This window comes from Carassius auratus, unplaced genomic scaffold (genome assembly GCF_003368295.1).
Source record: "Carassius auratus strain Wakin unplaced genomic scaffold, ASM336829v1 scaf_tig00017721, whole genome shotgun sequence".
In the NCBI taxonomy this organism is placed as follows: domain Eukaryota; kingdom Metazoa; phylum Chordata; class Actinopteri; order Cypriniformes; family Cyprinidae; genus Carassius; species Carassius auratus.
Window position 1 is genome coordinate 80494 of NW_020524808.1, and position 143583 is coordinate 224076.

Sequence of the window (143583 nt, forward strand, 5' to 3'; positions counted from 1 at the left end):
TGTGTGAAATAAGAAAGGTGCAGCTGTATTTGAGATAAGAAAAAAAAGTGCAGTTTCTTAAAATTATTGAAAAAGGAGAGAAATAACAACAAAAACGAACCATACTATTTAATTTCCACTGATTTAACCGCATCTTAACTGTAGCAAATTAACGTCAACCAGCATTAGTCTGTGCATAGATATGCAGTCTGAAGGACTTGATTTATGCCTGATGCTTCTGTGGTACAATCCCGCCATCTAGTGGTGAGCATGTGCTGCTTCATTTAAAAACAGTCAAAATATGAATTTACATTCACATTTGTTTCAAAGAAAATGTGAACTTGAACGCTCCACTATTTCTGATTTTAATGAAAGCTTCACATGAGCGACACAATCAGCAGCATATGAAGATGCAAATGCTTGTACATAATCTATTAAAAGGGCACTAACCACTGACACTAACTAAGGGTTTAGTTATCATCATTTGATTTAAACAAACCTAATGTTGTTATGTGTAATTGTTCAGAAATTCAGTCTCCAGCACTGATGGATTTAAGTCAAGTCCTGCGTGGCTTTCGACCGATGAAAAATGTTAATTGGAAATATGACTTTTGCAGGGTTCTAAGGAAAACGTATACTTTTCCGATTTGTCACTGATTATAAATTATTATTATTATTTTTTTCAGAATCATTCCATAGGACATACGTTCCCTTTGTAGCCTAATTTGAACACTACAGTTCAGTTTATCCGAGAAATGTGAGTGAAGGTGTTTATTTTCGATTAATATATCTTGGTTGCTTAAATTACTCTACAAAAAAATAATTTGCCAGTTAATCTTAATATTATTAGCATGCAAGATTACATGAACCCTATTTGTGTCCTGTCATTATCTATACGTATCCCCACCAAAGCGGAGTAAAAGGAACAACTTGCACGTGTACGAGGGCGTGGCTTGCTAAGACGTTGCCTGCCACGCAACCAATGGGAATAGTTTTCGTCGAAATATATTACTATTATTCAAATATATTCAAATAATGCATAAGTATGCAACTGTTATTGGTTCGCAGACGAGAAAGCGACCAATCGCTTAAATGACAGCCCTTCAGCTGTTCGAACGTCACTCCCCCTAGTTATTTTTCAGCAAATCCCGGAAGTATTGTTTTTAAAGGGACAGAATAATTTCATGGGCGAGGGCTTTGGACCAAGAGCTAAGCAGAAAATAGCAAAGGCCCGTTGGCAGAGGTGCCTATAGGACGTGGAAAGGAGAAGAAACGCAATCAAAACAGTTTTGTCGACATTTGGAAAGTAGGATCTTGTATCCTCATCGGTCAGAGACATCTTTGTTACACTGTGGGATTTCAACGCAGACAGTTTGACGTCGATTACACTGAAGATCTGGAGATCCTGTCTGCTGTCTAAAATAGGATCAAACTCTTCCTCCAGCTATGAAAGGAATGTTAGTTTCCTGACTGCCGCCTGCAGCCCTTGTTATTGTCATCGTTATATGTGTGCTGTCGGTGAGTTCTCTTTGTGCTGTCATCCTCCTTTAGATCACTCTCATTTCACCTATACAGAATATATATCTATATATCTCATTTCACATATATAGAATGAGTCTCCAGGTTCCGAGATTTTAATAATGAAGGATGGATTCTTAATCTAAAGTTACAAGATACCTAAACAATTTCATTAATCAATCATATAGCCTACTGTATGTAAATCCTTTATTAATCTAAATTCTGAACTCTATCTTTAATCTAAAGATTAAAGGATGAAATGATCTCCCGGTCTTATATAAAGATTCCCCGGGTATTTTCCACCTATTGTATTAGAAATGATTTAACGTGTGTTTGATAATGGCAGATTAATCATAGCCTGCACACAGGAGCTTCTGTATGTTCATGCGCAGGGGGGCGTTTCTGCTTTGTCTGATTCATGCTATTTCATCCACTGAAGGCAACTTTCATCAGTGCATAAACCACATGCATTTCTCATCCCAGTGCCTCCTTTTCTTTACCTTTTAGTTTTTATTTTATGGTTTCTTTTTGATTTATTGCATGCTTTGTGCTTAAAGTGTGAATGATTCTGTTTCTCTAATGTTACACCCTAGCCATGGGCCCATATGAATCATGCCTGGCTTAGTAGCACAGTTTATTTTAAAAGGTTGCCTTTATGCTTCACTATTGGCTTTTTTTGACTAAGCATTCTGAGGATATTGTGTTGTCCTTGTAGGCTAATTATTATCAATAATACCAATATTTAATAGAGAGATTGAGCATTGAGTTTTGTCAGTAGGTAGATGGGTGTGCGCACACAGGTTGCAGAATATGTAAGAGGCATCCATCCTGCTCATTACTGATGCCAGACAGGACGTCAATGGAGAGGCACAATGGAGAGCTGCAGAGCGATTTCCATTGTCCAATAAAAAAATGAACAAAGAATCTGCAGTGACCCAAAGTGATCTCTTTCTCTCTGTAAATGGCTCAAATGTCCAAAAAGGGCTGCAGGCAGAATGTGCCCTTCATCATCAATATTAAGAGCTTCAGATCAGCTCTTTAATGCCCTTGCTGTGTGACCTCTTTCTTTCTGTGTGGCCGTGAGCAGAAGTATTTATTACATCATAAGGTTAGAGAAATGCATGGTAGGAATAGCTGCAGCAAATCTGAAGATAAGCATGTCAAGCTGGTGTAGGAAGCAAATGCATGTTCAGGTGCCTTAGTATGTATGCAGCGTTAAGGCCTGTCTGCAACTGATACGTGTAAATGTTGAATGAGGGGTTTCGATTCAACATCTTCCCTAAATGCAATGTATTGTCTTTCTCTCTTCTTGATGAGGGTGGTGCCGGTTCATTAACACTGTGTTGCTTGGAATTGCTTGGTGTTGCTTGGAATTCAGTCTTTTTAACAGACTGGCCGTGCAACTGGTTTTCGGCTGTATGAATTGGATCCTTGTTCCTGTTTGAGGTGTGCTAAATAAATCTGAAAAACGTTTTTTGATGAAAAATGAAAAACTTCTACAAATTCAAACTTAATTAAAAAATGTTATACCTGAATATATACTACAGTTACTTACACTGAAATAAAAATAAAAACAGTCCACCATTTAGAAGACCTTAGCAGTACATTTTAAATGGGTAATGATTCAGATAACCAGTTTCAGTGCTTCTTGATTCTGATGCATTTGTATTTGTGTCTCTGCACACATTTGATTTTTTCTCACCCCTAGAAAAACGTTCCTTTCTCTTTGAAGTGTTACAAGCTCTAGGTGCATAAAGAAGATCTGTAAAGTTGCAAAGACTAAAGTCTCAAATCCAAAGAGATATTCTTTATCAAAGTTAAGTAAACCACACCCTCCTAAAATGGCTCATTCTAATACACCCCACGTCTACGTCACGATGTGGGAAAATTTGCATAATGCCACCCAAATGTTCACGCAAAGAAAGAAGGCGTAACTTTTTTTAATTCTCGCTGTTGCTGCCACCGCCGTGTTGTGAAGATGCTGCGCATGTCGTTGTGAAAGTGAAACTACTTTGTTTGGTCTTCCAAAAGAGTACACAACTAGAAATCAGTGGTTAAGTAATATTTACAGCACCATTCTAGAATGGTTCAACCCAAATATTTAGATGTGTGCAGCGCATATTGGGAGAGAAGCCTACAATGCCGGTGTCTGTTTCTATAAAGTGGGGCAATTCCAACTTTACTGGTTCTTCTTACTCACAGTCTGTAAGTACGTTTACATATTTAAAAAATTTGCCACTGATGAGTCAAACGCGATTTTTGAGCAGTGTAGAGTTGTGCTTGTTGTTTGTCATTTCTCCGATCACAAATGCAGTCATGGTTTTATGTTTACGCGGCGTGATATGCAGCGCATAAAAAGACAGTATAAGTCATTATAATCAATAATTATTTGCCAACTGGATCCTACAAATGGCTCGTTTGTAATGGGTTTTATTGGTTTTGTCTCATCGCACCAGGGTTCTGCATCTCAGTATGTTAAGGGGCGTAACATTTTCGTCACACGCTTGAGGAATTCGGCCAATCACAATGCACTGAATAGATTGGCCAATCAGCGTACACCTTGCTTTTCAGAACAATGAGCTTTGTAAAAATTGACACATTTCAGAAAGGCAGGGCATACAATAATGTGGAAAATATTTTTTATTTTATTTTTTACTTTAAAACGCATAAGCACATTCCATTACACCAAATACACAAAATAATGTTCTTTTTAGCAATGTCATATGGCCCCTTTAAATAGCCATACAGATGCCATAGATGGTTAACCATGTTTAGTCAAATCCACACTACTGGTCACCTGTCTGGGCATTTTTGTCACATTTTAACCATATCATGATCTGAGATCAGCTTTAGGATTTCTCCAGTGATGGTTTATAAAAGGATTTCAATAAAATAAGCTTGTCCTATATTAGTATCATAGGGATAAGCGTGTACATGTGCAGGCATGTGCTTTTAAACAGCTGTGTGTGCACAAGTGCGATAAAAAAAAAAAAAGCCAGCATGAAAACAAGGTGCTAAGCTGTTTATCATTTATTTAAATTCGAATAGTGACTTAAACAAGCAGAATTAGCAGAAGTTTTATAATTGCCTTAGGCTGTGGCTCTGGTGTGTATATATAAAATCAGTCATTTAAATAAATTATATTCTATAAATGTATTCTGGCTAGAATATCTTGTTAACTCGTATTATAAAATGCTGAAGTTCTGCTTTGTTGACACAGAACAGGCTACATTCAGCAAAGCCTAGGATGTATACTCCGTGTATTATAGTGCTTTGGTTTTTACTAGGCTGGTTGCAGGTTAGCGTGAATTTGTGTGTGTTGTCTTTGTACTAAAATAACAAATTAACATATATTTTCATTATCTTTCTGCCTCCAATCCAAGATTCACTTTTCCCTGCAGTTATCTTTCATTTCACCTTTGCCCTCATATCCACCTTCCATCGTCTATTCCCTTTCTCTCATTACGCCCTTACTCTATTACAGAGAAGTAAATTTGTCACCAGCCACCCCCACCTTGGAGAGCGTGTTACCAAGGGCATGTTAGTTACTGTCCTCATTCATCAGTCACAGGTGCTAATCTCTACAGAGAGACTAACTATAATATTTAGCGTCAGCTATGTTTTTGTTATTGTAGCGACATTTACAAACTCCCACAGCTGAATCCTCATTAAGGGCTTAGTGTGTTTCAGTGCCTTTTGTTGGGCAGTATCAGATTTATTGATCTATTAATAGAGTACATAATTTGGCATATGGTTTGTTATAGAGATATTCAGCCTGTTTCTGAATGTGCTGAATATCTCAGCACATTCAGAAAGAATGATAAAGTGAGAAAGTATAAAAGTAAGTAAACGGAAGGTGCAACCAGCAGAAATCACATCCAGTGTATTTACATCACTTGTGCAGAGGTTTGCACCTATTGTGTGTTCTCACTTGGCTCACTGAAGTGGAAAACAGGAAGTTGAGCAGCTGACTATAATAGCATATGTTTGGACTTCAGTTGTTTTAAATGGCTGATTGCAATGCATTCAAATAATTGTACAAATTTTGTTTTTAAATATGTTTTATATATATATATATATATATATATATATATATATATATATATGCGCGCGTGTGTGTGCAAATTTATTCCTGTGATGGCAAAACTGAATTTTGTAAACCGTTGTAATGCTTTTGAGGAAAGCAATTATTTTTTTTAATGTGATAAAGTGCCCAAAGAACAGCATTTATAAATGTTTAAATGTCTTCTCTTTCACTTTTGATTTATTTAAACTGGCAAGCACCAGACTTAAAAGGATAACACTTTACAATAAATTTCATAAGTTAAAGTTAACGTGAACTAAGCATGAACAATACATTTTACGGCATTTATTTATCTTAGCTAATATTAATTTTATCATTTAGTAATGTATTATTAAAATCAAAAGTTGTGCTTGTTAACATTAATTAACGCACTGTGAAATAACATGAATTAACAATGAACAACTGTATTTTCATTAACTAACATTAACAAAGATTAATAAATACTGTAATCTATTGTTCATTATTTGTTCATATTAGTTAAAACATTTACTAATGGAATCTTATTGTAAAGTGTTACTTACAAAAAAAGTGTAACTTTTTTTTGGTGTGTCAAATTTGACATTCTGAGTGAGTTTGACTGAAAAGGGATACAACACACACACACACACACACACACACACTTAAACGTGGAGAAAGGGGTTAGAATGTGCCTGTGAGCTTTAACAGTCCCTCATAGACCCCATTGATCCCAGCTACAGCCCATTATAGCTGCCAGGAAAGTGTTTTGAAAGAGAATCAAACTGAGAGCAGTGTTGCCTGCTTCAGTGTTTTGCCAGCATCATGCATCAAATCTATGGTAGAGTGCCAATGAGTGTGTGTGTGTGTGTGTGTGTGTGTGTATATGTATATGTGTGTATGTATATCTATATATATATATATATATATATATATATATATATATATATATATATATATATATATATATATATACATACATACACATATGTTTGTGTGTCTTTTGTGCACTTTTGCATTTGTGTACTGTTTTCTTCACTATAGCTGAGGCCATTTGAGGGCTGGCTTATGTCTGAAGTCACACCCCCAAGCATTCCTAATATGGGTACAGAACGTGAGCTCTTAAAGGAGAAGTAACTTTGTGTCTTCGCAAGGCATGTTTTCAATTTAAGGCCATCTAACACAAGACATCAGAACTTCACCATATGTCCGGTGTATCACTTACACCTCCAAACAATTTTCCCCATTCAAAGCCATATGTGCAAAGAAACCCTCATACATTTTCAGCATAATCTCTCTGCACTTCCCCTCTGTCTTACTCACTGCATCTAAAGAGATGAAAATAATCATACATGTTTTAATGCTTTCGGTTAAGTGCATGCGGAACCTCTCCTTATTTGGAAGATGCTGCGCGTGTTTGAAAGAGATCTGTGGCATGTTGCCTGCAGATACACTTACACAAACGTATACACACACACCCATCCTTTCACACCCATCAGAATCTCTGTTTCTGTGGAAGGGCAGATAACACGTTTTCATGCAGAGACGTATCCGCTCAGCTGTGCACTTCCCCTTTTTGCTCTTTTTTTTTTTTCAACTTCTTTTTTTAATGTATTTGAGTAAATGCTATTAGCATGCTCATATGAATTTGTATGAACGCTGAACTGTGCTTAAATTTGTGCACACTACATAAGTCTCTTATGCTTATCAAGCCTATATTTATTTATTTTTAAATGCAATAAAAACATAAATATTGTGAAATATTATCACAATTTAAAATGATTATTTTCTATTTTATAAAACGTAAAATATAAATTTATTCCTGTGATTGCAAAGTACCAAAGTATATTTCCACCAGGCACTACTCCAGTCTTATTGACAAATCATTCTCCAAATGCTGATTTGGTTCTTAAGAAACAGTTCTTATTATTAGCAATGTCTGAAATGGTTGTGCTGTTTGATAGTTTTGTGAAAACCAGGATACTTTTTTTGTATTCAGGATTCTTTGAAAATACCAGCATTTATTTGATTTTTTTATTATAAATGTCACTTTTGATTAATTCATGAAATTCTTTCTTTGCTGTAAAAAAAACTATTAATTTCTATAAAACAAACAAACAAACAAACAAACAAACCTTTAAAGGTTATCACCAAAAGTAATGTTAATCTGTTCAGTGGTATATTTGCCTCCGAAGTAACACATTTGGGTTGTTCTGGAATGCCTCTATTAATCAAACACACACACACACATACATACACAGGCTGACACTAATGCACACAATAAGTCACTGAAGCTCTATGAGGGAAATACATTCCCTTTGCAGAACAGGTGGGTGGGGCATTTGAGGTTTCCCTTTAACTTCACACCTATCAGGGCAGTCGCTATGCCATCTGATCCCCCTCCCCCTGGCCAATCAGATGACAGCACAGCCGGCCCCACTCTTGTGTGCTGACTGAGCAAGCGAGCACGCCTTCAGTAACCAGCTGAGAGGAAGTAAGCTGAAGAGAAGAGAGAGAGACAAGTGGTGAGAAATTTAGCTAGAAAGAGAGAGAACAAGAAGGGAGGGGGACTAAAGGCGGTATACCAAAGCTGTTTTTATTGTGTTCAAGTTATTTGAGGGGGGAAAGATGTATGTGAGATGGTGGTGGTGGTGGAGGGAGTTAGAAGGGAAAAGTAGGGTGGGTTACAGAGTTTATATGCATGTGCCAAAGGGAGCCTGAGAGAGGTTTTGTGTGTGAGTTATTGAAAGAGGGAGGGGGTGGGGGGTGGAAAGAGAGAGATTCACAGTTGGGCATACCAGAATAGCAGTGCACAGAGAGCATAAACAGTGAGATGTGTTTTTACAGACTGCTTGAACAAGAAACCTTGATTGGACTTAGGTTTTGTATGTTTCTCTCTCTTTCTCACTCCTCTCAGGGGAGGAACAGAAGGAAAGGCCTGCACTCCCTCATTCCATGCAAGTAACCCTTCAACTCATCACAGTCTTGAAGCAACAACAAGCACGACTTAAGAGCTCCAACAGAGAGGACGGAGAAACAGACGAGGAGGAAAGGGCAGGAGTTCTTAGAGAGGTGAGTCAGGAGGTTAACATGAATTTTGTAGTGTGTTTATGGATGGTTGACATGAAACGTCTAGCAATGACAGAATACTTGTACTTGTAAAAGTTCACTGGTCACAGACCAGACTATTTAAAAGAACTGCAAACTAGCCCCAATGGGTTTAAAGTGATGAATAAACAGTTAAAACACCCCAATTATATGCTTTCTTTAATATAGAGCATAAGTGTTAACCGAAATGTTTGATTTACGATTTTTTTAATTTTGTTTTTTTATTTTTTAACCAGCCTTTGATATATTTTCAGTGGCATTGGTGTCATGTGCTTTATCAAAAACTTCTTAAAACGATATTTTTCAAATGTGTGCATTATTTATTACAGTATATTAGATATTGTTTTTTAGTTATAATATTAAGTTTTTATGCCTTTGTACAGTTGAGGTTACTTTCTGAATAATTGTAGTTTTATTTATTGCTTTTATGTTTAGTTTTTATGCCCTTGTAATAATTTGTGACTTTTTGAAAATTTGTAGTTTATAAAATGAACATGGTAAATGAAACTAGCTAAAACTATTTATTAAATGGTTATTTAAAGAAAAAGAAAATTAAAGCATCTAAATTGAATGCTTCCCTTTATACATTCATGCATATTGTAACCTAAATCTTTTTTTTTTAAGTTTATGGATAGTGTGACGTTATATTTCTAAAACTATTTTAAACAACACTTGTATTATTTTTAACTCCTATATTCAGTTTGTGTGTCCTTATATCAATAGACTACAAGGATCTTTGGTGCAAATGGTGAACATCATTAAACACATTGTGACTAGTTTAAGCACCTACAACAAGTATGCTTATAAATTCATGTGGATCTTAAACTCATATCTTTATTTTCATGTATATGTCATTTTCTAACCACCCATTAATGAACATGGGTGGTTTGAAGTGGAAGAGGAAATAGCTTCAAGACAACTTAGAAAAAGTGAAACAGCTGTTTTTTCTCTCTGTGTCATACAGTATGTCCTATCTGTCAATGCACAAATGAATCAATGACATCATGACCCTTGCCGCACATAGAGATAATATTTCAGCCCTTGGTTTTACAAACCTGCTTTTAGCTGTGAAAAGATAAGCTTAGTCAGAGGTGAACTTGTGAGCGTTTAGTCTTTGTTCCTGCTGTAGCTTGTAATGACGTTTTGTGACTTCCTCAGAAGTAAAAGCCAGGTGTTTTGCAAAAATGAGATGTTCTTTCTCGCTGACTCACTCTCTCACATGCATGGTGAAAATGAATACATTGTCTTTATTGTTTCAGTAACAACATCTGTCGGGTATATGAGAATACTTTCATGTTTCCATTAAAGCCAAAGAAGGAAGTGGCTTAACTCTGTTGCCAGGAAGAAGCTACAAATGAGTTTCTGGCATCCAAATAATCAAAAAATATGCCCATAGTAAAAAAACAAACAAAGTTATATGTATAAACGCTAAATCAGGTTCATAGGGTGAATTACTTGTTTATAAAGCTTGGGTTGTTTGGTTTCAGTGGTCAACCATGGAAATAATGCTCAACTGAAGATTGTTTGGCCATTAGGTTTCCCATTGGTTCCTTTGGGTCATTCAATCTTTTATCTTACTATCTTTGCTTCGTTCAGTATCAGCTACCACTTCATAGTCATCATAAACGGATGCACAGCTACGCATTCAAGAATTCCAATAACTTCAGATCAGCGCAGATGTCTTACACTGTAGTGTGATTACAAAAAATACATTTGTTACTCATATCCCCTTAATTTTCTACTAATTCATTTTAAAGAGTTTTTGCATGGCTTAGTTGCTCATTGGGTTATTAAGGCACTATTTTATGTAAAGCTGCTGGGAAATTAGCTGTATTATTCACTGTACAAATGAAACTAGCTGGACTAATTGTTGACTGACAACTTTCTCCTAAATAACATCTAGTAACCAGAAAAACACTATAGAGCTGACAGCTGCTCATGCTAGTCTTGGATGTTTGGTTTCCCCATCTATTTTCTTCCCCTCCGTATTGAATTCTCTGGGGGTAGGGATGAACATTGTTGCTTTTTAAACCGAACTCTCAGTGTGTCCTCGATTTCTTAATTTAAACTAGAAACAATTCATTCCAATTGAATGGTAATAAAATATGTAGATTTGTAGATTGTGCGAAGCAACCATGTGAATAGATTTTCAGGAATAGGACTAAACTGATAATGAAACCGTCCAGTCTTTGAACAGGAACAAATATTAATGACTGGTCAAATTAGTATGTTCCAGAAAAAACAAACCATTTGATTGCACAGCTGAAAATTGCATTACGTTTATGAAAGTGTGTGTATATTCATATCACTAACTTCATGTGCTTAGAATAAACACACATTACATCTCTCATTCTACTCACTTAGCAACATGTTCTTGTGTAACACCACTGTCTTAGTTGGTTACAATGTGTGTTTGTGTGTGTGTGTGCGTGCGCGCGTCTTGACACCTGTATTTGACCTGGGGTTCAGGGTTCTATTCATGCTGAGTCTGAAAGATTCACAGAAAAGCTCTGAGTGTCTTACATCAGGTGTAACAGACCCCCACATGCTTGGCAAACTTAAAAAACAAACAAAAAAAAAAACAACCAGACTTATTTTTATTTTTGTGTAAACCATGATATATATATATAAACAAAAGTAAAGATTGTCTGGTTTTTTTATCAGGCGCTGGAATGCTGTTGTGTTTTCAGGTCTCGTCTGGAGTCTTTGACTGTTATTTCGGATCTTATGTCAGTGTGAGGTTAGCTTTTGACATAGCAATGCCTAAAATTACTGGCAACTTCAAGTATTCTGTGTACTTTTAAGTCTTTATTGTGGAGTTATATTGTGTGATGTCACAAAAACAGTAATGTGGCACAACACACTTTCATTCAGTATCCATTTCTGTCTGTGTATATCTTTCCATCTCTTTGTGGTTGATTCAGTTGGCCACATAAGACCATATTTTGCCAGGGAACTAAAAAAATGGAAGAAACTGGAAGAAAAAAATCAGTTGAAAAAAACAACACTTCTAGTAATTTTCTGCAAGGACAAGACTGTTAAGTTTACAGACATTTTCCTTAATCTTAAAACACAATGCAGTGCATAATTTTAAATATGGGTAAAACACCTGTGAAAAATCAATACAGATTAGTCCTTTTTAGTAACACAGAACATTGTGCCCTATTTTACAGACTTTTCTTAGAGAATAAGCTCCTCCCTTTAGAGGCCACTGAATACTTCATTCAAGCAGTGTAATGCAAATGCATCTCTTAGAAAGGCCTGATCCTCAGCATTCTGTCTTTTCATATTTTGTGCATTTATAGTCGTCAGACTGGCATAGTTGACCATTATTAGATTGTGCTCACTGCATCACAAGATGTGACACACACACTACTGTTCAAAACTTTGAGGTCAGTAAGATTTCTTTGAAAAGATTTCTACTTTTATCAGTAGGTGTTAATTAAATGGATCAAAAGTGACAGTAACAACATTTATTGTTTTGAAAAAGATTTAACGTTTTCAAATAAATGCTATTCTTTTGAACTTTAAATTAATTAAAGAATCCTGAGAAAAATAAATAAATAAATAAAGATATAATTGATTTCCACAAAAATATTAAGCAGCACAACAGTTTTATTTATATAAAGTGTAATATTACTTACACAAATATAAATAAATAAATATATATATAGTCTCCAAACTTTTGAATGATAGTATATGTGATATGAAAATTGCGTAATTGGGCACCATTTCATTTCCAGATCTCTTTTGTGGCATTCATGGTTTTCGCTACCTTAAACTGACAAACATATTATGTTTTTTATAATGCATAATGTTTGTCAATCTGTTCTCCCCATAGATCTAATGTATGGTTCCTTAAAATTATGCATTTAGCCTTTATGCATTTTTTTGGTTTGGTTCCTTAAGATAGCTGAAAACAGCTTGACCATCCAGATAAATGCTCACAAGACAGCAGTGTAAAACTGTAAATAATGGCCTACATTCGGCCTTAAAGGGATAGTTCACCCAAACATTTGAAATCTAAAACATTCTTCAAAATAGCTTGTGTTCCACAGACAAAATACAGCCATACAGGTTTTTACAATATGAGTGTGAATAAATGATAGAAATGTTAATATCATTTACCTTTTCTCTTTTTGTGTTTAAAAAAAAAGCATTCAGATACTATATTATTTGCATGTGTTTAGCAAAGCTGCAGTATATAATGTTTACTTGTTTCATGTTTTTCCAAAAGCCATTACTTAGGTCTACCCAAGTTAGAGTGTTAGTGCTTGTATGTTCTTGTTTTTGTCATTTAATGAGGAGGAATTCTCGTTCTCTGATACGGACAGTACAAAGGTTCTGTTGTGTGTCTCTGTGTTTTGTCTGCCATTCTTGATCCCAAGCAGGCCTGAGGTTTAGAGACAGAGAGCCAGTCAGAGCTATGCAGTACACAGTCTGTTAAAGCATGTGTCCTAATCAGATGGCATGAAATGAGTGTAGTAAATCAAACGATTGCTCTGTGTCTGTTCCCTCTTCGTTTAATTTACTTGGTTGATTTAATGACCAGCAGAACGATGTCTTGAATAAAAAGCTATTAAATGACTGATCACTTGATTTTTTAAAATCAGTTTACAACGATTGATTCGGATCATGTGCAGGTTGAACTGTGTGGCAGGGTTACTTATTTGATCAAGTTGATTTGTATTTGATTCAACCATTGTTCTTTAATAGGTTGTGTCTCTGGAATGCCTGGCTCAGGATGCAGCCGCTGAGCAGTCCACTCCTTTCAGGAGTCAAGGGGAGGCGTGATTGGCCGCTGGCCTTATCTGGGTGGAGCTGTAGGAGGAATAATACTTCATTGGCACGTTCTCCAAGGCCCCTCCCACCTCACTGACGCTCTGCCCTTGGTACTGTATTTATCGTATTTTTAATCAAATGAATGCAGCCTTGATGAGGCTACTTTCAAAAACGCTTAAAAATCTGGTTGATTGTTTCTCAGACTTTTTTTCTTTGTCTTGTCAGGCCCCTGTTAGCTGTCTGTGTATCTGGGAATGCTGTTGTTGGATCAGAGGGGCAGTATTGGAGATGGCCCAACTCAGGGGCTAAGGTCAGGGTCAAGATTCAAGGGTCAACACAACTCAGAAGCTGAAGGGGTGGAAGCCAAGCTGCAGGCACCAACAGACATGTAGGTTAGGAAAATGGTCATTCACACACTTCTTTTGTAAATATATTTGGTGACACTTTCCTGCGCCAGTTTACAGCAGTGATGCTCCCTCAATGCAGAATCTTTTGCACCACAGCAAAATAAATCATATTTTACACGAGTTTGTGTACCAGGAAGTAATGGCAAGCATATCTTTTTGCTCAGTTGTCTTTGCAGGCTACTACCAAAAACAAACGTAGATTTTGTTCACTACCATCTGATTCACAAATCACGCATATAAGCCAGTTCTTCTTTTTGGTGGAACAGTAATGTCCAGCACAACCAGTGTAGTCTAATTCCCAAATGAATTAATATTTAAGAGACTAAAAACAAACAATGTGTTTTTTATAGGGCCCTATTTTAACAATCTAAACGCAAAGTGTAAAGCGCACGGCACAGGTGCACTCAGGGCATTTCCAAATCCACTTTTGCTATTTTAACAACAGAAAAAAACGGGTTGTCCCTATTCTTTTAATGAGTAATGGGCGTAATATGTAATAAACCAATCAGAGTCTCATCTTCCATTCCCTTTAAGAGCCAGTTGCACTCGTGCCATGACGGATCTGCTATTTACAGTACACGGCGGAATTTGGCATTAAATATAATTTAATAAATATATATATATATATATATATATATATATATATATATATATATATATATATATATATATATATATATATATATATATATATATATATATATTTAATTAGCCTATGAAAAAGTTCTTATATATTGCAGTCCCTTAATTTTTAATATTTGGCATGTTTGTGTGCTGCTGTGTGTCCCTGTGTTGAATAAGCAGCGTGTACGCTCTTTAAATATCAAAGAAAAAACATTGCGCCAGACTTTAGACCAGTTTTGAGCTGGTCTATGGCGCAGTCTATTTTCAGCTCCTTAAAATAGCATTGCGCCAATAATGCGCCTGAACACACCTCTTTTTTAGACCAGCACACCCATGGGTGCAAAAATGACCGCAAATGCATTTGCTAATTAAATGACATGGCACTGGACAGGAAAATGTGAATGCCACCAGACTGAAACTAGCAAACACACTTGTGCTGCGCTTTTCGTCGCATTGCGCCGGGTGTATGATAGGGGCCATAGTCTCATTACCTAAGGAATTAATCTTATGGTATATGTTAGTGAATCAAAAACATATAGCACAAATAATGTAGTCTGATTCATGAATTGATTTACTTTTTGTTTTTATGAACTGAATAATGAAGTGAATTTTGTCTAAATGACAATATATTGTTAAAAATACATGTATGTAAATAGTGCTCATTGTTACTATCCTGCTGTGTAATCTTTATTATGCATTTCATTTCAGTTTGCTTATACTTCTATCCCTGTTTTTGTTTTTGCTTCAGAAGCTGTACGCAAGCTGTGGAAATCAGCTTGTTCTAACTTCACAACTGACCCCTGGAGACTAAAGCTTACCATCTATGAGACGGGAAGCTTACTTTCACTTTCACAGCCTTGTTGCACTTGTTTAGACATTCTAGAACTCTCTGGAGCTTGTGTCTTTATTATTTAATACTGCACAACTTCCCCTGAAACAATAACCCAGCACACATAAAGTCACTATGCGTCACGTCCATGTAGAACTGGCTCGTAAAGAGCCAGCTGTTGAGCTTCCACCCGAGGACGGGGATCTACCTCTGCCTAGCACTCGGAGCGAGAGCCCTGAATCGGAAGTACGGCGAGTCGTTCCCAGACCTTTTGGAGAAGAAGAGATCAGGCTACAAAAGGTCTACCAGCTATCCATTCTCTCCCAAAGAGGTGGTTTTGGTGAAAATCAAGAGACTCCTCGGCCTATTCGAGTAGGTATGAAACGTAGCCTGGAGGGGACGTCGGTACCTGTCACTCACAAGCGTCTTTTCCAACAGGATGAGGATGAGGATGATGATGAGTCAAATGGGGAGGTGTTGTGTGGTTCTGGGGTTAAACCACTTTTTTCCAACTCGTTCCTTGAGCACAGAGACTCAGAAATCCCTAGGTCGCCTCCCCTTTCCCCTTCGCATCTACTGATTCCTGGTCGCCGCCCAGCCCAGCACAACCATGACAGACCCATCCCGGATGCCTTCGCCCCGCTGTCCCCAAAATCTCCCCCTATGGTGGACCCACAGGGCCCTCACTCCACCTGGGGCCACTGTGAAGGGAGTCCTCCTACTCTTTCTCCCAGAACCGAGGCCTCCACAGCAGGAAGTGTCCTGGCTGGCTCCAGCGAAGGAGCAAGGGACGAAGGCCATAAATCTGTTGACGTCAAGGGCATGTTGTGCACCACAGAGAGCAGTTGGGCACCTGTCCCATTTTCAACACCAGCTGAAGCTGTCGAATGGCGGACAACTTTTGAATCTTCTCCTCCACCATCAGAGACAAAGACCTCCTCCTCTTCCTCTTCCTCTAACGGACTGAGCTCTCTTGAGAAAACACCATTGGAAGCAAATGGCCTGACATTAGGATCCATTTCCTGCCCAGTGAAGAAAAGACTTCTTTCCTCCAGTGATACAGGAGAGTCCTGCTCAGAAGATGAGGGTCCATCTACATCAAAACGAAGTCGATTGGCAATGCTAGCACCGGGTCTCGGATTAGCATCCTGTCGCAGCACTGATGCCAAGGGTGCACCCTTCTGGAACCATCTACTACCCTCAGCAAGGGAGCACACCAAGGTGAATTGCAAATAAAGTAGAAATGAAACTGAAGGCCCTTTCGCATGACTTAACAATGCAGCTACAGATGCTGTACAAATTTTAAAAACCAGCCCCGTGAACCAGTAATACAAAATACGCATAATGCAAATCTCAAAGTCTTCTACTCAACTCTTCAACAAGATGGAAAACAAAATGATTTCAGAGAGTGAAATCATATTAGGCAAATTTTTATTATTATAATACAAGATTTAGAAATTAGATTAGAAATTCACTTTAATTAGTAGGAAAGTCAACCTTTTGTGACAATGTTTGCAATACTTTTCATGTGGCATCAAAGTGGCATGTAAGAGATGCATTGAATGTGAATCATTTGAAAGGGCCTTAATTCATGGGTAAAAACATGCCAGATCTTTCCAAATTATGAATGATTACTAGTGGAAATGGGAAGGTGCTTATTAGTTTAACAAAAACAAAACTTGTGAAGGGGGCAGAGATAATCTCCCATTACTGACAGAGTCACTGTGAAAGGTGGATAGTCAGATGGAAACAAAAGACATATTGGAAATGAGAAAATTAGAGATTTTAGAATATGCATGCTTGATTTTCCATTGCAGCACAATAAGCATTGGGACTTCAGAACAAAGCCCACTGACAGAGCCATTGTTCAAGAGGTTAGACCTGCCTCACCTGACCTAACAAACACACACATACAGGTTCTGGCCAAATTCAGTTCCAGAATGAGTGAATTTGTGGTGAGGGGGGTTACATGGACTACAGGAGCTCATATACTGTCATTGTGCACACATCACAGCGTTACTCGAAAGCTGAGCTCTTGAGGCTAAGAAGGGAAGAATAAAAGAGAAAGTGAAGACCATCACAAAGAGGAAAGAGTGAATAGAGGTTTAGAATAGAGAAACAAATAGATAAAAATTCTGAAATAAAGGTTCACACTAGTTGAAAATTAACAAGTTTGATATGCATTCTATAGTTAAGTCAAGCTGATATTTAATAACTTTTTAGAATGATACTATGGACTACTGTGATATGTGTGATATTGCAGCCACATCTTCTTCTGTAAGTACTTAAAATCTTACTTGAAGTTTGAAAATTTAAAAACCAACTTTAAATAGTTGAGCATTCTAAATCTGATGTCACAATGGGCCTTCTTTTTCATCATTTCCCCAATCATTCAAACACTTCACTGATTGTCATTTCTGTCAAGGAGATTAAAATCTAGTTTAAACGTTTATCAACAATCTGGTTTTAAATTATCATAAAATGGACCTTAACTCAGTAAACATTTCGAAGGTAATTACTGCTGTAAGTCTTTGAAGGAAAAAAAGAATATTGGAATTAAACACAGTATTAGTTGTAACATCTTTTTCAAACTTCATTTGTCAGACTGCTACAGACTGTTCACGATCAGGGAGAAGACTCAAAGTGGGGAGTAGACTCAAATCGTAAGTCATCCTTATTTTTTTTTTTACATTTTGTTGCAAATTACATTGTATTAATATATAAGATTGTTTGTTACTTCTTTGTTTTAATAGTCGACAGTTACGCAGTGGACGTCGAACAGACACCAGTCGCTCCTGTAGTTCAATTTCCTCTTTATCCTCCATTAGCAGATCTCTTCTTGGAAACTTTGAGGTACATAAGAGCAAACCATGAAGAAATAAAATGTTTCCTCTATAACAATATTTGAAGTATGCAACAATGGCTAATGTTTTGATGCATTGCTGATTGGTTGTTGTCTGCATCTGTCTTCAGGAGTCGATTCTGAAGGGTCGTTTTACTCCATCTGGGCGGATAGAGGGCTTCACAGCAGAGATTGGGGCTAGCGGCTCCTATTGCCCGCAGCATGCCACCTTACCTGTGCAAGTGACGTATTATGACACCTCCGAGCACAGCGCCCCTTCTCCCTTCCTGGTATATACTTACTGTCTCTGTGTGTTGAATTCATGTGGCCTATTACGTTAAATAATTCTCAATACTTTTTTTATTTTTATAAATCTATTGAGATTTTTTTTACACACCCTTGAAATATAAATTCTCTTTTGTAAAATGCATATTAACTGTCGTATTTCTTTGCAATGTTTAGGGGGTGATCTTGCTAGAACCTCTTGGGAAAAAAGGATACAGTGTACCCAAAGCAGGGACCATTCAAGTGGTGGGCTCTCTTTCTATTTCTTACCATTTATTTGTATATTTTTTCAATTTATATCTGTTTTTGTACTTTTATTTTTATTTTTTAAATGTTATACCTTTCTTAATCCTTAGTTTGAACTGTCTTTTTTGTTTATTTTTGCAGACCTTATTTAACCCTAATAAGACTGTGGTTAAAATGTTTTTGGTGACGTATAATTTTGGGGACATGCCCGTTAATCACATGACCTTCTTGCGCCATCGTATCTTCCTGGTGCCTGTTGATGAGGCGGAGGGGAAGGAGGGCTCCTTGTCTGACAGGAAGAAGATTCTCTGCTACTTGATACACCTCAGGTAAACTTTGACAGGATGTACACTACTGTTCAAAGTGTTTTTTTTTTTTTTTAAGAAGCCTCTTACACTCACCAGAGCTGTAATTATTTGATCAAAAATACAGTAAAAATAATAATATTGTGAAATATTATTACTGTTTAAAATAGGTTTTCTGTTTTAATTTTTTTTTTTTCAAATGCAATTTATTCCTATGATGGCAAAGCTGATTTTTCAACAGCCGTTACTCCAGTCTTCAGACTCTTTTAGAAATCATTCATATATGCTTATTTGGTGCTCAAGAAACACTTCTTTACATTTTTGGGAAAACTTCAGGATTCTTTGATATATAGAAACTTTAATTTGAATAGTTTTTTGTAACACTGTAAAAGTCTTTAGTGCTATTGATCAATTTATTGCATTCTTGCTGAATAAAAGTATTTAAAAAGTATAAAAGTATTAGTTTCTTTTAATAATAATAATGATAATATTTAGAATTTGTGAACACAGTGTAGTTTTCTTAGACATGTAAGTTATGTTAATTTAGAAGAAAAATATGGGATAGCAACACTTCAACATCAGTATTAACATATATAGCATATATACAGTATACAAACACACACACACACACACACACACACACACACATTTTATATATATATATATAATGGGTGCAAACTGTTGCACTACCACTATAGTTGCAAATAGTTTATGAAACTATAATATTTCATATATGAAATGGAATATATTCTTATAATTCTAAAGCCCCAAGTGTGTGATTTTAGGCTAGATTGCAACTAACTTGCAATCTAAATAACAATGTTTAATATATTCTATTTTAAGAGAATCAAAAGTATATCTCCTTTAAGAACTAAATTCAAAATGGAAGCAATGATGGCTAACAAACCTGTTTTTCCTTTCCTCTTTGTTTGCATATGTCAGATTCCAGAGTTCCAAATCTGGAAAAATCTACTTGCACAATGATATCCGGCTGCTATTCTCCCGCAAGTCCATCGAGGTGGACACTGGGATTCCTTACGAGCTGAAATCTTTCACCGAGGTGCCAAGAAACCCCAAATACTCCCCCAGAGTGTGAGATCATCATGCCCTGCAGCAGTGGGGCAGAAGGACTCAATTAATTAAGATTGCAAGAACCTTTACACTTGAACACATACACACTTGCACTCATACATGCATACACAGACAGATGTATGTACATGCAAACAGATATCACACCCTCTCAAGGGCAAACTCTAGAACTGAGTGTGTAACATGCATGCCTTGTGACTAAACCGAGTTTTCCTATAGTGCCGTTAAACAGCTTTGCCCTTCACTCTGCCTGCACCTGCCTACTGTGGACCAGTTGTAACCATGCCCACCAACCCGATCTATTCTAAAATGTTGGTGACCGTCAGTAGATACGGCCTTCCTCGATTAAAGAGGACTGATTGAATGAACAAAGAGGTGATGAATGAGACCAACAGAAATGTATGGAAGCAAAGCAAATGGAAAAAAGAGACTTCTAAGGCCCAGACTGGAGTTTCAACAATGTACGCCACCTGTAACTTGCCCATTGAAGGGGCTAAGAAATTTCTAGAAAGAAAGACACAAACAGAACAGAGGACTGAAAGTACATCCATTTAGTATCTGCATTGTGTTCGTAAAGCATGGGTCGTAAAGAGGAGAATAGCTCATTATTTTGGACATTTTCTCTTTTTGCAAGGGCAGTTTGGAGGACATTGCTGTTTCAGCTCCATCTGAACAGTCCAAAAGCAGAGCAGAAAAAAAAACAAACTGTAGTATTTATGTTCACAAATGTCTTCGAGAGGAAAAAAGAAAAAAAAGAAAAAAGCAATATGCTGCACAACTAGCGTGATTTCATTTTTGTGGAGGTAATAGGTGCCCTCTCTGCTAGGATGGAGGGAAAAGATTGCCAAGTGAGAGATGAAGGAGGGAGGAAAAAAGGGTGGGAATGTGGGGTATTTAAAATCAGAAAATGTTGTTTATGTATATTTTAAAAATTGATTAAACTCTGCAACTTGTGGGTGAAACCAGTGTTTGACCGTAATTTGCCAAGGGAAACTTGAGAAGCAATGTCAGGGTTTGTTTCTGTATGTTTTGTGTATGGTCAATAAAATACATTCACTTACAACGAATTAAAAAAACAAACTTTTGTAGCTTAAATAAAAACACCTCCAGTGCTTCATGCCAAGATTGCACAACCGCAGCCCAGACAGGCCCCTCAGAGATTTGTGGACACAACTTGCTTTTTGGGCTTTGGCTTAAAGAAAAACTGTTTGGCTAAAGCAATAAGATCTCAGACTGTCTTGTATATAATGTTCCCCTTAAAATGGCACTTTCCCCAGCTTATTTATACTTGCATTAGGCAATATGATTCAACAGCATGAAATCAGATTTACCAAAATATGAGCTGCAAGATGAAACAGTGTGCTAAACCTATATGAAATTAGCACAAATGGTGTATGGGGTTGTATTATTGTGATATATTCGAAAATAGTTTAGGTTAATAAAGAGAACAGGCTTAGATTTCATCTGTGCCATCCATCCTATGTTGAGGCACTACATTCGTGTCATTCATCTTTTTTTTTTTTTTCATTAAAGAAAATAATCAAATAATTCAAAATGTGCATATTCCTAACATGATTTCAAATATATTTTTGTTATGCTGGACAAAAACTAAATTAATCTATTCATCTCAGCCCAAGCCCCACAAATATATGACATACATGCTCACAAAATTAATTTTTAACTTCATTAATTAGTTTCAAAGAAAATACACTAACTAAACAGTTTTTTTTTTTTTAATTGTCATGTAAATTCAAACAGTTACAGCATTACTTTCTAAGTATTATGCATGCAGTTTTTGTAACCTTGTATTAAGTTTTTAATTATTTTTAATGTGCAGGATTTTTACAAAACAACAACTTGTATTAGCTAGCTATACATAAGATGCAATACAGTAAACACATTCCCTTAAACGTATACACACACACACACACACACACACACAAATATGTCCAGCATTGGGCCTTCATTCAATATATTCTTCTGTATTTATACAATATAGAGCTACTTCAGAAAATCATGCTGAAGATTCAGTCTTATAACTTACAGGGATACTGTAATAGAGGTCAATTCTTCTGCATTGCAGGGCTCTAAAAATGCATTTACATTTGCAGGTGATCTACAGAGGGTCAAATGAGACGTAGAAAAATCCCAGGACCATAAAACTTTGCAGCGTCAAATGCGCAGACGCTGAAAGTAAACCCGGGGGTGTGCTGACGTCACCGTCTCTCTCCTCCGGTTAGGCGCGCGCGAAAATAGCGGAGTGAAATCTCACGAGCTAGCGCTGATCAAACCGAACAGAAACTCTTCGTAATCTTCAAACATCTGCAAGAGCCATGGCGGACCCAAAGGTAAGGAGACCGCGGGCTTCATCTCCTGTCCCTTTCGCAGCGCGAGAGACGGTTATTTTGGATGTTTTGTTAGCGATAACTGTTTTATGAGGGTCTTGTTTAACAGTGAGTGAAAATCAGGGGTTTTTTCCTCGTCCTACGTCGCGTGCTTGAATATTAGATGTTAAAAATGCACCTTTCGTATTTTATTCTTAATAGCGCTTTTTAATACCCTGCCACAGTTGTTTATTTAAAATCACGCTACTGTCAGTAGCGGCTGTAACGTTAACATCTTTAAATTCATATTTGTATGTGTATTTTTGTTCGTCACTTCCATAAACACAAGACAATCAAATATTCATACTTATTTTACGTAATAAAAATATCCACGACATGTTCTAAGTAATTACGGCTCATAATTTAGAATGTTAAATTTCTCATGCGAAGACACTGTTAGCTTGTGAGCGTTAGCATCGCTAACCTGCAGCACATGTGAAGTTCACAGCCGGTTTATTAACACCCTTCCGGGTTCATTCGCGTCTTTTAACCGTATTTGCTCAATGTTATTAAAACTGTGGGGTGAGGCAGATATATAAACACATTTAGACGCCTTTAGGCCGCTTATTAGCGTCTGCTAGCCTGGATGCTAACTGACTGTCCAGTTTTGGGAAAACGATAGAACTCACGCCTTTGGACACAAGTTAAACATCCGGTATCAGTTCTTGAGTGAACTCAGCCGTTTAGCAGAATAAACCGCTTAGGAATTTTAAAATGCTTACTGAACGAAACTTAACTAAAAGTGGTTGAACCAGTTCAAAGCTTCACATGTTTAGAAGATCTGCTGCTAGAGTTGGTAAAGCCTTTGAATAATTCAAGCTACAAGGCCTTTGTGGATGCTATACCGGTTGATAGTAAGTGCATGAATTCCCAGCATCACAGCGAGTGAGTTCAAGTTCACGGCTCAGCACCAGGGGTGTAAGTTTGGTTGCAACAGCACATTCAGAAACAATAGGCCCAACTCCATAGAGTGATCCCTCCAAATCCCACAGCCCTTTCACTCCTCTGATCTGATGACTGATGAGTAATGTGGAAACAGGATCCCTACAGACTGGTTCAGTACATTGTGAAGCTCAGCAGAACAAACGCTGTAGCAAATTTGTGATGTAATATTACTGGATCATTTTCCAACTGCATCAAACTTGTTTTTTTTTTTTTTTTTTTTTTTTTAAGTTGGATTTATAAATCTGCCGTTTATGATTTCCCCCTCCAGGAGGCACAAGAGGATCATGATGCATCCACAGAAAATGTAGAGGACTCCAACCATGACCCTCATTTCGAACCCATCGTCTCGCTACCTGAGCAGGATGTCAAGACCCTAGAGGAGGATGAGGAAGAACTATTCAAGATGTAAGTCACTAACTACTACCAAACAGGGCGTAATGCTAATTAAGTGTGGGTGATACAGCATAAATATTATATCACGATCTGTTCAAGTAGGATCAGGTTCCACGATCACAATTCTTTTACATGTTGGTTTTTATGACTTGTGAAAGTTACTGGGCAGTAAAAACTAGTAGCCTTACTGATAAGTAGAAAGTTATTGGACAAGAAAACAGTCAAAACAAATTAAACTGATTAAAAAGTTTTAAGTCTAAAAGCATGTAAGAGATATTACTGACATTAAATCAAGTAAGCAAATGTATAATATAACTTTGTATGAATTAAATATTCAAACACTTTTTTTTTTATTAAAGCTACAAATATTGTCAAAATCGTTTAAGTTGCCCCCCCCCCCTTTTTTTTTTTCTTTTGTTGATTAATATTTTTGACAGCAAGTTGCTGTCACTAAGAATTAAGGCACCAATATAATGTATTGAGTCAAAATACATTTTCTCGCAATCGTTAAACCAATTGTTTACATGAATACCGCACCCATTTTAATATTTTTGTGTGTATTGGGCATGCACCTGCAACCTAAAATATATTTTGCATGCTCACAATCCTCTCCATCAATACTTTGTTACCAGATTTGGTTCTCTTTTCTGGCTTATTGCAGTTTTAATGACTCCTTTTAATCAACTATGTCCCCACTTTTTTCTACTTGCTGAAAGCTGTGCAAATATCTTTACATACAAACATAAATAGACACATATATAGGACATAATCACTATGATTCATTTGATGTTGGTGGTCTTTGTTTTTGACCCATGTATCCTTGTATTCTAATAAATTAGTTTGTTTACAGTAGCAAAATGATATGGAAATACGATTTGATTCATGATTCATTTGACTAGTAAACAGTCTGTAGTAACAAATTACAATCAATATCACAAATAAATACAGTACAACAAAGATTCAAATTAAAGTTTTTTTTGGCAAGTCTGACAATTGGATTCAAGTAACCAAACTTAAAATAACACTGCATTATCTTCATTGTACAAGTTAAATATAGATTAATTCTGATTAAATCTACAAAAGTGTTTTTCATGAGCAGTAAATTACTCTTTCTTTGTCTTTTGTTTGATTTAAAGGGCACCTATTATGCAAAATCCACTTTTACATTGTGTTTGGACAAACATGTTTTGGCAGTGTGTGAACACAACCAACCCTTTAATGAAAGAAATCCAACCGCTCCTTATTTTTTAAATCCCAATGATACTAAATCAGTCTCATTAGACATGTGGTTTTGACTCCCTGATCATTGGGACGTCACTTTGCTCAGGCTGGGCCCACGGCCGCTGACTGACACTGCTCGGTGTGAGCAGCACACACCCGCTCTGTTTATATTCATGCTAGAGAATTTAAAAGCAGCAATCAAGTTAGAAATGTCTTCTTAAAGCTATAGAAGTTATGCAGCCAAGAACAGTGAGTGATTTTCAGTTTATTGTTTGGATCATATTAACCGCATAGACAGCTGTTGGTATTGTGTATTACGCTGCTGTCACTTAATACACAGATCTAATATAAACATGCAGTTTCTTTCCCAGCTGTTTCAAAAAGTGCAAATGATAAACTTTCCTGACCTGCTTTCATGCTGGCCTTGGTCCATCCAGGCAGTCCTTGTTTTTCAGTCCTGCTAAAGTACCAATATATTAATTGGTCACGAGTTCTGTTTACATATAATCTGAAAAATGCATTTGACTGCTGACAAATTCAACATGATTTTCACGCAGGAGGGCAAAGTTGTATCGTTTTGCCAGTGAGAATGATCCCCCTGAGTGGAAGGAACGTGGGACTGGTGATGTCAAACTCCTGCGACACAGAGAGAAGGGTTCCATCCGCCTTCTCATGAGAAGAGACCGCACCCTCAAAATCTGTGCCAACCATCACAGTGAGTGCAGCAGTTTATCTGTTCAGTCTCTTATTAATTATTTTCCAATCATGTAATGTCTTTAACTGATTTATCGTAATCTCTTGCTCTAGTTATGCCGTTGATGGAGCTGAAGCCCAATGCAGGCAGCGACAGGGCCTGGGTGTGGAATACACATGCTGACTTTGCAGATGAACAACCCAAACCAGAGCTGCTGGCTATTCGATTCCTCAATGCAGAGAGTGGGTTTAAATCAACATAGTCTCTAGAACAAATCTCAGGGATCTCATTCATTCAGTTTATTGCTAGGTGTTAAAGCAATGACAAAGCTCATTGTCAAAAAAGACCAAGTCATTCCATGCCAACAATTATAGTTGTGCAGTATATAGCATAATACAATGCATTTTTTTTATATATATATTTTGGTTTTGTATTTTATAATTAGCGTAACCAACCTACTGGTTTCCTTTGTTCTTGTAGATGCACAGAAGTTTAAGATGAAGTTTGATGAATGCAAAGAAGAGGTCAGAAAATCTCTAGAAGGTAAGATTGATGGAATTCTGCCATTTCACCATGCAGACACACTCTGTTTAAGACTGACACATCCAGCCTTAGACTTTTAATGTCTGCAACAGAAACAGGAAGAGCATTACAAAACTGCCTTGCCATTCATTTGGGAGGCGACTGTATCTTTTCAGACATTTTTTATTTTATTTCTTAGATCTGTGTTAGGCTTGTATTCAAGAGCCTTCAACTATCCCTTTTAAATCTCGTTTCACAGGTAGCATGAACAGCCCTAATAAAGTGGCAGAGAAGCTGGAGGAGCTGTCTGTGCATGATGACAAGACAAAGAGTTCAGAGGAGAAGAAAGAAGAGGTGAAGAAAGAGAAGACTGGTGAGGAGGTGAAGAAAGAGGAGAAGGCTGGTGAGGAAGAGAAGAAATGAGCCCAGGAACGTCGCTTCATACGGATCCTCCACTTGCCATTTTCCCCTTTTCTACAACAGACTCTGAAAATGAAAAATTGGACAGTTTTGTTTTCTTTTTGGCCTCGACTTCACAAGACCTTGGTGCCACTCTTAATGCGTCCATTTCTCAGTCATTAAGATGTTGTGAGCTTTTGTCCCATTCACAAACTGTCATATCGCCCTTCATTTTCTCATACATTGTGGACCAGTCGTCAGTCATCATGTATTTGTGTATTTACACGACATGCTATGATACAAGGCTTGTGCTATTGATTGATTCCCACATTGGGTAACCTCTTTTGTTGTTTTTCTTTTGTACTTTAAAGAGTAATGTTGCGAGTGTCTAGATAAGAGAGTGGGCTGTGTGAGTTGATTGGGAGAATGAGCATCTGAGACAACTTTTTCCTTAAAATAAAGTCACACGAGGAACATTTGACTTCTCTGTGGCTTGAATTTACTATTGAATGACTAAAATGACCCATTTTCTGTGGAGGGCTGCATCTGGCAAAAATAAAATGTCAGCTCTTTCATGATTAACTGAAGGAAGTTTTCAACCTGTAATTAGTGTGACCATCTTCTGTTTTAAATGGTAATCAAGAAAATAAAAATGGTTGACTCAACTAAGTATGGAAAAGCAACAACAATTAAATATTTTGAGAGGACTATCCTGTGATAATGCACAATAAATGTTTTTATTTTCTTATTTTATTTTAATAGGAAGATGAGTGAAATAAGTAGGTACTGTATCACTAAATATTGTTTTCATTCCATAAGGGTTGTTACAACTTAAATTCTGAGAAACAGCACTGATAAAGATTTGCAGGGCATATCTGATATGTGATCTTACAATGATTGCATGCACAATAATTTGCGCTCTTAGACACTGTTTTGCTTTTTTATTTATTTGATTTTATTTTTAATGTACATTTTAGGAATTGCGGTCTTGATATTGTGTTTGATGCGAAGCATATTTTCAACGTTCCTGGTTTTTAACCATTTTTTGATAAAAGCAGCAGGGTCCCTTCAATTACATTTGGCATTTGATGATTGACTTGAAGTATCACATTTTATAGTGGTGACTAATTATAAATAATGTAAAAGGATTGTGATCAAACCAAATTAAAGGCTGATGCTTTGTCATACGTCAGTGTCTGTTTGGCTTCCATTTACAAGCCTAATGGGACAAACATTAATTTTCTGTTTGGTTAATAGCATATTATATGGAGACTATGAAACAGCTCTCTTTCATTTGATAGTGGAATCCAATACGTTAAAATAATTTGATATAAAAGAAAAACGGCTTATTGCAGAAAAAATGTATATACACTTTAGATAAGTAAACCCACAATTGATAAGTTAAGAATTTTGGTATTTAACGAAACTAATAAATATGGGTTGTTATCAACTGATTACTGTGAAATAAGGTGGATATTCAAATTATTATAGTGGGTTCTAAAATCTATAAATGTTTTCGCTTTAATTATTATGCAGCAACTCAATGCGGAACCTTTAATGTCGAGAAAACCGTTGCGAGTCGGATCTGTTTCTAGGACGGAACCAAAACAGCCACGTAGTGTAGGCAGGAGCACGTCTGAGGTTGGTGTTTAAATACTTTTTATACTTTCTTCTAATCTCCACACAAATTAAACACCATTTCACGTGTACATTGCTTTGCAGAAGAACGGTCGTGTGTAAGTGTCATGGGTCAGTTGCTTAAGGTTTTTAGATATCGTGCGTGCGATGTGGCTAGAGGCTGATGCTAATGAGATCAGATATTTATAATAATAAAGTCACATTGACACTGTATCTCCTGTGACTTTTTGCCATTTTTATTAATATTGTTATTTATTTTTGTGGCGGTGCATTTATTTTCAAATCATTACTTTAAAGCCAGAGATACTGTCCCTTTCCTGAAAGTGACAGTAAATTACAACGGCGTTGACAGCCTGATCCGTCCATATGTGATTTTAAAAATGAGTATATTTGTGTTGATTTTACAGTCATGTCATCTTCGGTTGCAGGCCAGTTGTAAGTTGATAAGTTTCTTAAACCGTGTTAGTCTATAGTTAGACTCTTGTTGATGGTCACTCTTATCATCCACCACACTGTTGTCTTACATTATGCTATAAAAATAGAACAATATGTCTTGTCGGTTACTAGACTATCATGACACTAAGCTATAAAAGCTGGCTGATTTCTAAATACTAGAACAAAATAAACTACAGTACTGATAAAAGTTTTTACAAGAAATAATTGTTCAATATCCTACTTCTTCCATTTTCCTCCCCATCCTGTTGCTCAGTAAGAATCATCACCTTTTACTTATTTCAAAATGACCAAATAAAGCATTCACTTCAGTGAATGAGTGGAGACTACAGAATGATTTTAAAGTGGATTTCTAGTTCAGAATATATTTAATTTGATTAATAGTAAGACTGAAAACCTAAGTGCTGACATCTTAAAGTGTTGATGGATAACTGTGTTGACTAAAATATATGACATAAAACATAGAATCAGTGGACTTTTATTTAAACCTCTTCCATTTGAACCATTAAGTTAAAAGTTTTAAAGTTGGTGAATTGCCTTTTCCCTTGTTGCCAAAATGGGGTGGTGTGGCTTAGATCCTATGTCAACTCTCAAAAACAAAGGTTCTTCTTTTTATCTTTGCAGGAGAGACATTTGTGGTTTTGTGAAGGGAACTTCATAGAAACAAAAGACAAAGTAAGAATTAAACAGCTAGTGCCACGTGCAATAACTGACATAAGTGTGTCAGCATTGTGTCCTTGATCAAAACATTTAAATATACATTGCTTCAGGGACAAATATCCCTGTAATTAGCGCACCATTAGATGAGTTAGAACCATCAGCATCGTGACTAAATGATAAATTAGTAATTAATATATTTTGCTGATTTTGCTTTATTTGAGCAATAAATCTTGAACTCTTCTCATAGTAGGATGACTTAAAATAATGTTTCCATTCTTCAGGATCACAGAGGACTGAAGCTGTCTGTACCGTCCAGGCCAGCCTGCAGTCTTAGCCGAAGTTTACAGAGCATGAAGTAAAGGTGAATTGCATTGGTGAGACCCAGCTTATGTTCATGGATGCTAGAGCAGCATCTGAATTGCAAGAAATATGGAAAATGGAAATAAGGAAACAGCCTCGTTTGAGGCCAACCCTCAGCATCCGGACGCAAAACACGGCAAAGATCCAGACAGCAGTGCTGTTGAATCCCTGAAGCTGGAGAGATCACTAGTAATGGAGAAAATCCCTAATGGTAAGTGTTCTTTTGAGATGAAATTTGATGGATGATGTTGCAATAAAATGGTTGATTTGATCAGCATTGAGCCTGTTCATTTGTACTTTCTGATTTATACACGGATTCACTGTTAAGCTTTTGCTTGAAAGTTGTTTGTTGTGTTCATTCAAAACCTGGCAAGATTTCAGAGTGAACATTTGCTGTTTACTGCGTCACTTGGCTTTGAGAAGTTTTTTCTTCCCACTTCTTCCAGTGCCATTTGTTACCTTATAAAGACGTGTTTTTTTTTTCCAGATATATCCACAAACGTCCCTGTGCTTTCAGTATCAGTTTCCTAAATTGTCACTGTAGCTTGATAAGGCCGTTTGACTCGTTCGGAGAAAATTTAGCAAAAGATAACTTTCAGATCACCAATTACGTTTAAAGTTTATGCGTGATGATCAAAAAGCACCAGTCATAACCTCTTGACCTAGATATCAGCAGCAGGCTAATTTGGCTTAGTACTTTAAAAGTGCACAAGGTAACGTTTTGCCTATAAAGAAAAGAATATTGCTTTTGACAAATATGCAAAAAATTATGTACACTTGAATGATCTGAAAAGATGCCCCAACTTAATAGTGGACTATTTGTTGATGGACACTTCTCTCTGTGAAATAATGAATTACGGATGACAAATATGCCTATAAATGTGACTGTTTCCTACAGAATTATTTGTATTAATTTGCAATAAGTTTAAATTTGTTAGCAAAAGTTAAATGTGATAGTATTGGTCTTGAGCTAACATGAACTAACAGTGAATAGTTGTATTTATTTTTAAAGACTAATTTCAAGAAAGATTAATAAATACTGTCTCAAATGTATTGCTTAATGTTTGTTACCAAATTGCTTTAGCATTGAGTGATGCTTACCAAAAAGAAAAAAATATATAAAAAAGTGCTCTCTTTGGGAACACATGAATATTTTTTTTCTTTTTTTTATAAATTGATTTTATTTGATTGCATTTTACTTGATTTACTTGCATTTAAGTGATTTCATATGGTCCATATACACTGTACACATAACAGGTGAGGTAAGTTTAAATTAACATGCTATTTCATCCATGCTGATTGATATATTGTACTGGCTTGCAAAACAAACAAAACCTTAGTGCACCTTTAAGTATAAAGCTCTTTGCTGAATCCCTTCTCATTGTTTCAGGTCATGTCAGAGCAGATCTGTTGCCAAACGGAGAGGCCGTGGTGGAGGGTCAGGAAACTCACGGAGGCAGCACCCCACCTCTGGCTACTCCTTCCCCGGGCAGCCGCCTTGCCGATTCCCCTCTGAGCGCAGAGCTGGATCCAGGTTTGGCCTCTTTCCCTGACAGCCTAGAGAAGTCTGAGGCAGCTCTTGCAGAGGGCTCTGTTCACAAGGGTGACGCATTGCAATCGCTCAGACTAAGTATTCCTATGCAGGAGACTGAATTGTGTAAGCATACGATACTGGATAACACCCCTCGAATCATCCCCTTCCCTTCCTGTTGTGTTGTAATTCCCCCAGTTTATCTTTTGATGGCTGATTTAGGCTAACCCTCTCTGTTTGGTGTACCCTGTTTTTGCCTGCTCCTCCGTTTTGGCTTGCTGAGAGATTTTAGTGGGAATCTCTTCATTGCATTTTGTCCCCTAATGAAAGGCTATTTAGTCTCTCCTGTGATTGTGAGTGCTTTGATTTCGTACGTTTATGACAATTCTGTGTTAGCAATCCTGGGGTGTTGGTGTGCTGGTTGGTGATTCAGGAAAAGTTAAGCTTTTCTGGGAACAACATGAATACTGGCAAGACTACGTGCATCTTGTTAAGACAATTTGGCTTGGAGGTGAAATATGGCTGAACTAATAAGAACTAACTGACATAGAAGCTCAAGGGCACTTTTCTCTTTTTCTGACTAAGGCAGCTGGAATGGCTTATTATGGGATGCAGAGCTCACGTGGTGTTTGCTGTACCAGGACCAGCATGAAGCTTCACTTTTTAAAGACTAGGGATGGGAAACAAAAGACATTTTAAAGATTCTAGTTGCATTTCCACTTTTACAGTTAGCCCTTAGCATTCTGATTATAATTAATTTCAGATTTTCAAAGCATGCATGCATAAAAAAAAAAATTGTATCAGTCTGTTCCACCAAAAAATATCTAAAATTTGCATTTACATAGACCTGTTAAATAAAACTAATTGCAATGAAACTATGAATAATTTAATTCAGTGCAATTAATTGTATACCATTTTGTTACAGATCCATTCAGTTCTTGGAACCAGTTGTCAGTTGTTCCTATCCCTAAAAAAAGACATTGTCAACCAAGCATGTTTCAGGATTGATGAGCTGTCATTTTTTTTTTGTATAATCAATAACCTGATGCATTCAATCCAATACTGCTTGGTTGAGAATATCTAAACTTTTCACTTTATTTATGTAGCAGGGGTTTTTGTGTTTTATTGACCGTGTCTTTCTTGTAGCATCGAAAGAGCCATCTGTGGAGATGGAAAATGAAGAAAAGATCCGTCAGGAAGCTCGTCGGCGTCTGGAGGAACAGCTCAAACAATACAGAGTACAGCGGCACACAGAGAGAGTGAGTCAGCAATCCAGAACTGTCAGTTTCTGTCAAATTACTGATATTGAATTTAATGGATAGTTGGCCAAAAACTGAAAATTGGCATCATTTACTGAGCAAATAATTTTGGATTATTATTATTATTATTTATTTATTTATTTTATTAAATGTTCCTATTGGTGAACTTGATGGACTTAATGTTAGACATAGATGAACTCTTCTGCGATTGTCCTGTGTTGCATACTGTTTCTTGTTTTGCATGTTTGATCCTCATTTCTTTGTCCCATTCAGACCCGGCGTTCCACTCCTAAGAGCCGCGCTTTTAGCACTTTGGACCCAGAGCTCATGCTCCATCCCGAGGGTCTCCCACGTGCCAATACTGTCGCTATGACTAAGGAATACTCTTTCCTGCGTACCAGTGTTCCCCGTGGTCCCAAACTGGGCAGCCTTGGAATCCCTTCCAACAAGGAGAAGAAGTCCAAATCATCTCGCTCCAACAAGATCCACTCTCTCGCCGACTACAGAACTTCTGAATCTGATGCTCAAAGTGCAGATACGTCTGGTGGGGTAGTTTCATCATCTGGCGACACGTCGTTTAGCTCTCTGCATTCCACCATCAGCTCAGTCTCCACAGTTTCGGAAATCAGCATCAGTTCTGAGACCAACACCCATTTGGAATCATCTCGGCTAATCAGAGGCAACATCTCAGAGGTTGATGGTAGCGAATCAGGTTTCAAAGCTGATGGTAATGACAGCGATAGCTCATCCTATAGTAGTGTGTCTACTCCAGGGACATATAATATGTTAGCTGCAATAGTGAACCGGCCAAAGGCTCCATATACTGTCGAAGGGAGAGAGATTGCTCCAGAAGCCATGGGCCACTTTCCATCACTGCATGAAGTCTTGCAGACAGCCACTGAAGAGAGACACATGGAAGAGGAAAGAGAGGGCAGTGTGGAGCCTCGCAGTCGCAGGGACAGCTTCTCCAGCAGGTATAAGTATACAGTTTCCTCCAGTTAGTCCATTCTCAAAATATTATTTTTAGACGTCATCATCTATCTTGAAACCAGCCCATCAAAGCCTCATGATAACCATTGAATTATGCATTTGCAGTGTGTCGTATGGGAGTTCTGTGATGGGGACTCATGATGAGATGCTGCAAGTGCTGAAAGAGAAAATGAGGTTAGAAGGACAACTAGAGTCTCTTTCCTCCGAGGCCAGTCAGGTGAGGTATTAGTAGAGTCCCAAGAATTTGTACATTAACTTTTAAACTGTCTTATATATATGTATAATATTCATTCATCCATTCATTCATCCATTGTTATACATATGTCTTTTAAAATGTGGATGCACATTGATTTTTGTAAAACCTTCCTGCATTTCCAGGCTCTGAAAGAAAAGACAGAGCTCCAGGCCCAGCTGGCTACAGTAGCTGCTCAGTTGCAGGGCCAGGTAGAGCAGACCCAGGCCAGTCACGAGAAGCAGAGCACCCTCACCTCTGAGGTCACTACATTACGCTCCAACTGCTCTGCACTGGAGAAGGCCATGGTGGAACTCCAAAGCAATCTGGAAGGGAAAAACGCCAGCCTGGCCTCGCTGGGCAGTGACCTGCAGCTGGCTGAAGAGCAGTACCAGAGGCTCATGGTCAAAGTGGAGGAGATGCAGCAGAGCCTGAATACCAAGGACAACACAGGTAAAGACAGTGGTAGATGTACACATCAGGGTTGAGCCTGATCAGTTGGGATACTCAAAATGTCAGTCTTAGTGTATAATTACTCAGGATGGTTAATATTTCACTTTTGCCCACTAGTTCCAGTTGATCATAGTAAACTAACTACCGTATTTTCCGGACTATAAGTCAGACTTTTTTTGCATAGTTTGGCTGGTCCTGCGACCTATAGTCAGGTGCGACTTGTTTATCAAAATTAATTTGACATGAACCAAGAGAAAACATTACCGTCTACAGCCGCCAGAGGGCGCGCTATGCTGCTCTATGCTCCTGTAGTCTACACTGAGCAGCATAGAGCGCCCTGTTGCGGCTGTAGACGGTAATGTTTTCTCTGGTTCTTGGTTCTGAATAAATGCGACTTATACTCAGGTGCGACTTATAGTCCGAAAAATACGGTATTTGAAATATATTAGTAAAAAAAAATCATTTCTGTGCCCACTTGACTTTGAGTACATGCTCGAGAGTAATCTTGAGTAAAACTATAGATAATTAAATTAATGATATGCTTATTTATAATAATATATTACAACGTTTACATAACTTTCTCCTGTTTGTCATTCTTCCACTTAGTCTCTGAATTACGGCAGCAGATGGGGGGCCTACAGGCACAGCTTCAGAGGGTCCAGAGCGAGAGGAACGCTCTGCAGAGTAGACTGAAGACGTCCCATGCAGAAGTGGACTCCCTGCAGCAGCTGCGCCTCTGGTACCAGCAGCAGCTGACTCTGGCACAGGAGGCACGAGTGCGACTGCAGGGAGAGATGGCAAACATGCAGGTATAAATGTGTACACACATTTCACTGCTGGTTATACATTCTCTATATAATCGTGTATGTAATGAATAAAAATCTTGAATAATGGCTCACGATTGTCATGTTGTGAGCTCCAGAAGGTAATGTTGTTACCCATAATAAATATAAACTACCATTCCCAGTTTGGGGTTGGTAAGATTGTTTAATTAAAGAAGTTTATTATGCTCACCAAGGCTGCATTTATTTGATCAAATATATATTTAGATGATTAATATTAATATCAGTATATTTTTTCTAAATTTAATACATTTTAAAATGTTATTTATTTCTGTGATCAAAGCTGAATTTTTAGCATCATTACTCCAGTCTTCAGTGTACCATGATCCTTCAGAAATCTTTCTAAATATTATTTTTGTGGGAGCAGTTTTAGAATAGAAATCTTTATAAATGCAACATTAAAAATGTATGTATTGTAAATATTATTTATAAAATTTGTCATTAATTTAATGCATACATCCGAATAAAAGCAGCAATTTCTTTCAAAATCTTATTGACCCCCAACCTTTGAATGATAGTGTATGTTTTCAGAAAAGATGTTTATCAGAAAGATTCATAAGCAAAATGGCCATCTGTAGTGTGTATGTTTTTTTTGTATTTTTCCTTACAGGCTGGTCAGATGACTCAGATCGGAGTGTTGGAAAATCTAAAGATGGAGAATGTTACTCTGTCTCACAAACTCACAGAGACGAAACATCAATCTATAAAAGAGAAGGAACGGATTGCTGTGCAGCTACAGAGTATAGAGGTCTGGAGCACTAAAACTCTTTCTGTCAAACTGACATATTCTCTTTTATTGCTGGCATATTTAGTATCATATATTTCCCTGAAAGCAGACCTGTCATTTTGTTATTATATCTCACACACACACACACACACACACACACATATATATAATGGTTTTAAGTCAGTTATTTCTATATTTTGCTGTGGTGTGTCAGTAGGAAATATTAGATTACATTCCTAACATTTCCTTTGTTATTAATTATATTAATCCAGTGAGATTTTTGTTTGCACAAGGTGTCTGAGAACGGCCAGCGCTCCACACAGAGATCTGATCTCACCATCATCCAGTCTGTCTGGAATAACATGAAGAAACAGAGTAAACTGAGACAGACTAAATCCAGATGAACTGTGGCAATGCCTCCAAGACACTTCAAGAAACCTCCAAAGCTACAGTACTGTGAACAGTTTTAAGCTCTAGTGCAAAAATGCTGTAAAGTGAGGAAGGTTTAAAAAATAGTCATATATAGATTTTGTTTTATCAATTAACTTCTATGTACTAAATCAAATTTAACATTTGGTTTGACCAACCTTTGCATTTAAATCAGCTTTTGTCCTAGGTGCACTTGCGCATTGTTTACTTTGCAGGAAGATTTCTTGAAGTGTCTTGGAGACAATGCCACAGTTCTTCTTCATTTAGTCTGTCTCAGTTTGTTCTGTTTCTTCATGTTATTCCAGACGGACTGGATGATGGTGAGATCAGATTTCTGTGTGAAGCACCTGCTGCTGTCAGACTCCTTGTGCAAACAAAAATCTCACTCTGTTATTAAAACGAATGGCAAAAGAAATGTAAACTGATATTTTGTGCTGACACACTAAAGCAAAATATGGAAGTAACTGACTTAAAACCATCTGTTGGTGAAAATACTCGTGGCCTAAGACTGTATGTATATTATTAATTTTTTTCATTACATTAAACTGACTAAAAATAAATTTTCAGTTTAGTGTGCTTTAAGAATTTCTTTTAAGGAATAAATTGAATCAAGGTTAAATCTAAGTATACATAATGATAATAATAATAATTATTTACTGATTGTTATCCAGACGGACATGTTGACTCAAGAAGCGGCCATACATCAGATCCAGGAGGCAAAGTCAATGGTGGAGGAAGATCTTCAGCACAAACTGGAAGAGTTTGAAGAGGAGCGAGAGCATCTTCTCAAACTCGCCAACACAGCCACAACACTGGAGAGAGGGCTAGAACAGGTATCTTAATGCTCACCAGCATGTGTGAGCACACACTACCATATTGTCTTTTGTGGTGTATTCTAGTATTCAGTATCTGATCTGGTAATTAAAAACCCATCACCATTGTGCTCTTGAACAACACTCTTAATCCCAGGTTTTTGTAATATGTTGGATTTTGGATGTAAGCATGCCATAATAATGACTCAAATGACTAATTCGTCTCCTTCCAGGTCAAACTCATTCTCTCCCAAAAAAACGCCCAGCTGGAATTGCTTCAGCATGAGCACCTAGAGCTGATGAAGCAGCTCACCAGCACTCAGGAGACCCTCCAAACCAAAGAACAGTCCCTTAATCAGCTGGAGGCACGTTACCAGGAGCTCCAGACTCAGCTGGAGGAGCTACAAACTGATGCCACAGCTAAAGAGGAGACCCTGCAGTTTCTCCAAAATGAGAAAATAGTCCTGGAAGTTGCTCTGCAGGCAGCGCGAGCCGATAAGAGCGAACTGGATGAAGGAGCGGAAAGGCTAGGAGAGGAAGTGCTGGTGGCATCAGACACTCTTGACCAGCTTAAGCAGGAACTACAGGTTAAAGCAACCCAGGTGAGAGGGTTGAATATTAGTGATGCGATTTTTTTTTTTTTGTATCAAGAACTTTAGAATTAGTTCAGATTGAAATTTTTCCTTTCATTCCACAAGATTGAAGCTCTCCAGCAAGAGAATGGCACCCTCAAAAAACAAGCACAGAAACTGAAGGATCAGTTCATGCAGCAAAAGGTACACGTTTTGTCATTATCAATTGATATGTTCCTGAGTTCCTGTGGCTCAGTGGTAGAGCATTGCTTTAGTAGTGCAGAAGGTTGTGGGTTCAATTCCCAGGGAACATGCATACTGATAAAGGAAAAAAAAATATCCTGAATGCACTGTAAGTTGATTACAGTGGTCTGTTAAATACGTAAATGTCAATAATATAGTCAATGACATGTTTTCCTTAACATAGGAAATTCCATTTGGTCCTAAACATGAGTTTTATCAATTTGTAAAACACTTCAATTTCAGGAAGGCATAAATTATTTTTTTTTACTTATTTGTTGCTGGAAAAAATAGTTGACAAGTTTCGACCCCCCAAAAAATACATCTAATGCTATTAAATCAACAAATTTGCCAACTGGAAATCGGTAGATGTGTCCTTGATCTGCTCTATTCTTTCTTGCAGGTGATGGTTGAAGCTTACAGGAGAGATGCCAGCTCCAAAGATCAGTTGATCTCTGAGTTGAAGGCTTCTAAAAAGCGTCTGGTGTCTGAGGTGAAGGACCTGAAGCAGGAAGTGTTGAAAATGGAGGGAGAAAAGAAGAGCTCAGACCAGGAACAGACTCGCCTGCAGAAGGAAGTGGAGAGAGTCCAGCAGCAAATGAACAGTCTGGAAGCCCATTTACAATCCGTACAAACAGAGAGAGACCAACTTGACTCTCAACTGCAGGTACACGCTGACCGCATTACAAAGATCTTCAAGGATAGACTCTTTTGCCACCTCTTAAACAAATTAATACTTTAATTCAGCAAGTATGCATTAAATTGATCAAAAGTGACTGTAAAGACAGTTCTGATGTTACAAAAACACTTCAATTTCAAATAAATGCTTTTGAAATTTCAATTCATTAAAGAATCCTGAAACTTTTTTTGGAACTGGAAAGTTTGAGCACCACATCAGCATATTAGAATGATTTCTGAAAGATCATGTGAAGACAGGACTAATTATGCTAAAAATTCAGCTTTGCCATCACAGAAATAAATTAGATTTTCAAATATATAACAATAGAGAAGTTATTTTAATTTTTAATAATATTTCACAATATTACGGTTTTTACTATATTTTTGATCAAATACATGGTACTTGAAGATCATAAGAAACCACAAGAACAACAAAAAAACTATTATTCAAAACCTTTTGTACAAAAGTGTTTAGCATATTTTGACACACTCCACGTTGTTGCTTTAGTCCCTTCAGTTTGACCAGAACCAGCTGGCGGCAGTGACCGAAGAAAATGAAAATCTGAAAAAGAGGATCGAACAAATGCAAAATGAAGCCAGAAAGTGAGTCACAAATCACACCGCCTCTCCTGCCATACGGGTTTCCATAGTGATCGCTGCTCAGTCTTTGACATCACGAATATGATGTGACACGTAGACAATAGTTCATGTTTGCGTGTGATCTTGCACCTCAAAATTAAATGATGAGAAATTGGGGTGTATTTTTCCTGTTTCAACTGGCGTATTGAACAAATAAAAAATGAGGTTTTAAAGGAACATCTAATGGTGAAGTTATGCACAATTATGTGCCTGCTCTTTCCTCCTCCAGGGCTATCTCAGAGCAGAAGGTGAGGATGAAGCGTATGGGCACAGATTTGACCAGTGCACAGAAAGAGGTGAAGGCCAAGCATAAGGCCTATGAGAATGCAGTTGGTATTCTGAGCCGGAGGTTACAGGAAGCCCTCGCCGCCAAAGAGACAGCTGAAGCCGAAATTGACAAACTCAGAGCTCAGGTTTCAGAGGGTGGAAATAGCCAAGAACTTCAGGTAAACTGTTACTGATGGTCTACAACATAGATACTAAAAGTTAAAAAGAGATGCATAAATCCTGAAAACATTTGAAACAAAATGATTATAATTCTCATATAACTCACAGTGGTGCAGTGCGAAACTATAGTTTATCTTCTTTTCCGATAATGAATTGACGTTTATTTGTTATTGCTTCAGAACAAGGTGGAAGCCCTGCAGGGACAGCTGAAGGCAGTGAGCCAGAGTAAAGCCATGCTGGAGAAAGAGCTACAGGAGGTCATTACCCTGACTAGCACTGAACTAGAGGACTATCAGGAGAAAGTGTTCGAACTGGAAGATGAGGTAAGAGAAAATTAGTTTCTTAACGGCAAATCAAAATAGAAACATGTATGATTCTTTAATTAACATGTTTAAATGGTCAGAAAATCAGTTTGGAGTCTGTATGCTCAACAAGTCTGCATTTATTTGATCAAAACAGTAAAAATTTTAATATTGTGAAATGTTATTACAATTTTAAACAACTATTGTGTGTGTATATTACTTATATGTGTGTGTGTATATATATATATTTAGATATAATAGAAAGTAAAAAAAGAACAGCATTTATTTTTAATCAAATTTTCTTCAGCAGTTTAAAAGTCTTTACTAAATTGAATGACCTCAGACTTATGAATGATAGCATGCACATTTCCCCCCATTTACTCTGTAAATGTAATCAACTCGGATTCAAATAATTGAAAAACTCAGATTACTGATTTGTTCATTTCTTTTCATTTTCTTTTCATTTCACTTATAGTTTTGTTTAAAATGTTGTGCATTTTTCTCTTGTATTTTTTTTTTTGTGCACAGCTTCAAGAGTCAAGAAATTTTAAAAAGAGAATTTGTCGCCTGGAGGATGCTAATAAGAAGCTTGCACTTGAGCTAGAGCATGAGAAAGGGAAGCTCTCAGGGCTTGGGAAATCCCACAGTGCATTGCGGGAACATGCCAATATCTTAGAGGCTGCACTGGCGAAGAGAGAAGCAGATCTTGTCCAACTCAACTTACAGGTGTGATGCTACACGTTACAATTACCTTTTTGTTGTTTTAAAAAAAACACTTTTAATCAATATCTTTTTTTTTTTTTTTTTTTTTTTTTTACAAAAGTTGTTTTATTTTTTTCCCTTTGTTTCTAACATCTCAGTAATCTTTCACATCAGGTTCAAGCAGTGTTAAAGCGTAAAGAAGAAGAGGACCAGCAGAAGAGACAGTTGGTGCAGACGCTACAGGCTGCTCTGGAGAAAGAGAAAATAAAAGTCAAGGATCTGACTGAGCAGGTTAATATGTGGTTTAACAGCTGCATGACATTTCCAGTTACCCTTAATAAAGTCTCTAAAGCCTTTGGTTTGTTTCTTTACGTGCATGTATGTGACCTGTGTGTTTGTACGCTTTGTTCAGGTGGCGGAGGCCAAGCTGGAGGCAGCCCATAACCGCAGACATTACAGAGCAGCCATGCTGGAACTCAGCGAGATCAAGAAAGATCTGCAGGCCAAGGAGGAGCTTATCAAAACCCTGCAGAAAGAGGCTAAAACACTGGAGTAAGTCTTTGTTTTCTTGAGTTCTAGGATCACAGCTGCCTCTGAGGCTCATAATACAGACGTAGTCACACTTCAAGAGATCTTTACGAGGTCCAGCTATTCTAGATTGATGAACTGATGATTGTAACAAGGGTAACTAAAAAAGCAACATCAGAGATCTGTGCTTCTCATTTATGACAATGAGCAGATGTTTGTGACTTTTCTGATTGTGTTGGTGTGTTTCGTGAGATTTTTTTTCTTTCTTTGACAGGGCTCAAGATGAGAAGCAATCTGAAGAAGTTTCTCATTTCCAGGAGCAATTAGCTGATGCTCACATACAACTCCAAATCCTTCAGAAACAGCTTGATGATGAGCTCAGCAAACAGCCCCTTACTAACCAAGAGGTACAATGCGTCTCGGTAGCAAAGCAAAGTCAACTACCTCACTGTTTGTAACCTTCTGCACTCACAATATACCTGTATGCTTGTTATGCCTTACATTTTTTGATGCAAGGATTCATATCCTGGATGTAAGTTAATGTCAGCAAATTAAGGGCAAAAGTTGGATCCCCCCCCCAAAATCCCATTCATCATTGCATAATTTAAACTATACTATATATCGAACAATATGATCATGGGCATCTAGTCAGTAAATCTGTTTCCGTGATTAGCTGTAAATCGCCATCACCTGCTTTTATCGAAGGCAATTCATCTTAGATAATGAACGCGCTATTGCGTAGCTTGTCAGTGATCTACAACTCTGTCTATTAAATGCTGCTTCATTTAAAAGCAGTTGATGGCGATTTACCGCTAATCACGGATCTAGCCTGGTCATATATTTAAAGTTGGATGTATATTATATCTGCATTATTCACATAAAGTAGTATTTACTATATAGCAAATCTCAGGTCTATTATTGTTTATATCGTCACAATGTAAATTACATCATTGCACAACTCTATATAAGTTAGGTAGGGTACATGTTACTGTTTAGAAGTAGTACTATGCAACTTTTAGGGGTATATAAGGCACAAAGGTATCCCTTTTAGGGTACAACACAGTCAGACGGCTCGACCTGAGAAAGGGGAAAACATTTAAGGAGATTACAAAAAAAAAAAACACTGGGTGGATTTTTATCATTATAGGGTGGTTATGTACACACACTGCCAACACACATTTCAGTTCAAACAACTTGTAAAAGTGCATGTAGCATTATATGATCTCTTTAAAGATAATGCCCAAGAGACATGCTGTTAAAAAAACAAAAAAGTATGCATTTAGCAGACGCTTTTATCCAAAGCGACTTACAGTGCATTCAGGCTAACATTTTTTTTTTTTTTTTTACCTAATGTGTTTCCTCGGAATCGAACCCACAACCTTTTGCATTGCAATGTTCTACCACTGAGCCACAGGAACACTATAGTACACTACAGTTAAACCCTTAAAGAAAAAATTTTTGTTGGTCTAGATGACAGATCTACCACAAGTTAGTTTAATTTATGTCTTTAAATGCTATATTGAAGAATTTGGATATCCGTTTTGAGAACTGTGACTCATTCCCATTCGGAATCACTATTTATCATATATGCTGTGTTCCTGTCTCCCTGCAGGTGGAGGATCTGAAGTGGGAGGTGGAGCAGAGGCAGCGGGAGATCGAGACACAGAAACAGCAGCTGGAGATGGTGGAACAGTGTCATCAGAGAGAGATGGACATCCTGCAGGACACTCTACAGGTCGGATACGCTACCTTGTTCAGGCAGAACACGTATTATGGTTGTTTTTTTCTGAATTCTGAGGGTTGTTTTTGTTTGATATGGTGTGTAGAGGATAAAGGTGGAGCTGGAGGTGGTGCAGGAAGAGCTCAATGGCACACGGAAGGATAAATTCATGCTGCAGGCTAAAGTGGGAGAGCTGAGGAGTAGCATGAAGACTGTTCTTCAGCAGAACAACCAGCTCAAACTGGACCTCAAAAACAGCAGGCTCAGAAAGGTAAGACTAATGCTCATTTCAAATATAGACAACATGTACATTTGTGTGTTATTAAATATTTTTTTATCCATATTTCTGTCCCCACACCAGCGGATGGATTTAAAGGGGGAATCCACCCCAGTAACACCAGTAAAGATCCCAGACTGCCCTGTTCCTGCTTCACTTTTGGACGAACTTTTGAAACCCTCAACATCCGTCAATAAAGAACCTCTCAATAACCTCCACAACTGTCTGAAACAGTTAAAGTAAGACTTTTGCAGACCGTACTATGTGAAAACTAGTGGAGAGTGGGCACATTGTCCCACTATAAGAAAAAAACAAAAACGTTATCAAATTGAAATCATGCAATTCCCTATTATGGATATCTTCTATGTTGTTTTGGCTGATAAAGTGGCTTCCAGTATTAATTTTCAAGCTGCAAAATTTCAATTCCTTTCTTTCTGATTAGAAAAAAATATATATATGAAACCATTAATTGTTTTCCTGACAAAATGAAACATATTTGTACCAGACATATAAAGTGAATGAGGAAAAAAGTAATAATTTGAACCCAAAGTCTAATTACACAAAACTCCCTTTTCATATAAATAAATTTCATATAAAATCCTCATATAAAAGCTACCACAGCCACATAACAGATGGCGGTTTTCTTGTGGGCGTCTCCTTTCTCACTCATCTGATGGTCATTTCTCGTAGGCAGGAGATGGACAGCCTTCAGAAGCAGATGGAGGAGCACACGGTCACAGTGACGTCGCTGGCCAGTGCAGAGGAGGAGCTCCAAAAACTGAGGCTTCATGACAACAGCAGCAACGATTTACCAAATGGAGAAGAGAATGATAAGATACAGGAAGAGATGCAGTCCTCCTAATCCACAACGAATCCTTTCAAGACATTATCTGAGGAGAGAGTTCAGTTTTATCTTTAAGGGCACTTTTAAGGTTCTTTTGTTTATTTCTTATCAACTGCCAATATTTGGCTTTATCTCTTTCCAACCAAGATTGTTCGGGTGAAACAAAGTGTTTCTTTATACCACAGCTTTATTTTAAGAGGGTCATTTTGGTGTTTGTGTTGTGATCACTATTTATTTTTAGCTTAGTGAATAGAGCTGCTCTCTCTTTCTGATATGATCTGTTATCTCGCTTGCAATTTCACAGTAGTCGCCCACAGTCGTCGTTCAGCTTTGATTTAGTTTTCTTTCTCATCTCATATGAGGTGCAGAAAGAGGTTTGAGAGGGCTACTGCTAGGCTGCTTAGTCCTGCAGAAGTGAAAAGAACCCACAAACGTCCAGGGCTCCAGACTCCAGTGTTATAGTAACTAGTGATATATTGATCTAATTGGTCAGATGTATATTCTACATATCCGTCTGGTGGTAGTTCTCACTTCCTGCATGGAGAATTCAGCAGCTGAACTGTTCTTCCATTCCTCTGTGCCTGTGAATGAGCTGATCTCATTCCATCACTGGACAGATGCCCGATCTTGAGCTGTTCCCTGCAATATAATGCAAATATAATCAACTAAACAATACGAGGCCCTTATATCAATCAAGCATTTTCTCTCAACTCTTTTTGTCCCCCCCCCCTCCCCCATAAACAGAACATTCTTAGTTTTTCCAGGCCTCAAATCAAGTCTAAAGCGATGCTGATAACTTCCTGTCTACATGCACACTGTGTTCGGCTTTACCCATAAGTCTCAGAGTTTAGATCCACTGTTTCGTAACACATTCTTTGTGGGTACAATAATGCGACCTTGATGATGCACTTACAATATTATAGTTAGCACTACGGCCTCATTCTGATTGAAACTCAGGACCTGAAGCCCCAGGAATATAAGTGTAAGACTGGGAGAAAGTAGTGGCCCTTTTGTACAGGGTAATATATTATAGATCAGATCATCCAATATCAGCTTGTATCTGGTTTGTTTCTATGGTTTGCAAATGTGAGATCTCATACCAAAAGTCCGAATTTGACTTGTTTTCTTTAGGGCTGCGCCTTAAAATGAATCCAATAAGGAAACCTTTAAATACTGCTAAAAATGTATAGCTTGAATGAATTTTGTTGTTGTTGTTGAGAGATCTTGGGAAATAGTGTAAAATTGGTTGAATGTGCTTTCGAAAGCGCTGTTGAGTGTGTTGTACTTATATTTATAATATATATGAAATGTGTCGACTCTATTGCACAATTGATAAAGCACGCTTACTGACTTTCAGGTATGGACAGATGTAAAATGTTACTTTTTGATGGGAAGATTTTGCCAGTTTTTTGCCCAATACTATGTTCACTTATTTAAAAAAAACATTTTCACTTCCTGAAATTCTTATGGATAATTTGTCATTACAGCCTTAATTATCAAAAATGTGTGCAAATATTTTTTGCATAATGTATTTTAATTGGGTGTAATACTTCTGTCTTTCCCCTGATGTCTTCATTTCACAAACTCCATTTGTCGGTTGTGTCTGTGGAGCTGGACTTACCCATGTAATTGGCTTGAACTGTTTTAAATGTGTTCTGAGATAAAGACATTGATCTCCATGTACGGTAAAAACCTTTAGACTGCTATAAATGATTAAGACATAATGGGAAATGAAGCTTTACGCACTAACATGTACACTTACTGTCAAAGGATTAACACATATTCAGTGGAAGGAAGGGAACGGTTTTTAATTAACTAAAAAAATATACTGTTAATTACTGTACTGATGAAAAGCACGAGTTTCTGTTCTGTGTTTATAAATAAGAAAAAAAAAGTTTAACTCAGCATTTTTATGGGATGTACCATATTGAGTGTAAAATATAAATAATTCTGTAAAATGATCTTATCTTTTGTCATGTTCTTTGAATTAGATTTGTATGTGTGTGTGTGTGTGTGTGTGTCTGCCTTTGATTTAATTGGTAAAATGTAATATTTAAGCTTTATACAGCTTTATACAAAACTCTTTATTGTAGAATTTGAACAGTAAGCAGATGTATATATTACATGACAGTTTTTATTTAATAAAACTACAAAGCATGTTACACATTTTAGATTAAACTGAAAAATTCAATTGATATATGACATGACAACTGGAAGGCACTTGCCGAATTAAACGTAATTAATGTGAAAAATATATAGCACACCACAGTTTAAAACGTTTATCGTTAAATAATGTGTACTGCTTCACAAGCTTTTGTTTGTGAACAACTTTTCATTAATTTTAAATTTTAAAACGTACACATCAATGAATAAATAAATACATACATAAAGCAGCCACTAGATGGCGCTGCTAAAGCCCGTCCAAAAACAAAGCAGAGAGCCGTCGAGCAAGAGAAGAGAGACTTCCGGGAGGCACATTTCGCTCAGCTTTAACTTGAAAACGACTGGCGTGATCTCTGTGAAGCCCATATATCCAGTTGTACATGATTATAGCTCTTCTGGTACATAAAGAGTGCGAGATATTTAGTTCCCGTTTTGCCACAGTAGTTTTCAATAGGCATGGTTGTATGGAAACTAAGCATGTAAGGAGCTCTTGGTGTGCAATCCATCTCCACCTGCAGCCTCCATACGTTTGCAGACAGAAGCCAAGGTAATATCTATAGATTCTCTTATCTGGAGTTCTAAATCACTCAGTTGTACAGCTTATCACCCTTTTTGTTTTAATTAGCAAAGTCAACCTGTCATTGTTAACTTAAATGTGACGTGATGAGATCCTATAATAGCGTTAGTGATTGCTATATTTTTGGGATGTCATTGTCAGAGTATTGACTTAATATTGGGGGTTAACCCTAGTCCGACTCTTTCGCGATTCGGTTCTTTCGAGCAGTTCGATTTAAACAATTCTGCCGTTCCTTAACGTGATGACGTCGCATCGCATGCTACGCAGAATGTTCTCGTTAATACATTTATGTAATGACAAAACAGACTGTGGTCAAATAAATATAAAATGTTTTAGGGTAATCATTACATGTGTGTGTGTGTGTATGTATATATGTATGTATATATATATATATATATATATATATATATATATATATATATATATATATAAGCTTGTATTTGTGTTTCATAGCGACACGCAAGGTCATAATATGGAGAAGTTTAAATGCATCTCTTTAAACTGATTAACATATAATGCTAGGATAAAGTAGCATTTTCCACCTCAAAGTGAGTTGAATTTGTGAACTAATCATTCAGATCTTTTTCGCGAAGAAAAAGATCTGTTCAGCCGTCTTATTGAAAAGATCCGACTCCCAAGAGCGATAATGTGCTCCGTGCGTGCACCCGGCGTTTGAAACACATGAACCCTGCCCGGCGTAGCGAGCATGCGCATACCATGCGAAGCGCATGCGCAGACCGAGCTGTAAACAATGAGACCGTTCCAGAGCGTCCGCGCGATTCACACTCCTGTAAACATTTAATAAGCCACAAATGCTCATCTGCGCGTTCACACCGCCCACGTCATCACTGTTCAACTGATAGATGGTAAGTGGTGCAAAAATGACGGGTGGCATCTTCACCCACCATGTTTTGTTTTGATCTGTCATGTTCATTAATCAGGATCATGTAAAATAGACAAAAAACTACAATGGACAGTAGTTTGGGCGTGACACCTCGGCTTCAGTTAACTTTTTCTATGTTGCAGATGCATCCTCGCCTCAAAGGGAATGAGATTTAGAGGAGTGTAGTTCAAACACGACCGGTGGCACGATTTGTGAAGCCCCACGTTTTTGATTCCTAACAAAGCAAAGGAGCTTGATGCTGTCAGTTTAAATGTTGCGATGACGCGCATGGCGTCATACCGTGTTTCATAAACGGAACGGAAGTACAATATTTTAACAGTTCCATATGTTTTGTCATACTGAGAGAACTTTGTTTTCGTATCGACTGGAAACACTATGGACAGTGGCTGCTTAAATGCATGATAACCAGTAAAGTAAGGGGTGTCCTTTTAAATTACTACCAAAGCGTATTTTAAAAAGTTACATTAGATTTAACGTTACGTTACATACAAATTGCGGATTTTGTCATTCCTGTAGTGAAAATGCATCTCATATTTTTGGGATGTCCTCATACAAAATTATTTTGTAATGGTTTTTGATTAACCAAAATCTGCTTTTGGTTTCTCAGTGCTGATAAACGATGTGTTTGGTTTCTAAAAGTCGTTCTTCTTTGGCAAATTTCACATGCTTTGTAGCTCAAAAAAAAAAAAAAAATAGCCTGCATTTTAAGTCACTTTGTTTGAATAAATGCGTATGGTAAATGCATAAATGTAAATGTTTATAGACTTATAGATGCGTGTAATGTTACTGTTTTTAGATTCATTTAAAAAATGTAATTGTATACTATTTAATTGTATAATTTTTCATATTAATTGTATAATTGGTGCTTTTCATTCCTAGTTATATGTACTATATTAATTCTGTATACATTTGTTCTTCATTTGTATTTTTTGTGATACCTTGACAATAAAAAAGGAAGTATATTGTTTCTCAAAAGCACTAGTAGTGTCGCAGATAATGTAAAGTGTTAAACCTGTTTTATACTAAAAACGGGCAGTCCTAGCTAGCTAATAATAAGTTAAAAATAATAATTTGCCAGGCTATACTCTTTTCTGCTTTTGTACTTTCATATAGGCCTAATTTATTTGTATTTTTTTCTGATCAGGTAGCCGTAGCAACAAAAGCATGGACGCTGTCCTGAGCAGGTTGAAAGGTCTCACTGCTGATCAGTTGAGGGAGGAGATCATTAAAGCCAACATGAAATGTGGCCCCATCACTGCCACGACAAGAGCCATATTTGAGCGTAAGCTCGCCAGGGCTCTGGTGGAGAATGCTGGACTTACTGAGCCCGACAACAGCGGTGGTAATACTGCCTCGTTGAACAGCTTTGGAAGTGAATTGCCACCCAGTGCCACATCAGCAACCTCAGATACGGTTAAAGGCGAGGATGGGGATTTTGGGTACGGCATGGGCCTTAACCCACCTGAGGAGGAGGCTCTGAGTGGAACGGTGTGCCCTTGTAATGTGTCGGAGACACAGACTCCCTCTAAAACTGCACAGGTGTCACCCAATTTTTTCTACGGAGTGTGTCCATTGTGGGAGGATGTACTGGCTAGGAATGGTAAGAGTTTTTATCTTTACTTTTAAAACCTTCTTGATGAAACCACATGGTATGACCACAAAAAAGCATGTTAAAAGAATTGTGTAAAGTGATGTACACTAGCATTAGACAGTTTGTGTTTTGTGAATGTTTTTGAAGAAAAAGAAGTCTAAGGATGCATTTATTTTATCCAAAATACAAATAGTAATATTGTAAAATATTCTTAAAAAATTCTGTTGTGATATATTTTGAAATGTGATTTATCTCTGTGATGGTAAATCTGTATATTCAGCAGCTATTACTCCAGTCTTCGGTGTCACATGATCCTTCAGAGATCATTCTAATAGGCTGATTTGCAGCTCAAGAAAGCTGTTGAAAGCTTTTAAGGATTATTTGATGAACACAAAGTTCAAAAGAACAGCATTTATTTAAAATAGAAAGTTTTGTAACATTGTAAACCTCTTTATCAGTTTTTATGAATTTGATGCATCCTTGCTGAATTACTGTATATCTTAAAATTTGTTCTCTCTTTAATTGTTTTTATTATTATTATTATTATTATTGGACTATAGAGTTGTGAGTACAGTAGCCTTTTGCATGCTTACACTGTCCAGATGACTTAAACCTGTTATCTCAGTGTGAGATTATTTTCCTTTTCCTCTTTAGAGAGAGCTCATGTGTACACAGAGAAGAAAGAGGCTTTGCAGGCTGTGAAAATGATGAAGGGGGCTCGGTTTAAAGCTTTCTCCAATCGTGAGGATGCTGAAAAGTTTGCCAAAGGCATATGTGACTACTATCCTTCGCCTAGTAAAAGCACTCCCTGTGTTTCTCCTGTCAAACCTGGCTTTGTGTTTAGCAAAGGTGAAAATCTCCAATATCTTTATCATTATCATCATCTTTATACATTTATAATATAATTTATAAATTAAATGATACATTAAAAAGTATCATCTTTAAAATTAATAGATTATAAATAAATGAATGTTATTTATTTAAATGTATGAAGTAAAGATTTATGTCAAGCTAAGATAATCATGAATTAAAAAGGTGCCTGTAGTAAATGCATGTTTGTTTGTTTTTCGGATAAATTCCCAAAACCAGACCACCCGTCTATGATGGAGGCTGACACAATCAACAGGGAGAAGGCAAACAGTTTTAAAAGCCCTCGGACTCAAGATTTGACGGCCAAGCTAAGGAAGGCTGTGGAGAAGGGAGATGAGATGGCCTTTACTGAGCTGGTCTGGAGCAACCCACGTTACCTCATTGGGTCAGGGGACAACCCTACTGTAGTTCAGGTGAATGCTTTTGTACCATGATCTGTGTGTATGTCTGTTGTTTTGCCTGTTTTTCCCACTTGATCTGGTGAGCTTTTGGCTTCTTTGCAAAGTTCAAAGTCTTTTTCCAAACTAACCTGGTATCTTAATATTAAGTTATTTATTTACAAATCCCAAATATTTCCACACGCAGCATGTTCCCATGTGTATGAATTCAGCTTTATACTTTTAAGCATGTTCTTCAATTTTTTCACAACAATTTATCTAAACTTCTTCGTCTCTGAATGCTGTTCTTTTAAATGTTTCTCTGTTGTAAATGCAGGAAGGCTGCAGGTATAATGTGATGCATGTGGCTGCTAAGGAGAACCAGGCAGGCATTGCTCAGATCCTGCTGGACACTCTTGAGAACCCTGATTTCATGCGGCTTATGTACCCAGATGACCAGGAGAGCATGCTGCAGAAACGCATCCGGTATATCGTAGACCTGTACCTCAATACACCAGATAAAGCTGTAAGTGGTGCTTCTTAATCTTTATTTGTTATTTAACTCTTCAGACACTGGTAGCATGAGTGTTGAGGAGGCAGCTGTCACATTCCTGGGAAAATTTTAGCTGGTTAATTTTAAAAACTGAAGTGACTGAAATGGAAAGCATCACCATTAATGGTCACTCAGTCAGTAACTTAATACTTTATACTGTAGGTGGATTTACGCCATGTAGAATTGCCAGAACTTAAACTAGAATACATTTGCTTCCTCTTAAGAACTTCTAAATGCAACACTTTCTGAGCGGTCCAATTTGTGACACTGCAACGTCATGCAGAAAATGGTATCGCCTTCAGTAGTCAGAAAAACAGGCCCCTCCCACGATAGTTTGATTGACAGTAGCATTTTCAGAACAGACTGGGCTGGCGTCTTAGCTTAGACCTGCCCTGAGTGAGCTGTCATCATTGTTTCACTGCCGGAGCAGATGTAGACAAGAATGACTCCTAAGCGATTGAGGTTGTTCTGTTGTTGGATGTAATAATGAACATAGCAGTCCTCATTTACTCCTGACATCTGAGCCGCTGAAGACACAGTGGATTGTATTTGTTTTTGGGAATGCGCCCCTGATCTACCTAAATGCATCTATGTTCGCACAAATCATTTGTGATCCAGCTTCACCTACAGAAGAAGTGAGTATAGGGTTTTTGTAATGAATCTTTGCAAATCGCCTTTCCTAACAATGTGCTAATTAGCAAGTTTCATAATGAATGCGGCTAAAGTAAACAGTCTCTCTGAGAGCGGCTCAGAAGAGAGAGGTGGGGTCAGCGGAGCTCAAAACAGGAATCAACCATACAGCCTAATGTGATTTATTAAACTAAAGACTGTTGCACATTCTACGGGCTTGCTATTATAGAGATCGATGGATAGATAGATAGTCCTGTAAACATCTGTACAATGGAGAAAGACTTATATTATTATATGACTATTTAAAATGTCTTTTGAGGGAGGTGTTATTTTTTTGATGGATTAGCCATAATGGAGCGCTTTAAAAACATGTAATGTCTGTTTCATTCATACTGGTAGCCAAAGGGTGCCCTCGCGCAGAAAATCCACATATGTATCGCAGAAGTAATAGAACCAATGATGCTTCAGGAAATTCTTAATATGGTCATCCAGCTATCCCTGTAGCTGAATTGAATGATGAAACATTAAGACAATAAACACTCAACTGTGACAATATATAGTTTATATGTGTTCTTCAAGCCATCTTGTGTATTTTCATAATAATTAAGTATATTTGTAATTCATCGCTAATCAACATAGTCTTTATTACAATATAGAATATATTTCCTGCCTCATTCTGTGATAAGAAGCGCATTCGATCACAAAAGGAAGTCATTTCAAACACTTGAATAAAGTCTCTTTTGTTGAACAGAATATTTAGAAACCCTTCTCATAAGTCATTACAAAGAAAGGTGTTTGGCATTTGCTGCTTTTTCAAATGCACATTATGAATGGGGAGGCGTTTACTTATGCTGAATGTTTCTATATAATATTGAGAATTGTGACATCCCTAATAGACAGATAATACAGTTTAAAGTGGTCAAATGATGCATTAATTTTTTTTTAAACATGGCATGACAGTATGGTAATGGGTGTAAAATTTCCGTCACATGCTTGAAGTATTCGGCCAATCACAATGCACTGGATAGCTGGCCAATCAGCGTACACCTTGCTTTTCAGAACAATGAGCTTTGTAAAAATCGACGCGTTTCAGAAACGCTGGCATAAAGGAGCGACAGTAATGTACATTATGTGGAAAATAATGTTTTTTGAACCTTAAACTGCATAAACACATTTCATTACACCAAATACACAAAATAATCTTCTTTTTAGCAACGTAATATGACTCTTTAATAAAGGAAATTCAAAACTGTTTATTGTAGCAAGTGTTATTAGAATATCGTTTGTGTCTGATATATTCATTTTATACCTAAAATACTGGCTAGGTAGACGGCTCACTAGGGTTTGTAATAGTGCCAACTAAACTCTCTGCCCTGTGTTTCATAGGGATTTGAGACGCCTCTCCACTTTGCTTGTAAGTTTGGCTGTCCAGAGGTGGTGAACATACTCTGTTCTCATCCAGACATCGACAAGAACTGCAAGAACAAGTACAACCACAAACCCTCTGAGGTACAACAGCTGTGATACATTAGCATTCATGCCGAGGATTTCATAATTTATCAAAGCTTCTTTATAAGTCATCTAATGTATTCCCTTAATTAGGTCATTTGTGAGAGAATGAAAGAAAAGGGTAAAGTTCAGGAGGTCAAACAGAAGATAAATGAATATTTAGAAGGTGAGTCACAATATATATTTTTGTATTAATTTATTATACTTATATGTTAATTGCATTCCATATTCTAACACTCATTTCTGATTGGCTACAGATCGATTGTACATCCCCTTATTGAGAGCCACTGATAACTCCTCCCAGCCTGTGATTGGTGCACCTTGGTCCCCTGAGCCAATGGAAAACCTGTCACCACGGTTACCCAGAAGCCCAAAGGATCCAGTTATGGCAGTCCGGGCCTTTGCTGGACCTCTAAGTCCATCTAAAGTGCGTTTTCTGTAGAATATGTAGGAGTTTTATGCTAATATGTTTAGTTATTTATTACAGCCTAATCAAATTTGTCTATGCCATTGTTTTTATAGGCGGATAAGTTCAGACGAGCATGGAAGACTCCTCCCAGAGAACGGGCAGACCATTTCCACAACATCCTGAAGTCTGACCCAGACCGTGGAGCTGAAAGAGTTGGCAGGTCAGTGCTAAGTTATAATTAATGGAAGCTGGACATTACTTGTATTATAGACAAATATTTGATGTTTTTTGGCATTTAATAGTCTGCTAATAAGCATTGATTAGATAATGGTGTCCTGTCTGTGGGCAGAGATCTGGCCCATGAGCTCGGTCACCCTTGGGCAGAGTATTGGGATTTCCTGGATAGTTTTCTGGACCTGCAGTCAACCGAAGGCCTGAAAATGCTTGAAGAATACCTCAGTAAAAAAGACTTCAGGGACGCTGGAGAAAATGAAACCAGAAACCGGTTTAAAACCCCATCTCCGGGTAAGACCACTGACTCTTAACAGCTATATTTAAATTTTTCAGAAAATCTTTCAACTGTTGATTCCAGGAATTTGTTAGAAGACAATTTTCCCATGGAGAATGTAATAAATTGTAATAAAAATGACAGACATTTATCATTTTATACAATATTCTATTCATTAAAGATTCCTGAATAAAAAAGGATCACAGCACAACTGTTTTCAACATTGATTATAATAAGAAATGTTTCTTGACCATATCATCATATTAGAGTGATTTCTGAAGGATCATGTGACACGGAAGACTAATCACTGCTGAAAAGTCAGCTTTGCATCACAAGAGATAAATGACATTTTAAAACAATAAAAGAGAAATGGTTATTTTAAATTGTAATATTTGTGTTTTTTTCCCCACTAACCTTTCGTTATTACACCAAATACAGTCTTAATGTAGTTTTACATGACAATTTCTCACCTATTTTGTGATTCTGACCATTACACAAGTTGTTTGCTGCTGTACATTATAGATTTTTATATGCAAGTTGTGACTGGCTTATGAGTTTGCACGTAAAATGATTTTCTAGATAAGTATATGTGTGCAGTTATATATAAGGTACTGGGGAGGGAACTTAGTTTGGTGAATGTTAAAATACGTCTACACTGTACATCAAACGTTTATTTTTTCAAAACCAAGGGAAATCCTTCACTCCCTGATGTTTTCAATTTCAGGCAAACTGAAGAAGTTCTGTAACTCCATCTCCGTGGGGGCGTTTTTGGATGAGGGTGATGATATCAGCCTGGAGGAGATCAAGAACAGGCAGAACGCTGCCCTCACAAGTATTTCTTCTGTGTGCTCCAAAGATGGCCTGCAGGGGGCGGTAGGGGGGCTTGAGTTTCACATCCTACCAGTTTCCCACAGCGCTGACCTCATAGAGGTGGCGGCGGAGCAGGATCTACTGCTCTCCAGCAGTAAAAATGGCCTGTGCGAGCAGGACCCCGGGGACAGGACTCCAAACGGGGACAAAATGTCCCCTCGCATCTGCAGTTCATCAAATTCCTGCATTTTATCGCCCATCTCAAACCTAATGGCTGAGTTTGAGAGGATGTCTCTGCTGGATGAGCCAGACAGGACAAACAGGGAGAGAAGAAGAAGTGGAGGGAATCGTCACCGAGACGCTCAGGCCACAGAGCTCACCTCTGGACTGGGCCGCCTCTCGTTGTCCTCAGAAGACGACTCTGTGTTTGATAAAGATGGGACGTCAGTGTTACGAGCAGCAGAAAATGATGGATTGCTGAGAAAAAATGAAGTAGATGTGAGATCCAGTGCAAGTTCAGATGAGTACTTTCTGGCCAATGAGAGGTTGGAACCTATGAACCAACGGACTGTAGAGACTCCGGGAGGCGAGCGCACAATCTGTGCCAGATCAAAGTCCTGGGATCATGGGGGAAGAGACCTCAGCTCCTCAGGGTCTTCCAGCTCCTACAGAACACTGGACAGTTCTCAGGACTTCATACTGCGCACTCCTCCTAGAGTGATGAAAAGACTCTTCATTGAAGGGTGAAAGAAGCCTATGATCACTGTGATGCTTCAATATAAAGCTTGACTTATTTCCAGTAGTACAGCAGATAACTTAAAATGACAATATCTAGGCTAGTCATGAAATTTCATAAATATTAGGCTTTTATGGTACACACATGGTACATTTTGGTGTCTCATGACTCTATTTTAAGCATAGACCTTAGTCAGGTTAGATGGCACATTAAATTGTATGCAGATAAAACAAGGCTGTGAGGGATAGACTTACAGTCTAGCAGGCCTCTACTGAGTGATTAAGCTAAATATGCAAAATGTTACATGAGCACAAATTGACACAAAAATTATTTCTGAAGGATCATGCGACCGTAAGTCGTGTTCTGTACAATTTGTGGATATTCCCAGATATTTTTATTTTTTGGCTTTAAACCTTCACTCTTTCCTTCTTCTTTTTCAGGGATTCGCCCACCAAGTTGGACAGAGAGGTTTTGTCAGCTTTAGGTGGAACAGACATTGATCCTCTGAGGTATCCCAGCATTGATAAATGGAAGAGCACAATTCAGGCATACTCCCACTTAGAAATGCAAAGGTAGGCATGTGTGTAGCTCAGTGATGAATTACTGTTTAGTGCATTACACTACCATTCAAAAGTTTGGGGTCAGTAAGCTTATTTATGTATTTGTTTTCAGCTGGCAGACTCCTGTAGTGTACAGGAGCCATGTCAGGGCTCACTCAGTCACCCCTGGCTCTCCAGCGGGGGGCTTGATGTCCCCCGCGAGCCGCTTCAGCCCAGCTCGTCACATGTGCTCGCCGGACATCTGCAGCCCCGGACGCTACAGCCCAGCACACTACAGTCCTGTGAGCTACATCCAGCGTATACGACTCAAACATTTCGGTGACGTCCCCATTTAACAAACGCTGTCCATCCCATCCAGCCCAATTTCTACCAATTAGTAACTGAAATGAAAAGCGTAACAATTCAATATGGGATGGAACGTCGCCAAGGAGGACAGTGTCATAATGGAAGCCATGAAATGCTCAAATTGGGCTCCTAGTGCCGTGTAAACTGCAGATAGGATCTCACAACAGGCCGTCCTTCAGTTTGTATGCTCCTAGGTTCGTAGAACACAGCTCAAATAATATGCACATCTCCCGGGGGCTCCCAAATCGTAATATATAAAAAAATATATATATTCGGTACTTCGGTGTATGACACAAAGTGTGTTGATCTGTGATGGTCGTATAGATTTTTTAAAATCTTTTTGTTTTGTTCTTTATCTATGTTTGTGTGTGTGTGAATGAGATTTATCTGTGGATTTGCAAAACTGTGTTTTAATGGAAATTAACAGTTTCCCCACTTAACACAGTCATTTAGTCACTATATAAACACAGAAACCCAGTGCTAAATTAAAATAACGTAGTAGTAAATTGAATTATTTTTGCTAGTCAACTGTCAGTAGCACAAAATGCTCATTTTAATGGGTATTTAATGGTTTTTAATGTAAAAAAAAAACACAAGGAAAAAAGTCAACTGACTGCCAGAAATGATTTTTATTCTTTAATTGGAGAACTGCCTTAAATTTCTAAAAGAAAAGACCAACTTCTCAATCTCAAAAGCAGGTGTTTATTCATGGTTTGTTAGGTGGGAAAAAAAAACAAAGCGAGAGTTCTATAACGTGTGAATATTCCCCTTTTTATTTTTAAGTTCAATAAATGTGATTTCTCATTTCTAAGTACACATTTGTTTACACTTTTAATTCTTTTTTGAGTTTGACACAGTTCAAGACCTGAATCTGTAGAGTTTGAGCCGTGCCACATTCAAGCTAAGGAAAAGTTGATGAGTGTTAATGAGTGTGGAAGGCAAGTCGGTACTGTCTTGTTACGGTAATGCCATAATAGCTGTAAGACTTGATGATTGTGGATCAGAAAATATCATTGTCCCTCATCCCATCATAAATGGCCAATATTTCAGTCTCACCGCTAGATCACGTCAATGCGATTCTCACTGGCTTCTGAAATGGATCCTTTTTTCCAGATTCACTCCATTCGTTTTGGAATCAAAGCTACTTGACTAGAAGCAGAAAAGCTCCAGGTAGCTCAGTTTTATGTGATGAATATCTCAAGAATTGAGTCCAGAACATCCTCTGTGGTACTTTCAGATCATGTGATCTATTTCTTTGGTGCCCATCGTTCTCAGTGTAGTGCTGGCCTGTTGATCTTTGCTTTGTAAAGCTTTAGTGCCTTTTGATTATGATCTGTTTGGAAGGGCCTGTGGCTCCTCAGTGTATGACAGATGCACTGACCACATACAAGATGAATAGATGCACCTTTTTTTCTGTTTCCTAGTATAAAATATACAGTACAGTAGCATTGGCATATGCAGTGTCCGAATACCTCTTAAATACGATTGTAAGAGAAGAAAAAAAGGTTTACAGTTTAGTTATTGCTTGTGTTGTATCAATGCCAGCCTTACTTTTTGTTAAATGATGCTTTGTAGTGCCAACACTGGTGAATTGAAAATGAGTTGTAGTTTATTGTTGAGAATTGACTTATTTTTGTTGTCCTGGCCTTTACGTTGCATGCATTTCTAGTCCTATTTTATTACAGTATACGTTAAAGGAAAGTATTTGATGTTCTATTGACGAACGATAAATAAAGTGCACAGTCTTGTAACTTTACTGACTTGGTTTGACTGTACAAGAAAAATGTCTTTATGGAAAGCTAGCAAATTTAAATTTCGTTGAGGTACAGAACTCATTCTGATTTGTCCTTTTATTCTATTTTTAAGCAACAAGATCTTTTTTTTTTTCTAAGGTCTACATAACTGTTCAGAAGTTTAGAGGATTTTTTTTTTTTTATTATTTTTTTTTCAGAATTCTTCGAATGAGTTCAGAAGAACAGGATTTATTTTAAATCTAAACCTTAACATTGTTTTTTATGGTTACTTTTGATCAGTTTAATGTGTTAGTGTTACAATAATCTTACTCACCACACATTTCCAAACAATAGTATATCTGAGTAAACATTATAAAAATAGCCAAGAAATGTCTGGGCCGTATTTCACCAAAATAAAAAGGTAGATTTATAAAGGAAAAAGTGTCCATATCGAATTTATTTATTTACATTAATATTTTTTTTAAAGTGCCTTTTTTGGCACAAAAGTCAAAGTGCTAAAATTGATTATCCTAAAATAGGTATAATGCCTTTAGTAGTTTTTAGTATTTTTCTTTCCAGGTAAAATATGACCTGGACATATCTATTACCTGAATCAAACAATGAATGACACTACTTAACTCAATGACTTTATATTTTTTTTTACTGCCATAAACAACATACAAACATTAATACAGAGTCATCCTAGACCTTTCAATGGAAAGAGACTCTTAGCCTTTTTAGCAAACTCGCAGTTTGCTTCTAAAACAATCATAAACAATTCCATATGAACAGTGCAAATACACACCAACTGCCTCAACAAGGCCTCCAGAGTTTGCATAATGCTGCTGGAAAAAGACACCTGGTCATAAACAAAGTATGCTTGCTGGTTAATTCAATTTTTCCATGGCTGTTCTAGATCAGACAAAGCACTGGCACAGGAGTGTCTAATTGAAGAAATATCAATGATTCTTAACTTGCTTGATTTAAAAAAAAAAAAAAAAAAAAAATCATTATACTCAAGACACTTGTGGAGTAGCTGATCACCACAGCAACAGAAAGTAGAGTTGCAAAAGAAATTTTTCACACAAATCCTCTCTTAAACTGCAGCTATGTAAGACCATCATTAAACAAGCAAGAGTTGTTGGTGAACATTAAATCACATTCTGTATTCTGGAATATTGTGAATCTAAAACGGCATTTCAGGAGAACATTTAAGGACATTTTCTGACCCTTTGCAACTCTTAACATCTGTCCATCTCAAAGATCCCTCGGTTCTAGGCAGTAACGAGGCATGATGGTCTAGCTTGAGAACGTCATGTCCGGGTGAGTTTATCTGGAGGCATGAAGCCCGAGTCTCCCAGCGCTCTGAGAGCCACTCGGCCACTGGGCCGAATCGTCAGCCAGGTGATGCTGCCGTTGTTCAGGCCCATCCTCAGCCAGCCCTCTGGAGGAAACTGCAGAGCCCTGGAACAATCATATCAATTACACTCATGCTTGGAAAGAGCATAACAGTTACCTCAGCATGTGTCTGACGAGTCATGTGAACAAACACAACACGGCAGAAATATTGATAATTTACACATGGCAAACTAGTAGAAGAATCAAGAAAATTAAGAGGCATAACCACACAATGTAACTGAATCTAAATGAAGTATTTATTTTAAAAAAATACATAACTAAACAATAAATAACAATATAATGCAATCAATAAATATATATTTTTCAGCAATTAGTCATAATCACAAAATATAAGAAACTAAATTATTTAATACAAATAGCTTGAATATATATTATTATTTTTTTATTCTCTAAAGTGTAGAGGTATGAGCAACAGCAATAGTGACGTTTGACTTGGCATATCTGATCACTGATTAAAGGATGCAAACATGTTTTCATGAATTCCATATATTCAATATTGAAGCCCATTTCTACCACATAAAAAAAAAATATGCTTGAGAATATGCTTAATTATGAGATAGAAGTCAAGAGGCAAAATATAACATTCTTGACTTGACTAAGACCCGACTATGACTTTGTCATATTTCTTCATGACATCAACTCATAATTATGCCTTAGTATCTCATAATTTCAATTTACTATTATGACTTTGTCAGAATTATGAATGACCTTACGTGGCTGAAATGGGCTTCTGTGAAACTTTTGCAACCACACACATAACAATGAAGTGATCAGAGCATACTTACGATTACATTCTTTTTTCATGGACAGCAGAAAATGTTTTTTAAACGCTTTAAAGAGCACAAAAAATGAAGATTAAGAAGACTGCACTGTGTAGCAAGTGAGCACAAACCTGCACACAAAATAGCGGATGACATTAGCATGACAGACGATAATCTCGTAGCTGTCCTCCTTCTGCTTGGGGTCAGCTCGGTGGATGTAGCGGCGGAACGCTGCCTCGATCCGTGCGCCGTCCTCGTGGTACTGCTGAAACCAGCACAAGAGTTTCACAACCATCCACGTGAGGAGAGGAAGGACTCCACAGCCCACTCACCACCAAACACACTCAACATTCTCCGGCAAACATTTCAGATATCAAGCTTTAGCATGACCAGTGGGAAACCAAACATTTGATGCTTGTTGAAGAGATCTGAGATGGTTTCATTGTGTGTTTTGTACGCCGGCAGTAACCTTAGCAGTTTGTTCTGTTATGACTTGCGTCATCAACAGAAACTCGACACACAAAGCCAATCAAACGTGGGGACTAACAGATAGCCGATCTGAATGCACTAAGTAAGACTGCACTGACCACTGCCTCAGGTTTCCAGTGCGTGACCGGTGGGACGGGCTCTATGGGTGCACCCTCTCGCAGTAAATCACAGCTTACAAGCTCCACACCTGCAACACACACATGGGTCATGGGTGAAGAAAATAACCATTCTGAATCTCTACAATGGCAACATTGTACAACATGAAACATCAATAATTATTTATACATTTATTTTTGTTTGCTTCTTAATGCCATGCTTCTATGGCTATATTCACAGTGAGAGCCAGGTTTAGCTATTCAAAAATAAAACGACATAAAGATTTTATATAATATATATTTTTTTTATTTTACCTGAAGACTAGGTTTGGATTTACTCTTTTATTTTTATTTTAAAGTATCAACAGTTCCCCAAAAGGATAGAATACAATATGTTTGATGGACATAAGATGTGGAAGATATTTAAATGTGAGATGTACATTTTATTTTTGAAGTGGACTTTCCCTTTAAGCATCTGTTTTTCATTATTAGTTATTACTTTTTCATTTTAGTTTAATAATGCACACACTTTGACCACAATCGCACAAGTGTGTTCTTTCAAAAGAGACCACAGTCACAGTTGGGTCATGCATAGGTATTAATACATCTCAGCCACTATGCCTTGTGTGTGTCATAATGTAATTTAATTAGGTGAAGAATAAAATGACAGGTTTAATCCTAGATCAGCTCTTCAGAGCGAGTCTGTACCTGGGAGGTATTTGCTGATGATGTGGGCTGTTTCTGTAGCTCTGGTCATGGAGGAGTGGATGAGAACATCGTACTTGAGTCCAAGCACTGCTAATCTCTGTCCTGTATACTCCGCTTGTTCACGTCCTGCAGCGAAGACAGAAATCAGAAGGTGATCTATCTGGTGGCTTAATGTAGCATCTAATGGATTAAGTTCAGCGCTTCTGTTATTTGATATATGCTGAGGTATCAATACCTAAAGGTGTCAGGATCCTCTCTTTATCACCATCCCCCTTGAGGTTGTACTGAGAGTGTCTGATCAGGAAAATGTGGCGTGTGGCTTTGGGCTTGTTGTTCTCCACATCTGGACTTCCATTGTCTCCAGCACACTCCTTCCTCTTCCCGTTCACCATAGACGAGGGGTCACGCCTGAAAGTGTCAAAAAAAATGTTGAATCTAGCTATTCACACAGTAGGCCCAATGAACTCAGTTCAGTAGCCGCTGACAGAAGTGGATTCTACAGTAAAAACAAACATTGGAGCAATGTTAATTCTAGATTCTAGACATTTAACCACTCAATATTAAAAAAATATTTACAAAGTTAACACATTCTCTCAAACCTTAAATCATGTTGCAGGCCAACTAGACTTAATTACATTTTTGATGTAATCTTATTTGTTGGTGAAGTGTGATTTAACCTTAAAGGTATTTAAATATACATTCATAGCAGTTTTTATCCAAAGAAGCACGCTGCATTGAATACATTTTTATCAGTTAAAAAAATAGCTAAAATACTGTTTATAATATTCACATTAAGGGTTTAAAAATCTATTTTTTTCTCATGTTTTTTTTCTAACCCTAACCCTAACACTGAATCCCACCATTAAATAACTGTCCCAGATTTTGAACACAATACAAGGGTCGAGTCTATATCTGAAGCTGGAACTGTCAGTTGGCAGACACTTTCAGAAGTGCTAAGCACATTATGTAAAAAGAAACTATATTAGTGACAATTAACCAGGTCTAAGACTAAATTGACAGCATTTCAACCACTGCCAAATGTGGTGCAGCTTAGTGGTTCAAGACCTAAGCGTTGCAGGATCAGGATCATAGGTTCCTATGTTTATGAATGGAACATGTTCATAATATTTCCCGAGAAACCTTAAAATAATTTGAAAATGTAACAGTAAGTTACTCAATCAGAAATAGGTTTCTACTGCTTACTTGTCCCAATTGTTATCCCATCCGTTCACAGTGGGCCAGGTCGTAGGCTGAGCTGCGTGCAAGGCAACCAGGGTCTCTCTCAACCGGCATCGTTCTCCGAAGTACCCGTGCTTATCTGCAGTGACCGCCGCGCACACGAGCACCACGGATCCGCCGGCGATCCCGCACGCGAGACTGATCGCTTTCCGAAACGACATGACTGAAAAGACCGGAGTCAACAGAGGGAGTAACGGCTGTTCTTCAGCGCTGTGACGCACTCTGCTGAGGAGCTCCCACCGTTTCCTCCGTTCTCACAACGACAAGCGAGGAATAATTTCCTGCGTTACAACCGCTACTGCGATCTCGTCATGATAAATATGTGGTTTTCTTTCTAAAACCATGTGTGAGGGAATGTATTTAACGTTAGACTCCAGAAATAAATGATTTAAATAAAAACTGAACTAAAGACAGTCACGACTCCATGTGTGAAGACTGCAACAAAAAACACTTCCTGTCTAATAATAAAAGCCCCCAACATACAAAGTAACAGTTTAAATGTTGTCTTGTTTTAATCTTTAATAAATTAGATATTACATATTTTTGCTTATTTAACAACGTTTTAAAACATTTTATTACAATTAGTTACATGTTTATTTGATCTTTTATATAATTGTATATTCTGCTTTACTTTATATCATTCCATTTAAGCAACTCTAATAAATCTAATAACAGGTAATACCTACATTTAATAAAACTAAAATATTCTTTATATTTTTATGTATTTTTTTCTCTATCATAACATTCCATTAATATGTATATTTTGAAATATACGTATTAAACGTAATTTAATATCGTTGAGTATTTTGCTCCAGACCTGTAGGTGCCAGTAAAATGTCAGCAAATGCTGCCTATGAGCAATAGGTTTATGTTTTGTTTAGTTGGCGACATGTTTTGCTGTCGTTAAAAGTGCTATTTTATCTGTTTTGTATGATCATATATCCACATATCTGTCTCTTGCGTTGAAGTAAATATGGACAGGGACGAGGAGGAAAACAATTACTGGGATCGCAGTTTAGAGTCGGACATGCTGGAGACGGGTGGGTTTATCACTGGACGACTATGTGAACTTGAGCTTAAATGTGTTTTTAAAGTAATGCATGGATATTATATTTACTCAAGGTACTCATTTCTGCTTAGTGTACATGCACAGCTCAGTGTCTCATGACATATGCAATATGAATAGACCGTCAAGGTATACTGTATCTACAGTAACTGTGCTTTTGTGACTTGACTTTTCAGAAGGAAGTTCCACTGACAGAGCTACATCCAAATCTCAGAGAGTGATCCTGCACTTTGACCTGGATTGCTTCTATGCACAAGTGGAGATGATCCGAAATCCGGCCCTCAGGACCAAACCTCTTGGTAAAACACTACAGAATATAAACTTTCACTGAGTATAAAGTTTACAACAAATACAGTATGTTCTGGTGCAGCTGTCGAGACAATACACACACACACACACACACACACACACACACACACACATTAAAAACATTAATAAAAGTTCTACAAAACAGTCAGTACAAGTCATTCACATTCTAATCAGTCAGGTAATAAAGAAATAACAAAACACATTAAAATAACCCAAACGCATTGCTATTCTTTTGATAAATGTAACATAATCTCTGTGTATATCTGTGATCTCTTAGGGATACAGCAGAAGTACATAATTGTGACGTGTAATTATGTGGCAAGAGAGCAAGGCGTGAACAAACTGATGTCAGTGACTGATGCCTTGGAGAAATGCCCACAGCTGGTGCTAGTGAAAGGAGAAGATCTCACACATTACAGAGAGATGTCCTACAAAGTCACTGGTATAATCATACATTTGCATTTTTTGTTATATTGTTTTATTATAGGTGTCTTTAAATTGTATTTGTGTATTAGATATCATTATGTGTTATATATAATTATAACAACAGTAAATTTACATTACGATAATTAGATTTTAATTACATATTTAGACTTTTTCCATTTTATACACTAAACACATTTTCAAAAGTCTTGGGTCAGTAGGATTAAAAAAAAAGGTATTAATACTTTTATTCAGCTAAGATGCATTAAATGAATCAAAAGTGACAGTAAAGACTACTACAATATTATAAAAAAATATATGTTTCAAATAAATGCTGTTCTATTGAGCAGTATCAGAAATGTAAAAAGAAAAAAAGAAAAACCTGATTCAATTTCCACAAAATATTTTCAACATTAAAAAAAAAAAAAAAAAAATGTTTTTTGGGCACCAAATCAGCAAATTAGAATGATTTCTTAAGGACCATCCAGTGAAAATTCGAAAATTCAGCTTTGCTATCACAGGAATAAATTAAACTTCTAAATATATAAAAATAGATTGGAACAGTTATGTTTAATTGTGATTGTTTCAAATGACTGTTTTTGCTGTATTCATGGTCAAACTATAAATGCAGTGTTGGTGAGTATGAAAGATCTTACTGACCCCAATCTTTCAAGTGTTAATTTAAATACCAATTTTAATAAATTTTGTCTGAGATCTTTTAAGGAGTAAAATCCAAAGTTCCCTGTTTGAACTGACGATAAACCAGACTTTTTTAACTTTATCTGCCCAAGAATTGCTGATGTCATACTGCCCACTAGTGGAAAGGCTGGGCTTTGACGAAAACTTCATGGACGTTACAGAAATGGTGGAGAGAAGACTGAAGGAGACCCGTATTTCAGATCTCTCCTTCAACGGACACATATACAAACATGAAAGTGAGTTGGAGCGCCACCTCAAACAAATGCTAACAGTTTGAAATCCATTGGTTACAGATCAGGACTAGTAGTTCAAAGTTTGCCGTTTTTTAGAACTGGATAAATTCAGCGTACTTATTTCTTGTTTAGTTTTTTCATGCAGAAGAATTGCTAGTGTTTCTGGTCATAATAAATCTCGCTCGTTTTCAGGTATAGCAGTTGATGAGGAGAACGTCCGACTGGCTGTCGGCTCTGTGATAGCAGCTGAGATGAGGCAGGCCATCTTCAGCACGCTGGGACTAACCGGCTGTGCTGGCATCGCTAGCAGCAAACTCTTAGCCAAACTAGTGTCTGGTACCTTTAAACCAAACCAGCAAACCACCCTCCTGCCGTACAGCACCGCTGAGCTCATGAGCAGCCTCACAGGACTAATCAAAGTGCCTGGTAAGATGACACACAGTCTCACCCACTGCACACCACACTGTTTATATTCTGTACACATTGTCTGTCTTTATAGGGATTGGTTACAAGACACGTGAGAAGTTAAAGGCTTTGGGTCTGATCAGTGTGAGAGATCTTCAGTTATACCCTCTGCCTGACCTGGTGAGGGAGTTCGGTGAAGTGACTGCTAAAAAGATTCAAAACCTTTCTTGTGGCATCGATGACTCTCCAGTCACTCCGGCTGGTCCTCCTCAGGTATTCTCCAGAGTGTTCAGATGAATATTTATCAATATTCACCAGCCAGATTTAACTGCTGGGGTACACTTTACATGCACATTTAGTAGGTTAGCAGAAACAAATTAATTTTAATTTACCATATAAGAGCTAACAATACGTGAAAAACCAGTATTGTTATAATGCCAGGGTCAAGAGCAACTTAGAGGGAGAAAGAAGCTCAGAAGTAAAAGTAACAATAACGTGAAGAAACACTGTTACTTCAGTTTAGCTTTCTCCGTTTTTAGCTAGCTCCTTTCTGAAAAGTAAAGCTGAATATTTTAGAAATATGATCCTTTAAGATCCTGTTTGTATCTAAGAGGACTACAATAAACTACCGCTCAAAAGTTTGGGAACAATTTAGGTTTTTTTTTTTTTTTTTTGAAAGATTTTAATACCAAATCTGCATTTATTTGATCAAAATACAGTTAAAACATTAGTAACGTGAAATATGATTGCAATTAACCTGTTAACTGTCACTCACGTTTTTGAAGATAGACTTGAATGTGCATGATACAAACCTACATTTTTATAATTCACGACTGAAAACATTTTGTAACATGATTTTGATGTGCCATTTACATGGTAATGCAATGTCTGATGGGTTTTAAGTTTTCAAGTGATGTATAACTTCTGATGATTTCTAAAAAGTGATAGAGAAAAAGGCAACGAGGAAGTCTTTTTTTAATCAAAGGTCAAAGCTCCTTTTGTAATGTAGATTTCTGAGGGTGCACTCTTGTCATAAATTGATCTATTACTTTTCCTACATAATTTTTAACAAAAAATATTGGTATAATATATATTTGGGAGTCTTTAGACCTTTCCAACGATATATAGTTTGTCAAGATTAGATTAAATTTGATTGTAATATAGTATAGTCAACGTAGGCGTCCCCTATATGGGACGGGGTGACCTTTAACAGGTTAAAAAAAATAGTTTTCTGTCATTTATTCTGTAATTAAAGCTGGATATTCAGCAGCCAATACTGAAGAATAATTTTCTCGTTATTATCAATATTTAAAATAGTTGTGCAGCTTAGTATTTTTGTGGAAACCATGATACATTTTTTCAGGATAGAAAACATGCCTTTAATGTCTTTTCTGATCAATTTAATGCATCCTTGCTGAAGAAAAGTAGCAATTTCTTATAACAATCATACTGAGTCTGACCAATCTTTTGATATGAATGATAGTGTATGAATTTATTCAAATACTTGTGAGGCATAACAATGTTTTACAAACAGTGCTAGCATGGTTCTGATGCTGCATGAAATCTAAAATGATCTGTGTGGTAAATTATATATTTCAGTCTCTCAGCGATGAGGACTCATTCAAAAGAATTTCCACTTTAGAGGAAGTTCAAAAGAAAATTGAGGAACTACTCATCAGCCTTACCGAGAGGTGAATTTATTCATTTATTTTAGAATATCAGAACAACCTGATTGGCAGGTTTATAGTTTATTTCTGTGTTTGAATTTGGTCTAGGATGCACAAAGATGGCAGGCAGCCACAGACATTCAGACTAACAATTCGCCGATACACGGTCACCAATCGCTGGTTCAGTCGAGAGAGCCGACAGTGTCCTATACCCAACCACACTGGGCTCAAGATCACCTGCGGTAAAGTTTTGTTCTTTTGCATGTTTTAAATGTATAATTCCATACACAATCACTTAAAGTGCAATAAACAGAAGTGATATAAATGTGAAATCTTCAGACTTTTACTCTATGTTTTTGGTATTCACATATTTTTTTTTTGTATTAGGAAGCAGCGAGGCTGTGCCTCAGTTACTGGCACTGTCAGTGAAGCTATTTCATAAAATGGTGGACACACGTGAGCCGTTCCATCTGACCCTGCTGAATGTGTGTTTTAGTAACCTGCAGGCTAAAGGCTCTAGCAAGAGCTCCATCACCTCTTTCTTTACACAGAAATGTCCTACAACAACACGAATGACATCTCAACACCAGGTCAGTATGTATGATTTTCCTTATTTTAGAGTTATTAACTATATTAATACATAATCATCTGCATTTAAATTAAATAAATAAAAAATAAATAAAAATCAGCCAGTCCCACTGGCTCCATTTTACAGCTGAGCTTATGCTCTCTGTTTTATCAAAGTCATATCTGAGCTTTAAACTAAAGCAACACTATGTACATTTTGGCGCTCTAGCGGTTAATAAACAGAACTGCACGCATACCGCGGAAGAACATTCTAGCCGGAGCTATTTCTCCACATCTATGGTGATTCACGCAGGAATGTGTTACTCCGCAGCGGTAACGACCCAAAACTGGCTACAATAGTCCAAAAATAATCACTTATTATAAATGTACCGTAGTGATTAGGGATAAGACAAAAATGTGGTTTTGTGGATTAATTTATGATGTACTCACTCGTTATAAACATTTTTAAATTTTTGAACATAGAAGAAGTTACATAGTGTTACATTAATGGGGCCTTCCTTTTATTATGAGTTGCAGAGATTTTAATACTTTTTATAAAAACTGAATTTTTATTAGGTTTATTTTTATTCATATTTATTTATACACTACCGTTCAAAGGTTGGGATAAGGTTGGTATTTTTTTTTTTTTTTTATAGTGTAAAATAATGGTTTTCTATTTTGCAATATTTTAAAATGCGATTTATTTCTGTAACGTCAAAGCTGAAATTTCAGCATCCATCGCTCCAGTCTTCAGTGTCACATGATATTTCAGGAATTATGTTACCGTAATATGCTGATTTGGTGCTCAAGAAACTATTTCTATTTAAAATAGAAATGTTTTTTTAACAGTATATTTTTCTTTACTGCCACTTTTGATCTATGTTATACATCCTTGTTTGAATACAAGTATTTTCTTTACAAATAAATCACCCAAACCTTTGAAAAGTAGTTTTATATATTTATTTTATGTATTTATTCATGAATAACTCAGTTACAGATTAATTCTTACTAACTGACAGCTACATATTTAGCCTTTTATATGCTCATTCACAGCAGCAGTAACTTGAAACAGCAAGTTAACAGTCTATCTTTTGACTTGTCACCAGGTGGAACCTGATATCTGTGAGCCTGCTGTAAACTCCCAGTTCACTCAGCCAGATGTTTTACATAAAGAAGATAAAACATGGATCAGCACGAAACCCATAAAACACACATGGCTTTCTCCAACCCGAGAATTACAAACACAGCCACCCTTCATCAACTCCAACTCTCCCAGGCAGCCTGTTTTAGAGCACTCACAAGATACAAGCATGAACACAACAGAGTCTTGTTTGAGCGGCGTTCCCGAGAAAACATTGTGTTCCAGGCTGCCTCCAGGTGTCGATCCAGAAGTATTCAAACTCCTTCCTGAACACATTCAGATGGAGCTGATATCCAGTTTTCAAAGTGAAGACTCCGCACAGCTCAATTACGGACCCACTGCAACATCTTCTGAAGATGCTGACCCAGCAGATCATTTCACGTTGGCTTTTAACCAACCAGAACCTTGTGAGTCAGCACTGAATTATAACAGAAATTCTTTGTCTCATAACCATGAACTCAGCAAGACTTTGACATCTGCTCGGTCCACCATGGAATTAAATTCTGGACAAGACAGTCATGATATCCCACCTGCCACTCAATCAGATGTCCCTGCAAATGTGGACCCTTATGTATTCTCACAACTTCCTGCTGATGTGCAAAGGGAATTACTGACAGAGTGGAGAGGGCAGAAACCAGTCCTAAAAATCCCATCCAAACACTCGCATAAAACCTCCAATACCAGAGACAAGAAGAGTGCTGGTAAAGGCAGCCAGTGTAACAACATACTGAAATACTTCAAACCTAACTGAGCACAGAAACACTCAAGTGCCTGTTCATTAATACTAAAAATACATATGTAAATCAGCCTTTGTAGAGGAATGAAGAAATGTAATTCTATCACCATTTACTCACCTTCATGTCAAACCTGTATGACATACTTTCTTCCACTGAACACGAAAAGGGATGCTGGGAAACAAGATCATCCTGGTTTGAAGCAATTAGGGTGAGTAAATCATGACAGAATCTTCATGTTTCACATTCAGATATGTATTATTTTGTTAATAAAAATTTATAAATAATCATGGTGATATTTAAGTCATTGGATACACAATAGCTGATCATAATATTTTTTGCATATATATATATATATATATATATATATATATATAAATGTATCAAATATAATTTCTTTAAAAGAAGTCTGCCATGCTTCCATGGCTGCATTGATTTGATCAGGAACACAGTAAAACTAATATTGTAAAATATAAATTATATTAAACTCATGCATGTTTGGGAACCTTAAAGACTTAAAAGACTTATCCATTCTAAACTTTTTTTTTTTTTAGAAACAGTCTCCTTTTCTGAATTCTTTGTTTTATAAAGCTTTTCATTTTGTTTTATTTAATTTATTTGTCTTCACATTTGAATCTTCAATTCAGGTTAGAAGACTTAGGCAGAAACAGCGTTATACATTTTAAACCATTACTAAAATAAATAATCAGGTAAATATTTATAACTTTATTCAAAAAAAGAAAAAAGAAGAAAAAGAATCGTACTTCCGGCACTGTTACGTTTTTTCACACTCTCTACCCGCGTGCAGCCTGCTTAGCATCTCTTTCCGGCACATCACATTCATTCAGTCTATTACAAGCGCTGTCCGACCGCTTCACTACAGAATTTTCTAGACGTTTGTCAGGTCGTTTATAATTATGAAGGGAGCGAAACTGGCCGTTGTTTTAAGCGTGTTTTTGGCCTCCGTCCTGCTGACTGAGGCAGCGCGAAGCAGGAAAGACTCCAGCAGCCAGAACAGCTTGAGGAGGGCGGCCAGCGTTATCTGTCAAATCCTCGGCAGTGTCTTCGGAGAGGAGAACATCAGAGCGCTGTACAAGGTCCGTATAAGATCATTCGATTTTCTCATGCCAGTTAAAAAAATTCGTTTTGTTTGCAGGTGCTCTAACTTAGGGGCCTGAAAAGACCACCAGTCTGTGATCTCTTATGATCAGTGGCTGTGTTTCAAAACCTAGTAAGCTGCCTACCTAGGGCGCATACTGTATGTGGACATATTTCTGTTTATCTTGGTCAATACGTTCCGGATAGAGTCAGTGCTGTGATATTGTCAGATAGACAAGCTTACGTGCAACATTTTAGACTTGTTTATTTATTTTGATCAGGAACGCTTTATAATAACTTTAGTGAATGTGTTTTTTTTTTTTTTTTACAATAATGTATAATAATTAAATATATAATTTAAATAATAGGCTAATAAATTTCAAGTCTATTAATTATAGCAATAAATTGCCTTTTAAAACAATTTTAACAAAATTATTAGATTTCCATTATTTGTTATTTTAATATAAAATATAAGACTGTGTGCAATTTTAATGAATTTAGAAAATTGTTTGAATGAACATTAAGAGCTGCTGTACTGTATAAAGTACCATTACATTTTGAGAAAATTAGAAAATGGAGCTTTTCTAGCCAATCTTTGCTATAATGGAAAATATTTCATACTTATTACTGTAAGGCAAAGACATTTAGTTATTGTTATTATTAATACTGTTGTTGTAACTTTAGATTATAATCACATTTTTAATGTAATAAATTAATCATCTCTGAGAATAATAATTACCAAAAAAACAAATGAAAAATGGGAAGAGGGTTATGCGTAATGATGTCAATGCAGTGTAATCTTAAATAACAATCTGAATCTAAATCTGTTCTAATTTATATAGATACATCATATAGATCGATAGAAACATTATATTTTTAAAAGGTGATTTCTTCTGTGACCTATGCATGTTTTTATGATATACACTAATTAAATGTTTGCGTATAACCTTTTTCCAGTTTTCTTTTATGTGTGTGTGTGTGTGTGTGTGTGTTTATATTTATATTTATGGTCAATGTTTTGCAGTTCTTCTCAAAAACTACAGAGAGGTTTGTTTATGGAGTCGATTCATTATTGGACACCTTGTGGAAACTGTGGGTGGATCTGCTTGATGTTATGGGCATTGACTGTAAGTCTGGATCAAAATTGTTGCATTTATGTGTGTCAGTGACTGAAATCGCACATCTCCACTGTTTGTGTGATGTCCTTAAAACCTCCTTCATGTCTCTCCCTACTCTCTCTTTGCTTCTATTTCTGTCTGTCTCTGTTGTCTTTTTCCCCTTCGATTCTCTCTCTCTCCTTAGCCTCTAACCTGACGCACTACTTCAGCCCATCGTCCGTGTCCAGCTCTCCTGCTCGTGCTCTCCTCCTGGTGGCAGCCTTGCTGGTGGCTTACTGGTTCTTGTCCTTGTTCCTGAGTGGTTTCTTTTACATCCTCCATGCGGTGTTCGGCCGTTTCTTCTGGCTGGCCCGCATGGCCCTTTTCGCCTTCTCGTGCCTGTACATTCTGCAGAAATTCGAGGGTGACCCTGAGAAAGCGGTGCTGCCGCTGTGCTTCATCATGGCCGTGTACTTCATGACGGGACCAGTGGGAGCATACTGGAGGAAAGGGAGTGGATCTGGAACTCTGGAGGAGAAGATCGACCACCTTGATAAACAGATTCACCTTATAAACATCCGCTTAACCAGAGTGATTGAAAACCTAGAGCACTCAAGTGACCAATGAAATGATTTTCGCCCCAGGCTGAGGGTGAGAGCTGGGGTTTGTGGGATGGGATGAGAAGGAAAATTATTTGTTCTGGCCCTTTTTTTCTCAGGATGTCCCAACATTTTAGTCAGGCAAGAGTTGTATGGAAATTTGATAAATTCCCTAGTTGATACGCTGAAAAAAGTCTATTAGATTCACCCTGTTGTCGTAGAATTATCACTGTCCATTTCTACTGTAGCCACACATTTTTGAGTAAATATGGACTTTTTTGAGTACTGTGGGTCTCTGTGTCTACAAGCCTTGAGTTGAGTGTGTTAGTCCGTCATTCAGTGTTAGACCTTTTCCATAAGCTGTGTTAGGACACTTTCTATAAGCGTGTGTGTTATTTATAAGTCAAATGCAATACAATTGAGAGTTGATTCAGAAACACTCAAAAGTGTGAAGAAAAGTCAGTATCACTGCATTTTTCATCTCTCCCATGTGTCTTCTTGAGGTCACCCGAGGTTACTGGTACAGGACCGATCAGGGATAGAGATGTATGTGGAAATGGCTTTCAGAAAGCAGCTAGTCATCTGAAGCGTGAGGATATGTGACCAGTGTTCCTGGCAGCAAAATAACAGTGCTGCAATGTACACCAGTATCTCTGTCCAGAAAAACCTGGTCATGCACTTTGCTCTCAGCATGAGATCGTTGTATTAATTGTATGTACCATTTTAATACACCTATCGAAAGGGATTCATTAAATAGCTTGTAGTACCACTGCTTATTAGTGCTGCTTAATAAGATCAAGTAAAAAAAAGTTAAGAAAGTGGCCAATGGATTCATCCACAGTGGCATTTTGTCTATTAGAAATGCCTGCTAACTAATCTAACATGTGTCCCATCTTCTCTGCTTGTTCTCATTGACTCTTAGTACTTTTCTCTTTTTTGCAACTTAAACGTTAATTTCACTTTGTGGTTTTTAATTTATCATGTTTTTGCAACCTGTGTAGCCAAATCCATTTTCAGATATATTTCAAACATTTTTCCCCTGCTGCATAGATTTTAAAAAGTACATTAATTTAGGTTTTTACATTTTGAGAGAAATATTATGAATGGGATGAGAATTTATTTTAAGCATGTTTTATTTTTGAAGTTTTGTGGAATTTAGTCCCTGTGTCAGTGTTGATGCAATTATATACTTTTTTTTTTTCTTTTTTTTTTTGACCTTGATGAAGTTCACTTTTAGCAGATCCCTGTTCAAAATTTACAGTTGCTCTATTCAAGCCAAAATAATGACGACTCATCCCGCACTTCACTGATTTTAGTTCGTCATCCTTCCACCAATCACCACCAATCACGGTTCAAATCTGTGACGTACTGTAGCTCAAGCCTACTGGAAAGCAGTGTCAAGCACTAATATCAAGAAGGTCCTTTTTAACTGTATTATCGTGTGAAGGAAATCATACAATAAAAGCACCAGCCTTGAGGAATCTCCAAATAGCAAACTCTTGTATACTTGCAATGTACCAGCATCTAATAATTACACATATAGCCTACAGTACATGTCTCAGCAGACACTCCTCTTTTTAAAAAGGTCTTATCTACTTGCATATCTGTAATGAATGAGAACCCACAGTAATATACTGTGGAAAATGCTCTGTATCTTATGAGTTTTATCATTAGCTGTGGTTTCGAGTGTACACCATGCGTGCTTGTAGAAATATGTATGACAGATATTTTCCTACCTGCACCTTTTAGTAGTTAATGTCCTTCTTGTAAGTTATAGCACCATGTCAACTCCTTCATTTATTTGTGGAATACTATGTATTTTATTAATATATCTCTCATAGAATCCAGTTGACTGCACCTGTGCCAACTATTATGTGTTGAGGACTCCGAGTCATTGACTGATTTGTATTAGAATACACTGAATCTCTGTCTGGTCATTTATTTATTTTTTTGCATAGTAAATCAGGTTTGCATTTGTACTGTATCATTTTCATCAGATTTGTTTACCTGCACTGTTGCTTGCTCTGATATTATTTGCACTGTCTTTAACATATTTTTGTCTCTATGAAAATATTATTCAGTGATTTTCTCTTAAGATGAAACTGTGGTTTAAAAATGATTGAATAAATGTAATATGCAATTTGACCTACAGGTTTTGGATGTTTTTACTTATTAAATAACAGATCTATTGAGAGCTCAACCTGACTCACATTAATAGTATTATATTTGCTCAATATTTTTTTTTATTCATGTTTATGAAGTTGCTTCACCTCATGATTTGGACATACAAGGTTGTACTTGATGCAAGAGTCACTTGTTTGAACATTGCTTCATTTGTCTGTTCAAATGGCCTCAGATGAACTTTCTAAAGTCAGTGTCTGGACAGTCAAATTTAATGGATGAGTTAAGTATCCAAAAGGTGCTTTTGCAGTCTGACCAAAGCACAGTCTGGGAGACAATCAGTAATCCCGATTTTGATTCAACAGATCTTTGCATAAATGAAATAAGCATTATAACATGCTGGCAGCACAACTTTTTGATAACCCTGAGGTGAAAGCTTGTGAAGTTAGCTGTACTTGGCATTTTATATGGCATATCCTCATCATACAGTTTGACATATTGTAAACAAACTGTTTCTAAAATCACCATGTAGTGTTTTCCTCTCTTTTTCTCTGTTTTGTCTTATATACTCTGGGATTTTGTCTTGTTCAGCCGGCTGTATCTTTTGTTTCCCTGTGAGAGCTGATCCAAATGCTGTCTAAAATGGCTTACCGGTACGTAATATGTAACAATCCAAAGGATCGCTGTGCCTTTAAGACACCCATATTTGGCTCGAATATAATGCTGCATTGTTGCTTTTAATTTGTTGCACCCAGAGGGGACAGGCATGACCCCATTCCCATTCTTAGTGTCTTATTTTAGACAGACAGACAGACAGACAGACAGACAGATAGATAGATAGATAGATAGATAGATAGATAGATAGATAGATAGATAGATAGATAGATAGATACGAAACGAGATATAGAAGATATAGAATATATAGAGATATAGAAATGAGGGAAAACACATCCTTACATTTGTGTTTATGTAAATGCATTATAGGCCTACAGTGTACTGTACATTGAATCTGTAAAGATTGCGTCAGCAAAGAGCTCGTGATGCAAATCATGTACAAAGAACTGTAATTCCATTTTAGAACTTACTTCTAGAACAGTTTATTTTAAGATTCACTTTTGTGCAAATAGTGGTTTTATGGTGCTGGACATTCTTGCCACCACTCGCCAAGTAGCCTGTAAAATGAAGACTGATATGCAGTTATGTAACTTGTAAATATCAGCGGCCACCAAAAAACTTGATGTTATTTTCTTTGCTTTTTATATATACTTTATTTTTTTTCTGTAAAGCTGCTTTCAATGAGTACAGTCAGGGGCGGATCTACCGGGATGGAGTGGCAAATGCCACCCTAAAAGAAATCCTTGACACCCCTGCTGCCACCCCAGTTGGCAGCAACGAATTAATGGTTATGGCCAATTTGAAAATTTACTAGGGCGAATCTTTCTTGATTCGTGATCCCGCTCAGAACTCCCGAACTGATTCAAACGATTTGCGATCCCCAAACTGACTCAAATGATTCGCGAACCCGCTTTGACTCCCGAACTGACTCAAATAATTCGCTAACCCGCTACGAACTCCCGAACTGATTCAAATGATTCGTTATCCCGCTCCGAACTCCCAAACTGATTCAAATGATTTGCGATCCCCAAACTGACTCAAATGATTCGCGAACCCGCTTTGACTCCCGAACTGACTCAAATAATTCGCTAACTCGCTACGAACTCCCGAACTGATTCAAATGATTCGTTATCCCGCTCCGAACTCCCAAACTGATTCAAATGATTTGCGATCCCCAAACTGACTCAAATGATTCGCGAACCCGCTTTGACTCCCAAACTGACTCAAATAATTCGCTAACCCGCTACGAACTCCCGAACTGATTCAAATGATTCGTGATCCCGCTCCGAACTCCCAAACTGATTCAAATGATTTGCGATCCCCAAACTGACTCAAATGATTCGCGAACCCGCTTTGAACTCCCGAACTGACTCAAATGATCGCGAACCTGCTACGAATTCCCGAACTGATTCAAATTATTTGCGATCCCCCTCCGAACTCCCGAACTGACTCAAATGATTCGCGAACCCGCTCAGAACTCTCGAATTGATTCAAATGATCCGCTAAGCCGCTCCGAACTCCCGAACTGATTAAAATGATTTGCGATCCCCAAACTGACGCAAATGATTCGCAAACCCACTCCGAACTCCCGAACTGACTCAAATGATTCGCGATCCCGCTCCAAACTCCCGAACTGACTCAAATGTTTGGCAAACTGACTCAAATGATTCGCGATCCCCATAACTGACTCAAATGATTCGCGATCCCGCTCTGAACTCCCAAACTGACTCAATCTGTCTAGGGCACCAACTCCCAGAGGGGGCACCATCCCAGTTGCTCCAAAGAAATAAAAAAAAAAAAAAACTTCCTCCATTCTCCCATCTGTGCACTTGATCCACGCTCGCGACCGCTCGCACCTCATGTTTGCGGCTGAATGTTCATAATTGATGGATGAATCCAATCCAGCGAAGAGAAAAGAAAACTAAAAGTAAAAAAAAAAAAAAAAAAACCAGACATAAAGTTGGCTTGACATTGGACGTTGGACGAGTATCAAATTAAGGGACCGTCTCTAAAGTTACATGCGATATTGGTATACACTTTTCTAACGTCAGTAGCATTTGAGGAGAATGACTTATAGTCATAAAAACAACTAATTGTTCATGTAGGTGTCAGCTATAATGCACAATTTAATTAATTGTTTGATATTTATTAAAATAATCTGTAAATCATATGTAAGTTATGCTACTCTTTCACATGAGTTCAAACTGACTCAATCTGTCTAGGGCACCAACTCCCAGAGGGGGCACCATCCCAGTTGCTCCAAAGAAATAATAAAAAAAAAAAAACTTCCTCCATTCTCCCATCCGTGCACTTGATCCACGCTCGCGACCGCTCGCACCTCATGTTTGCGGCTGAATGTTCATAATTGATGGATGAATCCAATCCAGCGAAGAGAAAAGAAAACTAAAAGTAAAAAAAAAAAAAAAAAAAACAGACATAAAGTTGGCTTGACATTGGACGTTGGACGAGTATCAAATTAAGGGACCGTCTCTAAAGTTACATGCGATATTGGTATACACTTTTCTAACGTCAGTAGCATTTGAGGAGAATGACTTATAGTCATAAAAACAACTAATTGTTCATGTAGGTGTCAGCTATAATGCACAATTTAATTAATTGTTTGATATTTATTAAAATAATCTGTAAATCATATGTAAGTTATGCTACTCTTTCACATGAGTTCAAACTGACTCAATCTGTCTAGGGCACCAACTCCCAGAGGGGGCACCATCCCAGTTGCTCCAAAGAAAAAAAAAAAAAAAAAAACTTCCTCCATTCTCCCATCCGTGCACTTGATCCACGCTCGCGACCGCTCGCACCTCATGTTTGCGGCTGAATGTTCATAATTGATGGATGAATCCAATCCAGCGAAGAGAAAAGAAAACTAAAAGTAAAAAAAAAAAAAAAAACAGACATAAAGTTGGCTTGACATTGGACGTTGGACGAGTATCAAATTAAGGGACCGTCTCTAAAGTTACATGCGATATTGGTATACACTTTTTTAACGTCAGTAGCATTTGAGGAGAATGACTTATAGTCATAAAAACAACTAATTGTTCATGTAGGTGTCAGCTATAATGCACAATTTAATTAATTGTTTGATATTTATTAAAATAATCTGTAAATCATATGTAAGTTATGCTACTCTTTCACATGAGTTCAAACGCAAATTTGAAGCTCAATAGCATTTGAGGAGAAAGACTTGCAGTCATAAAACAATTGTAATGTTTTCATCTAGGTGTCAGCTACAATGCACACCTTTATACATTTTTTATATATATTAAAATAAAGTATAAATCATTTAGGTAAAAATTAGGCCCGTTTATCACTTTCAGGCACATTCCTGTGAAAGTTTTTTTTTTTGTTTTTTTTTTCAGGTTCCCTTACGAAAATTACCCATAGTTTTAACAATAACACCACAAATCATTGTTCTTGTAGCCATGGTAACTGCAAATTAACCATGGTTTTGTTACTTCAAATAATAATTTACAAAGTATTAATATACTGTAGTATTTTTTGTTGTTGTTGTTGTTGTTGCTATAAAAACAGTCCTAAGCCATCAGTAGCCTTTAAAATTACTTAAAATCCATTATATAAAAAATAATGAGGCAATAATGATTGGTTAATAATAATACTGTTACAATACATAATGTAGGCAAATACAAAATAAACAATTTATGTACATGTTATTACAAATGCCATGTGATTGCTGCTGTTACACTTACAGGACAATCAATCCTTGTTTAGGCTACTGACCAAACATTTAATTCAAACATTCACTTAATCTTTCATTTTTGGACACCTTTTTGCTATAGATGACACAGCCTTATAATTTCTTCAACAAAAAATGTGCATATCACAACCCTTACAAAAATAAACCATGGTTTTATCATAGTAAAACTGCTGAGTTTCCTTTTGCATGATTTCTGAATGCTTGAGACTATACAATAAATTAGAGTCATGATAAAGTTATAGCCACAGGTAAATTTAGAGAGCTACAATTGTTATTTGTAAATAATAAAATTTATTCATTTAGTTTTTTATTTGATTAAAGTTCTTTTTTCACCCCTATAGTAGGTGTTTTTTTCATCATCATATTTGAGGAAGGGGGGCACAACAATACAGTCCTGCTTAGGGCACCCATTTAGCCAGCAGCGGCCCTGAAGGTGTTGTTATACACGTCTCTGGGAATGTGTGCTCTACTACACACACACACACTGAAGCACGCGTGGTGTTTTCGGCTATTCACTATATTGATGCATGATGTAGGCTACACATGTGCACGTCAGCATGCAATGAGAGGATTTCACCATTTCATTTGATAAAACTATCGTCATTCATTTGTATCGTATACACAGACTGACCGAAATGGCAATGTCTTTACGACAACCTGTCAAAATAAAATTCCGGTATAACTAACCGGTATAAGAAATTCAAATAGAAATACAGTACTATTGCACAGTAGAGTATGCTATACTTCAAGTAGGCCTATTAGCTGATATTAATAGTTAATTATAAAACAGAAACTCTGTCTACAACCCACCAAAATAAAAGTTTGGTCTAACTCAAAGAAATTATGTAAGAAATTGCTTAGTAAAATATACTTAAAATATATATTAAAATATTATTTTAGTGTTTTAATTTAAGCATGCCAAAACAATAACAACATATTTTCCAAAAACAATTTCTAAAAGTACATTTGTATTTGTGGCAATAATGTTTATTTATTTATTATTATTGTCAGCTAATAAAACCTATGCTTCAGGGACCATATTCATATAACATCTAAATCTAAATGTAGCTCTTAACTGGTTGAGTTATATGGTGATTAACACTAAACAGTAGAAAACCAGTTGAGTCTCCCCATTTGTAAATGTCATTGGCTGTTAAAATCTTGTGTTTCTTATAATAAATTGACATACTGATAACACTGAACCTTTTATAATGCTCTTAATTACATGTCGATGCATACTGTATGCATTGGTGAGTGTGGGGGTGCTTATGGGGTATGGTCCCTTATTCCTTGTATGAACTGTTTCAAATGCAAGACATTGATTGCATGAGATTAATTTTGTAAATGGCAGCCTGTGTCCTTTTGTAGTGTGCACATATATTTATCATCAAACTGTGATAACTTTGACTAAATTCATTATATATACGTCTGCCATATGTTGCCACCCCTCAAAAATTCCTGCTCCCTTCTCGCCACCCAGTCAATATTTTTCTACATCGCCCCTGAGTACAGTAAAAGGCAATGTGCAATTAATTTGAAATTGAAAACAAAAGCAGATGGGCTGCAGCTCCTGCTGTGTTTTGTACTGATTTCTATGAGACGTGTTTAATGGCTTTGTTTGGGATTGCTTTGTTTCATCACCAACAAGCAGCATAGATCCTATAAAATCGTTTTTCTTTTCGCTGCATCTAAATGTGAATCAGCAGCGTTTACACTGCCAGTCTGTGAACTGTAACTATTTCCTAAATGTTATATAAATATTGATGAAATGGGCCTTGCAAATCACCGCTGCTGACTGTGCAAATATATGTAGCAGCTTTTACAAATGCCCTCTGATTTTAAAATATTTAGAAAACACATCGCCTGTATGAATTCAAACAAAGTGTATGGAAAACACAGAACTGACAAACCTTCTACATGTTATCCTATGGTTTTTAGCCCATCCGATCATGCTGCAGGCTGCAGACTCGGGATTGGGCACACCTCTATATGATCCTTTTTTCTATTGGCTGAGCGCTTCAGTGGGTCGACCTGGCGGAGCGGCTGCCAGACTTCTGATTGGTTGGCTTTTCCGTCTGTCCATGTTGCTTTCTCTCGTGCTGCGGTCTCGGCTGATGTGAGACCAGCTTTAGGAACCAATGGAATTAAAGACATGCTAATTGCGGAGAGATATTCTTCCGCCAAACCCTAACAGTATCCTTTATCCAAGAAATATAATGTCAGTGGTCAAGAACGAGCGTTATATACAGTATTCCATGTGAACAAGATATTATTTAACACTTTTAAAAATCCTGCAATGTTCCTTTAAATTTTTCTGAATTCTATAATAGTAGGTATATCTTATCCTTATATGTATTGTAAATGCAGTCTGGAGTTCAAAATAACTATACAAATATAAAATGTGCTCCATTGGTTTTCCCCCATCACCCTTATTAGTAGGTGTCACTTAACCGTTTTAGTTCATTAAGTTTCATGGATGTATAAATAACGATACAGACTCCCCATCCGTGAACATATCGTTCTATTGAGCCGAATCTTTTCAATTAAACTAATGAATCGGTTCAACAAATCGTGCTGAATATGTCCGAGCGGTTCTCTAGTAACTGACTCACTGAATCGATTACAGTTTTGGCAGCAGGCAGGGTCGAACATATGACGTTAATATGTTGTTTAGTAATCTCCTTCTCAGAAATGAACCGTTCAAAAGAACCGATTGCCTAAAATAAATCGGATTTCCTTGTCATCACTATCCGATAGATGAAACGATGAGACTGATAAAACCGTCCATCAGGGCAAGCCAACAAATGCTGGTAAACGTTATTAAAATTAATTATTAAATAAATTATTCTGAATCATACATACATTTGATTGTGTAAACAACAAACCTAGCACTACAAAAGAAGCGGAAGAACATATGGCGCTTGGCAGGGTGATGTGCGGTTGCGTGGTAGGCGGGGCTTCCGCAGCTGCTTGGTTGATTTTGTGCGGCTGACGGTCGGAAGTGACACATGTCTCTACACCAATACATGATCACCGGACCGTCCCGTCCAGCTCTTGGAGTGCGATTCTTGCAGTCTTCATAGGTTATTCACGACATACCGGCGCGTGTCATCCGATCATGTCTAAGGACACAGAGGCCAAGAGCGAGGAGATTATGGAGTCGAAGGTGCTGTGGTACCCGGACTCTAAACGAAACACACAAATGGACCGATTCCGGATTCAAGTGAACCGGGACTTCGACTTGAATCTGGGTGAGTAGAGCCAGCCTGGGCTAGAATGAATACAGATGGTATTCCACCTAACAACACACCCATATTTCACAGGAAAACAAACGTAGTACGATAGCATTAAGCTTATTAATAGCTCATCCCGGGATTGTCATGGTTTATGTCGTGACCGCATTTGAGCAAAAACAGTTACTTTAACCATTCAGATGCAGTTTTTGCTCAATTTTCTCCTTCAGTTGTATAAGATTGGATTTCTGGACACATACTTCCATTCATTAATTCATTCGTGTATGACAGATCTCAGTGCATGCTATGAGTTGTCGAACCAGTATTTCAAATCAGACGTGGAATGCCAACGGTCAGTATACAGTGAATACTGAGGCAGGTCGTCATACTATTCACCAAATATTTTCATAGTGCCATCATGGAAGTGCACCTTAACTGGTGTGACATCATTTTCATCTCTGACAAAACTGCTTTAACGTCTATCCATTAAAACTAGTTCTGTTACTAGTACTTAATAAATAGTAAGTCATTGAGTTGTGCTTAGTACATTTTTTTTTTTTTCAGTTTAACAATTTGCTGTTCATAAGATACAGTAGCCTACATATTCATTTTATTCATTTTGCTACTAGTACCCCAATAGCATAAATAATCAATCAGTTTTTTTTTTTTTAGATGACTACTATTTGCTATTAGCTAGTATGTATTGCGGTTGTTGTTGCTACTGTACTTCCTCCAGTATTGTCTCATTAGTTTATAGTTAGTAAGGAAATGAAAATCTATTAGTAAGAGTGAAGAAAATTTCAGCATGGTTCATTTCAATGGCAAAGGCTACACGCCAGTATCTTATTGATAGGTGCTATTACTTATGACTATTTAATTAATACTAGGAAAACTGTAATTGACACTAGTAAATAATTTACAAATATTAGAAAAATTGCAATCATTTAGAAATAAAAAACAAAACAATCGATGCAGTAAACTTTTGAATTGTTACTAATAACAAAGAAATGGGAGGGTCAGATAAAATGTAATAAAAGTCTATTATGATTACAGTATTGATTTGTAGTGTCAGTGTTGCTCCCTTTCTAAACTAAATTAAATAATGGCATGCATTTTGTCTAATGGTGCTTTCAATAAATGTCTCTTTTATTTTGAAGCTAATTATAATGACCTGTATCAGTGGTCCGTGGACAGTTATCCAGAGTTCTGGGCACAAGTTTGGAAATTCTGTGGCATCACCTGTTCAAAGATGTATGAGGAGGTAGGTTTTTTCCCCTCACTTTTTTATATATATTATATTTTTATATATAAGGAGTGACTGTTTTGTCATCCTGAGTCATCCTGTTTTGTAATCAGTGGCACCAAGGCTCATGATGTCACCGTGCCAATGAATAATTAGTGTGGACCTGAACTAAGAAATCTGATGATGTAGTCATTGTGATTTGGTTTTCAGTCTTATTTCTGTGCAGGTGTACCTGCGATAGATGACATGATGGACAAGCTCATTAGTCATTCATGATTTGTATAACTTTTGTCCTAACTAGTAAACATCTACGAATTTATTACTATTTAGAACTACTGTCTGAACTACTGCTGGGACTATTTAAAGCTCATATCATATCTCTGGCTGAAAGGGTGTGTTGGTGCTTTTCCATCTAAGAGAGCTATTGTTTTACATTTTTTTAAAGGAGTGTCATAGGGTAAAACATAATTAAAAAAAGACAATCTGCAGTCTAGTTATGGTATTTTATCTATGTACAATCTTCTTAATCAAGTTTTACTGCATGCTCTGTCTTGATTAGTTGATGACTCAAAGATGCTTTTATTAGTTAATGTTATGACAGTATGGATTGCAGTATGTTTGTGTAGTTAAACGAACTAATAATTGGGAAGGGTGTTTGCCCATATCAAAATACTGGGGTGATAGCTATGATATCTTCTTTCAAACCAGCTTGTGGTGAAACGAAAATTGGCAAATAACTGAAACAAAATAAGATTAATATTAATACTAAAATTATTAAAAGTAAAACTGCAATAAAAATAAACTGAAGCTAAATAGAAATGTAAATAAATAACAAAATTACTAAATCTTCAAGTAAATGAAAATGAAAACTGAAAATATTAAACTAAAAGCTAATTAAAAATACTGTAAAAGTACATAATATTATACTTAAATACTACAATACTATTCTACTAAACTACAATATCATTATCAACTGATGTACAGTTGTTAAAAAAAAGAAAAGAAAAAAAAAGTGTGATGTGTGACTGTTTCAGGTGGTTGATGTGTCTAAAAGGATATCCGATGTACCCGAGTGGTTCAAAGGCAGCAGACTGAATTACGCAGAAAACCTGCTCAATCACAAAGACCAGGACAAAGTGGCTCTCTATGCTGCAAGTAAGTCACAGCCAATTTCTGAACTACCCACGTTTATTATGCGGCTATAAATTAACATGTCCCTGGTAAGTACGTTGCCTCTTTTATCTCATGTAATAAAATTTAATCTCAAGTCAATATTTCATAAGCTTTTATTTACTTGTATGAGTAACCCTATTGAATGCAATGAGGAAAATCAGAAGTTTGAAGCTTCGTTAGACAGAGTGTCTGTATAATTTGAAGCTGTGAGCATTGTGTTCAGTTTTTAATGAATGACCTGGACACCTGCCTGTCACCTATGAAGTCCTGAAGTCATCCAGGTCATATGAAAACAGCCAACCATCATTCACTCCACACTCCCAAACTGCACCATCAAGCACTTTCAAACAATACGAATCTTTTTTATTAAACTTATTTATCTAAGAACTGCATCAGCTGCATTCAAACCCTGGCTGCCATCGCACCTTTCATGTTTTTTTTTCTGCAAACCTTCCATTTACATGTTTTATGACCAATATATCTCCATGACCAGATGCCGCACAAACGTCTCCCAAGACTGTGCATCTCTGCTGATCACCTTGAGCTGTTCTCTATCTGACCTTACACACAAATGGCTACTTTAAAATAGCAACATTGCAAATGTGTTTTATCTGTATAGATAGAATCTGTCATTGCACGGCCCTATTGCTAATGTAATGCTAAATGAATTGTGCTATCTGTAATTTGATTTGGGGGTTTAGTGTCTGTGTAGGGGCGGGATGCACGTAGTTGATGGATGTCCTGATGCGGTCCAGGAAAAGAGCAGATGTTATTAGCAAAGTGGCATCTGTCAGGAATGTACCTGCGTCATTTGTTTGCGTCTTTGGGAAACAGGGAGGCTCATTTACCTGAAAAAGTGGATTATATAAGACTCTGGAGCTCAAATTAAATGTAACACTTTAATTTACTGATTATGTACAGTAATGAAAAACATCACCTGAGTTGACTGACTGCGTTATCTCAGCTGCAGCACAGTCACAGATGGTGAGGAATTCTCTGGTTGCTCATTAAAGTTACTGTGTTGATATTCACTGATTTAATGATGGGTGGATTTAATAATAATGAACACAGCATTTTTAAATACGGTACCATTCAAAAGTTTGGTATCAGATTTGTTTTATTTTGTATTTTTAAGAAATGTATACGTTTTATTAAGCAGAGATACATTAAATTGTTCAAAAGTGTCAGTCACATTTATAATCTTATTAAGCAGCACAACTGTTTATTCAACCATATTGATGATAAGAAATATTCCAGAGGCCATAATCAACATATCAGAGTGATTTCTGAAGGATTATGCGACACTGTCATTGAAAATTCAGCTTTACCATCACAGATATAAATGACATTTTGAAATATATTTAAATAAAAATAAATTATTTTAAAATGTAATAAAATGTTGCAATATTATGGTTTTATTACGTTTTTAAATGCAACATTTGAGAGGAAAAAAGGGATTTCTTTCTAAATATATATATATATATATATATATATATATATATATATATATATATATTATATAAAAAAATCTTACCAACCTCAAATTTGTGAATAATTTTTATTTATTTATTTTTACTTGTCTTTTTTTTTGCATGTTTGAGATTTCTTAAAGTGAATTTTTCAATTTTCATTTCTTTGTAGCTGAGGCGAAAGAAGAGATCGTCAAGGTGACTTTCGGAGAGCTGAGGCGTGATGTCGCTCTCTTCGCTGCCGCTATGAGGAAGATGGGCATCAAAACTGGAGACAGGGTCGTAGGTGAGCATCACTTCCTTCTCTCTTTCATTTTGTCTGTCTCTTTCCTTCCTCAGTCACCCGTTTGACACCCGGGTGACAATTGTGGGATGAGGAAATGCAAGCCAACACTCGGCCAAATAAAAGAAAATCTAACACGGTGTTTTATTGCATCAGGCCTGGGTGTTCGAACTTGTTTTTCCTGCCCTCTTTCTTTGCTTTTTCACTCTGTCCTCGTTTGTCTTCATGACTGTCCTAACTCTGAGAGCCAGACAGTCGCTCCTGAAATGACAAACTGCCCTTTCTGTCTCAGTCCTGGGGTTCAGCCAGTCATTCTTGGCTATAGATGGAGGATAAGAGGGATGCAGTTATACAGTGGCAAGGGGAATTAGTCTTTTCCAGCAGTCTGTGTGGAGATTTAAAACTCAAATGTCATTCAGGCAAGCTGGAGGTTCGTTTGAAGGTTCAGATGCTTGATATGTCTCCAGCCTGTACTCTGGCAGCATGTGTGAGTCATTTATGCTTGTGATGTGAGAGGGGGAAAAGTGTGTGTAATCGCTGACATCATTCTGCTGCCACTGGGTCCATTATCTGCAGAACATCTTTGAATTGTAATGGCTGTAAATGTAAGAGGGCCATTTCAGTGACATACACACTTAGATTTATTCTTACAAGTCCCTTTAGAGTAATAAAGGAAAATGACCAATATGGTATAGAGATATATACAGTTATGCTCTATAGATTTAGACATTACTTTATACATTTTGGTTAGTTTTATAAATATCTTCATGATTCATATACTGTGTTTATATGCTGTTCTTTGCAGACAGATTTAAACAAATATTTTCAGAAGTAGTCTAAAGTTGACAAAATGTTCTATTGAGGACATTCTCAAAAGTGAAAGTGGTTTATTAACTAGATTTTTGGTTAGAAAAAGTTGAAATAAAATCAAATAAATGCAAAACCTTTTTTTAGGATATGTGTCGGTCCCCTTGTGAATGTTTGTGTGTTATGAGATGCTGCTGTGCATGGAATCCAAAGCCAATTTCCCTTAGTGGGACAGTGAAGTATATTTAATCTAATACACTTAGCTGTAAAAATTATTAGATACATGTAAGAACTGAAGTAGTAATATTTCCCTTAAGATAGCTTTGAAAGTGTGTAATGCTAATTTTCTCTATAAATTCCAGTACTACTATGCCCTTTTTACAAGTATGTCTACGTGGGTGCAAACACAACTGTGTGTTCACAGAGGTGTGTCTGTTTTGTACAAGTGTGTGTTATAGAAGTTTACTTCGAGTGTATTGATCCTGTTAGGGTGTGCAGTCCTGTGTGTGTGTGTGTGTGTGTGTGGGCGTATTTTTGTGACATATCAGGACACAACTCTGTATAATGACATGGGTATGACACAGGTATTACAAGGAGAGGGTGACTTATGAGGACATAACCCATGTCCACACTCCACATTTTTCAAAATGCTTATAAATCATACAGAATGAGTTTTTTTGAGAAAGTAAAAATGCACAATGTTTCCTGTGAGTGTTAGGGTTAGGTGTAGGGTTGGTTAAGGGTGATATAATACACATTTTTTACATTATAAAAACCATTACGTCTATGGGATGTCCCCACTTTTCACAAAAACAAACTTGTGTGTGTTCATTTATGAAGTGTGTTTCTCTCTAGAGTGTCCTTGTCTGTCCCCTTGATTTATAGCGTGCGTGTGTGTGTGTGTGTGTGTGTGTGTGTGTATGAGTAGGAGTGAATATATGGCCACTTTGCAGATGAGGCCAGGGTTTATTGCCGCAGTGTCATTTAGCTAATGGACACCATTTCTATTCTGTGTCGCTTTCTGTATTTCCTTTCTCTATTTCATTCAGTACACTTTAATATAATTTACATTCATACTAAGTATTTTGGGCAGGTGCTTTCTTACCAAAGTGACTTGTGGAGGCAATAATATTTTAAAACATCAAATTTAGCCACAAACTCAGAGCCAAAAGAAGATAAGTCGAGTTGGAGCAGCCTGAATGATAAATAAAAAAATATATATTTTGATACTTGTTGGTACATTAGTATTATTTCTCTCTAAGTATAATCCCTTCTTTAGTAAAATTGCAACTGTTTGTCAGTGTTGCATATAAGGTGCTGCATTTATCATTTGTGTAATATTTTCTTCTTTTAGCTATAGAAGCAAGGTATTTCAGACAGTCTTTTAATATATTGTGCCTGCTGAGTGCTCATTAAAATAACTTGCATCTCTTAAGATTCATTCTCGCACGATTCAGGAGACCCATTGCTGTTTCGAATGTCATTTTGTGTGATATATTCTCTCTCTTTACCTCAGGATATCTTCCCAATGGGATTCATGCTGTTGAGGCTATGCTCGCTGCTGCCAGTATTGGTGCCATCTGGAGTTCAGCCTCTCCAGATTTTGGTGTCAATGTAAGCGCAATACATGCATAATAGTCACTATTTACCATATGACAACTATAATATATATATATATTTTTTAATCGTGTGAAATATACAATGAGCGTATAGCAGCCAGTGTGATATGTGGATCATCAGAACATGTCAAATTAAACCGGCTAGATCAGGTCAGCAAGGTATTTCCCTTTCATGTTGATCCAGGGAACATATATATTTCTGAAATAAATGCCTAATATTTGCCATAGAGAATCTATGTCTACACAGAAGTACTGTACTGTTTGTGTTTAGAGATTAAATGTAGTCGCAATAAATGCTTTAACCAAAGCAGCAGGGGACTATTATTCTGTTTCTGGATTGTCAGACTCCAGACTTTTAAACGGTAGTGTATGTTACACAGAAAAGTATCTCATACAGCAAATTCCTCACTGTCAGTCACTGAAAATTAAAGTGCCAAATTATTAATTTCAATAAATAATAGATAAAAACAGTGACACTGAAGGATCCAGCAAGTGGTGTTGAGAAATCCTTTCCTGCTGTCAGTCATTACCAGATACATGAATATCAGTTTTGGACTTTGGCATAAAGAATGACTTTAGACTGCTCTCAGATGCCGGGCATTGCTGTACCACACTGACCCGGCATTTATGCCCACATGCCTTCATACTTCCACTGGTGCAGTTTGTTGTCGTGAGCTTCCACTTTGTTCCAAGTCTAATGTATTAAAGTAAATGCACTCTATATATCCCACAAGTAAATAAAAAATAGAGCAATATTCCACTGGTCATATTATCACAATATGACTTCCCCCATGTACAAAAAAGTAGGTCATCTAACCATCAATTCTTACTGTCTTCAAATGTGTGACCTGTTAGCTATGTCAGACATTGTCACACATACACACACTTTACCTCTCATTCCTGCCTCTGTGTGTGTCTCTCTCACATACACACTTCTATGAGGAGATTAAAGTAAGTCTACAGCCCCCTCAGGGCTGAGGTTATTCTATAAATAGGACAGGCTCTAGCAGATAAAGCTACATAGATTCACCAAGGCTTATTGACTACAGTAAACGTAGTATATACATTACTGCCACCTGTGGTTAAGTCAGGGTACTACAGCAAGTTACTTCAGTTAAGAGAAATCAATGTGGCGATTGTGTATACACTTCTGTTCAAAGGTTCTTTTTATGTATAATTTTTAAGGCCAATATTACAGTAAAAACAGTAATTTTGTGAATGAAATATAAAATATTTTTTTGTTTTAATGTTAAAATGTAATTTATTCCTGTGATGCAAAGCTTTTATGTCACATTTTCCTTCAGAAATCATTCTAATGTGCTGATTTGTTGCTCAAGAAGCATTTCTTATCGGTGTTAAAATGTTTTAAGGGACTTTTTTATGAATAAAAAGGTTCAAAAGAACAGCACTTATTAGAAAAATAAGTCTTGTGTAAAAATACGGAAGTCTTTACTTCACTTTCTTTCAGTTTAATGCATTGTATATAAATAAACCCAGTTTCGAACTGTAGTGACAATACAGTGTGTGTGTGTGTGTGTGTATACATATATATATATATATATATATGTATATGTATGTGTATGTATGTATATGACAATATTGTGTGTTTGTGTGTACTGTACCTTATGTATTTTATTTTTTTCCCTATAATTTATGTGTCTCTTTTCATCTTCAGGGAGTTCTAGACCGGATTTCTCAGATCCAGCCGAAGTTGATGTTCTCAGTAGCAGCTGTTGTGTACAACGGCAAGCAACACGACCATATGGAGAAACTCCAGAATGTTGTTAAAGGTATACAGCACACATTTCAGCTCATGCAAAGCTACATTTTCCCATCATGTCATTGTTGATATATTTGCATTTCATGGAGCCTCATATATAGTTTTTTTCTCCCATCATCTCTCTCAGGTCTCCCTGACCTGAAGAAGGTTGTGGTCATTCCATACGTTCGCTCTCGACAAGAGACTGACCTCTCCAAGATTCCCAACAGGTCTGTGCATCTGTGTGTGCTTACAGTACATCACATTTATTTTATTATATGTTGCATTGATACTAACATTTGCATTCACAAGTTCAATTCACTTGACAAAATATGCTCATTTGTAATGCCCTGAAGTCATAAAACACAAATGAAACTTGAGACCAGCAATGATTAAGAGTTTTGGGTGTAAAATACATGTATTAATAAATATAAATGTAGTATGAACTACCAAATCTTACTACACAAATACAATATCGGTAATATTTGCTGTCAGTACGATCTTATATGGACTGTTGATTAATACTTGTATTTAGCAGGGATTCATTAATTTTTCTTTTGAGCTTTACATACTGTAATCTTTCAATCCTGCTATTTAAATATCTGTTACATTGTTTAATATAAATTTGGTTGTATTTTACCGAACTTCTTTACTGATATTTAACCCGTGATCATAATAATTGCATTATAATTGTAAGCTATTACTTAAATTTTTGGTTTGGTTTGGAACAACTTGAGGGTGACTAAATGATGACAGAATTTTGGAATGCTGTCCCCTTTAAGATGGCTGAATATCTTGTGAAATCCCTTTTTCAGGGCACTATCACTTTAGTTAAATCAATACATTTTAATTGTTTTGTTAGCTCTTGTTAAACTGACAGAATAAATCAATTTCAGATGTTTCTATGAAGTTTCAGTTGGGTTTTGTGTCCTCTCTCATTGACTGCTGCTGCTGTATGTTCAGATGAAATCTGAAGTGGAGTTGTCTGGTTAGGATACAGTCAGTCCTCACTCTCTGTCTCCTGTACTTTTTCTGTCAGCGTGTTCCTGGAAGACTTTTTGGCTATGGGTAAAGAAGGGGATCAAGACCCTCAGTTGGAGTTTGAGCAGCTGCCCTTCTCTCATCCTCTCTTCATCATGTACTCTTCTGGCACCACAGGAGCTCCCAAGTGCATGGTGCATTCTGCTGGAGTGAGTGTGTGCGCGCACCTAAGACATTGTGCAGAGTCAAATATACAATTTCAAGAGCCATGAGCCATACATTTGTTTCACATGTGTACAAATATCAATAGCTTCATTATCAATTTTTATTGACCGAGACTGGGTTTAGGGAAATGTTTTCAAAATTAAAGCCATTTTGTTATTTGAAATAAATCTGAAATGAAAAATATAAATATTAGATGAAAAACATTAGATTTGAAAGCTGAAAATTAGGAATGTTTCCTTGAAAATCAACAAGTTTATTTATATAACACATTTCATACACAATGCTAATTCAAAGTGCTGTGTATATTAAAAGGTTTTAAAAAATAATTATAAAACAATCGTAACATATTAAGAAATGGAATGAACAATAAAAAACTAAGATTCCAATAACAAAAAATAAAATAAAAATGTAATTTAAAAACAAAGAAAAGAGGAATAAATATATGATGCTGTGCTCATGGAAAATTTCTTGAATCACCTGTATTGGCCACTAGATGGCAATAGGAGGCTATTTTAAGACCTGCAAGACACCATAAACCAGATGCAACTGGGATGAGCAATTATGTGCACCATTCTAATCCCTTCTGAATGCATTTCCTGTGTAATCCGAACATTAGGGGCACAGCAGCAGCCCACATGAGTCTAAATCAACCATTCTTTCATGACATACCCACATTTCAAAAATCACTATTGCACAGAAAATTTGTCTGAAAAATCAGACAAGGCAAAAGCAGTGCTTGATCTTTTTGTGCTTCACACTTTGTATGCGCTTGGTCAGTGTGTATAACACTGCGTTTCAATTCTCATTTTTCACAGATTTTCCCTTTAGCCTTTGCAGCATTTGTGTCTGACGCCTCTCTTGTGTGCTGGATAATTAGAGTGCTGTCTTATGAAAACACAACACAATCGCATATGTACACGTGCAACCTCGTTTCTCTCTTCTCGCTCTATGGGTGATCAATGTTCAGTGAGCGCTTATGACAACAGTAGTCATGTCATGTTATGGCTGTTAGGAAAGGAATTAACATGCTAGCAATTAATGCTTTCACTAGGATACGTGTTTGACGCTTGTTGCAGGGCATGGGGTTAGAAAAAAAGGAATGTGCAGTGTTGCTGATCCTTTAGTTCGCTAATTAGGCCGTTCCCTGCCTGGCCGAATACTTCTGAATGTACAACACCAGCACAGGAGAAAGAACTTGAGATTCAGAGAAACAAACACATGCTTTGTGTTATATCGCCTCTGATATTGCAGACCCCTAATTCTTAGTAATTTTTCCACTCAAGGTTATTTGTAATGCATGAATGAAGTCAGCTGTCCTCAGGTTCACACGGATGTCCTACCAAAGTAACCACAGGTGTAGTTTATCACATTAACCGTGAACGTTTCACCAGTTTGACCTTTCTTGTTCTCCTTTCCCCAGGGCACTCTCATCCAGCATCTCAAAGAACACATTCTCCATGGCAACATGACCTACAGTGATGTCATCATATATTATACTACGGTATGTATCTGCATCTTAGATGCAGGAACTACACCATTTTGGTGGAAATCTGCATCTTTCTCAAATGACATCTGTTCAGAAGTAGCTGTGCTGTCTGACTGAATCTTTGTAAGCCCCATACAGTATGACTTACCATTCAAAAGTATGGATTTTTAAGTATCCTGTGCTCACTGATGCTGCATCTGAAATAGCATACTTTCCTACTATATAGTGTTCAAAAACAGCAGGTGAAAAGGACCAAGGTGACCTGTTTCTTCTGCCTACCCACCAGTGCGCATACAACAGACACTTTACTATCCAATGAGACCATGGGAGAGGATTTAATATTGTGTACAAATTTTACATTTTAAAATATTTTCTATTTTAACATATTATAAAATAAAATTTTGTGATGGCAAAACTGAATTTTTATCAGCCATTACTCCAGTTATCAGTGTCCCATGATCCTTCAGAAATCATTTGAATACACTGATGAGCTGCTCTAGAAACGTTTCTTATTATCAACAATGTTTAAAATAGTTGTGCTGCTTAATATTTTTATAGAAACAAACCACTATACAATTTTTTCAGGACTCCTTGACAAACAATTCATTCAACAATTAAAAAGTATCAGAGTATCTTCAAAACTTTTGAACGTTAGCAGCATGTAGATTGCTTACATCTACAGGTATTAAAGAACTCTGTGTTAGTTTTTGATGTGATTGATTAATGTTATTTTTCGCTGCGCCCACAGTCTTAGTTATTGCATAGAAAAAACAATTTCAGGAAAAGTAATTTCAGAGGCATAGAACATCATTACATTCTGATGAAAGATTTTAAACAAACATACTACTTAAGCATGACATACACTTGATGAATCGTTCCCAATAACACAAAAATGTATTCTCTGACCCAGTCTCTGTTTTTCTGTGCAGACGGGCTGGATGATGTGGAACTGGCTGGTGTCCTCTCTAGCTGTTGGGGCTTCTGTGGTCCTGTACGATGGCTCCCCTCTTCTTCCCAGTGCCAATGTGCTCTGGGACCTTGTAGACCGTTTGGGGTAAGTAAATCTATGTTTGTGTGAAAGGCACTATAATGAAGGTGTCACAGTCAGGAGCTTCAGTCACTTTTTTTCCCCCCTCATGCTCCTGCTGTAATTGGCTCAGGTGTGGCAGTGCTTATCACCACCAGCATCTGCTGTGCCATTTGTGTAAATGACACCACATCACCACGGCAACCTGATTTAAAGAGATGGGTCTAATTGGCCACCTTAAATGTGGCATCATGTTCTTTTCAGAGTTTACCTGTTATTGATCAGAAATGATTCAAGTGTAACAGACACTGGAGTTCCTTTGGGTCACACTTGATTTGTGTGTGTGTGTGTGTGTGTGCGTGCTCATTTTCAGCTCCCATGGCTGCTGGTGAAAGCCTCTATTCTTATCTCCCATTGTCTCGCCTCTTCCCAAGAGAAAGAAAATGGAGACATTTTTTGCAGCGGCTTTTGGGAAATCCAAAACACACACACACTTTTTTACCCATGTGTGCTGCTTGAATCACTTCGCTTCAGAGACTTATTCATTTTATTTTATTTTTATTGGGGCTGACAGTCAATTAAAAAATAATATATAATTAATTACATGCAGATAAATATAATTACATTCACTGGCGTTCAAAAGTTTGGGGTCAGTACGATTATTATGAAATGAATACTTTTAATCCACAACGTGAATTAAACTGAGCAAAAGTGGCAATAAAGACATTCACATTCTATTTCAAATGAATGCAGTTTCCACAAAAATATTACGCAGCACAACAGTTTTCATAATTGATAATAAGAAGTGTTTCTTGAGCACCAACTCTGCAAATGATTCTGAAGGATCATGTGATGCTGACAACTGGAGAAATGGCCGCTGAAAATGTACTGTAGCTTTGCGATTACAGAAATAATTTAAAGGGTACAAAACATACACAGTTTCACCTAATCTCATGTTAATCTTGAGTATCTATAGAGTAGTACTGCATCCTTCATATATCCAAAAAGTACAGCTTTACGATTCTTTCCAGGAAAAGCCGAGCTCCTGGAGGCGTTGTGTTGTTCCCATTAACATATATTCACTTATGTGCTGATTTCCAACAAAATACAGAAATCTGATGCAATTGTACTTGAATGAATGAGGTCTTTTTATTACAGGGACGGCTCCTTGTTTTAATAGCAAACGATGTGCAAATCCAGCGTCGACTTGGGCTTTGTTTATAAAACATTCGTCACTCAAATGACCAGAACACACAAACGCACTTGATACACTACGTTGCTGCCGCGGATAAAAAAAATTGGATCTACTGTTCATGTAACACTGGGTTCTTGGGGAAGCTGAACATGGTAAACTTTCCCTCACATCCAAAAATGCACTTATTTGGAGGCATTCTCGAACAAATCCTATGCAGCGCTGCCGATGATTTTGAAGCTCGTTGATGTGCGCAGTCTCGCTCTCCTCTGGTCAACGTGTGCGCGCCGGTGCGCTTTTCTGGGAGAAATGCTCATATAAGGAATATAAAGAAGCAGTCAATCTCAACCGGTTCTGAAACTTTTAATTATTAGACTAGGAGGGTGTTTACATGGCAACTTGTTTTATTTCAAAAAAGCAAGGAAGATCTTGTTTTCCATTTCTTTAAACGTCAAATCGGCTACTTTTAGGTAATATTGACTACTTTAAGGCATCATCTTAATTTATTGCCAGACTTTGAAGCATGTTCCATTAATTCTTCAATTGTCTTTTGACAAGCGAGAAGGGCAGTAATGAGCAACCGACAATGAAGCTCAAAGAAAGCAAGGCATTGGCAAACTGGTAAACAAAAAATAAATAAAAAAAGCATCAAACTGCTTCACACATTTCACCAAGTGCTGTTTCATCTATATGTTTGAGCTCTGTGTATTAGTTTTCCTGTTCTGTGCAATGCTGTATAAAACAACTGCAAGCTTATCCTTCCTGTTGTCTGTTTACAGTGTCAAGAAACACTTCTTCCGTTGCTTTGTAAGTTTGTGAGGGAATATATTCTGGGATCATCGCTATATTCTGGGTCTGAGATCAGTTGAGTAGTGCGAGCAGGGAAGCATTTCTGTGTACTTAGATTTATTTGATCATTCTTTCCAAATCTGTAAAACTTTTTACAAATAGAGACAAATAAAGTGAATAACTTCAGATTGAATCAGCCCATCTACCACTGTTCTGCAGACCAGGTAGAATAAAACATGCTCTTTCTTTTTCTCTCTTTTGTCCCACTATGTTTAGATGTACGAATGTATTGATCCTGGATTAGCTTTTATTTTATGCTGCTCCCCTTTCAGATTAATTGTGTTTAATGTTTACAAATAATCAATATTCAATCAGAAAGCAGATGGGGTTTCCATGTAGATGAAATAAAGGAAACGTTTTCTGGACAAAGGGCCATTGTGAAACTTGGTCATTGCAGACAACCCTTTCTTTGTCCCATATTGTCATTGTTGGGGAAAAATAGCTCCTGTTTTTGGACTTTTATAAGACAGAAGAGACTAAGAATTGATTGCGTTGAAGTGTAAGACAATGGACACAATACTTTCTCTATATTCTGAGATTGGACACCTTGATATATACCATTAAGCTGGGCCTTAACATAACTGGGGGCTCGTCCGGGACATGAATTGGGCTAGTTTAAAGTCAAGATAAACCTGGATGTGAGTGCCGTTTCTCAGTGCTTCATTGGTGATAGGTGATGGATCTCCCCTTTGAATCTCCAACATGTTCACCAGTTAGCTAAGTATCTAGTCAGTATTTTGTTAAGATCTGGTACACACCTATATATTTTAAAAGAAGTCTAAATTAATTGCATTTGCTTGAGATTTTACTTCTAAAGGCCAAACTTGCTTGTCTCATTTGCCAGTTAATTTTCCATGTGCAGATGGGTCCAAAATGATGTGGCTTATAGAAAATGAGCTGTCTGAGTATTTAGACGAGCTTCACTTCTTCAATATTATAAAAATGAACAACCCCAGGATAAATTCTACTGATAGACTTTGCAGTAAATCAGAGGTCCATGATGCTATAAATGGAAGGAAGATCAGTGGTTGGTCATATCATTAGATTGGCTCTGGCAAGTTTTCCCATATTTCCCTGACTGATCTCTTGCTTGTGAAATCACGTTCCATTTCATTTTTATATACAATTCTCTTCTTACATCCTAAACGACCTATTACTAACCAGGCCTTGCCAGCTGCCACCAATCACACGCAAGCACAACGTTGTCATGGCACCTATCCACATACGGAGTGTCTCTTTTTGGACACTATAGAGAAAGAAAATAGAATGACAAATTAGTTTAGATGGATACTTAATTATATTTATATTTATTATATTTGCAACTTTTAATATTTTGCACATTAATTGTTACTAGGTTAGTTTTACCCTACCATTTTCCGCTTACAAATTCAATGTTTTTATTGCTATACATTTCACACTTCATGCAAATTCCCTGTGATTGGTTAACCTCTTTAAATGTTACGTGGAAAATACACTAACACAACCATGTTGACAGCATTTAGGCTTGTCTGTGCTCTTCAGATATTGCACTTGCATCATGCCCACCTCCTGATTTCTGACGGCGAGTGATTCCATCAGGAGATGGCTGACCGAGGCCTTTGCAGGTCAACAGGCCATTTAGATCAATTCCACCTCATTGACACTGAAATTGCTCCGCTTATTGTTCTTTAGTGAAAGCACGGAGATCTAAAGTGCTGTGGAAATTAGGTTTTCATATTTGTTGGTGATTTGACCTAGTGTAGCGATTTCCAACCGTGTGTACCTCAGGTTTTCTTAAGGATGCTGCCCTTTATTTTACCCCTAAATTGTAGTTCAGTTTTGCAAGATCTAAGAAAGCCATTTTATTTTTATTCATTCAGAATATACACCTAATAGTTAACATCTGTTTTTGTCCATTTTGTTTTATCATCTGCTGACAGAATCACGATTTTTGGGACTGGAGCGAAATGGCTGTCTGTATTGGAGGAGAGAAATCTAAAACCTGGTGAGTTGCATTGATTTACAATCCCTCTGTCTTCTCTCTTTCGTTTCTTCACTTTTTCTGTCATAATAGGATTATGACTATAAAATATTACAGAAGTCATAACCAATACCACTTCGTCACTTCATCTACAGCGATATCGTTGACTTGATTGCAAATAAATGCACAGACACTATTTAAACTGAACCAAGATGACATCACTGAAGTCAATGATGAACTGCCTTTAACTATCATTTTGCATTATTGACACACTGTTTTCCTAATGAATGCTGTTCAGTTGCTTTGACGCAATGTTTTTTGTATAAAGCGATTTGACTTGACCACTGTCGAGCACTGCACATTTATACTGCAAGGCCTCATCATTTTTGGGCACAGATTTGATTATTTACAAATCTACAATTTACCGTGTTAGAAAGCACTTTATTGCACATGTTTGACAATTCATGTGCATCTGTGAGGAAAATGCACCAATAAATGTATATGTATGTATTTTTTTTTATTTCAGTTTTTTTTTACAATTTGCTTCCAAAGTACTTTGGTCTTTTGACGCGCCTAGTACACATTAATTTCTCCACTTTCCCAGCAGTCTCTAGATGCCCCTAACTCGTTCACTAAACTGCATATGCATGCTTGTGAATATTCAAAAATTAAACAAACTTGAAAGTGAATTAACTCGCAATTTACTGTGCAAGAAGGAGTTTATGCATAATGACTGCCAGGAGAGCGATCGAATTAGAGGTCTCTTTTTTATAAAGAGTAACTGCATGAACTCCCCTGATGAGAAGACTATTTTATGAGCACTTGTGATTTCTCATGCAGGGGTTAAAAAAACAACTCGAATTGATATGGCTTTAAATTACTAAATTAATTTACTCACCCTCAATTTGTTCCAAACCTGTTTTTGCTGTATACAAAATAAGGTATTTTGAAGAACGTAGGTTACCAAACAGTCGCTGGTAGCCATTGACTTCATTGAATTCATATTCATATTCAATGCTTTGTGAATGCCAGTTCATGTCATCCTTACCGATTAAGCTCTTTTTGTGTTTGAGGTATTGGAGGAGTTAGTGGATTTATTTGTTTGGCATGTGTGTGGTTCAGTGGATTGTGTGTTGGGGGGGTCAGAAATGTGCTTCCTGGCTCTCCGCTGCTTCCTTTGGCTGCTTGACATTTCAGAGTAACACCTGTTAGCCTGTGGGGTGTGGCACTGGCTCTGATAACCGGGGCGAGAGACCCTCTCTACATGGGACCCCAGACTGGTGGCCTGGCATGTTGCCTGCATACATTTCAGCACAGCTTAGCGTGGTTCATGATTCTGATCACTGTGAGGCATACCCATCTGCCTCCGGACTATAGGCAGTCTGAATAGATGACAACGAGCTGATTTTTATACTTCAGGACTGCTTATGATATAATGTAGAATTTGGGGCATATCAAATTTCCGCTTAACATTTTAACATTTTAATTTGAATGAATGTCAATTGCAAAACAAATATATGAATCCCCTAACTCCTCTAATACCTCAAACACACCAAGAGCTTCATCTTTAAAGACAACATCAACTGGCATTCTCAAAGCATTGAATATGTTCGTTACAGAATGGAAATGTAGGGACATCGATCTGAATTGAAATATATGTGCTTAATATTGTTGATCTTCTTTTGAGGCCTTGCAAGCTGTAGTATTTCCTTTAGGAATTGCTATTTTGTTTTAACTAATAGATTTTGTTTTTCTTGCCTATTCACAGTAAACACACACAGCCTGCAGTCCCTCCACACACTCCTCTCTACAGGATCTCCATTGAAGCCTCAGAGCTATGAGTATGTGTACAGCTGTATTAAGAACAATGTGCTCCTGGGATCCATATCAGGTGGGCGTCCTATTCTATTTAATTCCATTCTTTTCTTTTATCTGCCTTTTTTCATTTTCCTTTCCTTCCTTCCTTCCTTCATCCATCTCTCTCTCTCTGATTGTCTCTACAGTGTGTGCGTGTGTGTTGCAGTGTGATCTCATGTCTGCAGGGCCCTGCGGAAACAAATTAGCATCAGCATTAACAGCTGTGGTGGACTGCTGATTTTGTGTGTGTGTGTGTGTGTGTGTGTTTGTGACTGGGGTCTCGCAGCATGTCTCTCTCACACACCACCTGTGCCCAGTTTCTCCCTGCGGTTCCACCAGATGAGCTTTGCTCTCATGGCAGGTCAGAGGCAGCCTGCTACAGTCATGTTATTCACAATGAACCTTTCAGAGCGGTTTGTTATTTAACTTCTTATGTACAGCTCTTGTTCCTGGATAAGTTATTGCAAGGAGGCTACAGCTGTGATATTTTTAGTCTTTGCTCATTTATTATATTACATTTACTTTACATTTTTTATTCTATAAAATGGGTAGTTCTGGCCTTTGATGTGGTTTGGTCAATAGCCATGTATAGCCATTCTATAACATTGTAGTATATGGAATATTACTGGAAATCATAATGGCTTTACAGTAGTAGCGATAACTGTGTTAACGAATATATGGTCAAAATGGTTATGATTTATCATGGTAAATGTTTGGAAGGGTTAAGTCAATGGACTTTTGTAATAATTGTTAAAAAATGATCCGACTGTGAATCTAAAGGAGACAAAATCTAATCTTTTTGTCTTAAATGAGTGACAGATTATGATATGTTCTGAATACATTTTTGCATATGTCTGCCATGAAGGCTCGTTGATTTGCCATTTGGCTCACATTTGATACCATGACAGCAGTCTCATTGAATTCTAACATGTTTGCAGAGCTCATGAGCCTCATAACTTTTCAGAAAAAGGCTTTGACTGACGTTTCTTGACTCCAGTGGTTTTTGAAATGTCAGGCTACCTAAAGATGTCTGCTGGAAAACAGCAGTGAAGAAACACGATGCATGCCTTTAGCTCTGAGCTCAGATAGCCTGTTAAACCTCTGCAATACTGAGAACCCGCTTTGTATATGATCAGCGCTGCGCCCGCCTTCGCTCAGATATGTGACCTCTGCCAACCCAAGGCAGATTTGACCTTGACCCCAATGTCAAGCAGAGCATATGTTGCCCGCCGCTCCTGTTACTGTGCCAGCCAGACTCCTGAGTGCAGAAGGACAGCTGGCAGGAAACTTTAACACTTTCAGCCACCCAGAATCACATGAATCCAATAGACCCCCCAATATCACCTACCATCTGTCATTTACACACATATATCTATTATCCCAGCAACCTTTTTCACTTTTGCCTTTTTTATTTCTCTCCTGTTTTCTGTCTCTTTTATAATCTGACTTTATAGCCATTACATTTGTCAATTACTGAGACCTTTTTTTATTTACACCAACATCTCCCTGTTTTTCGCCACAAAACCTCATTATTTAGAAATATTGATTGTCTTGCTTTTTCTTTTGGGTTGCAATATCAAATATCAACCCCCCCCCCCCCTTCCTCTCTCTCGCTCTTCTCTCTGCTTGCATTTATTGGCTGAGCATCAGAGCTGCTCACATATGTGGTAGGTTCAGTATTTATATTGGGAGACTCAAGAACTATAGGCCTAAAATTACTCTGTTGATATAGCAGAATTCACTTGCTTCTAGTTGCATAATTATTTAGATAGCCTACACAAGCATAAGTTGTTGAGGTTTAGAATATGTCGATGCAATTCAAAACACAAGTGCCCATTGCATTTCTAATAATTTCCACAAGGGGCGCTATATTGTGCGTCAGTGTAAACTGTTATTGCCTTCAGTCAGTTCTTTCAGGTCAACTGCTGTCATGGATGAGCAGATGTTTGAGGAGGTTTTTGCTGAGTTTTATTTCTAGTTTTTGAGTTCATCTTATCTGTTTTGGATTATCTAAGGTATCCAGGCATCTTAAGTATTATCTATTTTCTATGCAATTAATGATACTTTAAACAGACCTTATGATACACATTTGTGTAATATAAAAACTGCAACTTTTTGGAAATTAATTTTTGTGACTGGCAACTGGCTTATTACTTCTGTTTTTAGCCTTTTCTCTGCCATTAAAAAGATTGTTTGAGGATTGATGAGGTTACAAAACAAGCATTTTATGTTTGTAGAGAATTATCACCTGAGCTAGTTTCATTCCTGAAGAAAGCATGAGTTTGTTGGACCAAATGTATATTTGGGCACCTTTTGTTCAGCTTGTTCTTTTTGATTTTAATGAGTCTGGTAAACCAATCAATAGGAAAGAACTGCACTATGGAAACTGTGATCCATATAAATAGAGACTGGAGCACAAAGCTATCAGCAAATTATGCCAACAAGTTTGCATTAATGAAAACATTCCATCAGTTTCCACAAAGTAAACAACATTTCTAGAGTTTTTTTATGTGTTCTGAAGATATTCTGAAACATGAAAGATATGTCTGTCTTTGAATTTCTCCACAAACCTGTGAAATGTCCTTACCTATCTTTAAAAACTGTCTTTAATATTTCCTCAGGTGGCACAGACATCATTTCATGCTTCATGGGTCAGAACATGACGGTGCCGGTTTACAGAGGGGAAATTCAGGCCCGAAATCTGGGCATGGCCGTGGAGTCCTGGAACTGTGAAGGTGAGACATAGCTCGTGTTTTTCTCAGATTTTATGGTCAAGACATGGAGGTCTTCTTTTATTTGCTTTTATTATATTTTAATATAAAATTAATAGTTTTGAATCTGAAATATGATTTGATTAGTTTTCACAATAAGTTAAATATAAATACTGGTGTCAGAAGGATAATAAAAAAGAAATTAATACGTTTAAGACTTTCAATTAATCAAATAATCCTGAATAAATAAATGTTTCCACAAAAATATAAAGCAGCACAGTCCAAATCAGCATATTAGATTTATTTAAAAAAAAAAATTATTATTATAATATTATTTTTTTTTTTTAGCTTATAGCTTCAACAAACCTATTATTGTGTTTGGTGTGTATTTCAGGTAAGTCTGTTTGGGGTGAGAGTGGGGAGTTGGTGTGTTTGAAGCCCATCCCGTGCCAGCCCACTCAGTTTTGGAACGACGAGAATGGCAGCAAATACCACAAAGCCTACTTTTCTACCTTCCCAGGTAACCCTTCACATGACATCACCTTAGATCACTTTCAAAATCTAGTGAACTGCCTCCATATGCGGTATTTTAAGATACTATGGGCATCATTGCAAAATGCATTGCTTTAGACTCATTGCTCCTTGCCTATAGAGGCTCATAGATGCACTCTGCTGCCTTCCTTCAAAGCTCTAACTGGTGAAGTGGTCACAGTGAAGTGTGTCTGATTTAGAAAGAAAACGAGTCATCCCTTTGATTTGGAAAACAAACATGCCGCTTTCAGTTTGTTCAGAAGATGCTGCAGCTTTTCCGGAGTATTGATTAAAGGATTTCTGTGGGCAAAAAGGGGAAAAAAAGAACCTGCCAGTTTTTGTGAGCACGAAAAAAAATCTCCTTGAAGCCTTATTGCTGTCAGTTTGGAGAAGTAGGAAAAGGCCAGTCAGAACAGTTCAACCTCATTAGCGTTCTCAGGCCGTCAGTAGCTGCTTCTTTTTACAACTATTATATCCTTCTCAGTTCATTTATTTGTGTGTATCTTCTCATTCAGGAGTCTGGGCCCATGGTGATTACTGTAAGATAAATCCAAAAACGGGAGGAGTCGTCATGCTGGGGAGAAGGTAAGTCTCGCTTTTTGTTCTGATTTGTTTTATCGAAGATTTTGATCATCATCTTTTGTTTATACTTGGTACTCTGAGATTAGTAATGCTCCTAAATGGTATAAAGCACTATTTGTTCTGTCTATATTTTCAGTGATGGAACCTTGAATCCTAATGGTGTTCGTTTTGGGAGCTCAGAAATATATAACATTGGTAAGAAAAAAAATATAAACAAAATTTGTTCCTGTTAAAAATAAAAATAAAAAAGTTTGGAAGCTGCTTAATTATTATTTTTTACTTTGATAAATAAAAAGATCAAAAGAACAGCATTTGTTTGAAACGGAACTCTTGTGTAAAAACGTTAAACTCTTTACTTTTTTTATCAATTTAATGCGTCCTTGCTGAATTAAATTATTAATTTCTTACCAAAAACAAAAAAACACCTCGAGTGGTAGTGTATATTGGTTTTGTCATTTATTGGTAGCAGTCAAAATCTGATGCATATCAGCTGATGTATTTATGTATTTATTAAATACTTAATTGTGCATGTCTCACTTAAAAATAGTATTTGAAAACAAGTTAATTGCATTGTTAAATATATCTAAATAATTATATATGCTGGTCGTTTATTTTTCATGTTATCGGCCATTCCATGAAAATAATGATCAACATATATAATTATTTAGAGTGTGCTAACATTAACATTAACTAACATAGCAAGACGGCATCTCTCTCCAAACAGTGGAAGCCTTTGAGGAAGTGTCCGACAGCCTTTGTGTCCCTCAGTACAACAGCGATGGAGAGGAGCGGGTGATTCTGTTCTTAAAGATGGGACCCAAAAACAGCTTCAGTCAAGAGCTAGTGGGGAAGATCCGTGGTGCTATCAGAGTGGCTCTCTCTGCCCGACATGTACCAGCCTTGATACTGGAGACCAAAGACATCCCAGTGAGCTCAGTTTGCACGTTCATTCTTTCACTTGCTTCTATTTTCTGTACTTTTCCACATGATTGACTTCAAATTTCTTCTGCCTGCAGTACACTATCAGCGGAAAGAAGGTCGAAGTTGCAGTAAAGCAGGTGATTGCAGGTAAAGACGTCACTCAGCGAGGGGCCTTCTCAAACCCAGACTCCTTGGACCTCTACAAGAACCTACCTGAACTCCAGAACTTCTGAGCACCTGCATGAGGTACATCTGAACTCCTGACAGTCCTGTGTTTCTGGGCCCCTTCGAAGGGTTCAGGATCTCTTGACACCTGTTGGAACTTTGCACCATCTGGAGGAATTCCTTGAGCTTTCAAACTTCAAAGTTCTTAGTTTTCTCTACCGGTTGTGGATCCATTGGAACTGATGGAGTCTGTACATGTAACACGTCCTCAGTAGAGTAACCGGGTTCCTGTTGGGTGGAAAGTTGAGTGCCATTTTATGAGATTCCAACTTGGATCTCAAAGGGACATTTTATCTATTCTGTTATTGCGTCCACCAAGCGTTAATTTCCAAGAGACGTAGCGAACTCGCAAGTAATTCAAAAATTATAAATAATTCTTAACCTACCATGTCATTCCCATATTTTCCCTCTCATATTTTGATACAATGTCACTTTGTCCCGTAATGAAGGTGTAGGAAAATCTAATTGAAAAATGACTGTATTTCTGCTTTTAAATCTTCATGAGTTAAATACACTGATATGTTACTGAACTCCACAAATGTAAGGTTATTTTTCTTGTGTTAAAGATGAGAGCAATTTCTCTAGTAATACTGACCGTCTGGGTGAAATCAACTGTTTTCTGTAAATAATAACTTTATGAATCAAAGTATTACTGGTACAGATTCCTGAATTATAAACTGTTGCTGTAATAAAGTCAGTGCAGCTTTTCCATTTTTTCCCCCCAAAGCCTGACTTCCTCTCTGGAAAAAAAGAATATATTTATATTTTTGAATCAAAGATATCAAATGAGTAAATAGTGATTCATCACATCTGCTCTATTTGTAGAGTATATTATACTGTCCAGAACTACTCTCTGTCGTCTGCTGAGTGTAGATTTACCTGAAGCTGTTGTAGCTCACTGGCCAAAAAGATTTCCATATATTTTTCCATATATACTGTATATAAATGCAGCTGCATGTTGTGTGCTACACGTCGCAGTGACACTTTTTGGTCTCTTTCGGTACGCCTTTATATCAGGTTGTGAAAAGTTTTCATCAACTGAAGCTCATCTTCATTCTTTGAGCCCTTCTTTGGGATATGAAGTCAGCAATTCCGTTGCAATGACATGAAATCCAGTCAACCTTGTAATATTAGATTATTTGAATCTATAATTTTTGCTTTAGGAGTAAAGGGAAGAAATTACAGGCAGTCAAAATGTCTAGGATATAATCTAAGACAACAACGAGAAATAGAAAATACTGATTTATGTTGGATCAGATTGAAGTTGGTTGACGTGTCCCTAAGATGCGTTTACATTAGCTTTGCGACATATCACAGAAATATTTACCAACACATTTGCAGCAGGCTTCTCATCCAGTCATTGACACCGAGTGAGGATATGCTGCAATTGCTCGCAACAAATCCTTTTTGTGCTAATGATGTTATTTCAGTAGTTGTTTACAACAAAGAAGCCTGGCAGGCTAGTATTGATGTTGATTTCAAGTTTTAATGGGTCAAGTTTCTGACCTCAGTGAGGACCCCTCGCTTGCTTTCCTGAAAGAAACGACACAATACAGACTTTAAAAAATGTTTTTATATATGACAAAGCTTAGACAATACTCAAAATGGTGGATGGGCCCTTTAAAAGGCTAATTTCTTTGAAATTGAAATCATTCTGTATAAAGGTGCAGATGGCAAGCACTTGTGCAGATCGCTTGAATTAAATCAGACCTTATTTCCGCTTCAGACAAGCAGGGACGGTCTGTTTCACCTCATGCCCACCCTCGTGCCACCATATGCCCCATATCTGCTCAGTCTTGCTGACCGGACTCGCCTGGTCTGGGACTGTGGACACCTAATCCTTATTTATTGATAGTCACTGTGGATTTTGCTGTACATTACCACTTGTCGCAAACTGTTTTTGTTCCCCCAACATTTATTTGATTTTTCCATACTCAGCAATTTCATAAACATTCCATGGAGATCTTTTCCATTTTATTACCATGTTGTTTTTCCTTTTTGATACATGGAAATACTGGAAATATGTATTATTTTAGTTTTTTTTGGTTAAGGTTCTTATTATAGTATTACATTAAATGTATTTGGTGTATTACTAGTAAATGAAAGGTGCTCTCTTCTCGGTGACTAATGCAATATTCCAGCATCGAAATAATATAATTGTACATCGCTGAATGTGAATCGTGACAACTACTTATATAGCTGAGAATATATTTGTTCTGAATATATTATGCCTATATGCTGTATCTCAATGGTCCACTTCAGTTGTGTCCACTAGGAGCATTTATTTCATGTATAACAATACTTATTGTACTCCTTATTAAAGAACTAAGAAATAATTAAGGTCTGCTGTAATTTTCTGTCTGTCTTAAAATTAAAAGTCGATTTTTCAACGGCCGGTCACAGCAAGATCCCACATATCCTCTTGAAAATAAAAGGTGCAGTGAGACCCTGTGGTTGCCTTTTTTCAAAACCGATTCATCTCACTCTCCACCCTGATGTTTTCAGTGTCATGATCAAGAATGAAATCCTATCTGTGATTGAGAGGACAGCCTGAACTTAAATGAAAGGTTTCAAAGATCAGGCAACACCATCCCCATATGAATGCCGTCATTTATAGTAAGAAAAGATGAGACAGATTTGTGCAGGTTCAATTTTGTGGCTCATTGAAGAAGGAAGGAAGAGGAGAGGGCCGGAGGGTCAGGTGCATGAGTGCGGGTGAAGTATTGTCACCCGTCTTCCTAGAGATGATTGAAATGTTCAGGCTTGTCTGTCAGCAAATTGCCTCTGCTCAACATGTAATCTGTCGACTGGCCTCTCGCAGAGAGCATTTTACATCGGAGTGTGTGTGTGTTTAAATGGAAGGGTAGGGGGTATTCATTTTGAAGCGGATCGAAAAAAGGAGACGGGGTCTGAGAGAAACATGAACGCAGAGGGGGCTGTGGTGTGATGAAGGACGTTCCTGCTTCCTGTTAAGTCATCCTTTGATATCTCTGATGACGACAAATTACAGCATAGTGAAAAATCCTTGTGATGTAAACTCTGAAAACTAAGTGAAATTTTCTGCTGGCTCTTTGAAAGGGAGCATCTTAACCTAATTTAACTCAGTTTGACATTTTTATGTCTCTCTGTGTATATTATTACTATTATAAAAATAAGAAATTTGAAGATGTTACATAGGTCCATATTTTATTCTAATGCACCAAAATTAATTAGATTACTAAATTGGCATATTTCAAAGATTGTGTCGTGTACATTACGGTTTAAAAGTTTGATCAAAATTGATCAAAAGTGACAATAAAGATGAACTGTTCATTTGAACTTATTTATTTATTTATCAAAGAATCCTGAAAAAGAGTCCTATATTAAGGTTTTCATATTGTTCTGGTTAAGTGTGCTGATGAATAATGGGGCCAAATGTGAGCACTGATCTGTATTCCTTGTGTGAGTTTGTTTGCAAACATCAAACATCGGTTGTCAGTTGATCTGTGGGCCGGTGTTGTAGTTCATGTGTGTATCTGAGAAGCAGATGAAAGTGGAGATTTCCCGCTGGTGATGTAGTTGTGTCGAATAAAGCAGCCGAGTGCGTTTTCCGCTCCATTACATTCACTGTAGAAAAGCCTGTAGCTGCTGCCGAAAGAAACTGTACCAAACCATCTTCAGTACACACACACACACACAGAGAGAGAGAGAGAGAGACATAGACATGCTGCATTCAAAATTACAACATTTTTATGTCACATGCACGCATTTATTGAGTGTCTAAACATATGGCTAATTTAAAATAAAAGTAATATTAAAAGCCACATTACCTCTCAGGCCACATGAAAGATACTCGAAAGTATCATTTAAGATGCAATGGGAGCCATAATAGTCTTTTCAAAAACCCAGTGAGAGCTGCCCGACATGCTTCATATTTCTCTTTCCCTCTCACCTGGTTAGTGGTTCACTTAAGAGCACTCTTGGAATGAGTCAGATGTAGGAAAGGAAAAGAGTTCACACAAAAGCAAGAGGTCACAGTTACAGAATGCTGCAGAAGCACTGGAGAAATGGTGCTGTTGTATTTATACATTTGCAAATTCATTCTTGTATTTGTGTTTAGCTTTGCATTATTGAAGGCATTTTAAAGGAAAATACAAATTTGCATTACATCACTGGTTCAACAATGGATCCTCTGCAGTGAATGGGTGCTGTCAGAATTAAAGTTTAAACAACTGATAAAACATCACAATAATAAACGTAAGTAATCCACAAGCTACGCATTTGTAACATATTTTGGCCAGAAGTGACAGCTTGAAGTCAAACCACCTTGATAAATGCGTTTCGTACAAACATACAGTTTTTGACTTCGCTGTGAATTATGGTGATGTTTATATCAGCTGTTTGGACTCTCAATCTGATGGCACCCATGTGATGTAATGCTAAATTTATCCAAATCTGTTCCGATGAAGAAACAAAATCTTCTACATTTTGGATCGCCTGAGGGTGAGTACATTTTCAGCATATATTTTCATTGTTGGGAGAATTAATCTTCTAGTATTATTGTTACCAATTTACTGTATATAAATAAATACTGACTTAAATTACCATGCTAACTATTGGGGAACAACTGTAGTGACCATTCAAGTTCACTAAGACCAGAAATGTGTATTAATAAAGTAAATAAATAGAATTTGGATTTCATGCTGCCTAAAAATGGTCAAATCATGTCAGTTCTGCCATTTTCCACATTAACAGTCTTTGCCTTTCAGCGTTTGATTAATGTTATCTATGTATTCATTCAATTTGGTGGAAAAGCTCAAATAAATTAAGTCAGAGTGTGCTGGTGGAGTTGGGAAATAATTTCTAAATCCTCTTTGCACTGGTGATGTTGCTGGCAGCAGTGTAATCCTCTCTGACAGACCCAGGTGTGGTCGAGCCAAAGCTGCTGAGGCCACAAACCTACGGTTATTAACATGCATATATGTACGCAAACAAGAGAAACTGTATGTATCTACGAGCACATATACTGTACACAACCACAAACGTCAACGTCCTGCTAAACCTACACTTTCCCAGACAGTACAGTACTGTCCTCTGAGGTCATTTTTACTTTGCAACACTTGCTTTTGTATGGAAACAGTATAACTCTCAACCATATTTGAATGAAAAATAAATTGGCTGAGCAATCAGTTGGATTTTTGTGATGTTTTACAGTGACCTGTAGACAAACGATTCAATGAATCACTATTCTAGTTTCACAAACATAAACTGAAACGTTCATCTGTTGTTCTTAATTCAAGAAGCGGCCATCAAAAACAAAGAAAAGCATCACATTTCTAAAAACGACTTGCTACTTGAAGCATGTGCCAGCCCAGCGGATGTCCTAGCTCAGTGACTTTGGAGCCTGTTCACAACATCAACTGTAGCGTTTGAATGTTTTATCCTCATGCGTTGAGATTTCCTCTGTTTGCCAGCCAGCAGGGGTGTTACTGGAAGCGTTGCTGAGGTGTTGCAGTTCTCTAAACCCTGTCTGAATTAGAAAGATAACATTCATAATGTTTGAGTGCATGCAGAGCAATTTTAACCAACGATGTAGAGCAGGTGAATGCTACACAATGTACACTAACAACGTAAATATATGAATGTAGGCTAATACTATACATTATGTGCAACTATGTAGATGTTAATTGTGTATTGTAAAAACAACTGATTCACTTGTGGGTGATACTTCGTACTCTCTGAGCTTCTGTTTAAATTTTAAGTTTGATTTTACTTTTGTTGCATGGGTTTTCATTTATAAATAATTGGTAATTCTCAGAGAAAGTTTCTCTACAACTGGAGAAAGTAATATTATGGATCAAGGATTAGTGTTTTTAAGCTAGTCTATGGTTTAAAGTTTAAAATGTCGATTTGCTGTTTGGACTCCATTCACTGCAGGATCCACTGGTGAGCAAGAGATTTAATGCTAAATGTCTCTAAACCTGCTGATGAAGAAATAAATCTTGGATGGGCTGCGTGTGAGTAAATTCTTTTTTATTTTTATTTTTTTACTCTGGTTAACTATTCCTTTAAAAAGAGAGGAAACTACTTCAGTCTGTTTTTCTCCCCATTTTAAATCGCTTTCAGTTTAAATGGGAATCATGGAAATACGTTCTTTTTAATATTATTCATTACAGTAGTGTAGCCAGAAAAGAGACTCTGGGTGTGCATATGAAAATCTGGGTGTGCCACATTTACTGTCAGATTACTGTGCAAAATTATGGGCTAGTATTTTTGTCGCACTGCTTTCGTCCAACCATACTCCTAGTGGTAATTTGCAGGTCGTGTCAAAATGTAGTTAATTGTTAAATGTAATAATTTTCTTCCAAATACAATAATTTTGAACTTCTGGTATGAAACTTGGACATTTCCAAGCTGGCAACACTGCCTGTTGATGTTGGGTCCTGGGAGGGAGAAGCATCCTCATCAGGTGTAAGGTTGGTCCGGCTGTCCATCAAGCCAAGGTTTTTTGCTAAAAAAAATTAAGAAAGGAGCTCTCCGACATATTAGCTAGCAATGTGCAATCAAAAATGATCTGTTTATATCATAGACTGCTGGGGTCACAGTCAGCTGCTGTTTGCTGATTGGTTGGCAGTCCAAATGTCGGCAGATATATTTTAACAAAAATAATTTAAAATGTAAATTACATTTTAACATTTTTAGCATTAATACACCATATATTATTCTTATTTCTGTGCCCCTGAGAGTATGATTTAGAATGTTCAGTGGCGTCACAGAACTGCCAGATTCGCAGCTTTCGCGCGTTGGCTGCACTGAGCCAGAGACAGACGCGCTCAGCACTTGTAATATATCACAATTAATATGCTGTGTTTTCAACCACATAGTGTTTATTTAAGGTTTCATATATTTAAATATACATAATCACTAGTAAAACAATACATTGGTAGTTTGTAAAATACACACTGATGTCTATGGAAGCAGCAAAAACTATCTAATCAAATGTAATTTGCAGACGTGTTTTATTCATATATCAGACATACATAGCAGAACAATAAAGTTCACTCTATTCTTCGCCAACACATTCATGTATTTCGGGAGAAACTGGGGAATTCAAGTGCTGTACGTTAAATCCGGCTGACAGGACTCTGAACTGCAGCGCTTATCTCGTTATAGATCAATATCATTTATAAAGGTTTTTAAACGACGAATCGGAATATCAGATAGTTGACATGGTAGGCAAGTTTGTGTATGTATTTTAATAAAAAAATTAAAAACTAAATAAAGCGAATAACGATACATCTGTTAGTGGCTGCACGTGACAACCATGACGCGTCGCCATGGAAACAAGGGGTCGGTTAAAATATTTGTAATTTACGCGTGAAAGGGTTGATTTAAATTTTTTTTTTTTTTTCTAAGTAAACAACAATAGCCCAAGTTTAGTAAAATTTTTTTATTGAGACTATAAAAATAATTCTGCATCTATTTTTAGGTGTGCCAGCTGCCACTCTGGTTGGCACAGGCACACCCTGGCACACCCGTGGCTACGCCACTGATTCATTATAATGGTAATATATACAGTAAGGAACATACTAGTTTTGAGCTGATGATGGAGTAGTTGAAACTTACTGATGAGCCCTACAGTGGGGAAAATATTTATTTGATCCATTGTTGATTTTGTAAGATTGCCCACTTACAAAAACATTAAGGGTCAAATGCTCTACCTCCTTTAGTAGACTTTGCTATTCTAAGAACTACCAAAAGTCGAGCGTTTTGTGACCTTAGGGAGCGTGATGGATTTTAGTGTGTTAGAAGGCTAGTAAGGTACGCAGGTGCTAAACCATTTAGGGTCATATAATTTATTACTGATACAGAACTTAATAGGTAGCCAGTGCAGAGACTGAAAATTGGGGTAATATGATCATATTTTCTTGACCTGGTAAGGACTCTAGCTGCTGTGTTGTGCTTTGGATGCTGGTGTGCTGGCATTCCTAACAGAATTCAGCCTGGCAACCAATTTCACCAAATGCATGATCAACCAACTTCAACAACAGCATGACAGTCCATGTCCAATAGAGAAAAAACAGCACCAAACCAGTACAAAACAATATAAACCAGTCTGGATCAGCATTTTAATTTCTGATCCTGGTCTTTCAATAGGGAAGTTTGGGTTTGTGAAGGTTTCATCAGGATGGGGTTCATAATTGTGAACTGCTACATCATTTTGAGTCACTTTGACCCAAAAACATACGTTGAGTTCTATGCACCAGTAAAGAGGAACATTTCAACTTTTTAATGCTATTATTATGTTTCTAATCCAAAATACTTCTGACATCATTTAAATGTTGGCCAAGATGTAATTTTTACTCGTAATACATATGATTCTAAATGTATTTAGTTCAAAGTGACTGAAAAAGATGGAGCATGTCACACACACGCTCACAAATTTCATTTAAAAAAAAACTATATTTTGACACATGATAACAATGTCAATGAATTATCACATTACTGAACTGTAATACTATTTCTGAGGTTGCAGTTTTACAATTTACTGTTACTGTGGCATTACTCTTGTAGTATATTATATAAAATCCTCTCTATGCGATGTCCCTGCTCAGTAGTCTGTGGGGAAACCAGGTACTGTAAGAATTAATGAATATGCCTGGTGTCTTCACCCAGTGCTTCCAACTATAACAAACCCACCAGAACCAATGTCAGTATTTCAGAACTAGAAAACATCTACACCTATTTCTATTTACAACCTTATTTCTCTAATAACCACTTCATCTCTGGATGGATCTTCTTTGAAGTGTCTATCACTGCCCTTCAGGTGCATTACTGTGAGAAAAGTTTTAATTGGTTTGGTGTGAGTGTGTGTGTGTGTGTGTGTGTGTTGTTGTTGTTGTTGTCTCTGTGTACTGGAAGCTTCTGTCACTAACACAAGTAAATTATTTGTATGCGCAAGCATACTTGGCAACAAAGCTCTTTCTGATAGATAGATAGATAGATAGATAGATAGATAGATAGATAGATAGATAGATAGATAGATAGATAGATAGATAGATAGAAAGTGTAACATGGGAGGCATGACAGCGGGCAGCGGGCCAAATGCAGGCTTTATTGCAAGAGTGGTCAAAACAGGCAGGGTCAAACAGCAGTAAACAGGTATAATCCAGGGCAGGCAAAAGAGTAATCCAATAAATGAGCAATGGTCAGGGCAGGCAGCAAACGATAACAAAACCAGATAACAGTCCAGGGTCAAAAAACAAGTAAAGGCTAGGAACTAGGAACTAGGGATGACTGACACGAAACTGATGTTTCGCTTTTAAAGGTACGCTTTTAAAATATTTTAAAGGGCCTACAATGACTTAATATGTATAATTTTAGGGGGCCTTTGACTGTTGTGTTGCACTGGTATAGGCCTCTGTATTCAAAAATTTGGGCGTTTTGGAATTTAGAATATATATATATATATATATATATATATATATATATATATATATATATATATATATATATATATATGTGTGTGTGTGTGTGTGTGTGTGTGTATTGCAGCTTAGTTTGAGGTAAATGCAGAGTATCTTTAGCAGAGTATGTGTTCTAAAGTTCTGTGTTTTCATAGTACAATTCATAGTACTTTTTTATTTAAAAAGATCAAGAAAATTTTATTCCCCATGACCTAGTTAATATGGAAAAAGGCTTTTGTACAATGTAATGAAAGTTATGAAAGTTCACATGTTTTTGTGCTGCTAAAATTCACCAGTTAAAAACTTGTTTTATAGCTAAAGCTTATTATGCCCTGTGGGCTGCTTAATCTTATTTAAACTACACATAAAAGTCTATCTTGAGTTATTTGATAGCCATTGCTCTGGAGAATGGCTTTGGCAGTCTGATTTGTATAAGATTGTTTACAACAGCATTTCATTTGGTTTGAACCAATCAGATGTCTTACAAATATGCAAGGAGGATTTTTATGCCTAGTATATACAGGAATAGTCTATCTTCCAAAAAGGCCACCTGTATGGACCCTTCAGATGATCCTCATTATCCCATTAGAAATCCACATCATATTCAGTCTTGTTCTCATAGACATGCAGGAAACACTGTATACTGAATATTCATGACAACCTGCCACTTTTCCCCAGTTTCCCCAGCCTGGGAGGACTGAGGTTTGTCTGGTGGGTTCAGTTATTCCTCTGGGTGTTGTTGAATCCAAAAATGTCTCTGGCACATTTGGCTTGTGGAGTGAAGTTTATTTGTGTTCAGACAAGGCAGCTTAATGGCTATTACCTGGATTAGACGGCAATCTGTGATGGGAGAGTTTTATGGTTGGGGGACACTTTAGCAAACACAATCCTTTTTTTTTTTTTTTGGAGAAGTTCAAAAATTAATGGAGCATCTGAGAACTCACATTCATGAGCTCAGTGAAGAGAAAATATGATCTAAACACACTATAAAGCTCAATCTCGCCATAAATATTCAACAGATTACTGTGTCTTGATTGTGTTTATTTGCAATGAGAATCTTTTTAATCTTGATCTAACTGTCCCGTGTGTGTGTGTGTGTGTGTGTGTGTGTGTGTGTTGGGGTGAAGTACACTATTTTTTGTTTGTTTGTTTTTGTTTTAGAAAAATATGCTCACCATGAAACAGTATAATTATTTTTATTAAGCATTCTAATATGCTTATTTGGTGCTCAGTTATTATCAATTATTATTGATCAATTACTAATAATTTTGCTGGTAAGCAAAAGAGAATTTTTTTCAGAAATAATAAAAAAAAAATCGTACATTGCCAGGCAGGGTTTTGCAGACCGTACTCGTCTGCCATATGCACATGCTGATGGTGTAATAATGAACAGTAAAACGGGTACCATCTGCCTCCGGGCGCATGGCACCCAGGCCATTACACCAGATGGCATCAACTGCGCCAGCTGATGTGGTAGTGTTAATAAACTAAAGTTTATTAACAGTCCTCTTCTTCTCTCAGTCGCTCTCCTCTCTTCTCTTTGTTGTTCTTGCCACCTTCTCACACAATGTCATCCATTGTCCACCCTCTGCTAACTTATGCTCTTTCTTTCTCTGTTTTTCTCTCTCTTTTACTGTTTCCACCCTTCTTCCTCTATGATGAGCAAGCATCTGGGAGTTGACACCTTGTTAGCTCTCCTCTCCAGTTCGTTGGGACTCCAGTAAACGATTCAGTGACAGAAACGTGTGGCTTGTTGAGTGTAAACACCTCATCAGCTTGAATTAAAGAGCTTAGGATTCTGCTCCTCAGACACAGGTAGATGGCGAAAATAGATCTTTAAATAAATAATTGATTGATTTATCTGACTCGTCGACTTGTTCAAAATACTGATTTTTTTTCAGGAATTGAGTTCATTTGTTGAATTCGAAACCACGTACTAGCCTAATACTCTTCCTATTTCTGTCATAGAAAAATATGCTAAAATTAGTAAGAGTAGCAACTATTATGCTGTTCTGAAATTAGCAATTGTGAGTCACTTGATCATCCCAACATCCGATTCGTTCAGAAACTAAACACTGTGGTGTTTAACTGGGCAATATGTAATTTTCTATTTAAATAATCCAAAAAAGAAAATGATTAAAGAACCCTGATAAATATATTTTAAATTGATCATTTTATTAGTTAGTTATTATTTGCAAAGCAGGACATTGTACACTAACATTGTGTCAGCAAGATTTATTTATTTGAAATAAATTAATAGCCTACTTTTGTTCAGCAAGGACGCATTAAACTGACCAGAAGTGACAGTAAATGCATTTTTTTATGTTACAAATGATTCGATTTCATATAAATGCTGTTCTTTTGATCTTTTTAGCAGTCAAAGAATCTTGAAAATAATTATTGTTTTCATTATCAATAATAATAAGAAACGTTTTTTAAACACCAAATCAGCATATTAAAATGATTTCTGTAGGATCATGTGTAATGGCATGATGTCTGCCAATAATTCCATTTTCTATCACAGAAATACTTTTATTTATTTATTTATTTTTTATTTTTTTACAATTTTTGGCAGTATGAGTATTTTACTTTTTTTTTTTTTTTACTGTATATTTGATCAAACCAATGTTGACTTTGTGAGCATAAGAGACTTGCCTGTCACCTGTTAGTATAGCACTGGCTGGCAAAAAGATGAACCCACCAGCATTTGTCACCCACCAGCCATGCTCTGCATGCAATAGATTTGGCTATGTAACATCCCATCAAATATTATTCTGCATACCCTAGAGGCAGTTAAACATGATTTCTTTTTGACTTCATGCATCGGTCAAAAATGGACCACTGTGCCTCTGAGCTGCATAATACATATATTACACAGTACCTGCCTGACTCTGGAGCACTGTTTCACATTAATCCATATTCAAAAAGCTTCCATGCATGCTGAACAGACTGATAACCCATATCTCAGATGTTTTAAAGTATTTTATTACAGTTTCAGTGACGTTTGCTTATCTCTGATGATAGTTGGGTGATTTTTTTTGCATGCAAATGCTCAAGTTGCCACATAAATGAGCTGTAGCTTTTGCATCCTGAGACCTATTTTGAGTATGACTACGTGTGTGTCTGCTTATATACAATTATCTGTATGTAAATTCTGACTGAACGTGTTCAGATACAGCGATTTTTTTTTAATTTTTTTTTAATTTTTTTTTTTTAGCTTTCCTGAACACACAGAGTCAGTCCCTCATTCTCTAATAGCAGCTCGTCGTAGCCATCTGCCACACTCTCGTCTGCGTCTCATCCCTCCTTTCTGTTCATTAGCACAGTTATTCTCCCTCCGTTTGTGAGCACAACTCCTTCTGGTCATCCAACAGTCATATAACATTCCTGGCACCCACTAATGGATCTTTGTGTGCTGCGAATAAATGTGTGAATGTTGTTTCTGGATTAAGTCTCAATGTGCTTTGTTCTTTACTCTTGAGTTTCATTATTACTGAGGGTTAAATTCGGCTCATTAGCTAAACAGCTCTGTTGGCCAAAGTCCTCGTCGATAAGGTGTTTTCATGGGATTTGGGTGGCAGAAGCATTTTTGAGACATTTTGCAAACCGAGCATCACTGATTTAACTGTGTGTGTGTGTGTGTGTGTGTGTGGTGATTGAAGGGTTGTTCAAAATTCTCTGTTCTTCTCTCTGAATGCATGAATGCACCATGTGCCACTGAGGAATAGTTCTGTGCACTTTGTGCAGGCATGTAAAACCACTTGAGGAAAGTAAATGTTTATATTCCGAAGTAAATTAACAAACAGATATAGATCTGCATGATTCTCCTGAATTGATTTACAAATTCACATAAACAAGCTGGCGGGTGAATAAGAGGCATGTAAATAACTAAAACAGAGAACTGCAGGCTTGATTGCAAGATTGCCCAGTCAGATTGGATGCATTATAAATCACTGTATTTACATAATTCAGTCTCACTTTCCAGAGCTCTGCTAATCAGCATGTGTCATGCTGGAACTGCCACAGGACAGAAGGTGAATGGGCCGGTCTTCATTGAAATTCATCTGTGTGTACTGAGCATGCTCAGTCAGACTCCTCCTGCACGTCTCATCACACTGCAAGGTTTTAGCCAGACTGATGAGCGACGTTCCTCACCACAACGACCAAAACAGCATCTCGCTCTGTGAGTCATGCCTTGCGGGCCATCCCACGGGACGCAATTATATGCAAATGAGGGAAATTAAGTCCTTGCACACCATGAGACGAGATCAAAATTAATATTTACACTCTTCCTAATAAATCTGTCTATCTTCCTCTCTCTCTCTCTCTCTCTCTCTCTCTATCTATCTGCAGGTGGGATGCTTTCTCTAGGGTAATCTACTGGCAAGTGAGATGTTTGCTTGAATCACGCTTCACTGACAATCCCCACTTACCGCAGATTCATGGGAAGTGTGCCATTATTGTTATTAATTTGTGTTTATTATTCACATTATCATTATTTTAGTGATTGGCATTCAGCTCAGGGGTCTTGTTTGTTGATCGGCTTACTCTTTGCCAGAGTTAGACCTAAAAGCCTAACAGAATGATTTATGTCGGATAAATTGACACAGAGGGGAAACTGTGAATCGGAACTGGACGGGTTAGTGTTTGCAGGCTCAGATAAAACTATGATAAAAGTGTATAATAATTATTATTAAAAATAGATTGGTGGCAGGGGTTTACACGTTGATAAGGAAGGAATATTTTTGCATTAACCAGCCATGGCTGCAATGACCTACAGGACGTTTGTTAGTTGCCTGTTTTTTATTTATTTTTTTGGCTAGGCCCTCCCACCATGAAATCTTATTGGTTTAATGATAAGTTTTTGTACGTTCAGTCCATTTTATTCTGACCTTTTTGCTCTAATGAAATATAATGAAGGGTGAAAGATGCACATTAGATGCTTTGGTGAATGAGTGACGTGTAGCCAAGTATGGTGTCTCATTCTCAAATTATTATCTAATATAATAGATGCTTTATCTGTGTCTTTTATCATTCTGCCCAAGAGCAGAGGTTCCCAAACCTATTTAGGGGGTACTTCAAGTAAATATTTCAATCATTTATCAACAGATATGTATTTTAACTTTTAAAGTGGATTCAAAGCTCTTTTTAGTCGTGATACTGTCTCAGTCCACATTACATTCATATTTGGGTTTTTAGGAACCCAACCAAATATAATAGTGATTATAATAATAATAATAGTTTTACTCTAATTTTAAAAATTGACAGATATTAATATATATTTGTATATATTAAAGTAAATTGCAATTGTAGAGTAAAAAAAAATATATATATATATTATCAAATAATGCAATACTTTATACTTCAAGATATAATACTAATATTTATGCCTTAAATTCTTGACTCTCAAATGTTCAAACCTTCAAGCATTTTTTTCAAATGTTTAAATAAATTTCAGAGATGGAGATGCACTCTGAGACACTGACAAGACTGGATCGTGAGTGGTTTGCATTGCAACACAGTTCAAGATCCTTTGTTTGGGAATCTCAGCTCCATAGAGTTTGTGGAAATGTACAATAGCTAATCTGTAACTTACATGAGTTAATCTGTCTCAAACAAGCTAAATCAATAGTTTAGTCTGCAAGCTTAATCACTATTCTTCATCAACAGAACAGAAAATGCCTAAATTGTAAAGATTCACAATTACAACAATGATCAATAACAATTTGTTCTTTTAACTGACATGGCCCCAACACATTACATCAGAAAAGAAAGTATGTTTCTCTCTGGGAATTACGACTTTAAATTAGCATTCTCATTCGCTCAACTCTTAAATATTATCATTATTTACTATGTTAAAGATGCATTATTTTGTATGTGTCATGATGTTCTGTATAGGTCATGCATTTTTTCCCTTTGTTTTCAGTGGTCTCTCTGGCGGCTAGAAAAAATGGTAAACTGCCAGACTAGGTGTTCTCAATTAGTCTCCCATAAATAGCTCACGTTACAGCATGATGGCACCAGCTTCCATTCTTAGAGGCAATACTTCTTCACTGTACATTTCCCATTGTTGTGACCTCCTCTCAATTGTATTTTCTTCACTTTAACCTTTGATCTTTTACCTCTGCACTCTACATTAATCCTCTAGCCTGCGATTTATCTGTCATATTAGATGCAGTGCAACAAGCCCAGACAAGGACTCTTAAAATTTCTGAATGCTTACAAAAGACTGCTCCAAATTCCACTAAGTTTGAAAAATCCTCTCTTTGAAATACGGATAATACACAGATCCCAGTTTAATAGTCATGTCCTGTTTATCATATCCACTCTCTTTTTTATCATTATGGATCTCAGAGGAGCCAGAAACAGATTGGTGCTGAATATGGGAAAGGATTTGGCTTCATTTTCTAGATTCTTTTAGATGAGTTTTTCCCTTGTGAGACAGTAGAGTACTCAACATATCCCTGAATACAAGATACGGTTCAAAGAAGCGTTCACACCTCCAGTCGTGTGCAGATTGATGACTCATGACACCCTTATTTCATCCAAAAAGGCTAGTAAACAAACCATTCCAGTCAGGCGCAATATGGAAATGTGTTATCGATGTCTAAGAGACCAGGAAGTTATGACTGCACACGCTTTGTGGCTCCGTTCCGGGTAATATACTCCCAGCACATTCAGTCATTATAAACGGACCATGGTCAGGGCCAAATTGACATTAAATGAGGGCTTTGAATTAGCCCTTCTCGTCAGCATTGATTTATGCTCAGTGGTAAATTGCATCTCCTGAGGAGACGGGCATTTAAACAACAGCTTTTCAAGAGCGTAATTGATCTGGTTGTAAGAGATCCTGAAAGGGTTGGAGGCCCTCAGTCAGGAAAACATTCATTTCTGTGCAGAGAAAGAAGAGCATTCGTTTCAAAGGCTGATGCATTTTGTCTATTTCAAAGGCCGAGATAACATGTTTTAACAGTCATTACTTACTTAATGAACCACAGCTAATTTACATATCACAATCTTATGAGTGTATTTTGTAATATTCATTTTGATTCCTTCGTTATGTGACACAGGAGAGCCAAAAATGCTGCACGCTGCACTGCAAACCCAATTGGTTTGATGGCCTACATGATGGCCTACATTTGCATCAGTTAATTATTTAATTGTGTGTGGCTTCCTTTCTTAATTGGAATATAGGCTTTGTAATTGGGATCCTAGTGTCGTTTGAGTTTATGAGGGCTTGTTTCATTAACTAATGAACAGTATTTCATGAGAGCCTTGTGGTGTGTAACACAGTGTTGCTGGTCTGTCCGCCCCAGTGATGTGCCTGCTAGCATGCCCTCTGAGCCCTGCAATTCACCCACTGTAAATGAGATTCTAATACATGCAGTATGGTTCAGCAAGCATGGAGCTGCCTTTCTGCACTGGGGCTCATGTTCGGTGTACCTGTGACAATAGTGTTTTTTGTGTGTGTTCTAATAAGGATCATTGCAGTGTCTGCTGATTGCTGTCCTCTCTAAGGCTAGATGAAGTCTAGAGACAGCCACAATGTGCCTTCATTATTTTAGGGAAGCGTTGTAGTCATCACAAACAGCTCTTAATTAAAGTTTTTTTGTTAACTTAGTCATTACTGTATGTAGTCTCCTAAGTTGATAAACGGTGTTGCAAGAGTGATTTAAAGATTACTTTGTGGTGTGGAAGAAATTGTGATTTTAGGTATCGCTAACACGCAGAGCAAACCCCCTCTAATTTGTATATGTTCTCTTGAACTCTGACACTAGGAAAAATTAGCATGCTGCAGCTTACTAGGGATGGGGAAAAAGCTAAAAGAAAAACAAAAATTGAGACTATTACATAAAAATAAACTCAGTATTACAAAGCAGAATTTTACAGTTGAACAAAAGGCTGCAAATGCACAAGCAAACTGTGTTAGCCATGAACTTTAAGCTTTGTTGTGGATGCACTCTTCCTGTACATGCTAAAACACAGGTGCATATAGATTCCACAACATTATTTTACAGCAATGTTCTCATCATAATTTATATATCTTATATGACAAATTTGCCCTGCTCATGTTGCACTAGAATGTATTGGCCTTTTTTGAAGTGATTCCAATTATATTTCAAGCAATTCAAAACCAACATGGAAAGTGAAAGTGAAGTGACATTCAGCCAAGTATGGTGACCCATACTCAGAATTTGTGCTCTGCATTTAACCCATCCGAAATGCACACACACAGAGCAGTGAACACACACACACTGTGAGCACACACCCGGAGCAGTGGGCAGCCATTTATGCTGCGGCGCCCGGGGAGCAGTTGGGGGTTCAATGCCTTGCTCAAGGGCACCTAAGTCATGGTATTGAAGGTGGAGAGAGAACTGTACATGTTCTCCCCCCACCTACAATTCCTTCCGGCCCGAGACTAGAACTCACAACCTTTCGATTGGGAGTCCGACTCTCTAACCATTAGGCCATGACTTCCCCCTAAAATTATTTCATATTACAGTATTGTTGAATGCTGAACTGTTGTGAATTTAAAATGTTTACTTTATCAAAAGATTAACTGTGAAATTTCGCAACCCTAAATGCTCAGCTTTGCACGTTTGCAATGTTTCTTCAAATATACCTAATGCAAATTTTGCCTAAATTAATGTTTTTTTTTTATAACGAATGGTTTCCTGAAGACAATTAAGTGTGGATAATTTTTTTTTTTTTTAATAAAAAATATCATGAATAATATTAGTACTCTGAGGGTCTCTGAGGGTCTCTGAGGGTTACGGATGTTTGTGTGCTAGTGTATATGCATATAATAGAGGAATAGAGGGTAAGAAAGCAAGAAAGGGAGACAGAGAAACAAGACAGCAAGTGGCATTTGTTTGTTCTTAATGCACAGTGCAGCCCATTCTGAAATCTGGGCCAAAAAACATCAATCCCAAAAGCTGGGCCTGGCGATTAGATTCGGAAAGAAACAGAATGCATTGGATTTACTTGCTGCATTCATCATTCACACACTCAATAGCTGGAAATATTTTGCCTGCCAAAGAAATAGAAAATAAATCATGGTAAAAACAAATTATAAATAAAGTCCTGTAATCATCAGAAAGGTAGATAAGGAGTTAACAGGCCTCATTTTAAGCGAATTAGTTTTGCATTTAACCTAAAAGAGGGAAAAAAGACTGTACATTGCTTGTGCCACTTAGACCACACACAGAGACAAGTTATTCATTTAGTTCTCACTAGGGGTCCCTATTGCTCCTCTATTTGATCAGAGACTCACACTTACTAATGCTGAGGTTCCCACTAAATAGGCCTTTTCTTATACTTAAAATATACCTGAAGTACTTCATTTTTACGTACCAAGGTCATAGGTTTGATTCCCAGGGTATGCATATACTGAGAAAATGCATAGTGTAGAATAAGAAAACAGCTCAAACGGACCTAAGTAGGTTTTCTGGTCTTTACTCTGGGTTGTTGCCTAGTTTTGAGGGCTTTTGAGAATTTAAGCTGGTTAGGCGAACCAAAACCAGCTAAGGCCAGCAATCCAGTTTTGGTTGCTTTTATGTTTTTTGTTTCAATAGATAAAATGTACATTTATTTAAGCCTGTTAGCATGTGAATATGAACCAAAGTCATATTTGAACAGCCATAAATAATCAACTTAAACATCTAAATTACAAACTGTCCGGTCTTGGAAGGCTTATGTTGTGCATAAAAGCTTATATATTTATTACCCTTCCTTTAATAAACATTAGAACACAGTGCGTAAAAACCGCATTTTGTAAAATGAAAATGTTATTGTAAATCTATCTGCCACCTCGGTTGCAGTGATGAGAGGTTATTCTTGCTTGTGATTGGCTGTCTTTTTAGTGCACCTGTTCCGCCGGAAAAACCCATTGGCTAGCTAAGATGTCATTCATTTTCGCCTCTTCTTCACGCGCTTCCCGCTCTTAGCGCCGGAGTGCCCGCTTGACTGTTGGCTTTTCTGTCTCAGGAGAACTACGCGAAGAAGTTCATTAAGGGAAAGCGAAGAGAAAAATCAGGCATGTTAACGCAAAAGATGCGTCTCAGAAGCGATGGGAACATTTCAGAGAGCTTCAGCGGCGACCGCTGGTGGGTTTGCGCTCCCGTGCGCCAAGAGACGGATTCATAGGACGCGCGTCTACCCTCGAGCTCACGCGGAGAACATCACCAACTTCTGCTGCGCGTGACTTCATTACGCCACCGGTCCGGACCTCTATACTTGTGTTTTAAACTTTATGTATTGAAGGAATAAGAACACCAGAAGAACAATGACAGTGACTTTCCCTCGCGTATAATAGCACTACTACTTTAGTGAATGGTTTGATTCTCGTTTCCAACGGAATTTTGCTGATAGTTGAAGGACACGGATTTTTGGGGACGCAACAACGCTAATCTGCAGTCGAACCAGTAACAATATCACATGACTTTCCACAGGATTATGTTATTTATTCAACAACTTCTCACACTAGACTATTCGTAATGGCGTTTTTAAATATTATACTACTACCCAGAAAGCCAAAGATGATCGCAGTACGGATGGCGTTACTGCACGCGCTCCTCATCGCGTCTCTCCACGGAGGTAAAGAAACATTTACGCACATCCAAAACTTGTTGTAAGATGCAAATCGTGAAGACTAAATATAACCAGCATGATGAAAATTACAAGCATTCTTCATGTATTTAAACAACTGTTTGTCATTAAACCCTGTGACAGTGCGCCATTCACGTCTGTAGAGAGAATACAAAAAAGTTGGTGCAGACTGCTCCCTAATCATCTTTACACATTTTAACATCTTAATTTACACAAAATATTTATATATGAATACACACTTATGTGGTAAGTTATTCGTGCGTTTGGTCCTGTACATGCATGAGACTGTGGCGCGCAGCGACAGCAGCGGTGTGGTTTTGTTGTGCCAAGTGTATAAATAATAGAGATGTTTGTTTCTCACCTTGTTGTTTTGCAGTCTTATCATACTAAGCATTATACATGCACTTAGTTAGCTGGTAAGACAAAGATGTAGAAATAGGATGATTGACGCGTCTTAAACGAAATATTGCGCGGAAATAACGGTTTTATGACCGTGACACGAGCACATTTTTTTTCCCATTTAGAAAGGGTGCGTAATGTGCAATGTTTTAGCTGTTTGTTTTTACTTTAGAGTATTTTGTGCAAATTCAAAAACATACATCTTACTTTGTAAATGAAAATAAGCTTAATTTCTTCTCACAGTAGTATTTTCTGTTTATGTCATTAATTAATAAAAGCTTGTTAGATTAACTGATGATGAAAGTAACATATATGCATTTAATTTTTTAGCCTGTTTTTGGAGACAGTACTGTTGAGTGAGTATTGTATACATACAATATATATTTGCTTTGCTAAAGGTGAGCAACCCTATTTTCACTGTCCACAGAAGCAAGAGACAGTGATGAAATGAGCAGGCTTGTGTCCCAGCAGCGTGCTGTTTTTATTCATCCTCTCCAGCTGAGGACCCACAGTGGCCTTCACATCTATTTTTACTTGTACTATCCCAGCAAGACTGAAACTGGACATGTCATACAAACAATTAGGCTGTGGGAGTGAACAGGCAGAAAGTGTGGGGGATTGCAAAATTAGAAAGTATGTGTTGAAGATCTTCCAACATGAGGGATTTCAAGTTTGGCCAAGTGTGTGAGGGCTTGGGTGGTATCAGAGATGTTTACTCTGGAGACAGCACTTGCTGATCAAGCATTGAAACTGTCATCAGTATCATTACAATCCCCCGACCCCACTGCCTCCTTCCCAGCAAATGTGGCCTCATACTGCTGTGTGTAATGGACTGCATGGAAAAAGTACATCACTTTTATGTTCAGACAGCATGTGGTTTGAATGCATGGAATTGTGTCCGGTGAACTTTGCAATATCCACAGGAAAATTTGCAGATTTGTGTTTGCAGAGCAGCTGTGCAGTGCTTGCAGGTTAGTGTCTATCAGTATGATTGCGAAAGTGCCAGTTGTTTGATCATTTTTTTCCTTTTAAACTACAGAATTGTTGACATATAGTAGGATGGACTGTTCAAATTGCACAGCATATGAGGAATGAAAGCAAGAAGCAGAAACAGCTTATAATGTGCATGTGTCTGGGTGATGTGCCAGTGTTTAATGACTGAGGAGACAGATCTGTGAGTGAGTTACACCAAATTTGCAATTTGTCTACAATTGAAGGCCTGATAACACACCTGTTCTCAGTGACGCCATTGATAAATCTATGGGATGAAAGGTTTTTGTTGCTTCGGGGAGTTTTACGAGTTTAATTGACAAAAGCAGATGGATGTTTACAGAAGGACCGTCTTCCAAGTAGGGCTTAGAGCTAATTTTCCAAGCTTTGTGAAAACTGACTGTGAAACATCTCTCGTCTTCAGCTTCCCCACCCTTCTGTATCTGAGGGCAGATAGCTGTGTGTTTTTCAGGGCTCAGAAGCAGGTCTGAACAGTTGTAACAAAACCAGAGGTGTTATTAAAGCTGTCAGACTATTAGGCTGTCAAACACAGTTGCCCTGACACACACACACACACTTTGTACATGCGCAGACACACACTGGCCGTGTGCGAGCCAGGCTGAGCAAGGAGCCCATATGTTTGAAGGTTGGCTGACACCAGGGAGATGATTTGCTCTAGGGAGATGGGAAGCCCAAATCTCTTTCGCTAGCTCTCTCTCTCTCTCTCTCTCTACTCGTTCATACAAACACATACAACAATGCAGGCACTCGAGCATACTTATGCGCACAGACACACACCCCCTTGGTGGGTTTTCTTGCTGACAAACTGTCTAGCAAAGCAAGAAACAGTGAATTTTTTGCTTTGTTTCTTAAATTCATCAGATTAAATTCAAGTATCACAGCTAGAACTGCGAGTGTGTGCTTTTAATAATCCATAGCCAAAGAGGGGTAATCAAGAAGATATTTCCCCACAGATTGGCATCCAGAGAGACGGAAGGGATAAGTGGACGGGAGGGGGGTCAGATGAGTGAAAGTAATGACTGTGATCATTATCTCCTATGTTTTTAATTGAGATAATGACCCAGAGGAAGACAATAAAACTCCCAAAGGAAAGGTTTCTTTCTCTCTTTCTCTCCCCTTCTTTTTTTATTCCCCCCTCTGTTTTTTCCTTTCAATTTCCTAGAAGTTACTGCATTAAATTTCATCATTTTGATAGCCCCACTTCCAAGATGGCTCTATAACCCCTAACAAAGAAGCGTTGCTATTTGGGAGTCTAAAGGTAAATGTTTTCTTAGAAATCCTCTGTTGTGTTCTTATACGAAATACTTAAATGAGATTATGTCAATTCTAAACCTCAGAGGTGGAGAGAAAGAAGTTTGCTAAGACCGAATTTATTTTCCATTACAACTGCAAAAAGACCAGTTAGCGAGTTCCCATTTTGCAAACGTAATAAAATTGAAAACTTTCATCTCAGCAAATTGATTTCAGTTGGATTCAGAAATGAAGAATGAAGAGGAGGGGAAAAATCATTAGATCATTGGAGCATGACTGTACCGTGGGACTTTTAGAATTTGCGTATAGCGGTGAGAACACACACAGGCTTCCGCTTTACTTATTAATTAATTCACCCATTCTGTGACTTTGAGAAGGAGATTTTTGCATTAGGGAAGGGCATGTGGGTAAATATAAAGCCAGACTGAAGAAAAAAAAGCAGACTGTGATACAAATTGGCAGCAAAAGCAAGACTTGATGTATTGGTAAAAAAAGGAATGAATAAATAGATTTATGACTCAAGAATATATGTGTATCTCTATTTTATTCAGTGGTTTTCCTGAGAAGTTGTTTCTTCGCCTCCATTTAGCTGTGTGTTTGCAGGCTGCTGGAAGGTATTTCTCTGTCATTAACGACTCTCGGCCAGCAGTTCATTTAGCACATACATGCTCTCAGAACACTTGAGAAATAACTGGCATTATTATCAGCTAGACTACATATATTCTCACGCTCTCTTTTGGATGTATTGTAGCCATATGGTATTGGCTCAGGAAATTAGAGTTGCACTTTTGTGTTACTAGTTGGCTATCATTCTCCTTTTCTTTCTCACTACGGCAATTTTCTGTATCGATTAGGCTTGGTACTTTCTCCTGTGATGATGTGAGAAAGAGAGAGTGAAGGTGGAGAAAAAGAGGATACTGTAAGTGTTAGAGGTGGCTCTTGTTTGTGTAGATGTAATAATTAATGATCATTAAGAGGATGATGAGAGGCTTAGGGGTGATGCTACTTGTTAGGATAATTAGAGTCAAATAGGCCTCATTATGCAAATTGATAGGAAGTGTGATTCTGTCAGTGTTTACCTGAACTCCGTCATACTGATGATCTCAGATAGAGATGAAGAAAAGATCGGGGGGTGGGGTGGGGTGGAGGAAATAGAAACAAAATAAGCAATGATTTATTTAAGAAATGTGAAAGAGAAAAACGAGTAATGAGATGACAGAAACGAGGGAGGATGGATGAAATCTGTAATCTGTAATCAAATAGAAACTCGGAGGGCAATAAAGAAAATACTCCATTTTCAGGGAAATTAAATGTTTCTCAAATTATTTTACCGTAGAGAAACTGGTGGATATCCCTCTCAGGCCAACTCCATCGCAGTAAAAAAACAACTCTCTTTATAATAGGATGGGTGAAAATATTAAAACAAAATACAATGCCATTCAAGCAGCAGTGTCAAAACTAACACAGTGAAGTCATTGTGCTGTGGTGAAGACCACTCAGAGAAAGACTGTGAAATGTGTGTGATTTTGTTTGTATGGAATTTTATATATTTATGAGACTTATGTGTCTGTATAGGCATTGACCTCAACTGTGGCTCTACTAAGGTTAGTGTGTGATGGATCGAGGCTCACGTTAACTGCAAGCCTCAGTGGGTGAATACTTCTCAACATGTCGCCTATCCTGCTGAGTTTTGGCACCATGATATACACACACACAGTTATAGGGATAGTTCACTTAAAAATAAAAATTCTGTCATTAATGACTCACCCTTGTGTCGTTCTAAACCCATAAGACCTCGGTTCATTTTCAGAACACAAATTAAGATATTTTTGATTAATTCTGAGAGCTCTCTGACCCTCCATAGACAGCACTGTAATTACCACAATCAAGGTCCTGAAACGTAGCAATGAGATAAAATAATCCATGTGACATCAGGGCTTTAAAGTGAAAAAAAAGTGAAGTGAAGTGACATTCAGCCAAGTACGGTGACCCATACTCAGAATTTGTGCTCTGCATTTAACCCATCCGAAGTGCACACACACAGAGCAGTGAACACACACACACACTGTGAGCACACACCCGGAGCAGTGGGCAGCCATTTATGCTGCGGCGCCCGGGGAGCAGTTGGGGGTTCAATGCCTTGCTCAAGGGCACCTAAGTCGTGGTATTGAAGGTGGAGAGAGAGCTGTTCATGCACTCCCCCCACCTACAATTCCTTCCGGCCCGAGACTAGAACTCACAACCCTTCGATTGGGAGTCCAACCCTCTAACCATTAGGCCACGCCTTCCCTAACTGTAATATTAATACTAATATTAATTTAACTGTAATATTAAGAAGCTATGAAAATACTTTTAGAAAAAATAATGACTTTATTCCACAATTAGTCTCCTCCACGTCACCCTATTGCAATTTTAGAAAGTATCCACTCAAACAGTATATACTATTCTGTGCAGGCCCCATACAGATATGTTGTTTTCTGGGTGTTGCAGCTGACAAAGAATAGCATATGCTGTTTGCCTTCACTGGATACTCTACAAAATGACTCTAGGGTGAGGAGACGAGTTGTTGAATAAAGTTTTCTTTGCATACAAAAAGTAATCATCGTAAAGCTTTGTAAAATTACGATTGAATCGCTGATGATTGAACTATGGATTATTTTACCGATCTCCTTGCTATGTTTCTGGACCTTTAATATGATAATTACATTGCTGGTCAGAGAAGAATTAATAAAAACAAATCTTAATTTGTGTTTCAAAAAATGAGTCACAACTAACGCTTTAAGACCTAAATGACTTTGCTCAGAGTTGGGTGGAGCGCACACAGTGCTGTGTGTGTATGCGTACAGCTCATCTTGGCACTAGATCACTCCATCACTTTGCCTGGCATAAGTTCTGTCAGATGGTCTGTCTGCTTGGTGTGACCTTACTGCTCTCTGTACGCCTGCGATGCAATAATACATAAATAATGCTTCTATTCACAACATAAAGTTTCCATGGTGAACAAATTGAAGTAGAAAGAAACAAATTAACCTTCCGCATGGTGCAAGAGTATGTTTTGAATGTTTTACGCCATCTCATTGGCATTTTCCGTTTCTCTCTGTTGTTGGTCAGATGAACAACCCGGTCTATGTTTTGTTTTAATAAATAGTTTTGATTTTAAAAATTATAATTAAAAAATACACACTATATAGAATATAATTCCCAGTAGTTCATATTTTGTTTCCCAATCAAAAATGTTCAGGTCTTCCATTAAGGAATATTAACAAATTATTTTTTTTTAACACACACAAAAACTCGCATGCACACACACACACACACACACACACACACACACACACACACACACACACACACACACACACACACACACACACACACATTTACTTAGCTATCTATATGGGGACATTTGCATAGACTTATATTGTTTTTATATGCAGATAGTTATATATTTTTTAACCTAAACCTAAACGTACCCCTAACCTTACCCCTCAAAGAAAATGTTCTGCATTTTTACACTTTCAAAAAAAACTTTGTTTATTTTTTTATACCAGTTTTACAAAAGAGGATGTTCCCAAATGGAGGTTTTTGGTGATTGTCAGGTTTTGCTTATTTTGGATACAAATTTTCCCCAAAACATAGTTAAGTAGGCACACACACAAGTTTCAGCCGTGCCAAAGGATGACACACACACACACACACACACACACATGCTCACAATGATATTGATGCTCATCTGACATTTTGAGGCTCCATGCGTCTTGGGAGGTGGGGTTGGGGGTGTGAGGAGGGACCGGTGACATTTCATGCAGCCATAATGTTATTTATGATGGCAAAGGGGCACTGGAGAGGGTACAGCGGGCGCTGCCTGTGTGTGCCACAACCCATCTGTCTCTTTGCCCCCCTCTTTTCCTTTCACACTCCCTCTATCTCACACTTTCTGTGGGTGAAATGGCAGCAGCATTTTCTCTTCACCTCGAGGCCTCAGAGATATTCCCGCCTGCTTTCCCCTGATAAGACATACCTACAGCACTCAACTTTCCCTCTCTCCTCTGCTCTCTCTTCTCCAGCCTCTGCTTTAGGAGGCAGAAAGGGGTGTAATCTTTAGGGAACTTTATGTAAGTGCAGTAGAAGAGACCTGTGATATTTGCTTTCACTCAGAATTCTGTTGCTGGTACCTCTTTATAGTACCAGCGCTTTGAGTGGGTCTACTAACATGTTAGGAGTGATGGTATGAAGCCAGTTTTTGTTACGTAGCCAAGTAAACTGCAATTGTTTAAAAGTACAAAGTAGCACTTAATACACACCTTGTGAAATGACTAATGGTTGTTTCATTGTTGTTGTATAATTTCATAATTTTTTAGACTTTTGTTTTGCTTGGTGTGAACCAGTTGCATCGGTTAGAGGAATGAACGAATCCTCAAGCGGTAATTCTGCTATGCCCACCTCTCTTCACTATCAAATGCTGCACCATCATCACAATGACCTACGACACTTGGGAAAGAGTCAACTTTATAACAATCTACGCTAACCCTATACGAAGAACACCACAACTGGGAACCCGTCGTAAACGTAAGTATTTTGCACCACCTCCCATCTGAACTAATAACAAGATATCTGCTTCAAGCCTGTGACTTGTTACAGTCACTATACAAACACACAAAGTCACCAGGGCAAATATCAAGGCTAGGTGCACCCGACTCAGTGGAGCTTTAGCTTTAACACTGTGAATGTGGTTAGCCAGGCGTTGTGCATGCACCAGTAACTGTTCGAGAGAGAACTGCTCACGCTGCAACAGCATCTCCCAGGTTGACATGCCACATGACTGAATACGGCTATTTAACAAAGACAATAGCAAGGGGGTGACGATCCCATTGTGTGGTTCTAGTCGCAAAATCTTGCCCTGTATCTCCTGGATGGCCTTTCCAGCCACCGTATTTTTGTTGGTATTTTTTGCATCGCCAACCTTAATAGCCACCCTGTATTGAGGAAGCACTGTGTCTTTGGCCAGTGCTAAAAAGCCTAGTGCTGGGTCAGTTCTAACTAAAGCAAAAGGGCCATAGAGGGGACGAAGGCCAATACACAAGCGTACAATATTATCCTGAAATATTTCCTTCCACTCATCATCAATTAACAACATTTAAGTACATCAGCTGCAAAGGTAGACCCAACGATCTAAGGTGGATCACAGCTGGACTGCTCCACTGCGAACACGGGACTTCGCCACTGAGGCACATTGGTGACATCCCTTACTGGTAACCTGGATGGCCAAATCCATGTCCAGCGCCTTGCAGTACTGACCTTGGAACAACAATGCATTCAGTAATGTTTGACAGTGGTGTGTCAAGCTGCACAAAGAACAGCCATCACCTGATAAGGTAACTGTATTTAAATACAGTTTCACATCTTTGACATTGTTAACTCTCTTGGAAGGGCATGTACCCTGCCGAAGATATACATGTACCCTACGGAGGTCTGGACACTCAGCCTCAATAGATACCCACATGGCTCTTTTAGCAAATGACACACTATGTTTTTTTTATTTTTATTATTATAATTATTTTTTTATTATGGATATATTTTTATTAATCTTCTACACCCATGCACCACTTTTATTATTATTTATGTCTTTATCTTTAATATATGGTTTTATTTAAAAAAGGAGCTTTACACACAACCTTATCAGGGCTAATGATAATGACCTGTATTGTTATAAATGTATGTAGTCTTGATTTGGGTGTGTACAGTGGTTTTACATTTAAAAGGGTTGTAAATCTAGTTCAAGTAAATTTTAGCACACCATAGTCAACTTTTATCAGGTAATTTCACAGCAACAAAAATGTGGCTAGTAAAAATGCTGTGTGGCTAGTAACTTTGGAAAACCACTAGCCACACTGGTTAGTGAGCAAAAAAGTTAATGTCAAGCCCTGTATATATATATATATATATATATATATATATATATATATGTGTGTGTGTGTGTGTGTGTGTGTGTGTGTGTGTGTGTATACATACATATTATATATATATATATATATATATATATATATACATATATATATACATAATCATATATATATATATATGATTATTTTAGCAATTTTTGTGTAATATTTTGTTGTAATAAATTGCCTTTATTACAGTAATTGCGTTATGTTATTTATATCAACATTTTCATCCATCTGCCATCCTTCTCGTTCTAGCTATATAAACAAGGGCTTTGACAATTGGCCCCTATTAAAAGTGAGCTATTATTGTTGTGCTGATGTTTTGTTTTTGTCCATTTGCATCTCTGTAATGTCACCATACGCTGACGGACTCCTCTCCTCAGTCCACGCGCCGTTAAACTGCTCAAAGTTATTTCTGCTCTCTGTATCTCTCTTTATTTCTCCCAGCTGGCTGTTTAAATGCTGTTTACTTGTTTGCCATTCCTGAGAGAGTTAATTAAGGATAGCACAAAGAGAGAAATATTGTGAAAGCTGGGAAGGAGAGTTGGTTTTATTACCACTGAGTTCCAATTGCAGTCAAATGCTCTGTCTCTCCTCTTCTGCCTACTTTCTTTTTTTCCACCTGCCCTCCTTTGTCATCCCTCCTTTTACCTCACTACCTGTCTTTTTGCTGTCATACAGCTCTTCCGTATGCACTCTCTCTAAATTTTGCTCACTGTCTTCTCTGTGTCTCTGATCTTTCCCTGTCTGTTAAACCTGTTCTCTCTTGTTAAGGCAGAAAGTATGTCCAGAACTGTGCGGTAGAGTGAAGTTTAGCCCAGGGCTTAACCTGTAAGTATCCCTACAAGCAGACGGCAAGATTGAAGATCAGTCTGTATGGGTCTCTCTCAAGAGGGAGTGAAAGAGAATGAGGGAAATTGAGAAAGAGAGAAAATCATTGTTCGGGACTCGTTCATGTCTCTATAGATCAGAGACAAAATCTTTTAGTTTTGAGCTGCCGCTCTCCTCTCTGAAGCCTGTACATGATGAGGAGAATCATCCTATCTGGTTTGAAAAGGGTTGTATGAAAGGGAGGTTTTGTGTTTGTGTTTACTGAAGGATACAGAGAGCGCTTGTACTACTTTCAACATTCAGTGTGTAATTGTCTAAAATAGCCTTTGCATCCCCAAACTCCTAACAATATAATCATAGCAGAACAATGCACTGAACATTAAGAGAGTGAGAGAGGTAACTTAAGACAAATCAGAGGACTTTCATCACTATTGATCCATCCAGTATCCAGTGTAGATTCCCTTTGTATCTGAAACCTGCTGAAGAGTGTGTTTGTGAGTAATTTGCCTTCATGCTAATCTGAAACTGGAGAGAGTGCTAATGTGCTCTGGCAGACTTCTCTGATTACAGAATTAAAGAGAAAGAATGAAAGGATGGAAGGCATCAATTTCTTCCTCAGCCTAGTCACCTTTTTTTTCAACCCAAACCTCATTCAATTGAATTATTCATTGTCTTTTTATCTGTTGAGGTAATTAAAAAATTGGAGCTGTGGTGCTCATGTGAGTGACACAAGTCCAACTTTTGTGATTTATACATTTACTGCACTGTTGCTTGTCATCTCTCTCAGCGACAAAGACCTAAAACAGAACTCACAGTTTTTTTTTTTTTACAGAATTCTAGTGTTGTCTTCCAGTTCTGAAATTGGCGGCATGATGCTAGGGTGTTCTGGGTGTTTGGCAGAGCATTGCTGTACAGTTGCTAGGTGGTTGCTTACTGGCACAAGTCAAAAGAGCCCCCTTTCAAGTCTCTGATATTCTGGTCCCTAGATATAGCTTGGGTCCCTCCTTCAATGCTAGTCAAAAAATATATATATTTCTACGGGTTTTAATCCTCTTCCAGGTGGAAATCATAGGTCTGATTCCTTAGAATAACACACTTCTCAGTGAGCTGCGCTATTTTCAAGGTTTCATTCATATCCACAGCACAAACAGTGCTGTTTATTACTTAGTATAAGGGGTTTTGAGTAACAGTGTTTCCTGCCTTAACAGACACCCTTAATAAACACATGCCTCATGTTTTTGCATTGTTTGCAAGTTTTGAGAGTTTCCTTCTTCATTGAGCCAAACCCAGTTGCTTAAATTGCTAAATATGTAATGTATTCTGGTTCTCTTACCAAAAACAGCATTGTCTCGAACCCGGCAGGACTCAGGGACTTGAGTTTTTCTTATTTTTCTATCATCTGCCTACACACATATCTCACATTGCAGAACTAATACACTGAGGGCACAGACTCTCAAAGCACACTGCAAAGGTTTTGTCTTCAGACATTTGAAGTAAATTTAGAGTAAAGATTTATGAAACAAGCATACATTATAAATCCAGTATATTTGTGTGTCATTTATTTGCTGTAATTTATTTATTTATATTATTATTATTATTTTTTGTTTTTAAAAAACACATTGTTTTGCCATTAGTGCTGATTATTCTCAGTGCTAGTAAAGGCCATGGGTTTCTTTGTGTGTGCACTCATACACGTTGAAGAGACATACATCAACCAAGCTCAGGCACTCAGACACAGCTTAGGGAAGGTCCCTGGGATAAAGTAATGTGTGTTTGTATGGGTATAACTGGGCCAGACTGGCTAAGTGCTTTCTTAGCCATGTGTGAGAGAGAGAATATACCATGAGTCAGAGAGAGAATCAGTCAGGTAAGATTATGTGTCAGTAGTACTCTTTAAAGTTTAGTTTTTATTAAAACGTTCAACAAGCAGACAAAAGCACTTAATTTTTTATGAAGACCAACATGGTTCCTCTGAGAGCTCTTACCAGGCAGGGGAATAAATAGCACAAATATACAGAGAGAGAGAGCCAAATGCTTCCACGGAAAAAGAAAACAGTCAATCCCAAATTCAATCTCTCCTGCTCTCCCAAAGCTAGACGTGCTGTGATGAGGAAAGCATAGAGCTAATGTGCCTGTCTGCCTGTCTATAGAATTCTTTTCATGTTCTTTCCTCTTTTATATTTTTATTCTTGTGTAATGTGGTGCCTCAGATGTTTGGAGCAGCAGTCAAATTAAAAACACATCAGAGAATTGTGGGAAGTGCAGTTTAGACTGGGTGAATAAGCACATTTTGTTTGGAGCTTAACTTGGGAGGGCCCTGATGACTGCTTATATCTTTTTGCATTTTAATATTCACATTCATATTCATTTTGTGCCTTTTGTGTGTGTGTGCCTTTTTATGCGTATACTGTACTACCACAGGAAACAGTACAGAGAAACTATTCTTAATGGAATAGTTGATCTGTAAATGAAAATTCTGTCGTAATTTACTTAAACCCATGCGACTTCCTTGAAACACAAAAGGAGAAGTTTAGCATAATGTCTTGGGTAATTTAGATAAGTGTGTTTTTTTTATTATTTTCACAAATGTAACTATAATTGTTAAAGTTAAAATTAGATTTGTTTGTCAAAGTTTTGTGGTGTGTAGAATTAGTTTTTATTTTAAATGTATTATTTTAGGGCTGCCAAAGTTAACTACTAGCTAGTATAATTTGACAGGTTTGAAGAGTTCACACAAAATACTAATTTTGTTATCATTTCACCCTCATGTTGTTCAAAACCTGTAGGAATTTTGAAAAATGTTGGTAGTGAAACCATTCAGCATTGAAATCCATTAAATGAAAGAAAACAAAAAGTAAAAAACAAAATATTTTATCATGTCAGTAAGTTTGTAACGACATAATGGAGAGCTAATGATGACAGAATTGAGATCATAGAACATGTCAAGTGTTATTTTAAACTAGTGGCATTTTTTATTTGTGTTGCAGATGGGTTGTATATTATTTCTAAAATGTGTAGGAGAGCATTTCTAACTTTTGTATGAATCCAAAGGCCTTTTCATTTATAAGATTCTACTAAATTAAAAAACTTACTGATTCTATTCAGCTAAAACATACATTTTCTTCTTCAGAAGAAAGTAAGTCATAAGTGTTTGGAGGGATGTGAAGGTGATGACAGATTTGTCATTTTTAAGGAAACTTTTCCTTCACAGCTTAAATCGGGCGATGCTTTACTCAATGGTTTGCTCAGATCAAGATTTGTTGCTATCACCTTGTTCATAAAAGCAGAACAATGTCTGAAGGCAGTCATTTGATGTAAAGTATTTGTTTGGATCTGTGTGGCATTGAAGACTGCAGTCTCTTTGATACAGGAACAATAGTGAAGACAGTCCTCATTTGACATCTGTTTCCAAGTTCAGATGCAGCAAAGCATTTTGTACCACAGTGGACCTTATCAGACCTCAAACCCACAGTGTTCAGTGATCCATCCAAATATCTGCTACTTGGATACACTATATTTTTATCCATCTTCAGGGAGATCAAAGTCTGTCGGCTTATGTATTCTTGTACCTTTTGACCTTTTTCTGTCTGTAGAAACCATCACAGCTGAGAGGTCACAACATTACTCTATCAAGTCTTGTGTGGTTGTATCCTGAACGTCCCATGTGACAACTCACCGCCTGAGGTATTTTTGTGTATCAGGGGTTAAAAGCATTCTCGCAAAAAGTCTGAAGTATCTTTTGCTGTGAAAATCTGCTCAGTCTGTGGAACCCACTTTGGTCTGTTAAACACAGACGCAAATTCTGTGTGCTTTAAATCCCTACTTCCGAGTCCTGATGTATTCTCTCTCATCCCAGGTGAGAGACGCTGTCCTCATTTGAGTCTTGGCTTTTCTGAGAGGAGATCCAAGAGTCCAAGAGTTGAATGCAGACGAACGTTAACCTTGATTGAATTTGACTCTGTAAAAATCCCAGCAGAGACACAGAGAAGGACAGAAAGCAGAGAAAGAGAGTTTAATAGGAGGGGACACCCACACACATGAGAATGACAGGAAGAGAAAGACAAACAGAAAGGGATGGGTAGTCTGTGAACCATGTTCATTTTAATTAATCTCTTCTGTTAATCAGAGCTGTTTTTAGTAGTATAGTGAGTGAACTACATCTGGTCTCTGGGCCCCAAGGGGAAGCAGGCCAGTCTATGTACTTAGCGTATGTGTTTGTGTGTGATAACGTTCTGTTAATATGGTATGCTTGTGTATATGAGAATGTTTGTTTAATTTATACAGTTTTGTAGTATTTTATCCACCTCCCCCAAATAATGAAATTACCAAAAACTATTTTTTTTTACATTGCAAATTTGCCTCTCTAACAATTAAAATGATTTTTTTTTTTAACTACTGTACATGTAAAACATTTATATGATGATAGTGGTGCTGTAGATTTTGTAACAATTCAGGATTGTATTTTCTAATGTTTTTCCAATGAAAATAGTGCTGTGCAGTTAAAAAAAATATATGCTGGTATATGTATTGCATCTAGGTATAAATCCAGTTGTGAAGATCCAGATTCATAACACACTATATAACCAGCAGCCAATGTCTGGAAAAGTTCCAGTGTGATAGATTCATGATGGCTTGTTGATTCCTTGAAAGCTTTATTACTTAGCAAGGGTTTTTTGCTTGAAATGAATACGGAACAAGTCTATCGTGGTGCGGGGGTGTTAATAAGTGGAGAGAAGCTCTATTGCTGCACTCCTTGGCAGAAATTATCCTGATCGGTTTATCCTATGCAAAAGTCTGACCCAACGTACATTTAAATTGCTCCATAAGCACTGTTCACAGAGAGATTTCCTTCAGCAGGCAATTGTTGTATCATGCCCTGTGAGTAACGCTCTCTTTCTCTTGCCATCTCTCTCATGTTGTGCAGAATGTTGTGCAGAATGGACCGTTTGGCAGGCGTACGCGTTTGGCTGGGCCAGAGTGGCTCTCAGATGGTGTTTTTTGGACAAGTCCCTCAATAGCAAAAGGGAGGACGCAAAAAATGGCCATTGTCCATTGGTGTTTTGGACCCACGAGCCCCTCCTGGGTCTCAGTCAGCCTGTGCAATAACTTGCTGCCCGCTTCATGCCACTTGAAGTGCTGGCCAATGAGACATCTTATGAGGTTTGAGTTGGACCCTTTTGCTCTTGCGCTCAGGCTGACACCTACTGAGTCAACATACAGATAATGTTAAAATAGTTGTTGGAAGCCAGATTAGACATGTTCTCTTCCTTATCTTTAGCCTCATTTCATGCTCATCCATTTTATATTTTTTCACTTGTTTTCTCTATTTGGTTCCTTTACCCATTGTTCCTTCTCCAGCACATTTTTCTTTTTTCTTCACCTAAGTTGCCCATATTCTTCATTTTTTTTGTTCTTGCCTTATTTCCCCTTCTGCCGTTCGCCTCTTTGCATGTGTGGGTGTATTCTCAACGCAGCCTACCGAGTGTGTGAGTGCGCTACAAATCTCTCTTCTTGCTGTTCCATCCAGCACAGAACAAAAGAGTCTTTTCATTTTTCAAAAATAAACTCCTTTGGACTGGAGAGGGACGTACACCAAACAGGCTTTTAGTTTGATCTGTCACCCCAGGGATGCTTTGATTTGGGAGGCTTAATCAATGCGTTTGTAAATGTATACATCACAAACATTGAGTTTTGCAAAGTTGCACATTGTGCGGAACTTGGAACATACATACACATGCGCTTGTGACTGGTTGTCTCTTGATCTTGTGTATCTGTCAGTTAAACAAAGCTAACAGTGCTAAGGATTGCTGAGACACTGTCTTGTGTTTTGGTCATGAAAAATAGATTTGAAAATAATGCAGGCAAAGGCAATGGAGAATTACACTGTCCTCCTGATTCCATAACTTAGGGAAGTTGTTAAATGAAAAGGTGAAACTTGTTACACTAATGTAATGTCTGTTGAACCCAATGAATAGGCAGGGGAAATTTAGCCAGCGTTTGTACTGTGTAATGTAAATGTTGCACTAGGAATACTGTAAATATGATTTGTAAGACTTGGTCCAGGATCAGCATCTTTTATTGGTCTAGAACCAACTTTCTTGTCAAAGAAACATAGGCCACATTCACAAAGCAGCAGATTGTTAGTCCTGTATTTGAGTGCTTAGTACAGTTACATTCACACAAGGTTTGATGTTTTTTATGGGTGTGATAACCACATCCTGTAACCGGATTCACACCAGTGAATCTTCAGGACTCACAACCACATTCTTGAAAAACGTGCTGTGTGAATGGAACAGGACTGGGCAACTAGTTGTCTGTCACGTCATACAGTGCGACAGAGAGCCACTCTGCTGCACAAATGCCTGTCTACTGTGTGTTGCATGTTTTTCATGTGTTGTTTCAGTAATTTATTGTGATGGAGAAATTAGCTGTTTGCCATCTAAAATATTCCCACACAGTGCTTCCCGTTACTTTTGTGTTCTGCGCGCAACTCAAATGCTTCGCTCTCCACCCAAACCCAAAAGCTGCGTTTGGTTAATGAATGTTTGACCTTGAGGCTCAATTGGATTCTTGTCGTTACAGAAAGTGATAAGCCTTTCATTTTTATGGACATCGCCATCTTTGATATTAGTTTGTTCACTATTGCTATGGTAAGTGAAAAGGAATACAGGCTTGGCTCCCATTGCACGTTCATACAGACAGTATTCGAGACGCTACTCTTTGTTGTTGTGTGAATGGCACTCTCACCTGTAAGTTAATGCAGTTGTCAATCCCTAAAACATGACAGTGTGAATGTAGCGATACTTTTAACTGTAATGTATTCCTAATGTCAATCCTTTAAAGGTGCATTCAGTAGTTATTTAGCTTATATTAGCATTGCTGTTCTTTGTGGACTTTAGAGGCAAAAACAATAGATTGATGCTGTTGAATCAAGTCCTAAACCAAAATGATTTAATTTGCCTAAAGAAAAGAAAAGAAAAAGAAAACCTCTTTGGTTCATATAAATCTTGTACCAGGACAACACAACACGGATTCTGGATCAGTATTTATGTCCTTCACAAACATAGCATTTTTTGTACCTAAAATATTTTCTGTTTGCAATTGCTCTTTGACTTGTGTGGTTTTTTAGAGCAGACACTAATATGTTTTTTTTACCATATTGTACAAGTTTCTTTTACCATATTGACCTGAATATAAGATGACCCCTCTTTCCAGATGTACCTTTTGGAAAAAAAGCCTTTTTGAAAACCAATTCTTGTTTTTTTGTGCATGACAGCTGAGCATCTGCACATTATTGTGTACTGCTCATCAGTACAATCGTCTGGATTTATAGAGTAGTAACAGTTTGTTAATAACTAGAAAATATGACGATAATGGAATAGTGCAAAGGTATTAATGGTTTTATTTTATTAAAGATACAAAACCTAAAATAAACATTAATTTTAGATGTGCTTATTACTCACAATGCATCCTGTTAAAAATTTCTTCCATTTTGTGTGGTGTAAGGAAGCATGTGTGACACAAATGCTGAGCTCAGCGAGTCTGTATTTGAAAAGAGAGAGTTCTCTGTAAGAGGATGGGGACAGGGAGGGTGAAAGAGAGTGGGGGGCAGGAGTGTGAATAAAACAGTCAACAAGGACAAGACGATGTGTGAAAATAGGAGACAAAAATTGGACAACTAGTTTTTTCTTCCTTGTGCCAGTGCTGTAATTTAATGTAAAAAAACAAACATATTTTTGTGAATTGCAAAAAAGTTAAATAGCTTTATACATTTAAAAATGTGTCTTAAGACACATTCTAGTGCACTCTGTCCAATGTGTCTGGTTTTCAGTTTTCTGGTTCACCTCAGCTGCACTATTTCAGGAAAATTTCGGGGGCAGATCTAACACAAGTAGATATCATAGTAAGGGTAAGTCAGCATGCGTCGAGAGCTGAAATGGGCACTTGCATGTACACTACTTTAACATGCCAGTGATCAAATTGTCAGTGAGGGAGATTTATGAGTGCAATCCTCTCTACTTATAGACTCCAGATCTTATGCATTAGTGCATGAATCTGATGATTAGTGAGTTAGTTCCCTAAGTTGATCCATCTAATGAAACAGTCATTCAGTCTTAATGGCAGATCACTGTCCAAAGAGACTGCTCTATTTCCTCAATGGGCCCTATTTTTAGCATGACTGCCCTTTTATGCCAGTACAAGCTGCTAATGGAACCTCACCTCCATTTAGCCTGAGAAAACCCTTTGGTTGTTCGCTGTGACCTTCTACTGTTGCCCTTTCAACTTTTTTGGTGCGCCTTTAAGAGCTTTTTCACAGCTCTTACAAAGGTGGTGTGAAATATATAAAGGCGGTCGATGAGGAATATAGCTAACTGTGTGCAAAGTACAGTACAAGTTAGTCTCTCAGGAACTAGTGATCATTCTGAGACAAGTTAGTCCCTCAGGAACTAGTGATCATTCTGACACTGTAAAGGTATTTTCCCTAACCAATCACTTTAAATCTATACATGCAACTTTCTG

General features: G+C 37.3%; 9 protein-coding genes and 1 non-coding gene across 18 annotated transcripts in view; 9 read left to right on the forward strand and 1 right to left on the reverse strand.

The window, feature by feature from the left end:
• The first annotated feature begins 1034 nt into the window (after positions 1 to 1034).
• atosb (atos homolog b) lies at positions 1035 to 21120 on the forward strand. 3 transcript variants are annotated; one of them, XM_026248475.1, is made up of 11 exons: positions 1035 to 1497; positions 8454 to 8608; positions 13361 to 13536; positions 13652 to 13814; positions 15206 to 16507; positions 17891 to 17949; positions 18040 to 18139; positions 18260 to 18418; positions 18591 to 18659; positions 18801 to 18988; positions 19907 to 21120. In XM_026248475.1, exons 5-11 carry the CDS (start codon positions 15422 to 15424, stop codon positions 20058 to 20060), a joined length of 1815 nt encoding a protein of 604 aa, XP_026104260.1. In that variant the 5' UTR covers positions 1035 to 1497; positions 8454 to 8608; positions 13361 to 13536; positions 13652 to 13814; positions 15206 to 15421; the 3' UTR covers positions 20061 to 21120. The 3 variants fall into 3 exon arrangements, with proteins under 3 accessions (XP_026104260.1, XP_026104258.1, XP_026104259.1); XM_026248473.1 differs by having other exon boundaries at positions 13652 to 13818; positions 19907 to 20125; XM_026248474.1 differs by lacking the exon at positions 1035 to 1497 and adding an exon at positions 7674 to 8061 and having other exon boundaries at positions 19907 to 20125.
• A 1124-nt stretch (positions 21121 to 22244) lies between these two features.
• Positions 22245 to 27280, forward strand: LOC113075824 (ran-specific GTPase-activating protein-like). Of its 2 annotated transcripts, XM_026248477.1 has the most exons (7): positions 22245 to 22401; positions 23651 to 23787; positions 25554 to 25711; positions 25804 to 25932; positions 26171 to 26233; positions 26472 to 26593; positions 26625 to 27280. In XM_026248477.1, the coding sequence occupies exons 1-7, from the start codon at positions 22387 to 22389 to the stop codon at positions 26700 to 26702; spliced, it is 702 nt and encodes a 233-aa protein (XP_026104262.1). In that variant the 5' UTR covers positions 22245 to 22386; the 3' UTR covers positions 26703 to 27280. The 2 variants fall into 2 exon arrangements, with proteins under 2 accessions (XP_026104262.1, XP_026104261.1); XM_026248476.1 differs by having other exon boundaries at positions 26472 to 27280.
• On the forward strand, positions 26266 to 26396 carry LOC113075834 (small nucleolar RNA SNORA77). Its single transcript, XR_003281041.1, has one exon. It is a non-coding gene; the product is annotated as a small nucleolar RNA SNORA77 (small nucleolar RNA).
• An 883-nt stretch (positions 27281 to 28163) lies between the features above and the next one.
• On the forward strand, positions 28164 to 45907 carry LOC113075825 (golgin subfamily A member 3-like). 3 transcript variants are annotated; one of them, XM_026248478.1, is made up of 25 exons: positions 28183 to 28252; positions 29327 to 29377; positions 29644 to 29933; positions 31113 to 31379; positions 32400 to 32512; positions 32786 to 33486; positions 33608 to 33719; positions 33881 to 34187; positions 34794 to 34996; positions 35640 to 35777; positions 36857 to 37018; positions 37231 to 37599; positions 37696 to 37773; positions 38213 to 38476; positions 38996 to 39090; positions 39356 to 39572; positions 39753 to 39896; positions 40404 to 40601; positions 40752 to 40868; positions 40990 to 41129; positions 41380 to 41512; positions 42718 to 42840; positions 42932 to 43096; positions 43187 to 43341; positions 43793 to 45907. In XM_026248478.1, the coding sequence occupies exons 3-25, from the start codon at positions 29792 to 29794 to the stop codon at positions 43962 to 43964; spliced, it is 4515 nt and encodes a 1504-aa protein (XP_026104263.1). In that variant the 5' UTR covers positions 28183 to 28252; positions 29327 to 29377; positions 29644 to 29791; the 3' UTR covers positions 43965 to 45907. The 3 variants fall into 3 exon arrangements, with proteins under 3 accessions (XP_026104265.1, XP_026104263.1, XP_026104266.1); XM_026248481.1 differs by having other exon boundaries at positions 31113 to 31256; XM_026248480.1 differs by lacking the exon at positions 29327 to 29377 and having other exon boundaries at positions 28164 to 28252.
• A 484-nt stretch (positions 45908 to 46391) lies between these two features.
• On the forward strand, positions 46392 to 58244 carry ankle2 (ankyrin repeat and LEM domain containing 2). 3 transcript variants are annotated; one of them, XM_026248482.1, is made up of 13 exons: positions 46392 to 46656; positions 48735 to 49190; positions 49836 to 50030; positions 50271 to 50464; positions 50766 to 50954; positions 52998 to 53120; positions 53214 to 53286; positions 53378 to 53547; positions 53643 to 53749; positions 53879 to 54054; positions 54762 to 55590; positions 56024 to 56155; positions 56256 to 58244. In XM_026248482.1, the coding sequence occupies exons 2-13, from the start codon at positions 48755 to 48757 to the stop codon at positions 56476 to 56478; spliced, it is 2847 nt and encodes a 948-aa protein (XP_026104267.1). In that variant the 5' UTR covers positions 46392 to 46656; positions 48735 to 48754; the 3' UTR covers positions 56479 to 58244. The 3 variants fall into 3 exon arrangements, with proteins under 3 accessions (XP_026104267.1, XP_026104268.1, XP_026104269.1); XM_026248483.1 differs by lacking the exon at positions 46392 to 46656 and adding an exon at positions 47418 to 47552; XM_026248484.1 differs by lacking the exon at positions 46392 to 46656 and adding an exon at positions 47883 to 48003.
• A 620-nt stretch (positions 58245 to 58864) lies between these two features.
• Positions 58865 to 63390, reverse strand: LOC113075827 (serine/threonine-protein phosphatase PGAM5, mitochondrial). Of its 2 annotated transcripts, none has more exons than XM_026248486.1 (6): positions 62897 to 63390; positions 61929 to 62101; positions 61694 to 61819; positions 60989 to 61077; positions 60533 to 60663; positions 58865 to 59685 (listed from the first exon to the last, which is right to left on the reverse strand). In XM_026248486.1, exons 1-6 carry the CDS (start codon positions 63091 to 63093, stop codon positions 59535 to 59537), a joined length of 867 nt encoding a protein of 288 aa, XP_026104271.1. In that variant the 5' UTR covers positions 63094 to 63390; the 3' UTR covers positions 58865 to 59534. The 2 variants fall into 2 exon arrangements, with proteins under 2 accessions (XP_026104271.1, XP_026104270.1); XM_026248485.1 differs by having other exon boundaries at positions 60533 to 60666.
• Positions 63391 to 63767: 377 nt separating this feature from the next.
• On the forward strand, positions 63768 to 70462 carry poli (polymerase (DNA directed) iota). Its single transcript, XM_026248487.1, has 10 exons — positions 63768 to 63972; positions 64175 to 64297; positions 64585 to 64749; positions 65522 to 65665; positions 65855 to 66088; positions 66162 to 66340; positions 67667 to 67758; positions 67843 to 67976; positions 68122 to 68324; positions 69408 to 70462. The coding sequence occupies exons 1-10, from the start codon at positions 63906 to 63908 to the stop codon at positions 70191 to 70193; spliced, it is 2127 nt and encodes a 708-aa protein (XP_026104272.1). The 5' UTR covers positions 63768 to 63905; the 3' UTR covers positions 70194 to 70462.
• A 134-nt stretch (positions 70463 to 70596) lies between these two features.
• On the forward strand, positions 70597 to 75115 carry bri3bp (bri3 binding protein). The gene is made up of 3 exons (XM_026248489.1): positions 70597 to 71273; positions 72299 to 72401; positions 72577 to 75115. The coding sequence occupies exons 1-3, from the start codon at positions 71094 to 71096 to the stop codon at positions 72996 to 72998; spliced, it is 705 nt and encodes a 234-aa protein (XP_026104274.1). The 5' UTR covers positions 70597 to 71093; the 3' UTR covers positions 72999 to 75115.
• A 7281-nt stretch (positions 75116 to 82396) lies between these two features.
• Positions 82397 to 107912, forward strand: LOC113075830 (acetoacetyl-CoA synthetase-like). The gene is made up of 18 exons (XM_026248490.1): positions 82397 to 82690; positions 83830 to 83933; positions 84950 to 85070; positions 86730 to 86843; positions 89164 to 89261; positions 90942 to 91056; positions 91174 to 91255; positions 92065 to 92215; positions 93652 to 93732; positions 94647 to 94771; positions 98705 to 98769; positions 100514 to 100636; positions 103224 to 103337; positions 103708 to 103833; positions 104360 to 104429; positions 104563 to 104621; positions 105151 to 105353; positions 105443 to 107912. The coding sequence occupies exons 1-18, from the start codon at positions 82558 to 82560 to the stop codon at positions 105578 to 105580; spliced, it is 2022 nt and encodes a 673-aa protein (XP_026104275.1). The 5' UTR covers positions 82397 to 82557; the 3' UTR covers positions 105581 to 107912.
• Positions 107913 to 124950: 17038 nt separating this feature from the next.
• LOC113075831 (transmembrane protein 132C-like) overlaps positions 124951 to 143583 on the forward strand; it is a 198645-nt gene continuing 180012 nt past the window's right edge. The window contains exon 1 of the mRNA XM_026248491.1: positions 124951 to 125614. Within this exon, the coding sequence (XP_026104276.1) occupies positions 125515 to 125614 (100 nt within the window). The 5' untranslated portion in view covers positions 124951 to 125514. The remainder of the gene's footprint in view (positions 125615 to 143583) is intronic.

Excerpts from the sequence above, each read along its gene's own strand:
- atosb (XM_026248475.1), top strand. The coding sequence starts at position 15,422 with ATGCGTCACGTCCATGTAGAACTGGCTCGTAAAGAGCCAGCTGTTGAG. Across the intron at positions 18,140-18,259 it reads CTCTTCTTGGAAACTTTGAG|GAGTCGATTCTGAAGGGTCG; the intron begins GTACATAAGAGC and ends ATCTGTCTTCAG. Across the intron at positions 18,419-18,590 it reads GCGCCCCTTCTCCCTTCCTG|GGGGTGATCTTGCTAGAACC; the intron begins GTATATACTTAC and ends TGCAATGTTTAG.
- LOC113075824 (XM_026248477.1), top strand. Across the intron at positions 23,788-25,553 it reads GAGGAAGAACTATTCAAGAT|GAGGGCAAAGTTGTATCGTT; the intron begins GTAAGTCACTAA and ends ATTTTCACGCAG. Across the intron at positions 25,933-26,170 it reads TCGATTCCTCAATGCAGAGA|ATGCACAGAAGTTTAAGATG; the intron begins GTGGGTTTAAAT and ends TTGTTCTTGTAG.
- LOC113075825 (XM_026248480.1), top strand. The coding sequence starts at position 29,792 with ATGGAAAATGGAAATAAGGAAACAGCCTCGTTTGAGGCCAACCCTCAG. Across the intron at positions 38,477-38,995 it reads AACTTGACTCTCAACTGCAG|TCCCTTCAGTTTGACCAGAA; the intron begins GTACACGCTGAC and ends TTGTTGCTTTAG. Across the intron at positions 39,091-39,355 it reads ATGCAAAATGAAGCCAGAAA|GGCTATCTCAGAGCAGAAGG; the intron begins GTGAGTCACAAA and ends TTCCTCCTCCAG.
- ankle2 (XM_026248482.1), top strand. The coding sequence starts at position 48,755 with ATGGACGCTGTCCTGAGCAGGTTGAAAGGTCTCACTGCTGATCAGTTG. Across the intron at positions 53,121-53,213 it reads ACAACCACAAACCCTCTGAG|GTCATTTGTGAGAGAATGAA; the intron begins GTACAACAGCTG and ends TCCCTTAATTAG. Across the intron at positions 53,287-53,377 it reads GATAAATGAATATTTAGAAG|ATCGATTGTACATCCCCTTA; the intron begins GTGAGTCACAAT and ends GATTGGCTACAG.
- LOC113075827 (XM_026248485.1), bottom strand. The coding sequence starts at position 63,093 with ATGTCGTTTCGGAAAGCGATCAGTCTCGCGTGCGGGATCGCCGGCGGA. Across the intron at positions 62,102-62,896 it reads TGGGATAACAATTGGGACAA|GCGTGACCCCTCGTCTATGG; the intron begins GTAAGCAGTAGA and ends TGACACTTTCAG. Across the intron at positions 60,667-60,988 it reads ACTGGAAACCTGAGGCAGTG|CAGTACCACGAGGACGGCGC; the intron begins GTCAGTGCAGTC and ends TGCTGGTTTCAG.
- poli (XM_026248487.1), top strand. The coding sequence starts at position 63,906 with ATGGACAGGGACGAGGAGGAAAACAATTACTGGGATCGCAGTTTAGAG. Across the intron at positions 64,750-65,521 it reads GATGTCCTACAAAGTCACTG|AATTGCTGATGTCATACTGC; the intron begins GTATAATCATAC and ends TATCTGCCCAAG. Across the intron at positions 66,341-67,666 it reads CTCCGGCTGGTCCTCCTCAG|TCTCTCAGCGATGAGGACTC; the intron begins GTATTCTCCAGA and ends TATATATTTCAG.
- bri3bp (XM_026248489.1), top strand. The coding sequence starts at position 71,094 with ATGAAGGGAGCGAAACTGGCCGTTGTTTTAAGCGTGTTTTTGGCCTCC. Across the intron at positions 71,274-72,298 it reads ACATCAGAGCGCTGTACAAG|TTCTTCTCAAAAACTACAGA; the intron begins GTCCGTATAAGA and ends AATGTTTTGCAG. Across the intron at positions 72,402-72,576 it reads TGATGTTATGGGCATTGACT|CCTCTAACCTGACGCACTAC; the intron begins GTAAGTCTGGAT and ends CTCTCTCCTTAG.
- LOC113075830 (XM_026248490.1), top strand. The coding sequence starts at position 82,558 with ATGTCTAAGGACACAGAGGCCAAGAGCGAGGAGATTATGGAGTCGAAG. Across the intron at positions 91,057-91,173 it reads ACTCCAGAATGTTGTTAAAG|GTCTCCCTGACCTGAAGAAG; the intron begins GTATACAGCACA and ends CATCTCTCTCAG. Across the intron at positions 103,338-103,707 it reads GGAGTCCTGGAACTGTGAAG|GTAAGTCTGTTTGGGGTGAG; the intron begins GTGAGACATAGC and ends TGTGTATTTCAG.